The sequence below is a fragment of the Siphateles boraxobius genome, unplaced genomic scaffold, assembly GCF_051911475.1.
Source record: "Siphateles boraxobius isolate OS27281-9 unplaced genomic scaffold, OSU_SipBor_1 130, whole genome shotgun sequence".
Lineage (NCBI taxonomy): Eukaryota > Metazoa > Chordata > Actinopteri > Cypriniformes > Leuciscidae > Siphateles > Siphateles boraxobius.
In genome coordinates, this window is record NW_027508734.1 from 142939 (window position 1) to 287117 (window position 144179).

Below are 144179 nucleotides of genomic sequence, written 5' to 3' on the forward strand. Positions count from 1 at the left end.
GTTGTTCATGAAGAGAGAATTTGCAGAACTCTTACTGAACAAAACTCCAGCGTTGCAGATGTCTTCTTCAGCGGTGACTGGCTGCGGATTAATGCCTAATTTAAACTCCTCTATTTTTTCGTGGATTTAATGTGGAAATGTGATTGGTTATAATGCTCAACACTGTATAAAATGCTTAAAAAACTTTGATGTAAGCAGGTATGAATGTACTTCCGCAATTGACACTTTTTATTCATGTTCACATTTCACTTTAATCACAACGGTCAGTCGTTTTAGTTTTTGCACCTGTATCTTAAAATTAAGGCATTTATGTGAACATTGGTGGCACTTTTACCCCAAGCCCAAATGTGAATCCACTGCAATGAGAAACACAAAACAGCTTGGTTTAAAAGTGACTTCTGTGTGAGCTGTACTATATACATTGTTACATTATTTATAATAGACAATTTTTGCATGCACATTTTTGCTGAAATATTGCTAATGCTATGAGTCACTGTAACTAGTAAAATATAATGAATACAGTATATACATACATTAAAGACTAACGCATAGTAATTTATTTTGGGGGTGTGTCTCTCTGTGTCTCTCAGAGTCGTTCACTGTTGTGGTTCCTCGTGATCAGATAGTGGCTCATGTCGGGTCCACAGTCACTCTGCCCTGCTGGATCTCTCCTCCTGAGAACGCTGAAGTTCTGGAGATCCGCTGGTACCGTCATGAGTTCAGCAACCCTGTTCTCCTCTATCAGTATGGGAAGATCCAGGACATCCAGGAGGAATCGTTCAGGAACAGAAGCTCACTGACTCTGTGGTCGGATCTGTCTGGTGGACTGAAGGATGGAGACGTCTCTCTACAGCTGGAGAAAACCAGGATTCAGGATGAAGGTCGATTTCACTGTTATGTCAGTGGAGAAAGTGCATATGACAGTGGAGAGGTGGTTCTCAAAGTCACTGGTGAGTCAAAAACTACAATTCATGTTTTCATGGATCATTAAAGCCTGTAAAGGGGACATTTTTATTGCAAGTGGAAAACATCATTACATGAACTTGTAAAGGGATTAAAGAATCTGTGGTTGACTATAATTAATCCTTAACACTATTTTCCCAATACTATCTCAATGGAGGTGCCGAAGAGTCCCTATTCAATTATTTCCCTTCAATTAGGATGCCTCACTCTGCGAGAGATAGTCTTTTTTGCAGGGGACATCTTCACATTTTCCTGTTCACACAATTCCTCCATCGTAGTTGTTGAAAGAGAAATATGGCTTTTTCCAGGACTTCAATATCCAGAAGAATAGGAAGGCTCACAGAGAAGGAACGATCACAACCCGCCTGAAATTGCACAAATCAATGGGAAGATAGGGCTCAACACACTCACTCTCTTTCCCCCCTCCTACCCCGTCAAGCTCCTCAGAGCCGGACACCAGCAACATGCTCTGCTGGATTAAGATGTCGCCGAGCAGGCTTCCGGGTCCATCAGATTGCTAGGGCTGACAAGAGAGGGTTGAGAAAGCGAAACTCCTTTCTCAAAATCCTCTGCCAGCTCAACCTGCGAGCCCCACAGTCAGAGCCAATGCGCTGCCTTGGCAGACAGAAGGGTGCAGATACTTGCCTCTCATCCCTCGGGAAGAGAGCTAAGCATGAGTGGAGCGTCCTCACTGTAAACTTGTCACAGTGATCCATCCCCCTCGAGGGGGATGAATCCTAAGCAGACACTGCAGAGCTCATGAGTGTCATCAGGTGTCAAATAACGAGGACACAGAAGCAAGACAAAATAGCTCAGGCACCCCTTTACACACACGCACTCCCTGTATGATGTCAGGACTGCTGTCTGCCAATAAAATTGCCATGTGTATAATAAATGCACAGACACCGTTCATGCTAAGGGCGTTCCAAGTCACTCCTCCGGACATGCCGGTATGCAAGCTTGTCTGCAACTCACTCATTCGGGTTTTTGCTAAGGAGCCGCGACAGGGTCCCAGCCATTCAGCAGTGATACACGGTTATGGCAGGCGGGACGTATCATCTCAGTTACCTCTTTCAGGGAACGAGGGTTACAGCAGTAACCAAGACATTCCCGTTCAATCGGTCACGTTCAACGTTACATGGGCGTGAACGGGGCACAGCGATGAAAGGGAGTAGTGGGAACTTTGGGCGCATATCCGGGCTGGGGTTTCAGGATTACGTGAGAGTCAGCCGACCCAAATCCCGGACAAGTTTCACTGACCGAAAATGCCTGCAGGTCCCCTACCCTCTTTATAGAAGTGAGCTGTCAGTCTTGTCTTTAGAGACCGGATCTTAAGCTTGACTGACTGTAGGGGCAAAAAAGGTGCTCTCTGCAGGGCTGCAAGTACAGCGGAGAGGTCCCAAGAGGGGATAAGGCATATACGAGGAAGATTTAGGCTCCAGGCGCCTCTTAGGAACATGATGATCAGGTCGTGTTTTCCCGTAGGCCTATTGTCTACTGCTCTGTGATTTGCTGCAATTGCAGCAACATGCACTTTCAAGGTAGAGGGAGACAGCCTTCTCTTAACGCTCTCCTGCAAGTAAGAAAGCACATAGCTGATCGGGCATTTACAAGGGTCTTCCTGGTGGGGAGGGACACCAATCAACGAACAGACTCCACTTAAAGTTATAAGCTCACCTAAAAGAGGGGGATCTCACTAGATTTATAGGGATTAAGACATTAATTAGGAATTTATTTAGCAGATCTGGGGGCACGTCCGGAATATTTCAAAGAAACACAGGGCAAAAAATTATCCGGTGGTAGGCCTCTTAAGTCTGGCACGTCCTGTCCAGAAGCCACACATGGAGGTTCAAGAGATCTGGAGTGCCATACGAGTGCCATTTTGTGCCCTGTCCATGAGAAAACAGGTCCTTCCTCAGAGAAATTCCTCAGCTGTCATGAGGAGCATCATGTCCAAAAAACAGGTCCTTGTGGGCCAGTAAGGCGAAACCATCAAGATCTGCTCCCTTTCCTCCTGACCTTGGACATTGTCTGTGTGAGAAGGATCCAGGGCCATCTGTGTGTCAGTGCATCCATGCCAGCTCGCAATTGGAGGACTCCAGAGTGGCAAACAAGTCTACCTGTGCATCTCCAAATTGACTCCAGATCAGCTGGACCACCTGGAGGTGGAGACTCCATTCTCCCCGGAAGGTGAGCTGTTGTGAGGAGCACAACAGGTGCCAGATTGAGCCCAATCAGAATGTAAATGGCACAGAGTGACCTAAGCTGCTGCTGACTCCAGAGGAGGAGATGTTGTGCGAGTTGCGGCATGCGATGTGAACGTAGACCATCCTGATGGCTGATGTACGCCACTCTTGCAGTGTTGTCCATCTGGACCAGTACGCGCTAGCCCTATCAGCAATCTCCATCGAGTTGCTAGATGGAGAAGTTGCCACTGTTTCCCGGAGGCCAGGTCTGCTGCCGTCCGCCATGATGGGGAGAAGCAGGCACACTGAGGGAACGGGAAGCTTGCTGCCTTCGTGAAGGAGCCATCACCGTCCACCAGAAGGCAGAGGAGGATCGAGCCGTCCACCCAGGAGCGTCTCTCACCTCATTTGTCCTTACCCCCAGGTGCTGCGGAAGCTGTGACTGGCCCCTGCAGAGGGGAGGGAGTAGAGCGCAGTCACGTGGGTACCCCCGGCCTGCGAGGAAGCATAAAAGGAGGAACGATGACCAGGCCTGGAACATTTATGTTATGTTTTGTTTATGTGTGTGCGGAAGTCGTCTGTGAGAGGCTGCCGTATTGCTTTCGGTATTGTTGTTTGTTTATTTTGGAATTAAAGTGTTTGTATGCTTGCCGGTTCCCGCTTCCTTCTTCCCTGATTCTTTAACATGGTTCTTCAACATCACCCTACGCAGTCCCTGCATCAACCCCGTGCTCAGAACTACCCTCGTGCAGCTCTTTTAGTGCTTTGATCTGATGTAATTGCAGGAGGCATGCAAGGCAGAGGCAGCCTGTCCAGAGGCACTATAAGCCTTGACCGACAAAATCCGCCAAGAGCTTGAATGGGAGGCGGTGCGATTCCACCAGGTGGCAGCACTTTAAAGGCTTAAATGAAGAGGAAGTGCATTTTTTTAAATAATTTTATTTGTAGAATTTGTATTACTATGTTTCTTGTTGTCTCTGTATTTGTATATGTGCATTGGAAGCTTCAGTACCAAGGAAAATTCCTTGTGTGCACAAGCACACTTGGCAATAAAGCTCATTCTGATTCTGATTCTGATTTTAAATGCACCGCAATTGCACGCTCCACCTGAGGAATCCCATGAGAAGGACCCGCAGTCTCACCAGCAAACACCACAGCCTACGATGTGTGCGCGTAGTGGGCCCGTGGGGAGTGGCCCGACAGGAGAGCTCCCACTATAATCCTCAGATCATCCTATGTATTAACTGAAGTGGTTTTCTGTGGTGCAGAGAGACCAAAACCGGGAGTAGCGGAGGGGAGGGGTATTGGAGTCTCGATCTTAACATGGCGATGGTAATATTACTGCAGAGAGAATGAATGCTGCCTCAGCGTGCTGACGGCCCAAACATGTGAGGCAGTGATCGTGTCTGTCAATTACCGCATCCAGAAACAAATGGGTGGAATGCCAACTTTTAAAAGACGCAATTTCAACCATGCTTGCTCTTTTAGGGAAACTGCTCTTTTAAACGTTGAACTGCCTAGGGTGTGATCACTGCACTTAACTGTGCACGTTTGCTCTTTCTAGCGAAACACACCGCTAAATGCGCCGTCCCTCCAACACAGAGCATATCCTCTCGTGAATGAAGGCAGAAAATAAGCGCTCGGCTTCGAAGCAAATAGCTGAATTAGTGAGTTGCCGGGGAGCTTATATACTCGTATGTCTGAGGGAGTGGCTTGCCATGCAAATCTCACTCGCCAATGTCCATTGGCTTGTTTTGTTACCACTTGAAGGTGATTGGGCTCGCAAGTTTGATTCCATAACGTCAGTCTTTTCTATGTAATGTTGAATGTGACTGACTGATTGGGAGCTTTGTCCAACGTCAAGCCTGGTGTGAACACACATGAATTGAACATGAGCAAAAAATGTAAATGGCATTTTATGTTAACTTTCATTGGTTTTTTTTAGCATGATTGATTTATATATTTTGCTTCAGAGTTGAGTTTAAATTTATATGGACTTTCTTTCTCAGATCCACCAGATTCAATAGATCCATCAGATCTATGGAAGGCACTTTTCTTCACCATTCTCATTTGTGCTCTTCTGGGTTTGGTTGGGCTGATCCTGTACAAATACAGAAAGAAACTAAAAGGTACAATCTGGACGAAAGATTTCAAAAGAGTTGGTCTTCAGGAGGTTTTCATGTTTTATGCATCTCATATGTTGATTTTTTTAAATCTGTTTTGCAGGGAAGAAACCAGAAGATCAAAGTAAGTTACATGAACTTTTACATCATTTACATCTAAACTCAGTCATGGATCAGACGAACGCTTTTAGGCACAGGGTTACTGGAAGAAAATGCTTGTTCTTTTCTGAAAAGACTTTCTGATACAGTTAAAATAGTCTATCTTTTTATGCCAGTCAATGACGGAGATGGTTAAATATGTAATTTAATGTGGTGTGAAAAATCTGGAGAAATGATAATTTATAAACAGATAAAGGTACTTTAATAAATATTCTTTGGTATATTTATTTAAAGACCGTAACTGCTGAATTGACACTCCAATCATTACATAAACATCTACATGTATGTTGTAGCAGAAGAAAATATGAACATGGTTTGGTGGAGAATAGAATGAACTGAATAATGAAACAGTCAGTTCAGGATCAGGTCTGTCCACATATGTGTTAATAAGAATGAGCTCGATTTACAAATCATAGTCATTTGGTTGCTTTTACAGTCTAACAGTAACATTATAATTTACTCACTTTCCATATTTGTTAATTAGACTTTTCTCTGTTACACATTGACATGTCCTCAAACACAAACTGTATTTTTTTTAAAACATGAAATTGCTTGTTTTTTTCATTTTAGCTGGGGGAGAGATAAATATAGAAGAACTGAGGAAACATGCAGGTATGACAATCTCATTTACATACATTTTATATATATGCAAATATGATCTCACACACACAAGTTTGAGAATTAATAATTGTTGCTTTTGTTTTTTCTTCACAGTTAAGATCACTATTGACCAACATTATGTATCTCCGGATTTGAACATTTCTAAGGACCGTAGAAAAGTGAGGCTCAGTAAAAAATATAAACACACTGGAGAGGGATTTCCCTACAAATTATATGCATTTGGAGCTCAAACATTTACATCTGGACGTCACTATTGGGAGGTAGAGTTGGCACAAGAAAATACACCTCCTAAAAACTACTGGTTAATTGGTGTGGCGAAAGATGGAAATTTTCGTTTAAAAGACAAATCTTTTACTCCATCAAACGGTTACTGGTTCTTGTGTTCAGACGGTCCTAATGGCTTTTACATCAGCTCTGATCCACCAGTTTCTCTCTCACTGACGCCGAGACCTGAACAACTGGGAGTTCTGTTAGATTATGATCGCGGTCAGCTGTCATTTTACAGTGTCAAAGAGAGGAAACATGTGCTGACCATGAGCACCAGATTCACTGGATCAGTCGCTCCGCTGTTTAATCCAGGAGTAGGAGATCTGAGTGTACTTGCAATTCTGGACTGTCCAGAACCTGTAGAAACACCTGTAGAGTCCAGTGAACCTTTACTGAGTAACACAGAGTCTACACCGGACGCAAGCGGTGCAATGCAATACATCAAAAGCAAATAGAAACCATTATAATCAGTGATGCTGTTATAACCGTGCTCTTCTATTAAAAAGGCACAGCTAATGTTAATTTTTTTTAATGGGTACCAGCCACCAGCTCGGCACCAGCCACCAGCCACTCTAAATATATGCACTAAATCATATTCAACCAGGATAGAAATATCAGAGGTGTCAATTCCAGGGGTCAGAAAGTAAAAGTCCTGCCATATGTTTATTCCACCCATTAACTCAGTCAGCTGATTTCACTAATTAGTTCTCCTGGCTGAAAAACTGTGCTAATTAGCAAATCCAGGGGATTGGAACAAAATACTGAGGAGGAATTTTACCTTCTGAACCTGGACTTGACACCTCTGAGAAATATGGGCCTCTAGTCAGTTAATGTAGTGTGATAGCTGTCACGGGGTGTGTGGGCTGAAGGAGAAGAGTCAAAACAAGGCTAAAATTCCAATCTTTTACTAATATATATATATATATATATATATATATATATATATATATATATATATATATATATATATCCAAAAACAACAAACAGGTACAGGCAGTTTGACGGGAAAATGTAAACTCACACATAACACTCCAAAACATTAACAAGAACCGACAAGGACAGACTGAACACAAGCAAACTAAATATAGGCACTGATGAACAAAAACCAGGTGACACAGATGAAGGTGATTAACAATACACAGGTGAGGACAGAGGTGTCAAAAGTATTCACATTCGTTACTCAAGTAGAAGTATAGATACTAGGGTTTAAAAAGACTTCTGTAGAAGTTAAAGTATCAACTCAACCTTTTTACTCAAGTAAAAGTGTAAAAGTAACTGGTTTCAAAACTACTTAAAGTATAAAAGTAAAAGTAATGCAAAGAAAAAAATGTCATTAAGGACAAAAGCTTAGGCCGCTCCACAGGGGCACTACCACCTCCTCAAAACAACATGTTTCTAAAGGCCATGACTATAACGTTATATTAAAATGTTAATGTTGAAAAATTTGGGATGCACTACCTGTTTCAGCCGCATATATGCCCATAGAAAATGAATCTCAGTCCAATTTCCATTTTAGTAAAATGCAAATACATTAAAGAATCATATGTGTGTACTACTGAGCATTAACATGTGTTTCATGGAGAGGAAGATATGATGACTAGTTGCCTATAAGTATTGTAATGGTGCAAAAAGTCAAACTTCAGAGGCATGTTATCTCAGAATGGTATATGTTTATACTTCTCTTTAAGGGCGTAGGTTTGATTTTGAGATTGGTGGGGACTGGGGACATCCACAGAAGTGGAGGAATCAGGAAATTAATAGGATAATGTATTAAGGTTTTTAGTCTATATTGACCTTAACAATACGTTAATTCATTAATTCTGTAATGTTACAGGTAACTAATAAACACAAGGAGGTAGTTTAACAGAGACTTAACTCCGTTTATAGTGCAATGCAATAGTGCAATACTGTCTTGTTCCTTGCTTTTTGAAGAAGCCAAACACATGTCTGCATCTTTCATTAAAAGGATATAGTTCACCCAAAAACGAAAATCATTTAGGCTACTCACTCTCAAGTTCTTTCAAACCAGTTTCTTTCTTCTGCTGAACACAAAAGAATATATTTTGAAGTCGATAAACAAACAGTTGATTGTAGCCATTGACTTCCATTGTAGGAAAAAAATTATAATATGGAAGTCAATGGCTACAATCAACTGTTTGGTTATCGACATTCTTCTAAATATCTTCTTTTGTCTTCAGCAGAAGAAAGAATCTGGTTTGAAACAACTTGAGAGTGAGTAAATGATGACAGCATTTTCATTTTTAAATAAGTGAACTTATCCCTTTAACAGAAATTAACTGTTGGCATATATGTTTTGCATCTATACTGTCAAGTTTGTCCTGTTGGACACGACACACACAGCAATACTGTCAAGTATCACTTGTGACCATTGCTCTGAGACATGTTTTCAGCGTCCTAAGTGCACTGAAACTTCTTTCAGTCCAGCTGATAAGACTGGGATCAAACAGGCCTCTCATTTCAACAAGACCAGGCCTTCAACAGACCAAGCAATGCTATTTTTTCATCTTTTATGGGGACTTTCCGTAGACATAATGATTTTTATACTGTACAAACTGTGTATTCTACACCCTACACTAACCCTGTCACAGATAACTTTCTGCATTTTCAAAAAACATCACTTAGTCTGATTTATAAGCCGTTTTCAAATACAATTTAAAAAAAATCCCGACAAGGATTTCGGATATTGCCATCTTTATGGGGATATTTTGATCCTATAATGTAGGGTTACACACAAACACACTCTCTCTCTCTCTCTCTCTCTCACACACACACACACACACACACACTCTCTCTCTCTCTTTCTCACACACACACACACACACACACACACACTCTCTCTCTCTCTTTCTCACACACACACACACACACACACACACACACACACACACACACACACACACACACACACAGACTCTCTCTCTCTCTCTCTCTTTCTCTCTCACACACACACACACACACACACACACACACACACACACACACACACACACACAGACTCTCTCTCTCTCTCTTTCTCTCTCACACACACACTCTCGATTATGTTTGCCACTTATCCCGCGATTGTCTTACAGTACTGTATTGTAAAAACGGCTGTCCCCAAATCAATATTTGACGCGATTTGCCCCGTATTCTTGAGCAGAGAACTGGTGATTTCTCCCTCACTTACCGCATCTAGGTTTCTTAATTCCTCCGGATGAGTTTTGCCGCTTCACACAACCAAATGTAACAGCCTCTCACAAGTTAGAAAGAAAACACAAAGCCAATCAGTTTAGCGATGTTCAGGAGGCGGGACTCAGATCTATTAAACGTTTGTGTAATTGGCCATTTTTTGAACGATGACAAGCCAGAATGAAAACAAGCCGAAATGAAATGGGAGTAACGAGGCTATTTATAAAATGTAAGGAGTAGAAAGTACAGATAATTGCGTGAAAATGTAAGGAGTAGAAGTAAAAAGTCGGCTGAAAAATAATTACTCAAGTAAAGTATAGATACCCAAAACTTCTACTTAAGTAATGTAACAAAGTATTTGTACTTCGTTACTTGACACCTCTGGGTGAGGATGATGGACTAATGACGGTTGGCATGGAGATAGATGAGTGGCGGGAAAAAAAAGGACATGTGACTAATACTGAAGACAAAAGGCTTGTTCGACTTGAACCGGCGCTGCACAGACCGATCGGTTGATGACATCAAAGTACTGCGAGAGCGATTAGAGAGCAGACGGCTCCTTATGCTTTTGAATCGCTCTCGCGGTACTTTGATGTCATCAACCGATCGGTCTGCGCAGCGCCGGTTCAAGTCGAACAAGCCTAAACAGACACAAACGTGACAATAGCGTAGTGCTATGTCACACGTAGGCTCACTATTGGCCGACGCTGGTCATGTGTGTGATGCGTGTGACGTACAACACAGAAGCGCTGCGCTGTTACACTAGTGAACTCACTCGACGCCCACAGAGAAGGACATCAATAGTTGAAATAAAGTCGTTATTTTGGGGGGTTTTCGCACAAAAAGTATTCTCGTCGCTTGATAAACTTACGATTGAGCCACTGTAGTCACTTGGACTATTTTAACGATGTCTTTAATAACTTTTCGGGGAACAAGTTTCAATCCCTTAGAAGCCTATGGAGGAGTGATTCAGCTCTCAGATTTAATCACAAATATCTTAATTTGTGTTCTGAAGATGAACGAAGGTCTTACGGGGTTGAACAACATGAGGGTGAGTAATCACTGACAGAATTTTCATTTTTGGGTGAACTATCCCTTTAAATGTGAAAATAATTTAGAAGTTCTCTTTCCTTCTCCGTTAATCACAGTAGTGGTTCCTCACGGTCGGACTACAGTCACTGTTCCTCTGTAAGACTTTCTTTCTTCGGTCAAACACAGGAGGAGATGCTCAGAACTGAAACGGTTCAGCTTTACAATTATATTTTTAAAAAGCACCGTGAACTTATGTACTTGATTTTTGTGCTTTATTCGAAGTCTTCTGAAGTTATATGATAAATCTTTTATTTTTTCCTTCAGTCTCTTTATTAAATGTTTGAACATGAAATAAGAACAAACAAAATTCCCTTTCACATACAAAAATACAAAAAAACATAAATTTGTTTTTTAAAAATCAGCAAAAAAGCAAACAAACTGTTACGTTCTATGCGGTTTTGCTAGGTTTTGTGCTTGTTTTTCCCTCCCTCTCCTGTGCTCTTTCTATTTTGCTCCCAGGTTTAGGTGATAGGCCGTGTCAGCTGTCCATCATCATCAGGGCGGTTCTTCAGTGTCCAATCCGCTGTCGCCCCGCTGTTTAAAAGGCTTCCTGTGCGTTTCATGTTGTACAGTGTGTGAGTGCTTGTTCAGTGCCCTGCGTGGCGTACTTTTTACCAGTACTTTGTTTTCTGTTAATTACATCTGACATGTAGTGCCTTGGTGTTATTTTGGGTTTGATGCCAATGTCCTGAAGCTAATGGTTTTAAGGTGATGTATATGGGAAGAGAACAGGTCAGTAGATCGCGCGATATACACTGTGCCCGTAGTAATGTCAGATGTTAGACACACTAGGTAAGAAGTGTGCGCCACCTCTTGTATTTCTGTTTTCTTAGTGAAGGTAGCTTATGGCGTCGAACGCGCTGAAGATCTCGGATTGTTTTTCACATTTTGTTTTGTTAGGTCAGAGGTTATGGGGATTAGTTTAAGGGAATTATTTTTGTTATATTTGGTTCTTTTATTTGGCACCACTTAAGTTCCTTCTCCTTATAATTATGTATGTTCTTTTCTTTCTTTTGTGGGGTTCCATCTACATTGTGCAGCACATACATTGTAATAAAATACTCACCTTTCTAACATGTTTGCGTGTCTATTCATGGTCCTTTCTGCTATTTCCGACTTACCAGCAGTGGTGTGACATCTAAATGTTGCGTCTATCTCCTAGACCTTTAAAAGTTCGTAACACAAACATTAACTACTAGCTGTGAGTGACAGTCCAAGAACTACTGCACAGTCATTCGCAGCAAAAACATGGGACACGTTCTACTCAGGATTGTCTGGGAAAGACAGCTTCCCAACGTATTCAAAAAAGGGGTCCCACGTCTTTGAAAATTTAGCCTGGGAGCCTCTTAACAAATGCCTATTTTTCCCAGTTTGGCAAAGTAAAGGACATCCCTAATCCAGTGAATGTACGATGGAGGTGTAAGAGACTTCCATTTCAAAAGTATCAAACGCTTTGCTAACAAACTAAAAAAGGCTATGAACATCTTGAGCTCTGCAGACAACGACTTTGTGTCAGGAATTACCCCGAAAAGTGCAGTGACAGCATCAGGCACTATTCTCTTCCCTGTGACCTCACTCAAGGAATCAAAAATATTTTGCCAATAAGTTATTAGGGCAGGGCAAGACCAAAACATATGTGTATGTGTTGCTGCTGCCTGGTGACAACGGTCACAAGTCGGGTCAATGTTGTTAAACATCTTAGAGAGCCTGGTCTTAGTCAAATGAGTACGGTGTAAAATTACAATTACATTGGATCAATCCATGTTTGGCACAAATTGAAGAGTGGTGTACTTTGTCAAGAACATTCCCCCACATATCGTCAGTGAACGCAATCCCCAGATCTTCCTCCCATAGCGCTTTAATTAATGACAAAGAAACCAATCGGAGTGAGTGGAAGTTATATGATAATTCTGAACTTGATCTCGACACTAAAGACCAGCAGTGTGAATATAAACTCCAAACTCGACCGCAGGAATGACGGACACCTGATATGCAGTGATGTTGGAGATGTTTGAGAATACCTGTCCAAAGACTGCACTCCTTCTTCATGGCTCCTCGTCTGGGTTCTTGCTCTTCTTCTTTTGGGCTGGTTTGGGAGCCATCCGCTAATTTGCTGGAATGGATGCTGTCAAAATGAGAAAATGCAGAAATGTGAGAAACTCATTAAATGAAAATGAAAGTTTCTGTTGCATGTTTCCCTACCAGAACTGATGCTGATGCTTGATCGTGGCTGATAAGGACAAAAAATGAATTAACCCTTTATGGTACAGCATTGCCATATGGCAACAATTAATTTCTACTCATTTCCTTGTTATTCTGGAAAAAAACACAATATATTGCCCTTTGGGAATTAAAAGGGCAGGCCTTAAGGTAGCCAATGATGTGCCGTTTTTAAGTCACATGATATTTGAATGTCCCTCCGAAACTCTCTTTCCCACCGTACCACGGAAAACTCCTGTTGAAGTGCTCAGAAATTGCTCTATTAAACTAATCTCTAAACATCTCTTCTCAAGGGGGATTTTTTAAAGCAACTTTGATAAGTAAATTAGATATTTTTATTTACAAATCAATTTAGTTTAACATAGTTTTACTGTACATTGAGAAAATATCAATGTTTCCATATGGCAATGCTGTACCACAGTGGAATTGCAGTAATTTATTGAATTTAAAAGAAATGTGAAATCAAATAGAAAAGGATATAATAATTGTATAGACAAAATACTTTTTTGACCACCTTCCATTGTGGTACAGCTTTGTATCAACGTTTCTCTAATTATTCCCTTCCCAACTATAGGAAGTGTTCACTATAGTCCTATTCACTATAGTCCTGTTCCCTAGTCCTGTTCCCTATAGTCCTGTTCCCTAGTCCTGTTCCCTATAGTCCTGTTCCCTATAGTCCTGTTCCCTATAGTCCTGTTCCCTAGTCCTGTTCCCTAGTCCTGTTCCCTAGTCCTGTTCCCTAGTCCTGTTCCCTATAGTCCTGTTCCCTAGTCCTGTTCCCTATAGTCCTGTTCCCTATAGTCCTGTTCCCTAGTCCTGTTCCCTATAGTCCTGTTCCCTATAGTCCTGTTCCCTATAGTCCTGTTCCCTATAGTCCTGTTCCCTAGTCCTGTTCCCTATAGTCCTGTTCCCTAGTCCTGTTCCCTAGTCCTGTTCCCTATAGTCCTGTTCCCTAGTCCTGTTCCCTATAGTCCTGTTCCCTATAGTCCTGTTCCCATTGTGGTACAGCTTTGTATCAACGTTTCTCTAAGTATTCCCTTCCCAACTATAGGAAGTGTTCACTATAGTCCTATTCACTATAGTCCTGTTCCCTAGTCCTGTTCCCTATAGTCCTGTTCCCTAGTCCTGTTCCCTAGTCCTGTTCCCTATAGTCCTGTTCCCTATAGTCCTGTTCCCTATAGTCCTGTTCCCTAGTCCTGTTCCCTAGTCCTGTTCCCTAGTCCTGTTCCCTAGTCCTGTTCCCTATAGTCCTGTTCCCTAGTCCTGTTCCCTATAGTCCTGTTCCCTATAGTCCTGTTCCCTAGTCCTGTTCCCTAGTCCTGTTCCCTATAGTCCTATTCACTATAGTCCTGTTCCCTATAGTCCTGTTCCCTAGTCCTGTTCCCTAGTCCTGTTCACTAGTCCTGTTCCCTAGTCCTGTTCAATAGTCCTGTTCCCTAGTCCTGTTCCCTATAGTCCTGTTCCCTATAGTCCTATTCACTATAGTCCTGTTCCCTATAGTCCTGTTCCCTATAGTCCTATTCACTATAGTCCTGTTCCCTATAGTCCTGTTCCCTATAGTCCTGTTCCCTATAGTCCTATTCACTATAGTCCTGTTCCCTATAGTCCTGTTCCCTAGTCCTGTTCCCTAGTCCTGTTCCCTAGTCCTGTTCCCTAGTCCTGTTCACTAGTCCTGTTCCCTATAGTCCTGTTCCCTATAGTCCTGTTCCCTATAGTCCTGTTCCCTATAGTCCTGTTCCCTATTCCTGTTCCCTATAGTCCTGTTCCCTATAGTCCTGTTCCCTAGTCCTGTTCCCTATAGTCCTGTTCCCTATAGTCCTGTTCCCTATAGTCCTGTTCCCTAGTCCTGTTCCCTATAGTCCTGTTCCCTATAGTCCTGTTCCCTATAATCCTGTTCCCTAGTCCTGTTCCCTATAGTCCTGTTCCCTAGTCCTGTTCCCTATAGTCCTGTTCCCTAGTCCTGTTCCCTAGTCCTGTTCCCTATAGTCCTGTTCCCTAGTCCTGTTCCCTATAGTCCTGTTCCCTAGTCCTGTTCCCTATAGTCCTGTTCCCTAGTTCTATTCACTATAGTCCTGTTCCCTAGTCCTGTTCCCTATAGTCCTGTTCCCTAGTCCTGTTCCCTAGTCTAAGTCTGTAACTTGTGAGTTTATACAGTACCTATTGCACATGGATCCTGCTTCCTCCTATGCTTCAACCTATTGTTACAAATATAATGCATACCATAGAGGGTTAAATTACATTAAAGTGTTACAACAATCTAACATCACAGATAGTGGAGATAGAATAAGATTCTTACAATGTAACACAATCAGTGTGTGACATTTATGTTGATACTAACAACACTGATTCTCACATTGTGATTATTGTACTATAGTTCGATGAATAATACTTTTTTTCCCCAATCAAGTAGGTATTTACTTTAATAAGTAAATATTTTGAAATGTTGACAATTAAAGTGATCCATATTTTAATTTCAATCTTGGAAGATCTCCAAACACTTGTATTAATAATAAAAAAGATAGAATAAATCCATCTCAAACCCTATTAGATGATCAGATTCAACCCTCAAACAACAGTAAAGCGCAAAACAGGGTCAAACAAAATGCAAACCCGGATTTCTCTATAAAAATATTCTCAAAGCTGTTCATGCATCAGATTCATCTTCCTTGAGCAGAAGAACAGCTGATGAAGCTCCTCCTCCTCCAAACTAATGTAAATTAATACATTTATTTGCACTAACAATACATTCATAATTAAATGATGTATCATCATACTGTCCATGCTAAACACACAGCTGTGTATTAATTTATTAATAAATGCACGCTGTTGTTAAGGGAGCGTCGTCTCTGTCTTTATCATCGGTCCATATTCATCTACAATATCGCACTCTGCTGGCTTTTCCCTCTTGATAATATTTTTCTACAGACGATCCATGAGGGAAAACTTTCTTGAGATCGGTGTGGATTTTCCATAAGATGTTTAATCGCCTCGTAAAAACAGAGAACACACTCAAAAACACATTTATGAGACTTAGTTTGATATGAGGCGGTTTTAATCATATGATGATGACGTCTGTTATTATTGAGGAGTCACGTTATGTTTAGAAAGTGAAAGTTATAAGCAGGAGATACAGGGATTAAATCACGTGCACGTTTGATAGATTCTGATTTTCGTCTATTTTTTCGTTTATTTTGACTCTAATGTTGTATTGAACGCGTCTACAGCTCATCTTCAGAATACTCTGATTTAACAGACGAGTCTTTTTCTCCGGTGAGTTTCTGTTCCTCATTGAACTCGACAGTCTGATTTATTATGTCTCTCACATGATTCGTGTGTTTCTGTAAAAAATCCGGTAGTGTTTTATTTGAGTGTCTGTATTTTCACAGGAATGTTGACTATTATTGTGGCTTTACTGGTGAATCTCTTCATAGAGACTTCTGGTAAGAACTTGTTTAATAATAATAAACTGTATTTCATGTAACTCCTTTAAAGCAGCTTCTCAAGGCACTTTACACAATAAAAAATACATAATTTTGCACACATTGAATGTGGTTTTAGGAACCCCAGCAATAAGTGTGTTGTAATAGTCAATGTGTTAAAAAACTTAAGTATTGATAAGTCTTTCAGTCACAGGAGAAAAAGAGCAAAGTCTAGCATTATTTATGAAATTAAAAAAGGAATTATTAACAGCATGACAAACTCAAATCAAATATAACTTCAATATTTTTTTTTATTTAGTTTGGAACTCCAAAACAGATCCATCTACGTTTAACATTAGTGAACCGGCTTTACGAAGCTGATAAGGAGAGCCAATAAGCAAAACCACACTATTAAGACACATACAGTTTAGGGTCATCCATGTTATTATCTCAGAAATGCAATGTGAGAGAAAAGAAACATCCATATTTTGACCAGGCTTAGAGTAAATATAAATGTGAGTTTCATCTGCACAGAGATGATAATTAAGCCCAAGTGATCTTAAGAGCAATCCAAGAGGAAATATATAAATGCTAAAAATGAAGGGGCTTAAAACCGAACCCTGAGGGACGCCAGTCAATCTCAGACCTGAAACACTCATAAACACAAACTGGCAGCGGTCAGAGAGATAAGATCTAAACCAGGTTAAAACAGCCTCAGAAACACCATCGACAGTTTCAAGATGGTTGAGTTACATTAAGAATAAATACTTTTTATCAACAACTTACCATTCTAGGAATGTTGAATTGTAGCATTCCAAATAAAATCCTGCTTCCTTAATGTTAATAGAACGTCATTTAAGGTTAGTATGATTTACCTGAAACATTCTTTCAAACCGTCACGTTTTGGGTTTTGTTCCTTGTTCCTGTTTCATGTATTTCATATGATATTATTTAAAAACTGAAATAATTATGGGATTAGAAGGATTTCTTTAGCTGTTGACGTCTTTTGTGTTATAGTTGAGACACACTTAGACAAACACTCATCACACAAAACCTCAACAATGGTGACAAATAAAAAAATTGTAAAAAATAAATAGTAAAACAATGCAGCTGCATAATGCCACAATGCATGCTGGGAGTTATGAAGGATTTTTGTATGCTGGCATGAAGAATGTTCCCATTGTTGCATTTCACATGGCGATTGTTGGTGTCTGTGAGTGTTTAAATAGCACAGTAGTTAATAACCTGCAAATGTTTTCATTTTTCAGAAAATCTGATTTTCACAATAACATCACATGGTCAGTCTTGTACTCTTCTGACACAATAAATGTGTTTTCTAAACACACTAAAACGGCAGCTACACGAAACACTGATCACCATAATGGTGACTTCAGGTGTTTGTTCCTCTTTCCTTCAGTAATTTCACTCATTAACATCAGGTGGCATTACTAATTGTCACATTGAGATCATATTCAAGTGTTTCGTTGAATTCTCTGCGTTGAAAAACAGAAAGCTGCTTAATTTGAAAGTGACTTTTGTTTGAGATCTGCTTTATACATCGTGGGGGAATTTTTGCATGTGAAATTTCAGAAATTTCTTTTTTGCATGTGAAATTGCCCAGAAATATCAATTCGCTAATGTGAGTCTTATTTATTTTATTTTATTTTTTCACAAAAGACATAGGCTACAGATTTAGAATCACTGTGACTAGTATATATAGTACATAAAAGGGGCTTTCGCACCGTGTAGTTCTAGAAAGTAGACAGTAATAAAAAGTTATGAGCGTGTACATAAGCAGAAATACATAATCATGTTTCTCTTGGTCCCTTCATCCATCTCTGTTTTCCATGTTCGTAGAGTTAGTTTCTGGAGTAAATATATAGGCCTTTTTAAAAATGGCGGGTGCTGGTGTTTCGCGTATATATTATATAATGCATGTGTTTCATTGGGTGCGTCTCTCTGTGTCTCTCAGAGTCGTTCACTGTTGTGGTTCCTCGTGATCAGATAGTGGCTCATGTCGGGTCCACAGTCACTCTGCCCTGCTGGATCTCTCCTCCTGAGAACGCTGAAGTTCTGGAGATCCGCTGGTACCGCAATGACCAGTTCAGCAACCCTGTTCTCCTCTATCAGCATGGGAAGATCATCCAGGAGGAATCGTTCAGGAACAGAACCTCACTGACTCTGCGCTCAGATCTGTCTGGTGGACTGAAGGATGGAGACGTCTCTCTACGGCTGGAGAAACTCAGGATTCAGGATGAAGGTTCATTTCACTGTTATGTCAGTGGAGAAAACGAATATGACAGTGGAGAGGTGTTTCTCAAAGTCACTGGTGAGTCAAAAACTACAATATACAATACATTATATTTTACGTATCTACAGCTCATTAAAGGAATAGTATCACCTACCTTTTGTTGCATGAGTAGTCTTTTCTCTCCAGATTTCTACTACTATAACTCTGAAACCAATTGAATATTAAACCCAGTTTTTGCAGCATAATGCTGACATAATTTTCCAAAGAAATGGTCAACCCAGCAATCAGGGAATGTTCTCATAACCTTCGCTAATGTTCTGGCAATGTTCTCTCAAAGCAATGAACAAACATTCTTCTAGTAATATTAATAGAATGTTTGTTGAAAGTTATCTGTTCTAATAATGTTAATGTAAGGTTAGCACAAAACTTTATTTACACGTTGTTCGTAGAAGGTTTTATAAATGTTCTGATAATGTTGGGAGAAAACATTCTAAGAACAACATTCTTGGAACATCCATTACACATTTAGAATGACAACTAACTTCAAATGAATTAGGCTGTGATTGCTGTTTTAAAAGAACATTGTTGGAACGTGTGAAAGTTTTGTAGCCTGTCTCATAGTTATTGCTCCTAACTTTTCTCTTAAATTTATGCAAGTGTTAGAATTAAAAAATGTTCATGAAATCACCACATATTGTCATTAGTATTTGATCAATGTTTTCATAATGTTGGCAATGATTCTTCGAATGTCCTTTTAATATTAAGTGTCACTAACTTTTGGCTTAAGGTTTATGTTGCACAGCAAAATCCCCTGTATTTCATAAAACCCGCTTGGTGTGACCATTAAGTCAAGTCACCTTTATTTCTATAGCGATTTGTTTATTATGCGTGCAGGGCAACCACTCATAATAGCATTACAATTATCTAGCCTTGAGGTCATGAACTGTTCTGCATTTGAAAAGCTAGGCCAGTCATTTACTGTAAAACAGTTTCAGAGGCTGTAGGGCCTGATGGCAGCTGCGTCCAACATCATACCTTCTGGCCTGCTGTACCTGAGACCCTTGCAGTGGTGGCTCAAGACCAAGGGGTTTTCCCTGAGGGGTAACCCACTTTTGTATGATCAAGATCACACAGCGGTGTCTCCGCGCCTTGGTTATATGGAGGAAAACTTGGATCTTGTCCCAGGGTCCAGTGTTAGGAGCTCTTTGTCATCGCATCACTCTCTCGACAGATGCTTCTCTCACCGGCTGGGGAACGGTAATGGAAGGCTGCTCTGCTCAGGGTCTATGGAGGAGTCGTCATCTCTCTTGGCATATAAATTGCCTGGAGATGATGGCGGTCTTCATGGTGTTGAAGCACTTCCTCCCAGACTGAGTGCCCACTATGCTTGTCCGTACAGACAACACATAGGTGCTCACGTAAATAAATCATCAAGGGGGTCTGCGTTCACATCCACTATGCAAACTGGTTCACCATATTCTATTGTGGTCCTTAAGGAAGATGCTCTCGCTGAGAGCAGTTTATATTCTGGGACATCAGAATGTAGGAGTAGACATCCTGTCGAGACAGGGGCTGAGGCCCAGGGAATGGAGATTTCACCCCAAAGTGGTGGAGCATATATGGGAGGTTTACGACCAAGCAGAAGATACATAATATTACAAACATACTGTTAAACAATCCATACTGTTAAAAGTGCTTTATAAATGAAGGTGACTTGACTTGACTTGACAGAAGTGGATCCGTTTGCATCTCAGAACACGACGCACTGTCCACCGTGGTTCTCTCTTACACATCCAGCCCCGCTGGGACTGGACCCATTGGTGCAGACATGGCCGAGGCTGCGTCTGCACGCTTTCCCCTCTATCTGCTCCCCGGAGTTCTGGAGTAGGTCAGCCGGGGACACAATAAGTTTACCGCTAGTAGCGTCTTACTGGCCCAGCCGGGTTCTCGGACCTAGTATCCCAACTCGACAGCTCATGGAGATTCTGGTTAGGAGGGACCTTCTATCTCAGGGGGGAGGAGTGATCCTCCTCCACCGAACGGAAATATGGAACGTGTGGGTTTGGCCTTTGAAGTAGAGACCATACTTCACTCCAGAGCTCCCTCCACTAGGAACGTTTTTACTTCTTGGTGTACTAAACGACATTGGGAATCCAGTTAATTGGCCCCGGGGGTTCGCTACTACAGTCCCTTCAAGATTCTGCAGGGTTATCTCTGTCCACACTAAAGGTGTATGTAGGAACCATAACAGCTTACCAGTCCCCTTGAAATCACGTTTCCTCTGTGGCACTTTGAGGCTGAGGCCTATAGTTCGCACCAGAGTTCCAGCATGGAACTTGGCACTGGTATTAGAAGGTTTATCTACGGCTCCCTTCGAGCCTTATGACTCGGTCTCAGAGAAGTTTCTGACCCTAAAAACGGTGTTCCTTCTCACCATTTCTTCACTAAAGAGAGTAGGAGATCTTCAGGTCATTTCGTTGTCCCCCTCTTGCCTTGAATCCATAGCTGGGATGGTCAAAGCTTTCCTTTACCCTAAGCAGGGCTTTGTTACGAAAGTCCCGACCAGTGTATCATGGCCTATTGTTCTGCAGGCATTCTGTTAAAACCAGAAAAAGCTGAACCTTGTTTGTCCAGTTAGAGCATTGGATACTTATGTCCTGTGGAGGAAGTCTGATCAGCTGTTTGTCTGTTTTGGGTCACCTAAGAAAGGTTGTATCTAAAAAGCATCTAAACAGACTTTTAGCAAGTGGATAGTTGAGGCTATCTCTCATGTCTGTGAAGCTTCTAGCCAGCCATCACCGTTGGCCATTAAATCTCATTCCACTAGGAGTATGGCGGCCTCCAAGGCCTTCATTTCTGGATTCTCCTTTCAAAAAGTTTAATGCGGCGGGCTGGTCCTCACCGCTCACGTTCGTCAGGTTTTATGACTTGGACCTGGGTGCCCCTCGATCACAAGTACCTATGTCATAGCTGCTCTCATTATTCACACGAAAGGTATTTGTGTGTATGGCGTTTGGGTATTGTCGTTCCCACAGCGCCATCAATGCAGCGCGAGTTCCCTCAAAAGAGAACATCTCAGGTTACGATTGTAACCCTCTTCATCTTTTCAGTGTTAATGCACTACAGTGATATCACAATGGCTGGTTTAGTTGTTTTATTCATTAATGCTCCAACTTCATAATTGTTTAATTTAAGCCTATCATGAAACTACAGAAAAAGCAATTGTTTAAACCAGTGTTTCTCAACCCTGCTCCTGAAGGACTCCCAACACTGCAGGTTTTCTTTGTCTCCCTAATCAAACACGCCTGATTCAACTCATCAGCTCATTATCACAAATATCCCCATGTGATAATGAGCTAATGAGTTGAATCAGGTGTGTTTGATTAGGGAGACAAAGAAAACGTGCAGTATTGGGGGTCCTTCAGGAGCAGGGTTGAGAAACACTGGTTTAAACCACTTAAATGCAGTAATTTGACTACCATTAAATTAGTCATGTTGATATGCTTTTTTATCAGTCTCTTTATTTATCAATGCTGTAATGTTCTCTGAAAACAGTAATGCCATTTCTGAAAGAGAAATTAACATAAGTCAACTGTCAAGAGTTCAACTAAAGTAAACACTAATCAACATAATGGTGACTTTAAATAAAAAATCAATAAAACAGAAACATACAAATCTTATTTTCAATAAGAACTTCTGAAGATGTATGATATAAATACAGTCAAACTTGAATCCATTAGTTATGTAATTACCTGCAGTTGCTTCAGTATTACTTTACATTTTGTTGATTGGACCCATATAGACATTGAGTAGTGTTGATTTAACAATGATGATTTGGCTGTGAAGAATGTTGAGTTGTTAATAAAGATCAAGTTGAAAGAAAGTTTCAGGAACATCTTACTAACTGTAAAAAAAGTTCCACTAACATTAAGAGAACTGGACATTTTAAATTTACCATAATCAACACGGAATGTTTGGAACATTTGTTAGCTGTGAAGCAGCCTCCATTAATCCACTAGAGATGTATTTACCCAAAGATAAATGTACAATATACTTGCACAGTGATTGTAGAACATCTGTCTGTCCTCCTCCAGCTTTAGGATCCGCTCCTGTCCTGTTTCCACAGCCTCTGGATGATGGACGTGTGAACATCAGCTGTAAGTCCAGCGGATGGTATCCAGAGCCGGACGTCTCCTGGATGTCGGATGAGCGAACGGTTCTCCGTCCTGGAGGAGTGTCTCGCAGTCGTGGAGCAGATGAGATGTTCTCTGTCCACAGCTGGACGGCCGTCTCTCACTCGGACGCTCAACTGCTCTCATGCTCAATGTCTCTCAAGACTGGAGAGTCTAGAGAAGGAAGATTGAACATAAAAGCCATCATCTCTTCAGGTCAGGGAACATCTTAGAACAAACATTTGTAGCTATCCGGAAAAAGTGTGTTCACACTGTCAGTTTTCAGGATTGACAACCGCATTGACTTACAGGTGTGAGTCTTGAAATGTCCCGTTCAAACAGCGACTTACCTTAGCGTCTCGAACATTGTCTGTATAAACGTGCAAAGGGAGTCATGCCTGTATTCTCCTATCAGTAACCACAGCGACTGTGATCAAATTAATATCGAAGATAGCGATGTAGAACCTTCAGCGACGTAGAATGCGGTTCTCACTCCTATAAACTGTGTGTGAATGTAACCTCAAATACAGGACTGACATATTCTACTTAGCCTGAAAATTTGAAGAAGCACAACTTACAGGTCCAACCCCCTTGCTCTCTGCTACGCTACAGCCCTCCCTCCACAGCTCCTCCCTCCACAGCTCCTCCCTCCACAGCTCCTCCCCCACAGCTCCTCCCCCACAGCTCCTCCCCCACAGCTCCTCCCTCCACAGCTCCTCCCCCACAGCTCCTCCCCCACAGCTCCTCCCTCTACAGCTCCTCCCTCCACAGCTCCTCCCACCACAGCTCCTCCCTCCACAGCTCCTCCCCCACAGCTCCTCCCCCACAGCTCCTCCCTCCACAGCTCCTCCCTCCACAGCTCCTCCCACCACAGCTCCTCCCTCCACAGCTCCTCCCCCACAGCTCCTCCCCCACAGCTCCTCCCTCCACAGCTCCTCCCTCCACAGCTCCTCCCCCACAGCTCCTCCCCCACAGCTCCTCCCCCACAGCTCCTCCCTCCACAGCTCCTCCCCCACAGCTTCTCCCTCCACAGCTCCTCCCTCCACAGCTCCTCCCCCACAGCTCCTCCCTCCACAGCTCCTCCCCCACAGCTCCTCCCTCCACAGCTCCTCCCTCCACAGCTCCTCCCTCCACAGCTCCTCCCCCACAGCGGAGCCTGCCGTGAACGCGCAGGCTAGTAAGCAGGACCACCGATGACGGCGTATTATAAACAGTTATGGAACATTCACTAATAGGGACGAAACATCAACAATATGCTTTACATTGACTATGGCCTGCCCATACTTTGTCTACAAACTCCTCAAATCATTATGAATTTTGCAATACATGTAACTTTATAAGGTTGCACTCTTTCTATAAGTTATAAATAGCTACTAAGATAACGTTAAAGGATTAGTTCACTTTAAAAAAAAACTTTTGCTGATAATTTACTCACCCCCATGTCATCCAAGATGTCCATGTGTTTCTTTTCTTCAGTCGAAAAGAAATTAAGGTTTTTGATGAAAACATTCCAGGCCTTTTCTCCATATAATGGACTTCAATAGGACACAAACGTTTCAAGGACCAAATGACAGTTTCAGCGCAGCTTCAAATGGCTTTAAACGATACCAGACGATGAATAAGTGTCTTATCTAGCGAAACGATCGGTCATTTCGAAAAAAATAAATAAAAAGCTTTAAGTTTTATAAGCACAAATGCTCGCCTTGCTCTGTTCTGTGATGCACGTTCGTGATCCTGTTCGAACTCGTTCATCCAAATGAACGAATCTTTTTTTGAGTCATTTCGTTCGTTGAATGAACTAAATGACTCCGAAAAAGACTCGTTCAAAATGAACGAATCTTTTTTCGAGTCATTTCGTTCGTTGAATGAACGAAATGACTCGAAAAAAGATTAATTCATTTGGATGAACGAGTTCGAACAGGAGAGTCACGAACGACGGTACGCGCTCGCGCTGTGCAAGAGAGGGGTGATCAGCGCGTACACGAGCGTGATTGACACTGCTAAGACATTCCTCCTGGCTCTGATTGGTTGTTTCTGACCGGGAGCGGTGTATTTCTGCAAATGGCAATAGGACCACAGGGAGGAGCCAGAGGAGCGTGATTTTTTCCACAGATTATCTGTCTCATATTCTACTGTCAGGACATAATGACAGTTTTAACAAATATTTGTTTACAAAAGCTACCTACTGGAGCTTTAACTGAAGTTACATCTATAACTGACTTTGTCCAAATATAATTTATAATCTATGAATTTATTTACAATAAATCAGCATGCAGGGGAGAGTTGCATAGGCAATATAGGCAATTTTCAGTATTAAATTAGGCCAATCTGCATTATTATGTAACTGACTTAAAAAAGTTATGAATATTCTTAGAGAGAAAAAAACTGATGTCTAGCCTGTAACTAGACTAATCTGAGCGGTTTATGCAACTGGCCACTGCTGGTCTTTCTTTGATATCATCAGTCTTTCAAATTTTTCATCCGTCCAATTAAAAATCAAATCCATTTCAGAAGAAAAATGGATTATGAATAAAATTTTTATGTTTACAAAGTTTTAAAAAATTAAATTGATTGATTGATTGATATATTTTGAAGGTGTTTAGATTGATCTGGTTGGTCTTCCTCTGATCCATCAGGTTCATCAGTTCCATGGACTCTTTTCTTCATCGCTCTTTTCTTTGCTCTGGGTTTGGCTGGGTTGATCCTGTACAAATACAGACATAAACTAACAGGTACAATCTGGTTAAAATAATTAAATGAATTGTATTACTTTTTATGCAGGTATTTTATCCTAATGTGTTGGTATTTTAAAGTTTTTATTTCAGGGAAGAAAACCGTTAAAGAAGGTAATTAAACTACACATATTTCCTTTTTATGATCCAAAACACAAATGAATCAGCTTAACAGCTAAACTTACTTTGGTTTACAAATTCTCCAGTATTTGTGAAAATAATTAATAATTAAATCATCAAAATGAATTTTTCTCTCATTATTAGTTTGTGACGATGAAACTATGGAGAGTCTGACTAAAGAAGGTATCCGAATAAGAGTAATTATTTCAATATCCAATATCAGCAATAATATCTGAAGCTATTCTCTAAACTACAAATAAATGCTTATGTACAGTTTGTAGCAGAAATCTTGTACTAGAACACATTTCCAGCAAATACTAATACTGAAGAAATTTTCTCTCATTTTAGTTTGTGAAGATGAATCTATGGAGAGAGGGACTAAAGGTATCTGAAAAAGCATAATCATTGCAATATCAGCAATAATATCTCAAAGCTTTTATATATCTCAAAGCTCAAAGAGTTTTCTTTCTCTAAAACGTTCAATTATTTGTTTTTCAATTTAGCTGTGAAAGACAGAAACACAGAAGAACAGAAGAAATATACAGGTAGGTTATGATGACATCTCAGTTATAAATGCATTCACTGTACAGTATTTGTAAAGTTTGATGTTTGTTCCTTCCTGTCCCTTATTTTCTCCCGCTTTGCTCCACTCTCAGACTGATTAAAGACATATAACGGTAAACAGACAAACAAACAAACAAAGAAACAAAACAAACAAACAAATAAAATAACAGTGCTGCCCAATCCTGTTCTTGAAGATCTGCTTCCTGCAAAGTTAATCTCTAGCCCTGATCAAATAACCCTTCATGAACACTTGATGATCTCTGTTGGAGGAGGCTGAACTGAACTCGATCTCCAGGAACAGGAACAAGCTCTCCTGATCTAAAATATATCATTGTGCTTCAGTGTTTATAGTTGAAATGTTTCAATTTTGCAGAATGACCATCTATAAATACAATCATACCATTCTTAAACATTTTGATGCCACAGTGCATACAGAGAAACACCTAATCATCAGGTGTGATGGAAATCATTCAGTTTATGACTGTAGAATTCACAACCTCAGCAAACACTGACACAGCACTTTTCATTTCTTATTTGAAGATATAATTGATAATTAAGAACATCATCATTTTATACGAATCTGATCTGAAAGTCTTGAAAGACTGACACAAGTAAAGTAATTCCAGCATGAACGGATGAACAGTAGGAGCAGTGTGATGTTTTTACGAGGCTAGAATGAGCCGTAGTATTGTGGAAACACTGTAGACTTAACAAGTAATACGAACATGCATGACGTCATCGTTTTTAGGGATCGTTTTGTTGTTTACACGCAGATCGCTTTCCAAACTTTGCATTTTCGGGCACCCAAAACGCCGTTGTCATGTAAACAAATGGCCAAAACATATAAAAAGTTTGTCAGGACGAAAGCCCACGGTGGAGTTGGTGGAGGGAGGAGCCATGGCGGAATCCCGGCTGACGACACTAGGGGGAAGACCGACAGCGATGGAGCCAAAGGTAGTGGAGCCCAGAGCGCAAACAGAAGGCAGAGGAAGCAATGTGACGCCGATGAGCTGTGCTGCCGCAATGTTCCCATAGATGGAACCGCAGATGGAACCACCCACCAGGATGGAAGTGGGGAACCAGAGGCTGAGCTGTAGCGACAGATGGCAGAGGTGGGGCCTGAGGGAGGGTGGAGCTGGCGAAGTTGACTTAAGTGAGTGACAGGAGGCGTGGCTATGCAGGACTGATGAGTGAGTGACAGGAGGCGTGGCTATGCAGGACTGCTGAGTGACATGAGGCGTGGCTATGCAGGACTGCTGAGTGAGTGACAGGAGGCGTGGCTATGCAGGACTGCTGAGTGAGTGGCAGAAGGCATGGCAATGCAGGAGTGAGTGACAGGAGGTGTGGCTATGTAGGACTGCTGAGTGAGTGGTAGAAGGCATGGCTATGCAGGAGTGAGTGACAGGAGGTGTGGCTATGCAGGACTGCTGAGTGAGTGGCAGGAGGCGTGGCTATGCAGGACTGCTGAGTGAGTGACAGGAGGCGTGGCTATGCAGGAGTGAGTGACAGGAGGTGTGGCTATGCAGGACTGCTGAGTGAGTGGCAGAAGGCATGGCTATGTAGGACTGCTGAGTGAGTGGCAGAAGGCATGGCTATGCAGGAGTGAGTGACAGGAGGTGTGGCTATGTAGGACTGCTGAGTGAGTGGTAGAAGGCATGGCTATGCAGGAGTGAGTGACAGGAGGTGTGGCTATGCAGGATTGCTGAGTGAGTGGCAGAAAGCATGGCTATGCAGGACTGCTGAGTGAGTGGCAGAAGGCATGGCTATGCAGGAGTGAGTGACAGGAGGTGTGGCTATGTAGGACTGCTGAGTGAGTGGCAGAAGGCATGGCTATGCAGGAGTGAGTGACAGTAGGTGTGGCTATGCAGGACTGCTGAGTGAGTGGCAGAAGGCATGGCTATGCAGGAGTGAGTGACAGGAGGTGTGGCTATGCAGGACTGCTGAGTGAGTGACAGGAGGCATGGCTATGCAGGAGTGAGTGACAGGAGTTATGGCTATGCAGGACTGCTGAGTGAGTGGCAGAAGGCATGGCTATGCAGGACTGCTGAGTGAGTGGCAGAAGGCATGGCTATGCAGGAGTGAGTGACAGGAGGTGTGGCTATGTAGGACTGCTGAGTGCGTGGCAGAAGGCATGGCTATGCAGGAGTGAGTGACAGGAGGTGTGGCTATGCAGGACTGCTGAGTGAGTAGCAGAAGGCATGGCTATGTAGGACTGCTGAGTGAGTGGCAGAAGGCATGGCTATGCAGGAGTGAGTGACAGGAGGTGTGGCTATGTAGGACTGCTGAGTGAGTGGCAGAAGGCATGGCTATGCAGGAGTGAGTGACAGGAGGCATGGCTATGCAGGAGTGAGTGACAGGAGGTGTGGCTATGCAGGACTGCTGAGTGAGTAGCAGAAGGCATGGCTATGTAGGACTGCTGAGTGAGTGGCAGAAGGCATGGCTATGCAGGAGTGAGTGACAGGAGGTGTGGCTATGTAGGACTGCTGAGTGAGTGGCAGAAGGCATGGCTATGCAGGAGTGAGTGACAGGAGGTGTGGCTATGCAGGATTGCTGAGTGAGTGGCAGAAAGCATGGCTATGCAGGAGTGAGTGACAGGAGGCGTGGCTATGCAGGACTACTGAGTGAGTGACAGGAGGTGTGGCTATGCAGGACTGCTGAGTGAGTGACAGGAGGTGTGGCTATGCAGGACTGCTGAGTGAGTGGCAGGAGGCATGGCTATGCAGGAGTGAGTGACAGGAGTTGTGGCTATGTAGGACTGCTGAGTGAGTGACAGGATGTGTGGCAATGCAGGACTGCTGAGTGAGTGGCAGGAGGCGTGGCTATGCAGGACTGCTGAGTGAGTGACAGGATGTGTGGCAATGCAGGACTGCTGAGTGAGTGGCAGGAGGCGTGGCTATGCAGGACTGCTGAGTGAGTGACAGGAGGCGTGGCTATGCAGGACTACTGAGTGAGTGAGAGGAGGCATGGCTATGCAGGACTGCTGAGTGAGTGACAGGAGGCGTGGCTATGCAGGACTGCTGAGTGAGTGGCAGGAGGCGTGGCTATGCAGGACTGCTGAGTGACTGGCAGGAGGCGTGGCTATGCAGGACTTCTGAGTGAGTGAGAGGAGGCATGGCTATGCAGGACTGCTGAGTGAGTGACAGGAGGCGTGGCTATGCAGGACTGCTGAGTGAGTGACAGGAGGCGTGGCTATGTAGGACTGCTGAGTGAGTGGCAGGAGGCGTGGCTATGCAGGACTGTTGAGTGAGTGAGAGGAGGCATGGCTATGCAGGACTGCTGAGTGAGTGACAGAAGGCGGGGCTATGCAGGACTGCTGAGTGAGTGACAGGAGGCGTGGCTATGCAGGACTGCTGAGTGAGTGACAGGAGGCGTGGCTATGCAGGACTGCTGAGTGAGTGACAGGAGGCGTGGCTATGCAGGACTACTGAGTGAGTGAGAGGAGGCATGGCTATGCAGGACTGCTGAGTGAGTGACAGGAGGCGTGGCTATGCAGGACTGCTGAGTGAGTGGCAGGAGGCGTGGCTATGCAGGACTGCTGAGTGAGTGGCAGGAGGCGTGGCTATGCAGGACTGCTGAGTGAGTGAGAGGAGGCATGGCTATGCAGGACTGCTGAGTGAGTGACAGGAGGCGTGGCTATGCAGGACTGCTGAGTGAGTGACAGGAGGCGTGGCTATGTAGGACTGCTGAGTGAGTGGCAGGAGGCGTGGCTATGCAGGACTGTTGAGTGAGTGAGAGGAGGCATGGCTATGCAGGACTGCTGAGTGAGTGGCAGGAGGCGTGGCTATGCAGGACTGCTGAGTGAGTGGCAGGAGGCGTGGCTATGCAGGACTGCTGAGTGAGTGGCAGGAGGCGTGGCTATGCAGGACTGCTGAGTGAGTGGCAGGAGGCGTGGCTATGCAGGACTGCTGAGTGAGTGAGAGGAGGCATGGCTATGCAGGACTGCTGAGTGAGTGACAGGAGGCGTGGCTATGCAGGACTGCTGAGTGAGTGACAGGAGGCGTGGCTATGTAGGACTGCTGAGTGAGTGGCAGGAGGCGTGGCTATGCAGGACTGCTGAGTGAGTGACAGGAGGCGTGGCTATGCAGGACTGCTGAGTGAGTGACAGGAGGCGTGGCTATGCAGGACTACTGAGTGAGTGAGAGGAGGCATGGCTATGCAGGACTGCTGAGTGAGTGACAGGAGGCGTGGCTATGCAGGACTGCTGAGTGAGTGGCAGGAGGCGTGGCTATGCAGGACTGCTGAGTGAGTGGCAGGAGGCGTGGCTATGCAGGACTGCTGAGTGAGTGAGAGGAGGCATGGCTATGCAGGACTGCTGAGTGAGTGACAGGAGGCGTGGCTATGCAGGACTGCTGAGTGAGTGACAGAAGGCGGGGCTATGCAGGACTGCTGAGTGAGTGGCAGGAGGCGTGGCTATAAAGGAGTGAATGGCAGGAGGCGTGGCTATGCAGGAGTGAGTGACAGGAGGCGTGGCTATGCAGGAGTGAGTGACAGGAGGCGCGGCTATGCAGGACTGCTGAGTGAGTGACAGGTGGCGTGGCTATGCAGGAGTGAGTGACAGGAGGCGTGGCTATGCAGGAGTGAGTGACAGGAGGCGTGGCTATGCAGGACTGCTGAGTGAGTGACAGGAGGCGTGGCTATGCAGGAGTGAGGGACAGGAGGCGTGGCTATGCAGGAGTGAGTGACAGGAGGCGTGGCTATGCAGGAGTGAGTGACAGGAGGCGTGGCTATGCAGGAGTGAGTGACAGGAGGCGTGGCTATGCAAGAGTGAGTGACAGGAGGTGTAGCTATGCAGGAGTGAGTGAGAGGAGGTGTGGCTATGCAGGAGTGAGTGACAGGAGGCGTGGCTATGCAGGAGTGAGTGACAGGAGGCGTGGCTATGCAGGAGTGAGTGACAGGAGGTGTGGCTATGCAGGAGTGAGTGACAGGAGGTGTGGCTATGCAGGAGTGAGTGACAGGAGGCGTGGCTATGCAAGAGTGAGTGACAGGAGGTGTAGCTATGCAGGAGTGAGTGACAGGAGGTGTGGCTATGCAGGAGTGAGTGACAGGAGGCGTGGCTATGCAGGAGTGAGTGACAGGAGGCGTGGCTATGCAGGAGTGAGTGACAGGAGGTGTGGCTATGCAGGAGTGAGTGACAGGAGGTGTGGCTATGCAGGAGTGAGTGACAGGAGGCGTGGCTATGCAGGAGTGAGTGACAGGAGGTGTGGCTATGCAGGAGTGAGTGACAGGAGGCGTGGCTATGCAGGAGTGAGTGACAGGAGGCGTGGCTATGCAGGAGTGAGTGACAGGAGGTGTGGCTATGCAGGAGTGAGTGACAGGAGGTGTGGCTATGCAGGAGTGAGTGACAGGAGGCGTGGCTATGTAGGAGTGAGTGACAGGAGGTGTGGCTTTGAAGGAGTGAGTGAAAGGAGGCGTGGCTATGCAGGAGTGAGTGACAGGAGGTGTGGCTATGCAGGAGTGAGTGACAGGAGGTGTGGCTATGCAGGAGTGACTGACAGGAGGTGTGGCTATGCAGGAGTGAGTGACAAGAGGTGTGGCTATGCAGGAGTGAGTGAATTCGCTGTCGGAGAGAAGAGAGATAAAGCTCAGCTGGTATCGTGTATTGATACTGCAGATAAGTGGTATTGAACCTTCTCAAATATTTCTGTATGTATTAACACGGGATGGACTCACCACGTCATACTCATTTCAGCAGCAGAATATTATAGCATAGTAAAGTTGAATAAAAAAACATGATCAGAGATGGCTGTTTAGTGCAAATTGACCAAGTGATACTGTCATAACTAAGATAAGTTTTACAACCAGCGTGGACCTGCCAAACAAACATAGTTTCAACAGAAAGTTGTTGTTTTTTTACATGAATTCAGTGCATATCAAGAAATAACTTAAAGGGGGAGTTTACCCAAAAATGACATGTCTGTAATCATTTACTCACCCTCATGTCATTCCAAACCTGTATGAGTTTCTATCTTTGGCTGAACACAAAATAAGATATTTTGAAGAACATCAGTAACCAAACAGTTGATGGACCCCATTGACTTACATATAATTATTTTTTTTCATACTATAGAAGCAATTGGTGACCAGAAACATTTTGGTTAGCCATATACTTCAAAATATATTTTGTGTTCAGCAGAAGAAAGAAACAACTTGAGGGTGAGTTAATGATCACAGAAATGTAAATTATGGGTGAACTGTCCCTTTAAAAACATATCAAATCAAATCGTTCCTTTATGCTGTAATAGTGTAATTGAAGTTACAGACAGAAATGCATTGTGATTTGTGTGTGTGGATTATGAGAATCTGTTTGTTTATGCTGGAGAGTTTCATATTAACGGGACACTTATGACAGGTGCACTGAACTCTTTAGAGAAACTCAAGGCCGATGCTTCTGTGGGAGAAACTTCAGGTGCAAGCCCCAGTCCTAACTGTAGGTGTTTACTTGTCTTCTTGTTTACAGCTTTGGCTATATAGAATAGTTATGTATACAGAATTCTGGATAGGGTACAAAAATGATAGAACACAAATGGGTGGTATTTCTATTTAACACTTTTTTTTAACCTTGGAGAAAAAACACTCTTAAAAATATTTTATTTCTGTACATTAACACTAATATATCATCTTCATTAGATTGCATTTAGAGTAAAACTAATAACAGTTTCTTCTAGATTATTTTGTATCCCACAACTATCATTTATTTATACATTTTAACTAGAATATTAAGAGTTTCATTTTGCTCTAAAATATATGATTAATCTTCGGTTTTTTTCATGCATGAGTTCTTATATCATAATTATTTTGTAAACATAAGACACTGAGACCTAGTAGAATTCACTCACAAAAACGTATGACTGGTGTTGTTTACAGATGAGGGAAGTTCTTCATCGTGTGGTGAGGCTGCTACACTTCTGCAGGCTGTCGTCCATTCACAACCATCAGAGAGTGAGTACACTGAGCAGCCACTTAATTAATTTTATCGCACGTTAATTCTGACCAATCGAAGTGCAATTACCTCTGGCCAACGAGTGATGTGTATGTTGTCACGTGACTGCATTTTGGTTCGTTTCATCAACTCATCAACTAATTCAGACCAGAGCAATCAGTGTGTGTGAAAAGGAACCAAAACGCCTGAAAATGATACAAAGTAAAACATATTGCCCTTAGTCCGGACCAAATGAACCGAACTAAAGATGTGAAAGCACCCTTAGAACAGAACTAGTGCACAGATCACCATGTCAGCTGACACCAGACTTCATGGGCCCTATCATACACCCGGCACAATGGGGCACAGTGTTTTTTGCCAGTTTCAGCCCGACGCGGTTATCATTTTCACGTCGTTTAAATAGCAAATGCGTTTGTGCACCCATTGGCTGCTGGTCTGAAAACGAGGTGTGTGTGTTCAGGTGTATTGGTGGAGCATTGCTATTTTGAGGCAACTTAAATAGACTGCGGCACTGACCAACTGAAACCTGATCAAAGTCAATGGCACAGTATTTTTTTTGTTATTTAAAGAGTGCGTTAGAAATATGCACCTATAGGCGGGTCCACAACGCTCGTGCACTTTCTCCCGTAGATGGTCTACTTGTGCGTTTTAACCTCGTGCATGACCAGATCCGTTTCCTCGCTAGAGAAGCGGTCAGTTTTTCCGCTTGCAAATTCCGCCATGTAAATAGCGAATCTACCATGGCACGAGCACAACTGGCTTTTAAAGGGAATGGGAGATGAGACTGATTGATTTAGTCAAAAACCACTGGAAATAACAGGACCAAAGTGCAGAGATGAGCGATGGATGGTGATTTATTAACATTGGAGTGTGTAATGGCGCTTTTCCAATGCATGGTACGGCTCGGTACGGCTCAGTACAGTTCGGCGCGGCGCGGCACGGTTCGGCTCGCTTCGCTTTTCCACTGCGTGGTATGACTCGGCTCGGCGCGGCACGGCTCGGTTCGCTTTAGCTCTGTTGCTTTTCCACTGCAGTTAGTACCGCTTCAAAGTGGGTGGGATTATGACTGATCGTTATAGTTTATCCGCTCCTCGGCAACTATCAAGAGGAACGTCTGCACTTCTCGTCCACTGACCACGATTCAGCCATTTATTTTTTGGAAGTTTTTTTTCTTCAAGCAAGTCAAGCAAGTAGTTTTAAAACATTGGAGGCTGTTACTGGCTATTTAAATCTAGCGGGTTTGATGTCTCACAAATAAAATGACGCTGGTAGTGACGATTCTGTCTGTCCGACCAATCAGTGATCTACAGTGCTTCCACGTCACATTTTAGTATCGGTACGGTACGCTTGGAACCTCAACAGAGGTGGTACCATTTAAAGCGAGCCGAAGCGAGCCGTACCGTACCATGCAGTGGAAAAGCGCCACAAGTAAGCCGTGCCGAGCCAAGCCGTACCGTACCATGCAGTGGAAAAGCGCCAAAGCGTGCTGTACCGAACTGAACCGTACCGTACCATGCAGTGGAAAAGCGCCATAACAGTTGCACAGTTCAGAGACAATCCAACAACAGAGGCCTAGATAGGAGACTCGGCACAGTCTCAGACAGGACAGGACTCCAACACACCGACGCACAACACAGGAGAAACAAGACAAGAACAAAACCACTGAAACATTAAATAAGTACAAGGCAGGGCAAACACTGTAGTTAAGTGACTGAAAACCTATACATATAAGGGAAGAAAACTAACAAAAGACTTAAGTAAATAACTAAAGTAAAACAAGTCCACAACAGGAGAGAGCTAGGTATTAGGTGAATGTAAACCCAGGCTAAATAATAAATAAAAGAGAAAAATAAACAGTGACAGAAACTAAATCTATAAATCTGAGAGACAGAACCAAACAAAAACTAGATTAGCTCAAGTAAAACAAGAAAACTGAAGAAGGCTAAAGTGAAGTTAGACTAAGATAACCCCAAGCAAAAACTGCAAGGATACAAGAAGCTACAGAGAGAACTGTGGACAATCACACCTGGATATGACAATACCAGAGAAAGGTCTAAGACATGAACACACAATCCAGCGAAGACAAGCAGCAAGGAAGCACAATATAAAGGGAGAGGAGCAAAAGAGGACCAGGTTTAACACAATTAGTAAAACGAGGACTAGAAAAGAGGTGTGTTGGACATCGGCTGCGGCTGGATGTAACCGATCGGCGAGAGTTGCCGCATGCAGGCGGGAGGAGCTGCAAACAGAGACGTGAAGTCGGACACTTTCTGGTTCCCGTAGTGACCGCTCACGTGGTGTTTGCATACTTTACCACAGCTGAAGTGGAATAAATGCAATATTTGCAAAATACACAGATGTTTCAGAGACATTTCCATTCAATACTTTATGTACTGCTTAAGGCTGCGCTCACATATAGCGCCTAAAAACGAGTAGAAAATGCTAGGCGCGCTGTGTTCTCCTTTTTCCAAAGCGCTATAGGGCCGTTGCGCCCCAGAGGCGTCTGTCGTTGCTTAGCAACCATCAGCTGTGCTTTCCGTTACAGCAAGGAAAACGCTTGTGGCATTCTGGAAAGTTGAGATGTTTTTATCTGGATGCGTAGCGGACGCGCTTGGAAAAAACGAGCGCGTCGCACCGCGACCGCATCGCTTCCATTATTAGCACGCATACCTACGTGAAAATAGTTATAAAAAATGATTTGTGAGTTTTAGTGGAACTAAAGGTGTGAGAATAAACACGAAACACACGTGATCGTTGTCATGCGGGGAATCCGGCCAATTGTGGAACAGTTGTGTCGTCATCAGAGCTTGTGCAGCTGCTCTTGAGAATCTGCGCTGGCTGCGTCCTGCGGCTGCTCTTGAATCGCTCTCGCGCTACTTTAATGGCATACTTCAGTCATGTGGCGTCAGCGCTGCATCAAGTCGGACAAAATTTCTAACCGGCATGCACTGCTTCAAGTCAGCCACCGATCGGTCTGCGCAGAACTGCAGAATTCTACGAATTCTGTGGAAATGGATAAAAGTGGCATGGGAAAAGCAGGTTTTACCTATAGCATGGCGCCGAGCAGGTGGAGTCTTTATACCTAAAGAAAAAGTTGCTACAAGCATCAGTCAGTTTCGTCCTATTTCACTATTAAACGTCTACGGTAAGATTTTCTTCAGTATTATTGCTCAGAGATTGTCAACCTACCTATTAAAGAATGGCTTCATTGACACTTCAGTTCAAAAAGCGGGCATTCCAGGGTTCTCAGGATGCTTAGAACACATCAGTGTTATCTGGCAACGAATTCAATCAGCTAAAAAGGAGAGGAAGGAGCTCCATGTGACATTCCTGGATTTGGCTAATGCATATGGTTCAGTGCCACATGAGCTTCTTTGGGCATCATTTGATTTTTTCAGGGTACCGATGTCGATAACAAATTTAGGGAAAGCCTATTTTGGAGATTTGCAATTTAGTTTCTCAACTCCAGAATTCAGCACTACATGGCAATGCTTAGAGGTTGGAATAATGGCAGGATGCATAATTTCTCCACTGGCTTTTACCATGGCAATGGAAGTAATCATTAGGGCATCAAAATGGGTAGTAGGAGGAGAGTGCTTGGCTTCTGGGATGCGACTACCACCAATCAGAGCATACATGGATGACATGACAACCATGACTACAACGGTAGCCTGCACTAATCGGTTATTGGGTAAGTTAACAGATAATATTGAATGGGCACGAATGCAATTTAAGCCCTCTAAATCAAGGAGCATCTCGATAATTAAAGGCAAGGTAGTAGATAAAACATTCTTCATTAATGGTGAGGCAATACCAACAGTTTCTCAGAAGCCAGTGAAGAGTCTTGGGAGATGGTACGATGGGGATCTAAAGGACACAGTTCAAGTGGGAGAAGCTAGACGACAAGCAGTGGAAGGGTTGAAGAGCATAAACAGCTGTGCTGTACCAGTGCTTTCACTCTGAAACTCTGGTGCTTTCAGTTTGGTCTACTGCCAAGGTTGCTGTGGCCACTGACTGTGTACGAGGTTTCTTTGACAACAGTGGATAAGCTGGAAGCGTTAATAAGTTCATATATCAGGAAATGGTTGGGAGTTCCACGCTGCCTCAGCAGAGTGGGACTTTATAGTGAAGGAATATTGCAGCTGCCAGTCTCTGCTTTAACCGATGAGTTTAAGTGTGCCAAGGTCAGACTGGAAATGACTTTAGCAGAGTCACGCGACAAATGTGTAAGGGAGGCAGCCCCTGTGTTAAAAACTGGTAGAAAGTGGTCAGCCAAGAAATCTGTAGTAGAGACAAAGGCGGCCCTTCAAATTGGTGTTATCGTGGGGCAGGTACATCATGGAAGAGGGGTTTTGGGCTCAGTTTAGCTCCTCCTAAATGGCACAAGGCAGGCCCAGCCCAAAGGAGGAAGCTGGTAGTCAACGAGGTGCGAAAGCAGGAGGAGAGGATGAGGTGAATAAAGGCCATTTCCCAGACCAAGCAGGGAGAGTGGATGAGATGGGAGAGTGTGGAACAACGCAAGAGGGGCTGGCAAGACCTTTGGTCAATGGAAGAGAGTAGGATCAGTTTCCAGTTTTCCACCTGAGATTGCCACCAGTAACCTCCGACCAGGTATTGTTTTGTGGTCTGGATCAGCACGCATTGTTCAACTGATAGAGTTAACAGTGCCATGGGAGGATGCGGTAGATGAGGCACATGAGAGGAAGAAACTGCAGTATGCTCAGCTGACCACTGAAGCAGAACAGCGAGGATGGAGAGTACGGGTTTATCCAGTGGAAGTGGGTTGTCGAGGATTTGTGGCAGACTCTACAACCCGGTTCCTCAGAGACGTCGGATTCAGTGGCCAAGAGTTGCGTCGCACAGTAAAGAACTTATCTGAAGCAGCAGAGAGGAGCAGCAACTATCTGTGGTTGAGACGGAAAGAGTCTGGCTGGCTGTGTACAAGCCGCCATGCTACGGTTTCGTAGAATTCTTGAAAACTCGAAGAGTCTGTTGGTTTAATTGTATAGGTTGCATAGTAATATTATGTTCCTGTGTATCTTGCGTGAATGAGGTTTGGTGTTTGGACAGATATTGTGTTTTGCGGTAGTATGCCATACGGAACCGTTGCCACTGAACCTGCTTTAATGACGGCAGTGGGGCTCGACAGCCTTAGTCAAACGGGTTGGCGCGTTTGGTTGGGTTGCGGAGAGATTGTGAGATTGTGGTTAGGTCTCAGCAGCAGGAGGGATGTAAAGGTCAGTAAGCTGGGCTGAGTTGAGTGGGGGACGGAGGGGGGTGACTCTGGGACGCCAGAGTCACTGTCGAGCCCTCTTGAGGTGTCGTGGGCTAGTCGACGAAACACTGAGGACGGAAGGTGCCCACTTGAAGACCCTAGAGATGTTCCCTACTCAGCTCAATCCAGACGGTTGTCATGAGGGGTCCGCACTGTGGTTGCAGCCGTTTGTGTGTGCGCAAATACACTGCAGCTGTTAACACCAGACAGAAGGAGATTCACATCACCATATGGAAAGAAGCGTAAATGGATGGAGAAGCATAGGTTACTGTAAAGCTACGTCTTAGTTGGTGCTTATCTTGGCGAAAGCCGAGTACAAATCAGCATGAAGTTTTAACATCTACTCTCGTGTAATGGAAATCATGAAGTCGAACACACCTAAGGACTAAACGAGGGGGCGTAATAAGGGGAAACTAGGAGGCAAGACAAGGGGAGCACACGACCAACATAAACAAAGACAAAGCCATGTGCTCAAGCACAGACAAACATGGAAAAATTAAACAAAGATAGAAGAGACAAAGCTGCCAGGGCAGAACCCTGAGAGGTTTATTTCACGTTACGCCCAAAACACACCCATTACTCATCAAGAGAATAGGGACAACCCTTTTAGACCATTCTCTTGTCGCGCTGAACACTTTTCCCGCCGTTAAACTAGCTAAGTGCACTTGTGCCGTGTGCTTTAGACCATGCACTTAGATCGTTAAAATAGGGCCCAATATTTCCGAAAAGAGAAGATTTGAGAGGGTGCCATTACCATTACTTTTTAGAAAATTACAGAATGGTGAAAAAATGAAAAGAAGCTGGCTGTAAGATCTTCTTAAATAGAGATAATAATCTAATTACCAAAGGATTGAATGATTCAAAAAATCATGAGAGTACTCCGGAACATAATAGGCACAAGACATCATGGAAGAACTTAAAGATTTGTTTGGAAAAAAGGTAAACAATAGATCAGGTGGAATGATGCGCTTAGAGGATGAGAGAAATAGGTGGTGTGACGTTCTCAAAAGGTTGGTAACCATCAATCAGTCTTTGGCAGGGAGAAATATGGGTCTAAGAGGAACATCGGATGACCTGCATGACCCAAATAATCAGAATAAGAAGTTGATCTCATGGCAAAATTTGACCCTATGCTAATGCATAATATAGGTCTTATTCAAAGTGGAGCCAGCCACACCACATACCTGGGCAATATCATTCAAAACTAGTTGATTGAGTGCATAAGTAAGAGAATTATGGGGACAATGGCTAATGAGATCAAAGAGGAAAAATATCTTCCACTATTTGTTGACAGCACCGCTGATGTCTCACTTACCATTCGAACTGTTTAAAATGTGGAAGTTAAAGAGTATTTTATGGCGTTCCTTGACTCTGAAGAATGCACTGGAGAAATCCTATCATCCCTCATCCAAAAAAATACTGTACAAACTGTACATTATATCCCCTTACACTGCCCCTATCCCTAAACCTACCCATCACAGGAGACATTCTGCATTTTTACATTTTTAATAAAACATTGTTTTTTATGTTTTTTAAGCTATTTGAATTATGAGGACTTTTGAAATGTCCTCATAAACCACCCATAAGTTGTAATACCAGTGTAATACACATGTCATTATACAAATTTGTGTCCTCATAAATCACATAAACCAACCCACACGCACACAAACACACACACACACACACACACACACACACACACACACACACACACACACACACACACACACACACACACACACACACACACACACACACACACACACACACACACACACACACACACACACACACACACTCACACACACACACACACTCACACACACACACACACATTTACACACACTCAGATACACTCAGATACACTAAAAGTAAGCTAGAATTTTTGTTTTGTAGATTTCTTTCTGTAACGTCTGAAATAATTTTTCATTTTAGGTGTGGGAGACACAAATATAGAAGAACTGAGGAAACATGCAGGTATGACATCATCTCAGTTATAGATATGCATTTCATCATCTTTAGTCATATATACACATATTTGTATATATGATCTCACACACATTGAAGTGTATTAATAATTGTTGTATTATATTCTTCACAGTTCAGATCACTATTGATCCTGAGCATTTACATCCAGGTTTGATGGTCACTAAGAACCATAAAATAGTGAGAGAAGCTGCAGAATATAAACACACTCGAGAGGGATTTCCATATGAATTATGTGCATTTGGAGCTCAAACATTTACATCTGGACGTCACTATTGGGAGGTAGATTTGGCACGAGAAGATACACCTCCTAAAAACTACTGGTTAATTGGTGTGGCGGAACATGGAAATTTTCGTGTAAAAGACAGATCTGCTTTAACTCCATCAAACGGTTACTGGTTCTTGTGTTCAGACGGTCCTAATGGCTTTTACACCAACTCTGATCCACCAGTTTCTCTCCCACTGACGCCGAGACCTGAACAACTGGGAGTTCTGTTAGATTATGATCGCGGTCAGCTGTCATTTTACAGTGTCAAGGAGAGGAAACATGTGCTGACCATGAGCACCAGATTCATTGGATCAGTCACTCCGCTGTTTAATCCAGGAGTAGAAGATAAGACTCCACTTACAATTCTGGATTGTCCAGAACCTGTAGAACCACCTGTAGAGTCCAGTGAATAACAATTACTAATTAATTAACAATTACTGAGTAACATCTCAGACGCCTGACTGACCAATCCTGTGTGTTCAGACAGAATGAAGCTTGTGCAGATTCTGACACAGATGCTTTTCCCTCTTTCCCATCATACTATACTTCTTACTTTCCTGCATTTATTTTTTTCCCTAACTTGTGTACTAATCTGTGGTCCAACTCTAAACTTGTATATTATGAATATTGGCTCTTACGACAAACTGCTTGTTCTTCATTTGTAAGTCACTGATAAAAGCCTCTGATAATGAATAAATGTTAATCTTCAGACTTACAGGAGGAACTAAAGACTTAAAGGGTGCCAAAATACAGTATGTTTCACTTTTTACTGTATATTGATGGAGAAACATGATGTCTAAAATGTTTGATAAAAAAAATTCTAAAGGGGCCTTATGATAATTAACAGATGATCGTTGTACTTTGGGCTCTTACTTTTCTTTTATAAAACACTGTAATATTGAAATGCACATTGATTGATGTTTTTGTTCATTTAATAAAAAACAATGATCTGTAATGGGAAGTCTGGTACAGAGGGCTGAGGGTGATTTCACAGAACAAGATATTCATTATGAGTTCTGTGTTTGATTATCATCTCGTTTGTGTTTGCTTTATAAGTTGTACCTCACAGTCACTCTTTGTCTGGTCACGTCTGTGTTAGAGGTTGTTTTGTTTGGATTGCCGAAGTGGCTTAATAAAGACTCTTGAAACATCATCAATAATCATTCATCATCAACCTTGTGTAACAGATGACCCGGGCCAAATAAAGAAATGGGCATTGCGTATATTAACGTTGCCCCAAGGAGGGGCAATAGAGATTTGGATGGAGGGACAGTTTTTATGTTCAGGAGTTCCTCGACTATATTCTTCCATTTTGTAACGACGTCTGTTTACTGGAGGGATTTCAGTGTGGTCTGGATGAAGATCTCCGCTCCGTCACGCCCCGCGGCGATCCATGCTGGACGCTAGAAGCCACGTTCACAGTGGGCGAAGCGTTGGATAACAGGAGTCTCTTCAGATGTTGAGCAGCCAGACCCAGAGCCCAGCAACACCCTCGACCGGGGAGATTTCGCTTGAGCCCCGCAGATGGCGAGCTTCAGCCTGCTGCGATGTGTGAGCCACAGTCTGTTAAAGAGAGGACGGCACCGACCATCGACCCGGAGCCGGAGCTCCAGACTGAGTCTGACCCATCGGTGTCACTCAGCCCATCAGCTCTCTTTCTGCGCCCTGGGCTCCACCATCGCCATCGCCCACTTCTCCGTCAGTCGTCCCCTGGATGTCGTCAGCCAGAACTCCATCATGGCTCTCCCTCCATCGCCACTTCTCCGTCGGTTGTCCCCTGGATGTCGTCAGCCAGAACTCCATCATGGCTCTCCCTCCATCACCCACTTCTCCGTCAGTCGTCCCCTGGATGTCGTCAGCCAGAACTCCATCATGGCTCTCCCTCCATCGCCCACTTCTCCGTCGGTCGTCCCCTGGATGTCGTCAGCCAGAACTCCATCATGGCTCTCCCTCCATCGCCTCCACCGTGGGCTGTCGTCCTAACTGTGCTCTGGTTCTGTAGCATCTGGCCACTCCTCCCTCACTGCCCCGCGAATGCTCCCACCATCAGTTCCTCCATGGGTTCTCCACCTGTTAGTGCCAGCCCTTCGCCTGCTCCTCTTTACCAGTCCTTGGCCTACTCCAAACCCCCCCCCCCCCCCCCCCTCCATCTCCTGTTCGTTTGTGTTATGGCGCGAGGTCTTCTGGTGAGGGGGCTGATGTCACAGACACTCATTCTCAGATTCATTATCATAGACTTTGAGGGGCTGTTTTCACGACATAGTTTTCAACTAAGAACGTAAAACTTTTTATGCATTTTGGCCTTTCGTTTACACGAAAACTGTGTTTTGGGTGCCTGAAAATGCTAAATTTTGAAAACGGGTTTCAAAGTGGAAGTTTGAAAATGCTCTCCGTGTAAACAGCAAAATCACGAATCTCTGAAGATGATGACGTCATGCACATGTGTTTTACGTGTTCAGTCTACAGTGTTTCACTGCCATCTAATGGCCTGGCAGCAGAATACAGCGTTTTTAGTCGTTTTTACGGATCCGTGTGAATGGGGATCATTTTGACAATGATGACGCCTGCACGCAGAAAACTCAAAGGAAAAACGTATTTTTCAGCATATCGTTGTTGTGTAAATGTACCATAAGTTTGTCTTTTTCAGGTTTTCTGTTGTCCTTTGTTCTATTTTCCCGCCACTTGTGTGTCTCCTTGGTTTCCGTCATTATGAGTTCTGTGTTTCATAATCATCTCGTTTGTGTTTGCTTTGATAAGTTGTACCTCACAGTCACTCTTTGTCTGGTCACGTCTATGTTAGAGGTAGTTTTATTGGCCTTGCCTGTTTAGATTGCCTTCGAAGTGGATTATTAACTTTAAAACTCTATCATCTTGTTCTTCCTTCAACCTTGTGTGACAACAGAGCTGTGATTTCTTGTTTATGAGTTCAAGTTTAACTTTATTGTCCATTATGTTTGTCAGAGAGCATAAATTGCCTTGCCTTTTTATGGATGTACTCTACGTTACTTTCAAAATCAAGTTTCTCATCAATAATTGTAGGTTATTAAAAATCCGAAACCTGCTCTACAGTTTTTCCTTTTATGACAACCGGTGTGTATACGGCCGATACCGACTATTCTTGCTTGATTCCTCAGGCATAGCTCTTTTATCTTTTCAATATTAAGATATGAGTAACTACTATCAAAACAACAAATAAGACTGTCAATATACACAAAGTATGAGGAGCAATTGATTTCTTTCTGACAGGAGACCAATGTCATTTCATCATCATACTTCATCACTGGACCGGATGTTCCCGTACCTGCCAGTAGACGGCGCTCTCTCTGCTTTCTGTGCCATTCTGTCGCTGTCAATAAGAAACACAATCAGATTAATGTTAATATGTTATAGATTACGTACTATGACACCTATAACAACATAAAATCAATTGTGGTTTACTCAAGTATTTTTCTTCATATACAGTCCCACCAGGATTTCACGATTGTTTGTTATTTTTTGGCAATCAAAACGACCGATATTGTAGCAATTTCCAGAAATTTGTTATGAATTATTTTTAATTAGGACAATTGACCAGATTATGTATTAAGTTAGATGCACAATAGTCATAAAGGACAAACAAACTAAATCTTGCTTATTTTGATGTCTTACCAAACTCTAACTCTACATTTTAACTTTAAAAACAAACTAAGGGCATTTTCTATGTTCTTATTGGTTTCTTGTCTTATGTGTCGTGTTTTCATTGGTTCATTGTATTCAGGTGTCTCTTGTTTGGTCATCACTCTTGTGTGTGTGTGTGTGTGTGTGTGTGTGTGTGTGTGTGTGTGTGTGTGTGTGTGTGTGTGTGTGTGTGTGTGTGTGTGTGTGTGTGTGTGTGTGTGTGTGTGTGTGTGTGTGTGTGTGTATATAGCCCTCATGTTTCATTGGTCTTTTGTCTAGTATTGTTCCCTGTTACTTATTAACCGGCGTTATATGAATGCAACACGGTGAATGACAACCGTCTGTGGTCTTCCAGAGCATTACATTATTGGCAGTTTAGTGTCTAATAAGTGATTAATTAACAGCAAAACGTCTTGGTGACTGTTTTACCCTCCGTTAACTGACGGAGGGACCGAGTGTTGTGTCGAACGAGTCTCCCCTGTAACGACGAGACTAATCAGACACAAGTACTTGTTATATTTAATGAATAATTTTCAAATCCTCATCAACATCCAAACAAGGTGCCACGGTGTATGCAACAACCCCTGAACTAACAGATCCAGGACTCGGGTTGCATGGTTTTATGAGCTGAAAGAATGCAGAGTCTTGCTCTAACAGGAAAGGAAAGACACATAAAGTACATTAATTTATAGACAAACTTCTATAAATTAACGTGCATCCCAGGACATTGTGCGTATGATTATTATTATTGTGTCTTATATGGTGACTCTTGCATTTGTATTAATTTCATGCATGCTTTATGAGAGAACCACTAGTTAATGTAACCCCACCTGTGTCTCCTATTGAATTAATGCTCGTTTAACGACTCACACTTTAGTGTACATCACCTCCTCATAGAATGAAGTGTGTTTTGTTATATTAATCTGAGTATAAATGGACACAAACGGCAAGGTCTAACAACACTTGAGACAAAGAGCCATAAAACCTCCAACAGAGGGATTTTCCCGCTTGGAGATTCCTCCTTCCTGATTGGTCAAGCCAATCCTGTGACTCTCCCAGGCTTCATAAAGCATCCACACAAGTTTCTCCCTCTCTTCCTCTCAGACAGCAACATAGTGTCGGCCCAGATCCGGCCCACATCCGGTACCCATGAGCCGCGTTTCCCCTGTCGGGCCAGTGTGAGCAGGGCTGTAAACGGGCCGGCCCGGGCCAATAGTAATAATAGCTAATATCTTCTTAGAATAAATTATCATTACTGAGTGTTCGCTGGACCAACTGATTAATTAATGAATTTGAATATTCATATAGCTACATCAAGTTAATCTGAGTAATTGATCCAAATATTCATAATTAATCATAACAAGTTATAAGCTCTTTGAGCTAATTTGTTAATTCTGAATAACATATTATGACACACACAGTTTTTTTCTATCAAGTATTTACCATAATGACACTATTTTGGTCTTTGCCAATTTAAAACGAACCATATTTTAATTTCAAACTCTGAAGAGCTCCAAACTATTTTATTAATAATAAAAATATAGAATAAATACATATGTAACCCTATTAGAGGGTCAGATTCAACCCTTAAACAACATGAAAGTTCAGCTTGTTCATTTAAACAGAGTCAAACTAAATGCAAACTCTGATTTCGCTATGAAAAATATTCCCAAAGCTGTTCATGCATCAGATTCATCTTCCCTGAGCAGAAGAACCGCTGATGAAGCTCCTCCTCCTCCGAACTAATGACGTCACCAGAAGGAGTTTTCTACTGCAACTGCATCTAAATTAATACATTTATTTTTACTTACAAAATATTCATGATTATAAGTTTCATCATCCTATACAAGCTAAACACAGACGTGTGTTCATTTATTAATAAATGCTCGCTGTTGTTAAGGGGGTCCTCTCTGTCTGTATTATCATCGATCCATATTCATCTACAATATCGCACTCTGCTGGCTTTTCCCTCTCGATAATATTTTTCTACAGTCGATCCATGAGGGTTAAATCCCTCTACACGTCACTGTCGAAGCGAGATCTGTGTGGGTTTTCCATTGCTTCATATTAAATCGCCTCGTAAAAACAGGAAACACACACATGCATGTTCACACATGTTCGATTATTACACAAAAACACATCTAACAGAATTAAACTGAATATGACGCGTTGTTCGTCATATAATGACGTCTGTTTTATTGGGATCGCGCTATTTATAGAAAGTGAAAGTAAGTGAGGAAGATCAGGAGCACGCTTCACAGATTCTGAATTTCGTCTATTCTATCGCTTATTTTGCCTCTATTATTGTGTTGAACGCGTCAAACAGCTCATAATCATCTAAACCAAACAGATTACTGCAGACGAGCCTTTGTCTCCGGTGAGTTTCCTCATTGAACACGACAGTCTGATCATATTTCTCACACATTATTCGCGTGTTGCAGGAAAAATCCCTCAGAGTTTGTTTTATTTGAGTCTGTCTGTATTTTCACAGGAATGTTGTCGATTATTATCATCGCTTTACTGGTGAATCTCCTCACAGAGACTTCTGGTAAGAACCCGACGAACAGGTTTTGATTTCACTCCTGGTTAAAATATTACACACAGGTCTGCTATTGTAACGTGAATATTCTGTTCTAGTTTCGTTTTCTCTCGGTTTGCTCTTTTCCTAAAACATATTGAGTCTTCCAGTGGCTGGAGAATAATTTTCTATTTGGGGCTGTGTTATATAAAACAATTTCAGCAAGTGTTGCACCTTGACCTTGACACCTGGTTATTCATAAAATCAGCTATGATGAGTTAATTTACCAGTTTCTATTACATTTTGGATACATGACCGATTTAAACAAATGAAACAAATCCAACTTCAAGGTATTGGCCACAGGCCTAGGTGGGTGTGGTGCAACAATTAACCAATCCTACACAAGCACTCAAGCCTAAAAAATAAAATAAAAATAAAATTAATAATATTAATAATAATAAAGAAAAAAAATAAGAAAAATAATTAATAATAATAATAATAATAATAAAAATAAAAATAAAAAAAACATGCCTATAACCCATATAGACATAAACATATATACATATATATATATATATATATATATATATATACATACATATATATAAACATATATATATATATATATATATATATATACAAATATACATATACACACATACACATATAAAAACATACATACATACATAAAAACACATACATCTACACAGACATACATAAAAAACAAAAAAATAAGAAAAAGCACAAAGGTACATGCAGACACGCTAGCAACATGCCTATAATTAACTAAGAAAGTGAATTATGAATTATAGAAAGCATGAAAGGCCCAGTTCCTCATTAAGGCCATTTGGTTCTCCTGTGTTAAGAGTGGAAATCCAGAAAGCGTCCCGTTGCAGTAGGGACTTCACTATGTCGTGTAAAATAATATCGTGACATCCCTATTTTGTACCGGGCCATTTATGGTTTTTCACATTGCTCAATAAAGTTCATGGTAAAAAAGAAAAGAATAGAAGCTACTGTGCCTAATATTATTGTATACAGCTTGTATTTATAATAAGTCTTCTTCTCTGTTTAACAAACGGCTCTTAGCCACCAATTACATTAAACTCATAGTTTAGCTAAGGACTTATAGTTTAAAAGTGTATATAACATGGATTTAAAAATAATATGAAACACACAACCATGAATGTTGAAAATATTTTTGTGCATTTATTTAAATGATTAAAATGTATTTAAAACTGATTACAATATTTATATGCATAAAAAAAAATTCATACAACGTAACTTTTTTTATTAATAAGCTAGTCGATGAAAATGCTTGCATAGCGACAAAACCTACTCTTACTCTTTTAAAAAACATTTACAAAAACTTGGTCCCAACAGGGCCTTTAACGTCAACATGTTGAACAAGTCTGCTGGCTCCAGCATTAAACAGACAGACGTTAACGTGGTTCCTCACTGCACTTCCTGTGTGAATGATACTGTGTGTGTGTGTGTGTGTGTGTGTGTGTGTGTGTGTGTGTGTGTGTGTGTGTGTGTGTGTGTGTGTGTGTGTGTGTGTGTGTGTGTGTGTGTGTGCATGTGTGGGAGAGAGAACAGGGGGCAGCTGACAGCACTGCGAGGGTAACAAGCTTACTAACACCCCTCACAGTGTTGTCAGCTGCACCCCGTTCCTCGCTGCACTTCCTGTGTGAATGATAAATAACCTGTAGGAGCCATACACTGGGTTTGTTTGGGCTTTTATTATGTTTTCTCTTTTCTTTGCACTACTTGTGTACATGCACGCGCTTCATGACGTCATCGGTTACTGTGGGCGTGACCGGGGGTGTGGTGTCTGTATTAATGTGCGTGTGTGCTCACCTGTGGGCAAGCTTGGGTTTGGATTATGGCTGCAGGGTGAGCATGGGGAGAAACTTTCTGTTGACCGTTACCACTGTTGTTCCCATCGATACTAACATCTATCACTGATGTCTCTGAGGTACCGTTGCACTGCTTACAACATGCATCACTCAAAGTAAGTGATTGGTTTTCTATGTATGTGAAATCGCGTAATAAAGAGACTTAATACGTACAATGGTTCAGCGTGACGCGTCTTCAGTGTAAATCCTCATGTTTCAGCCTGCTGCGGCGTTCGAGTTGTTTTGGTTGGTTTTGTTTTTGTTTTAGTAATATACGCCGCAATATTTGTCAACAGAAAGTTTGTTTGTTGCGCGGTTTTAAACGTATTGTCGGGACAACACTGGATGTTTGCGATCGTTTCCAATGTTGAATGCGATCGACTAGCCAGCGCATTAGGACTCGCGTAAGCCCATTCATTCACAAATTGGCTGTTACTATGCTTATTTTATCATCACAGTTGTCTTTTATTACAAGGTCTAAACATTGAACATTGTGGATTGTCTTTTAGGAATCAATTACATTCCCTGTTAGGCTCAGCGGTACTTTCGCATAAGGTGATTGGACTGTTTGTTTTGTTTTGGGACTTTTTTGCAGTGTTTTTGTTCGTGTGTCAAGCGGGTGAAGCATTGCGCTTGGGAGTGCCGCCGTAGTTCTGGTTCTAAGACGATCAGTCTGGTTCAAGACTATCGGTATTTAGGTACATAAATACCCACCGCTAGTATGCACAGAAGACTAGGGTTGAGTTAGTTTAGCTTCAGTGAATAAGTTAGAGGGAATCAATGACAACGCATTGTACCTTGTTCATATGGAAACGTAAGTTATAAAAAGGGTGCTGTTTTTAGCAGTTTATTAGCAGATATTTTTGGTGATTATTTTGTAAACGAAAATGGAGTCGACTGGTACCAGGTCAACTGAGAAAAGACAAGTAAAACTTACACCCAAGGCTTTTGAATATAAATTGGAACGGCTCCAAGAAGAACGCCAAGCAAAGGTAAGAAAAATTAAAGATGCAATAAGAGAAATTAAAGACCTAATGCAAAGTGTTGGAAATGCTGAAAAAATACGGTCTTGTATTGAAAGTTTGTCGAGTTTGTTCACAGAAGCAAGTCATATTCATGGTGTTGTGGTTCCTATGCTCCCACCTGAGGAACAAGAAAAACAAAATGCTTGGTTTTACAGTGTTGAAGACCATAAAACTGCTTTTGTGGAGGAGACAAATAAATGGCTGCTGGAGGCGCCAGAGGCACCAGCAGAGGGCGTTGTTGCACCATGTTTAGGATCTGCTGTTTTCGACGATGAGGCATGTATAGGTAAACCCGTGGAAAATGTAGATGACGACGTTAGGCCAAGTGATAGTGTGTCTAATGTGTCATTGAGGTCAAAGAGATTCAGTACAGTAGTGAGTAAACCCATGTCTACTACATCATCAGCCAGAATAAGAGCTGAGGCTGAGACGGCTGCTCTTATGGCTCGTCAAAAGCTGCTGAGCAAAAAGCATGCCCTGGAGGAACAGCAGGAAGTGTTGAGGAGAAAGAAGGAGGTGCTGGAGATGGATATGGAGCTGGCAGCGTCTATGGCTAAAATGAGTGTGTTCAAGGTTTTAGAAGGATCTTGTGCGTCTCATGTTTCTGTGGATTTAGATGGGATGAACTCTTATGTGGAAAGAGGGAAAAGCACACAGTTGAGCCATGAAGCTGCAATCTTTGTGCCTGAGTTTAATACTCAACCATTGGTGTCAGAGTTGGTAGATGAAGTTTCGCGTCCAAGTTATGCTTCTGTGAGGTCCAAAACATATAACACAAGCCAGTTGCCTACTGCTGCGACCTCGGCCGGTCGGTTAACTTTGCCTACTCTGCCTGCTGCTGTGACTAGAGTTGATCAGCACACTTTGCCAGAAGGTGTTTCTAATCCACCCATTACTCACCTTCAGTATGGAGCTGCACCTGTAACCGTGAGTGATTCCGATCAGCGTTTTCTCACAGTTTTAGAAAGGCAAAATCAAATCACGTCTTTATTGGTTGGACAACAGTCACTTTTTCTCTTGCCTAAGCGAGATCTACAAGTTTTTGATGGAGATCCACTGCAGTATCAAACTTTCATAAGAGGATTTGAACATAACATTGAAGCGAGAACACAAAGTCAGACGGATTGTTTGTATTACCTCGAACAGTATACGAGAGGTCAGCCCAGGGATTTGATCCGGAGTTGTCAACATCTGCCTCCGTCCCATGGTTATAGTAAGGCAAAATCACTACTTCAGGAGCATTTTGGTGATCCATTTAAGGTAGCTTCTGCCTATATGGACAAGGTGCTTTCCTGGCCGATGCTTAAGGCCGAAGATGTCAAGGCTTTACGGGCCTACAGTTTATTGTTGCGGGAATGCTGCAACTCTATGGGAGTTTCTGCAAGTGACCTGAACGTACCTACGAATATGCAAATCATTGTGAAAAAACTGCCTTATAAGCTGAGGGATTATTGGAGAAGTGTGGCCTGCGATATTTATGAGAAGTTTCATCGTAGAGCTACGTTCTCAGATATTGTAGAGTTTGTTGAGAGGCAAGTCAAGATGGCGAGTGACCCTCTTTTTGGAAATATACAAGAGACATTTGCGAGTGGAAGAAATGAAGTAAAAATGGTTCGGTCTCAACCTAGTTCAAAGGTTAGAGGCAGTAGTTTTGCTACTACTGTAGCACCTGCTGTGAATAATATGGAGCCTGGGTTTAAAAGGGAGAAGAACTCGCTAGCGAAGGTTTGTTTGTTTTGTGGGGCTGGGCATTCGTTAGATGCTTGTTTCAGTTTGGATAAAAGAACACAAGATGAGAAAATGTCCTTTCTGAAGGAGAACCGTATGTGTTTTGGATGTCTGTGCGTTGGACACATGAGTAAAGACTGCAGAAAACGTATGACATGTAAAGTATGCAATAATAGGCATCCCACGTTGTTGCATATCCACCCCACAGCAAAACCAACGAGTCCGACTCAGGCCAATGGTGGCTTGAATATGGCCAGAGACGGTGCTGTGGTGTCTGTTCAGTCTAGTGGCTTGACTGGGGCCGGTAAGCAGGATTGTACGCTCTCTATCTTACCTGTTCAAGTGAAATCTAAGAGGGGGCAAGAGACCGTGGTCACGTATGCGTTTTTGGACCCAGGGAGTACCGCCTTGTTTTGTACAGAGCGACTCATGACTCGACTCAATCTTACAGGGAAGAAGTTGGGAATTCTCCTTAGGACTATGGGACAAGAGAAAGTGGTTGACAGTTACAAGTTGTCAGACTTGGAGGTCGCCGGGCTGGACTCGAACAACTTCTGTGGCCTGTCTGAGATTTTTACTCAACAGAACATGCCGGTTCATCGAGGTAACATTCCAAGCTCAAAGGACCTTCAAAGATGGCCGCACCTAAGACACATAAAGATACCAGAGATCAATTCTGATGTGGATCTTCTGATTGGCACTAACGTTCCTCAAGCTCTGGAACCGTGGGAGGTGGTTCGTGCAGAGAATGGGGGCCCTTATGCGATTAAAACCATCCTGGGTTGGACGGTGAATGGCCCGCTTCATGGAGATTGTCATATCAATGAACAATGTTTGCAGCCTGACATTACAGTTAATCGGATCGCAGTGGCGAGGCTTGATGAGCTTTGGGAGAAGCAGCTGAAGGTGGATTTCCCTGAAACTCTGCAGGATGAACAACCTGGTCTGTCAGTGGAGGATAAGCGCTTCAATGAGTTGGTCTCAGAGTCTACTAAGCTCATTGATGGTCATTATAGTATTGGTTTGCCAGTGAAGCAAAGACACTTAAAAATGCCAAACAATAAGACAGTGGCAGAACAGCGTGCATTGAGTCTTAAAAGACGTTTGAATAAGGATCCATCTTTTAGCAACGATTACATCGCATTCATGTCCAAGATGTTGGTTAACGGCTATGCAGAGAGAGTTCCAACCGAGCAGTCGACCCGTTGTGATGGAAGGGTATGGTATATACCTCATCATGGGGTGTATCATCCTAAGAAAAAAAACTGCGGGTAGTCTTTGATTGTGGAGTGACGTTTCAGGGGACATCGTTGAACTCACAGCTTCTTCAGGGACCTGATCTCACAAACTTGTTAGTGGGAGTGCTTACACGATTCCGTAAAGAACCTGTAGTGCTCATAGGAGATATTGAGGCCATGTATCATCAGGTCCGAGTGCCGGCTGAAGACTCTGATCTGTTAAGGTTCTTGTGGTGGCCTGATGGAGATTGCAGTCGGGAGCTGGTGGAGTATAGAATGACGGTACACCTGTTTGGTGCTACTTCCTCTCCTAGTTGTGCATGTTTCGCCCTGAGGAAGTGTGCTGAAGACAATCAAAGGTTCTTTAGTTCTAATGCAGTTAACACGGTCCTGCATCATTTCTACGTTGATGATTGTTTGGTGTCCATTGGCTCTGAAGAGGAAGCAGTCTTTCTACGTCGAGAGCTTAGTGCCTTGTGTGCGGAAGGTGGGTTTAAGCTCACAAAATGGGTTAGCAACCAATGCACTGTTCTCGCTACTATTCCTCAGGATGAGCGCGCTATGGAGGTGAAAGATTTGAATTTGAATAGTGATGCTCTGCCCATAGAGTATGTCTTGGGTGTACAGTGGTGTGTTCAATCTGACTCATTCAAGTTTAAAATCACACTCAAAACTCATCCACTCACAAGAAGAGGAATCTTGTCTGTGACGAGTTCGATCTATGACCCTCTTGGTTTCTTGGCACCTGTTGTTTTGTCCGCCAAGAAAATCCTCCAAGACCTCTGTAGGAGAAGTTTGGGATGGGACGAACCTTTGCCCTCTTCAGTGACTAAAGAATGGACAGCTTGGCTGGAAGAGCTTCACGAGCTTGAAAGTTGGGAAGTTAGTAGATGTTTAAAACCTTTGGACTTTGGTTTTCTTGTCTCTGCTCAACTTCATCACTTCGCAGACGCAAGTGAGGAAGGGTTTGGGACTGTGACTTACCTGTTGCTCCATGATGATAGAGGTCGAACCCACAGTGTATTTATAATGGGAAAGGCACGAGTAGCTCCTCTAAAACTTGTCACCATTCCCCGGATGGAGCTGACTGCCGCGGTGATGGCTAGCAGAATGGACAAGTTGTGGAGGAAGGAGCTGCAAATGGACCTTCAAGAGTCGGTTTTTTGGACGGACAGCACTTCTGTTCTGAAATATATAAACAACGTGACGTCCAGATTTAAAATCTTCATATCAAACAGAGTGTCTGAAATATTGAAAATATCCAATGCATCCCAATGGAGGTATGTGAATACGTTAACCAACCCTGCAGATCTAGCCTCCAGAGGTGTTAAAGTTCAGTCATTGCTAAAGACTGGTGCATGGCTCTTTGGTCCTGATTTCCTTCATGAGCCTGAGAGTAGTTGGCCCCAAAATCCTGAGACCTTGGAAAACACTCTGATTGGAGACCCGGAGGTCAAGGCTGTGATGGTGAATGCGGCTCAGGTTGAGCAGGTCAGTCCAGTGGAGAAGCTCATTGATTACTTTTCCTCCTGGCTCCGTCTTAAAAGGGCTGTTGGTTGGCTTCTCAAGGTTAAGACCTTACTTTTGTCTCTGGTACGACATCGAAAGCTGCTGAGAGGAAACCTTTCTGAATTGGACCAAAGTTCTGAGCAGTTGGAAAAAGAACTACAGGTCCAGATGGAAGGATTTAAGGCTCAAGTGCCAAAGGGTGTTCTGTCTATGGAGGATATGGTTGTAGCGGAGTCAAGTATTATCTGTTTTTGTCAAAAAACAATGTTTCCGGAGGAACTGGCCAATTTGAAGAAAGGAGAGTGCGTAAGGAGGACGAGCCACCTCTACAAGCTTAACCCGATCCTGGATGGTGATCTCATTAGGGTTGGAGGACGGCTTAGTAGAGCAGCTATGCCAGCTGAAGCAAAACATCCAGTTATACTGGCTAAAGATAAACACCTCTCCAATCTTATTCTCCGTCATGTACACCAAGTAACAGGCCATGGTGGACGAAACCACATGCTTTCTCATCTGCGTCAGAAATATTGGATTCCTGGTGCTTGTGCCGCCATCAGAAAGGTTTTGGCTAAGTGTGTCATCTGTCGTAGATTGTCTGCTTCACCTGGACATCAGAAAATGGCTGACCTTCCTTACAACAGAATAACTCCTGATGAGCCTCCCTTCAGTAGAGTTGGTTTGGACTGTTTTGGACCATTTGAAGTTAAACGTGGAAGAGCTGTGGTCAAGAGGTATGGACTCATTTTCACGTGCTTAGCGGTGCGAGCCATACATCTTGAAGTTCTGTCTTCTTTGGACACAGACTCCTTCATTAATGGTTTCAGAAGGTTTTTGGCGAGACGTGGTCAAGTCTTGGAAATCCATTCGGATAATGGCACTAACTTTGTGGGCGCTGAGCGTGAATTGAGGAATGCCATTGAGAATCTGAATCATAACCTCATCAATGACGAGCTGTTACAAAAGAATGTGAAATGGGTTTTTAATCCCCCAACAGCATCCCACCATGGAGGTGCTTGGGAAAGGCTAATTCGGTCAGTCCGTAAGGTGCTAAACTCTATTTTGAAGACTCAGACACTGGATGAAGAAGGCTTGGTGACAGTGTTCTGTGAGGCTGAAGCTATTGTTAATAGCCGCCCTTTAACCAAGGCATCAACAGATCCTCAAGACTTGGAGGCCTTGACTCCTAACCATCTACTTCTGCTTAAGTCGCAATCGCTGTTGCCACCAGGATTGTTCGAGAAGGAGGATGTTTATGTTCGCCGTCGCTGGAAGCAAGTACAGTATATGTCGGATTTGTTCTGGAAGCGCTGGGTGAAGGAATACCTTCCTGGACTTCAGGAGCGCCAAAAGTGGAATACTGCCAAAAGAAACTTTGCCCCAGGGGATCTCGTGGTGCTGGTGGACGATATGGCACCTCGCAATGCTTGGATTACAGGAAGAATTGTGGATACTGTTCCGGACAAAAATGGACTGGTGCGAAGTGTACGGATTAAAACTAAGACAACGTATCTGACAAGGCCAATAACCAAAGTCTGCCTTCTGCAGGAAGCAGAGGAGCAGTGAAGATCTTTGGATATAGCGGACATGAACTTTGACATTAACAGGACCTTTAAAGGACTAACACTTCACTTTGCATTTCTAACTGGTGTTTGTCTCCCACAAGAGGGTTGTAGTGGTGGTCAATTATTACTATAAAATAATTGGGGGCCGGAATGTAGGAGCCATACACTGGGTTTGTTTGGGCTTTTATTATGTTTTCTCTTTTCTTTGCACTACTTGTGTACATGCACGCGCTTCATGACGTCATCGGTTACTGTGGGCGTGACCGGGGGTGTGGTGTCTGTATTAATGTGCGTGTGTGCTCACCTGTGGGCAAGCTTGGGTTTGGATTATGGCTGCAGGGTGAGCATGGGGAGAAACTTTCTGTTGATCGTTACCACTGTTGTTCCCATCGATACTAACATCTATCACTGATGTCTCTGAGGTACCGTTGCACTGCTTACAACATGCATCACTCAAAGTAAGTGATTGGTTTTCTATGTATGTGAAATCGCGTAATAAAGAGACTTAATACGTACAATGGTTCAGCGTGACGCGTCTTCAGTGTAAATCCTCATGTTTCAGCCTGCTGCGGCGTTCGAGTTGTTTTGGTTGGTTTTGTTTTTGTTTTAGTAATATACGCCGCAGTATAACCTGTTCCGCTCAGTGCTAGCTGTTAGCCAGTCATAGCGGTCATAGTTACCCTCAGTGAAGTGCCGCACAAAACCTTGAGCGCGGGTCAGTAGAGATGACCGAGCGCTTCATTAACAGGGGCTATGCTATAAGTGACATCTCTGCAGGCTATGAACGAGCCAGACTGACGCAACGAGCACATCTCCTAGTTAAAACCAAACGCGCCTCAGACCAAAGACTCTGCTTCTCCACAGATTTCTCCCATATTGGTGGAGAAATAAAACACGCCATTAAGAATCATTGGCACATTTTGCAGAGTGACCCAGCTCTTAAAGTTATATGCGCAGAATCGCCACGTATTACGTTTAAGCGCCCTCGCTCACTGAGAGACAGGCTGGTTCACACGACCATGAGCCCGCCAACAAAACCTTACCGGCTCCTCCCTTGGGTTTTTACAGATGTGGCCACTGCACACATTGCTCTAACTCAAATGATACAAAGCACTTTTTCCATCCCCAGTCAGGTAAAAAATACATGATCAATTCTTTCATTAATTGTAACACCACCCACGTGATTTACATGTTGAAATGTCCATGTGGGTTGGTGTACGTAGGTCAGACTAAACGCCCACTCAAACTACGAATTGCAGAACACAAAGCAGCAATTCGTGACAGAAATATGGACTATGCAATTGCGAGATGTAGAAGCTAATCATGGTTCCAACGCTTCCTTAAAATAGAAAAAATTCGACCCTCCCAGCGAGGAGGTGACATAGTGAAGTCCCTACTGCAACGGGACGCTTTCTGGATTTTCACTCTTAACACAGGAGAACCAAATGGCCTTAATGAGGAACTGGGCCTTTCATGCTTTCTATAATTCATAATTCACTTTCTTAGTTAATTATAGGCATGTTGCTAGCGTGTCTGCATGTACCTTTGTGTTTTTTCTTATTTTTTTGTTTTTTAATGTATGTCTGTGTAGATGTATGTGTTTTTATGTATGTATATATGTTTATATATATGTATGTGTATATATATACATACAGGTCCTTCTCAAAAAATTAGCATATTGTGATAAAGTTCATTATTTTCCATAATGTAATGATAAAAATTAAACTTTCATATATTTAAGATTCATGGCACACCAACTGAAATATTTCAGGTCTTTTATTGTTTTAATACTGATGATTTTGGCATACAGCTCATGAAAACCCAAAATTCCGGTCTCAAAAAATTAGCATATCATGAAAAGGGTCTCTAAACGAGCTATTAACCTAATCATCTGAATCAACTAATTAATTATAAACACCTGCAAAAGATTCCTGAGGCTTTTAAAAACTCCCAGCCTGTTTCATTACTCAAAACCGCAATCATGGGTAAGACTGCCGACCTGACTGCTGTCCAGAAGGCCATCATTTACACCCTCAAGCAAGAGGGTAAGACACAGGAAGAAATTTCTGAACAAATAGGCTGTTCCCAGAGTGCTGTATCAAGGCACCTCAGTGGGAAGTCTGTGGGAAGGAAAAAGTGTGGCAAAAAACGCTGCACAACGAGAAGAGGTGACCGGACCCTGAGGAAGATTGTGGAGAAGTACCGATTCCAGACCTTGGGGAACCTGCGGAAGCAGTGGACTGAGTCTGGAGTAGAAACATCCAGAGCCACCGTGCACAGGCGTGTGCAGGAAATGGGCTACAGGTGCCGCATTCCCCAGGTCAAGCCACTTTTGAACCAGAAACAGCGGCAGAAGCGCCTGACCTGGGCTACAGAGAAGCAGCACTGGACTGTTGCTCAGTTTTGCATGTCATTCGGAAATCAAGGTGCCAGAGTCTGGAGGAAGACTGGGGAGAAGGAAATGCCAAAATGCCTGAAGTCCAGTGTCAAGTACCCACAGTCAGTGATGGTCTGGGGTGCCATGTCAGCTGCTGGTGTTGGTCCACTGTGTTTTATCAAGGGCAGGGTCAATGCAGCTAGCTATCAGGAGATTTTGGAGCACTTCATGCTTCCATCTGCTGGAAAGCTTTATGGAGATGAAGATTTTATTTTTCAGCACGACCTGGCACCTGCTCACAGTGCCAAAACCACTGGTAAATGGTTTACTGACCATGGTATTGCTGTGCTCAATTGGCCTGCCAACTCTCCTGACCTGAACCCCATAGAGAATCTGTGGGATATTGTGAAGAGAAAGTTGAGAGACGCAAGACCCAACACTCTGGATGAGCTTAAGGCCGCTATCGAAGCATCCTGGGCCTCCATAACACCTCAGCAGTGCCACAGGCTGATTGCCTCCATGCCACGCCACATTGAAGCAGTCATTTCTGCAAAAGGATTCCCGACCAAGTATTGACTATTGAGTGCATAACTGAACATAATTATTTGAAGGTTGACTTTTTTTTTTGTATTAAAAACACTTCTTTTATTGGTCGGATGAAATATGCTAATTTTTTGAGACAGGAATTTTGGGTTTTCATGAGCTGTATGCCAAAATCATCAGTATTAAAACAATAAAAGACCTGAAATATTTCAGTTGGTGTGCAATGAATCTAAAATATATGAAAGTTTAATTTTTATCATTACATTATGGAAAATAATGAACTTTATCACAATATGCTAATTTTTTGAGAAGGACCTGTATATATATGTATATATGTTTATGTCTATATGGGTTATAGGCATGTTTTTTTAATTATTTTTTTATTATTTTTTTTTTTTTTTTTTCTTTATTTTTTTTTCTTTATTATTATTATTATTATTATTATTATTATTATTATTTTTTTAGGCTTGAGTGCTTGTGTAGGATTGGTTAATTGTTGCAGTGGCCAATACCTTGAAGTTGGATTCTTTTAAATTCTGTATATTGTTGCCATTGACTGTTTGACTCAGAAGAAGACGCATGGCGTCGAAACGTTAGTCATTCTGTACTAATAAATATATATAAAACTTTCTGTGCTCCGGTCCTGCTCCTTGGTCCTAGCTAGACCTTGGGTCCTTTCCCTCCATTATTAAATGTTAACAAATGAAAGCTTATTCTGCAGTGACGGCTTTTTTTGGTCTTCACTGTAATCACTAATCCGGGTCTAGCTGAAGATTGTCTGGTCAGAATAATGATTATTAAATGTGCATGTGTGCTTCTGAGAATACAACATACAAATATAAATATGGATATAAACATTTAAAAACACAACACAATATGTATTATTACAGCTTATTTGGTAAAACACTGATCAATAAAGGTAATACACAACACAATATTACAATCTCTATGATGAAATAGTCCTATATGAATAAATGTGCACATGAGCACGGCTGCTTCGGTCAAACTAAGATGTAAAGAACTTTAAACGCACACATGATACCTGATATACAACTCTGCATCGGTGCTTACGAGGATTAAATTAGTGCTGTCAATCGATTACATTTTTTAATCGGATTAATCACACTTTTGTTGTTGATTAATCGCACGCTTATCGTGAAACTAAGCATACGCCATTTATCTTGTTTAACATTCATTTTGTCATCATTTACTATATCCAGCAAAGTAAACAATCAGATTGAAGCGCGATTCCCACAAAACTGCTTCAAGGACCCTTGCAGACTCCAAAAGGACACCAAATAACCAAAGGATATAAGGACTCCATATAATTATTTTATATAATACATTTATGCACATCAAAGAACCCATGAACAAAACATTACAGAAAAAAACTTGACAGAATTCACTGTTTAGTATGTGTACAGAGCAACAACAAAGAGCCTAATTAGAAATAGTGGAAATTGCATTTATTGGGATTAATGGGATATTATAAAAAATAATCCAAACTATAATAGCCTAGCCTGCATATTTTAAAATGTTATCATATATTGCTGCCACAACGGCACATTACAACTGTCTATGTGCTTTCTCCTTTCTCCTTTTTGTTCTCTGAGGTGGAGCTGTGATGAAATATTGTTCTTGTAAATACTTTCCAGCATTTCAATAATAATAGTGTAGCCTACATCGTACGTACGGTGCTCGGTAGTGATTAAAAAGGATTTAAACAGTGAAGTTTGAAGTGATTTCTTCCTGTAATCTTAGAGATTTGGATTCGGACGGCAATTAAATTAGGCTACCACACACACACGACCTTGGTGTTTGTTAAAAAACAGTAGGAAATTTGGCCAGCGATTTTTATGCGGGAAAAACAATGACATTCTAGATTCGGACGGCAATAAAATCACAGACTAACCTAAATGTTGAAACTGCCGTCTGAATAGGGCTAAACTGACAGTATGCTTTCACTGGCCTTTGAAAGCACTCCGCCGGCGCCATATTTTATTTAGCACAACTATTCGCTGTATCGCTGCTATAGTTTGAGCAAACTCCCCACCACAATCATTCCTTTTAAATACACTCGTAAGCCTTTACTGCCTAATGGTTTGGCAGCTGATGATCCCTTGGATAATATAATTAAAGCTAACAACAATCAGTGTAAACTAGTGAAAACACTTGAATTAGCCTAATTGAACACTGGGTGTATTACAACATCAGAATTAGATTCGTATAGACGGTCAACAGTGATAAGGTAAAGCTAAGAGTGGTCCAGGTACACTTAACTAAGAACCTTTTTGGGAAACACGTATTAACGATAAGGTACAACTTAAGGTATTACTTGAGAACGACAGCGTTAAGAAGGTTTCGGGAAACGCAGACCTGATCACAAACCGAGAAATGTTGTGGTTTCAATATGTTTGGGAAATCACTTCTCAGAGATCTTTGATGCCAGAAATATTAAACTTTATTTTACAACAAAGCCGAGCATCTCCTGGAGGAGATCACTGTCGATCGTTGCTCAGCTCCACACATATATACTTTACATTCTTTTCCAAAAGACGGTAACACACCCAATAGATTATTTTTGGGGAAGGGTCTTGTACCATGTGACTTCTTAGAATAGAATTTTCTGGTGCAAGCAACATTCCAGGCCTTTTTTCAGGCTTCCAAAAGTCACACCAAAAGTCAAACCAATGTCACACAGAGAGGATATAATAGTGTACAAATGTATAGCTAAATTTTCTTAAATTCATTCTCAGTTCATTGTCTTGATCAATGGTCATTAACGTTGGCGTCTCTGATCCATGGTCAGTTGTTATTCCATCATTTTTTCTGTCCTGTTAAAGAGCAATTTTCCCTTTGTGATGGCATCTGTGGGGTTCTCCTTTGATGGCACTTATATCCAGTCATCAGACTCTGTGAGTTCCTGGATTTCTGCCACTCTGGTGCCTACGAACACTTTAAAATGACAGGAGTGTGATAGCAGCTGTGTAAGTACAGTTGGGGAGTTAGACCACAGAGTAACACAGTGTATGGTCAAAGTTAGCTCTATCTTCAGAACTTCAGAACTCTACCTTCACAGTTCATAAGCAGGCCACAGAACTGTAGGCTCGCTCTGAAGCATCACAGAAAATGTGGATCTTTCTCATGCTGGTTGGGTGATCCAGTTCTTTACTGCAGTAACACCTCAACAAAACAAAATGCTGTAAACCATGCAGCTCACTCTCCCAAGCTTTCCGAAAGTTCAACAGGTCCTCCAGCCAGAGATCCTCCCGTTCTCTTTTCTTGTCGCATAATCTCTGTACAATCACCTTGGCCCATGTTGTGAATGGCACAATATAACCAATGGGGTCATACATATTTAATAATTGATGATCTTTACAACAGAACTGAATCAACACTGACTTTAGCTGAACAACAGCCGAAATGCACCATTTTCCTGTTATCACTGTAAAGCTGCTTTGAAACAATCTGTATTGTATGAAGCGCTAAATAAATAAAGGTGACTTGACTTGACTTAATCATACATGTCTGGTGCCTTGTCTCTCTGATGTTTCTCCAAATGAATCTCAGTAGCGGTTTGTCCTAAGTCAAAAGGCGTACCTGGTGGAGCATCCCACGAACGTCACTAATAATGGCTATAGAATGTTCTCGAAATCACAGAAGAACTGAAAGAAGAGAAGGACTGGGTGGTGGAGCGGGCAGCAAGTACTCGTTCAGTTTGAGGCCTTGTTAAGCGAACGAACAGTTGAAGACAACCCTTTGTGATGTAGCCAGCTTGCTGTAACCTGACTATCTCCTCTTGGTAGGCTGCGCTTGATCAGTATTCTTGTTCATCCGATTCTCTATTGCCCTCAATTGTGGTAGGACAGCTTCTTTGTGTGCATGTAGACATGGCATACCTTTGGTACTTACAAGAGGGGTAGCATAGTGCTGGATTCTGTTAACATCCACTCTCACAGATTTGTCCTAGAGAAGTTTGACTCTTGGGTTAGGCTACACTTTATTTTAAGGTGTCATTGTTACAGTGTAATTATATATTTTAAGTACTGAGTAATATTAAGCAACTACATGTACTTACTATATGGTTTGGGTAGGATTAGCATTTGAGGGTTAGTTGCATGTAATTATGTATAATATACTGTTATTATTATGGTAAGTACATGTAACATATGTAACAAGGACACTGTAAAATAAAGTGTTCCTGACTCTTGTACTTGTTTTTACTTTGTCAGTACCTTCCCGTTCCATTATGCAAACGTGTCTATTTTCCACAGTTTCTCCACATTTGCATAAAGGTCATTACGGGGCCATAAGCTGGTGAAGAGACATTGCTTTGGGGAGAGTGCTGGTTAGTTCATGTGCTGGGCCCTGTAGTGTCGATCCAAGGCATGTTCTTACAGCACCAGGGCCACCAGATGGACCCCGTCTGACTGGTTCTATGGGTGTGAAATGGTGAGGGCAGAACTATGTGAAGATGCTGTAGTGGTAGGCCTGTAAGGTACTTGTAGTTCTTCTGGAGTACCTTGACAAGATGTGTGTGCTCTGCTAAACCCAGGCTGTCGGCTGTGAAAGCACTCTGTATCCTGAAAGCCTTATGAGGGTTAGCCACTGAAGACAGCAGAATTTTGTCACAAGTTGGACGATCCACATACAAGACTGCACTGGCTGTAACTGATTCTTCTGTGGCTCTACATTGGTCATCTACATCATGTGCTTGATGATGCTTCCAGTTACAAGATAGATAGAGGGTTTTCAGTGTGCAATTGGCAGCATGAAGACCATGCCCACAGTGCCAGCATCTATTTTGGCCTTTAACCCAAGTCACCTTCTGCTCCTTGTTGAGTAACTTGAAGTTCTCACAGCCGTTCAGGAAATGTCTGTTGTTGTCGCAGTATGGACAATAAGTATTCACCCTTTCTCTTTTAACAGCAGCTGATTTGGTTGGATGAACTGGTGATGCTGGGCTGGCCTTCAGTTTCTATGTACCAAGGAGAATGGTAGTGGGTTTGCGGGGTTGCTAGAGTCTTTCATCATTTCCCTTTTCTGCACTGTCGAAACTTAAAGGACAAGTTTGGTATTTTACACTTAAAGCCCTGTTTTAAGATTGTTTCTGATGAAATAGAACGGTTAAGATTGAAATTTGGACAAATGCTGCTGTCCCGAGATGCTGTCCCGAGATTGAAACTCACCGAGTGGTCTGGGGTGTTCACGCAAAAATCGCTGCAAAAGATGCTTTCCGACGGGTGTTATTGTAGTTTTTGTCCAACTCCATTGACTTGTATTGGATGATCTGTGCGGTACGGTATTACTCCGCCGCCGGAAACGGAAATGGGGTTGTTTGTATTCTTTCTGTAGTCTTCCAGTCGCGGTATCGTTGTCTACGCTATCGTCTGTTTACGTGGTTGTGTTTGTATTATTATTGTTGTTGTTATCTCCTGCGATCCCCTGACTATTTCTGTTGTGGATTGAGTAAAGACTGTTTTGTTTCCACTCCTGTGTCGAGCGCTTCAATTCGGCCACCAGCCGTAACAGCTATAGATCAACAAATATTTATATTTATATCAACACTTTCCATTGGGTATTATGGTACTGGGTTACAATTACACATTGTAGGTTATTTAGGGTAATGTGACACTAAACCCGAATGCTATAACTCTTGACAACAAGGTCATAACAAAAAGATTGCTTCCTTTCGTGATAAAAAAAATACCTAAAAACTATCTGTTAACCAAATAACAATTATATGTGCAAAGAATAAGCAAATATGGTCGGCACACAATATACTAATATAAGACATTTAAAATCATTGGAAGATCAAATAAAGAATTACAAATGCTCATTATGCAAAATATTCAAACAAATACAGTTTATACATAAACACTTATGCATAGTATATTTGCACTAATGCGTAATATATGTATTATTGACTAAGGCTTAGTATATTTCATTGGGTGTGTCTCTCTGTGTCTCTCAGAGTCGTTCACTGTTGTGGTTACTCGTGATCAGATAGTGGCTCATGTCGGGTCCACAGTCACTCTGCCCTGCTGGATCTCTCCTCCTGAGAACGCTGAAGTTCTGGAGATCCGCTGGTACCGCAATGACCAGTTCAGCAACCCTGTTCTCCTCTATCAGCATGGGAAGATCATTCAGGAGGAATCGTTCAGGAACAGAAGCTCACTGACTCTGCGCTCAGATCTGTCTGGTGGACTGAAGGATGGAGACGTCTCTCTACAGCTGGAGAAACTCAGGATTCAGGATGAAGATTCATTTCGTTGTTATGTCAGTGGAGAAAGTGCATATGACAGTGGAGAGGTAGTTCTCAAAGTCACTGGTGAGTCAAAAACTACAATTCAATGTTTTCAAGGTTCTACAGCTTATTAAAGATATAGTTCACATATTTTGTTGCATGAGTAGGCTTTTCTACAGATTTCTATTAATTTATCTCTGAATAGAATATCAAACCCTTTGTTTAAAGATTGCTGCCATAATTTTCCAAAGAAATGGTCAACCAGCCTCGATTGAACCACTAGAGATGCATTTACCCAAATATACATGTCTGAGCGTCTGTCTGTCCTCCTCCAGCTTTAGGATCCGCTCCTGTCCTGTTTCCACAGCCTCTGGATGATGGACGTCTGAACATCAGCTGTAAGTCCAGCGGATGGTATCCAGAGCCGGACGTCTCCTGGATGTCGGATGAGCGAACGGTTCTCCGTCCTGGAGGAGTGTCTCGCAGTCGTGGAGCAGATGAGATGTTCTCTGTCCACAGCTGGACGGCCGTCTCTAACTCGGACGCTCAACTGCTCTCATGCTCAATGTCTCTCAAGACTGGAGAGTCTAGAGAAGGAAGATTGAACATACAAGCCATTATCTGTTCAGGTCAGGGAACATGTTCACTCATACTTGATGTCTAAGTTGCAGGATATTTTTACTTATCATACAAAGTGATCAAGTTAGCTTGAACTTCACATAATTTCCATGTGATCATTTCCAACACCTTAAATGTTTTCCCTGGCTTCCTTGTGATTTTGTGAAGACTGATGATAACTTTTTAAAAAGGCAGTAACATAAAAACGTAGATTGGCCTAATTTGATACCGGAGAGTAAGACTGATTACGCCTGACTAACTGCTAGTTGCTCATACTAGTTCTTAAAACACATTCTTAATAATAATCTCTATATAATCTCTAATAATCTCTGTTTATGCAACCGGCCTCTGGTTTCTGTTTCTCAGATCCATCAGATCCATCAGATTCATCAGATCCATGGAAGGCTCCTTTCATCATCCTTCTCATTTGTGCTGTTCTGGGTTTGGTTGGGTTGATCCTGTACAAATACAGACATAAACTACCAGGTAAATAACAGAATTCTTCTACAGGCGGATTTAATGTATTCAATTTCTCATGTGTTTATATTTCTATTTTGCAGGAAAGAAACAAACAGATCAAAGTAAGTAACATGAACTACATTAACATCTACATACAGTCATGAAGTGAATTCCCCCTTTCTAATGCCACTTTACCAGTTTCAAGCAAAACATTTTTCAATTTTATGAATATCTGTTGCTGAAGGTGCTTCAGAATTTATAACCAGTTAAACTTAGTTGACTTTTAAACTTGTTTCTCTATGTTTTATTGATGGGGGCATACAGAATGTGAAGATACAAAGACAATAATACCATTATAAAATTAATCTTATAAGGGAAATATTGTTTTATTAGGGAAACATTAAACATGAATTGTAGGAGCTAAATCTAATGCTTTAAGCTACTGAGTTGTTTGGTCCCCGGAGAAATTAGGTTGACTCACTTTCTTGCTTTGGTGTTACGTTGTTTACTTCATCCATAAGAAACGAGTAGACCATTCTTCGGTTGCATCACCATACACAGTCTATTGGCTCCACAACACGACCGTGCATCATTTTCCATTCACATGTTAATGTTTACATACGTTCACCGCTCTGCTGTTGCGGTCGAAACCTTTTTGCCCTTCCGGGTCAAAACACTTCCCTCCAGCATAAGGAAGGCCACCTTTATACACTGATATCTCTATAATGTTCACAGCGCCTCTCGATGGTCAAAATGAGAACAACACATCACCTTTACAAACACATTTTGGCTCCTACAAAACATGATGCAGATGTATGAACTGTGCTGGTTACACACAGAGAAACACCAAATCACATCATTATGAGATTTTTAAATAAATTTAAGAATCATGAGATCAAATGATTTGTTATGGTTTGTTGCCCATACACGGCAATATAAATGCGTTTTTGAAAGAAATTCGTGTTCTCTGCCTGAAAGGGTTAAAAGTATAATTAATTATTGTTTTCAAAGTCTGGAGTATTTCTGAACGCAGATTGATAATTAAACCGTCCAATTAAATTCTCTCATTCTAGTTTGCGAGGATGGATTGACGGAGAAACTGATAAAAGAAGGAATTTGAAGAAGTTTTTTGTTCTTTGATATATTTTTAAGAACCGTAACTGCTGAAGTGACGACACATCGTGATATACTACATGCCTGAAAACATTAATATAACAGTTTGAGAGACTCGGAGGAGAATATTGTGTGCGCGCGTGTGTGTGTGTGTGTGTGTGTGTGTGTGTGTGTGTGTGTGTGTGTGTGTGTGTGTGTGTGTGTGTGTGAAAATAGAAAGAACAGAATAACAAAATAATCACACATTAAAAATAAACTCGCATTTTCATTTGTTCACTTCAATAACATGTAACAGTGCGGTCCAAACATCTGGGAACACCAGTGAAAACGCTTATTTCGTATTTGTCTTAATGTCATGTTTCTTAATATTATAAAGAGCAATTTAGTGTAATTCATTTTTTTAGTGTAAAGAGCATTTTGTGTTGGAAGGAAGAAAAGCCGTTCATCTTCACAAAGGAGATCATCATAGTATTACTTTTTATCAAAGATTTAAACATTCTGAAACTTTATTTCCAAGTGTAGATTAAATGTAGATTTTCTATTTACCAGATTTTCAAAGTCTCAGATTTTTGGACTGTATATTTTACAAACTATTGCAGACATTATATATGCAATTTCTTATAAATGTCTATGACTAAAAGATAATGTGAACAATCAAATATACTTCAATATGCAAAATGAACCCAGCACAGAAAAGTTAATTAAATGATTAATAACTGTAGATGTTGATACAGTGATCACTGCTGAAGGTTTCTGTAAAACCTCAAATTATTTGTTTTGTCATTGTAGGAGATGTAAATATAGAAGAACTGAGGAAACATGCAGGTATGACATCATCTCAGTTATATATGCATGTGTGTAAATATTTCACACACATGAGGATTAATAATTGTTGTTTTATCCCTTCCTCAGTTCAGATCACTATTGACCGTGAGCGTTTACATCCAGATCTGAGGGTTTCTACAGACTGTAAAACAGTGAGAGACGCTCCAGAATATAAACCCACTGGAGAGGGATTTCCATATGAATTATGTGCGTTTGGAGCTCAAAGATTTTCTTCTGGACGTCACTATTGGGAGGTAGATTTGGCACGAAAAGATACACCTCCTAAAAACTACTGGTTAATTGGTGTGGCGAAAGATGGAAATGTTTGTTTAAAAGACAGATCTGCTTTAACTCCATCAAACGGTTACTGGTTCTTGTGTTCAGACGGTCCTAAAGGCTTTTACATCAGCTCTGATCCACCAGTTACTCTCTCACTGACGCCGAGACCTGAACAACTGGGAGTTCTGTTAGATTATAATCTCGGTCAGCTGTCATTTTACAATGTCAAAGAGAGGAAACATGTGGTGACCATGAGCACCAGATTCACTGGATCAGTCGCTCCGATGTTTAATCCAGGAGTAGGAGATCTGAGTCCACTTACAATTCTGGACTGTCCAAAACCTGTAGAATCACCTGTAGAGTCCAGTGAACCTTTACTGAGTAACATCTCAGACGCCTGACTGACCAATCCTGTGTGTTCAGACAGAACAGCAAATTTGAAAAAAGTAAATATCTCTTCTTAGATATACAAACTACAGAAACGTATAAAATGCACAAGTAGAGCGTGACGCTAGCAACATCAAGCTCATGGGTTTGGGTTTCCAGATATCACGAACACTGATAACATGTACAGCTTGAATATATCAGCTTCAGTTCAACCAAACGTTAAGGTACGACAACTTTAGATAAAGCATCCAATCCTCCAATAATCGCATAACATCATCAGATCAAATGCTGCACATCAACACTCTTACAGCTCGAGACACACTTGATTTGACTGATTCTGGCATCGTGACTGAATGGCAGAACAGAAAACTGAACATGAACATCAGTATCAGCCATAGAAAACAACAGAACATAAACCGTTTTAGTCATAACCTGACAGATTAAGGCAGATGCTCTTGATGGAATGTAAAAAAAAAATGAAATAAAATAAAAATATTTCTCTTTTATGGTGCAACAGTAACATCTTAAATTGGATTAATCTGTGTTAAACAGAATTTTGTGTAAAACTCTGACATGCTTTATGATGATTAACAAACCTCAATACAATCAGTGAATCAGTTCCTCATCCGCTCTCAAATCTCTAATTAACATCTAAATAAACACTTACAAAGACAGAGGTTAACACATACAAACCTTTAACGATCATATATTCACAACAGCTGTAATCTTAATCTTGAATATTTGATTATGTAGAGCTTCAAACAGAACTAATATTTGCGTTCCACTGCGCTGCTTTTTAACTGTTTTCTCTGTAAAGACCTGCTCACACCATAAATGATAACCATCAACGATTTTACAATTCGTTCTATATATAAACCAATAGCAGAGTCCACAGCACAACTATAACGATAACGGCACTGAGAACTGATATCATTGGAATCACTTTCAGAACTGTTTTGTGCTCGAGCATTTAAAGCGGCAAACGACAAAACTGAGAATAAATGTGCAGCATTCCTGCACACGGCTCTTTCAGACAAGAAGAAGATGAAGTATTTGCACAGGTGCCTTTTATACTCTCGGCCTCACCTGTAGTGACGTCATCGGCTGCCGCCTGCCAATGTCAATGCCAATGTTTAGATGTCCACTTCAGACACTCGTCACGCCCAAGGCATTCCCCATAGTGACCCCTAGGGGACGCAGCCGAGGTCCCTACTCTCAGGGAACCATCATACATGCGTAACCTGAGACGTTAGTTGTCATTCTTGGTGTGAGCTGGTCTTAAACATGCGCTAGACTAGATGGACGTCTTTGACATTTGCATTTTCAAGACACCATGTCTTGGTTTAAATTGTTTAACCTAAAAAAACAAAAAGATAAGCATTGTTATTTTTATTTTATTTGCTATTATTGTTTCTTTTACATGTTTGAAATAAATAAAAAATAAATAATAATGTTTAAAATGTGTAAATATAACACAACATATTAGGGCTAGGTATTGACAAATGTCGATTCACAAACTTGCGGTTTGATTCAGTTTTGATCTCAATTCGATAAAGATCCATTTGGATTTTTTTCAGGTACAGTAAATATAAAATTCTCAAAGTAAAAAAAAAAACTCAACTAAAGCTGAAAATAAAGGGAACCCTGTCAATTGATGCATTACTATAATATTAAAAGTAACTGTTTTTTCTACAAACTTTTAAACTGTACAAGCATTTCTACCACAATTCTTTTTTTACATATAAACTGTGGCTGTAATAACTTGTTTTCATGACTAAATTATTCAAACATACATTAAATATTAAAATACAGGTTAAGTAAAAAATTTAGATATAGTGTACATAAATGTATCTGAACGCTCCTCTCTAGAGTTGTTTTCGTGCTGACGATTGAGTTTGTAGTCATTGAGAGGCATTTCTGAGGTAAACGTTACGTGACGTGACGTTGTTTATAATCTGTTTTATTGACGTCTTCTGGCGGTTGAAACGTCTCAGTTACGTATGTAACCCTCGTTCCCTGAGTACAGGGAACGGAGACGTGTCGTCGGGGGAGTTCCCTGACGAATTGGGATCACGCTAGGGAGACCAATTGCCTTCGAGTGAATTAAAACGAGCCAATGAAAATTGGCATGCAAGATTTGCATTCCGCGACCCGCCTACCAGCGCGGGTATAAAAGGCGAAAGTAAACATTGCGCAATGCTTTTCGCTGAGGAGCCGAACGGTCTCCAGTCCTCCGCGAAGGTACAGCAACATGGCGAAGGGACGACACGTCTCCGTTCCCTGTACTCAGGGAACGAGGGTTACATACGTAACCGAGACGTTCCCTTTCGTCCTGGGAACTCCGACGTGTCGTCGGGGGAGTTCCCTGACAAATTGGGATCCCTAATAAAACGCCATGGTGCTGGCCCCTTCCAGCGCCCGGCTAAGCTACCCTGCAGCAGTTTCTTGAAATAAGTTGCGGGAGCTAGCACGGGAACCACACTGCTGTTCCGCAAGACCCGCACAGTGGAAATTGGATAACACTGGGAAAGCGTTCTCTCAAGAGAGGGAACGCTGCGGAAACTCCAGCCTGACTGAGGAAGGCCAGGAATACACATATGTACTAGCCCGAAGGAATAGTGAAACATATGCCAGTCCCTGAGGTAGTCCCAATCCAAGGGAAGTGGGAGCGTACTAAGCAGGGACGACGAACGAGTCCGTCAAGGGGAAGACACGGCTAAACTGCACGTGGCATGATGGGTCACAGTAGAGACCACTGGAGCACCCAGTCTACTAACAACTCCTACTAGAGCTAGCAGACCTGGCGCCGGGCAGACCGCCACGCCCAGCACCGGAGGGGTGAAGGAGGAACTCACGAGGCTCACCAACGTAGGGCGCCATACGGAGCAAAGAACGCACGTATCCGCTGTTTGAGGCGGAGTGGGGCAGCAAGCCGACACAACCTATTCCCTCGACCCACTGGCCGTAGCCAGAACTCGGGAGGAAACAGGTTCCACACGAAGGCTATAGAACGTAGCGCAACGTGTTAGGTGTCGCCCAGCCCGCAGCTCTAAAGATGTCTGTCAGCGAGGCGCCTTGAGCCAAAGCCCAGGAAGCGGCAACACCTCTAGTGGAGTGTGCGCGCAACCTGGGGGGACAAGGCTCACCCAGAGACTCATATGCTCGGGTGATAGCATCCACTAACCAGTGGGCTAACCTCTGCTTGGAGACGGCCTTCCCCTTCTGCTGGCCTTCGTAACAGACAAAGAGCTGATCTGAGGTTCTGAAGCTTTGCGTTCTGTCAATATAAACCGGCAGGGCACGGACGGGACAGAGAAAAGCCAGGGCTGGGTCTGCCTCCTCCTGGGGCAGCGCTTGCAGGTTCACTACCTGGTCCACGAAGGGAGGGGTAGGAACCTTCGGCACATATCCGAGCCGGGGTCTCAACACAACGTGAGAAAGGCCCGGCCCAAACTCTAGGCACGATTCGTCGACTGAAAAAGCCTGCAGATCCCCGACCCTCTTGAAAGAGGCCAATGCCAACAGGAGCGCTGTCTTAATGAACAGGATATTAAGCTCTACCGTCAGCAAAGGCTCAAAAGGAGGACTTTGAAGAGCTCTACGTACCAGAGCAAGGTCCCAAGAGGGTACAGAGTGCGAAACACGAGGTGGATTTAACCTCCTGGCACCCTTAAGGAATCTGATGACCAGGTTGTGCTTCCCTAGGGACTTACCTTCCACTCCATTGTGATGCGCGGCTATTGCTGCGACATACACTTTGAGGGTGGAGGGGGACAGCCTCCGCTCCAACCCATCCTGCAGGAAGGAAAGCACGACACCGATCGGGCAAGTCCGGGGGTCCTCCTGACGGGAGGACACCAATCGACGAACAGGTTCCACTTCAACGCATAGAGGCGCCTCGTAGAGGGGGCTCTAGCAGAAGTAATGGTGTCTACCACTGCCTGTGGAAGAGCACCTAGAACCTCCGCGTCCCGTACAGGGACCAGACATGGAGTTTCCAGAGGTCTGGACGCGGGTGCCATAGAGTGGCCCGTCTCTGAGAAAGAAGGTCCTTCCTCAAAGGAATCGGCCAATGAGGGGCTGTCGCGAGGAGCATGAGTTCGGTGGGCCAAGTCCTGGTGGGCCAATACGGCGCCACAAGAAGGACCTGCACTCTCCTTCCCAAACCTTGGACAGAGTCTGTGCAAGAAGGCTCACTGGGGGAAACGCATACTTGCGCAGGTCCCGGGGCCAGCTTTGAGCCAGGGCGTCCGTGCCGAGGGTCCCCTCGGACAGGGAGTAAAACCACTGGCAATGGGTCGTGTCCGGAGAGGCAAACAGGTCTACCTGTGCGACTCCGAAGACACTCCAAATCAGCTGGACCGACTGGGGATGGAGTCGCCACTCTCCTGGCAGGGGAGGCAGCCGTGAGAGCTCGTCTGCCACACGGTTGAGCTCCCCTGGAAAGTGAATGGCACGAAGAGACCTCAGATGCTTCTGACTCCATAGGAGGAGGTGGGAGGCGAGTCGCGACATACGACGGGAGCGTAGACCACCTTGATGGTTGATGTACGCAACGGTCGCAATGCTGTCCATACGGACCAGTATGTGCTTGTGTCTGAGAACCCCTTTGAGGCGACGCAAGGCTAAGCGTACTGCTTGCAACTCTAGGCAGTTGATATGCCAATGCAGTTGAGGCCCCGTCCACAGACCTGAAACTGCATGCCCGTTGTACGTGGCCCCCCACCCGGTGGCAGAGGCATCTGTGAAAACCACAGCATGCCTGGAAACCTTGACTAAGGGCACTCCGGCCCGTAGAAACGCAGGATCCGACCACGGGGAGAAGGTTTGACGGCAGTGCGGGGTCACTTTGACCCGGAACGTGCCGCTGTGCCACGCCCACCTCGGGACTCGATCGTGAAGCCAGCGCTGAAGCGGTCTCATATGTAACAGGCCGAGTGGCGTTACTGCGGCTGCGGCTGCCATATGCCCCAGGAGCCTCTGAAATTGTTTCAGTGGAACCGCTGTTCTGCCTCGAAAAGACCTGAGGCAGGTAAGCACTGACTGGACGTGTTCCTCTGTGAGGCGCGCAGTCCGGGCGACCGAGTCCAGCTCCATACCGAGATAAGAGATCCTCTGCATGGGGCAAAGTTTGCTCTTGTCCCAGTTGACCTGAAGCCCCAACCGGCTGAGGTGCCGAAGCACCATGTCCCTGTGATCGCACAATACATCTCGCGAGTGAGCTAAAATGAGCCAGTCGTCGAGGTAGTTGAGGATGCGAACGCCTTGTTCTCTCATGGGAACAATGGCCGCCTCCGCGACTTTCGTGGCGACGCGGGGTGACAAGGCCAGCCCGAAGGGTAGGACTTTGTACTGATACGCCCGACCCTCGAAAGCAAACCGAAGAAACGGTCTGTGTCGAGGAAGAATCGAGACGTGAAAGTACGCGTCCTTCAGGTCGATCGCTGCAAACCAACCCTGGGACGGATGCATTCGAAAATGCGTTTCTGCGTGAGCATCTTGAACGGGAGTTTGTGCAGGGCCCGATTCAAAACTCGCAGGTCCAGGATTGGTCGTAACCCACCGCCTTTCCTGGGTACAATGAAGTAGGGGCTGTAAAACCCGGACCTCATCTCGGCAGGAGAGACCGGCTCGATCGCGTCCTTCGCCAGCAGGACATCGATCTCTTTCCGCAAGACAGGGCAGTCCACCGACCACACACGGGTAAAGTGGATGCCCCTGAACTTAGGGGGCCGGCGTGCAAACTGAATTGCATAGCCGAACCGAATGGTGCGGATGAGCCACCGGGACGGACTCGGAAGCGCTAGCCAGGCTTCCAGGTACCGCCCCAACGAACCCACCCGGACCACCGGCGTACCCACGGAGGGGCAGCGATGTGGAAGATAGGGACCCGGGTCTGGTGGCGTTGTAGCGACCAAGAGCGGGGTCTGGGTGTGCTTGACACCAACCTGCTTCCACCGAGGAGCAGACGGCAGCGAAGGCTCGTTGGCCTTCTGCTTCGGACTGCCCGGTGGCGAGGGGAGGGGGAGAGAGACGAGGAACGAGGCCCTGCCTCCCCGTGTGCTGGTCTCTGCGCCTCCTGGCCCAGCTGCAGATCGGAGCGACGTAGCCAAGGCTGCGTCACTGCTATCTGCAAGCTGGGGAGAGGGGAACGGGAGTGGTGCAGTTCGGTGGCGGCACGCACTGCCATTCTGACCCTCTCGGACGGAGGAAACTGGTCTTATTATACTGCCAGTCTCGACCGTGAAGGGAAACGAGGGACGAGGCCCGGGGGCATCGAGTCCTGGTTTCCCCTCACCCAGCGAGAGACGAGAGCGACAAGGCCGTAGCCCTCACTGCCATCTGAGCGCTGGGGCCCGTGAACGACTCAGAGGAAGTGGACTGCTCAAACTTTGGGTACCACTGATTACTGGATAACCAGCGGCGGAACAGAAAAAAAAAAATTCTCCACCCGGCCCTCCCCCGGGGGAAGGAGTGGAGATGACACGCACTCCCAGAGAGCATATCGTACACACTCTGGGTCGCTCCTCTCAGGGTTGCTTCCCTTCGCTGGGGGAAAACAAACTCCGAGCGGGCTGGTTTTGAGGTACTCCTGGACCACCAGTGTGGACATCGTCTAACCGAGGGCCAGCGCTGTGACTAATCACAGTCAGTCACTAAGCACAGCTCAACCCCGAGTTAGAACTACGCACGTGCAGTGGTAGTGAGAGAGGAAAAACTTCTGCAGATTTAGGCATGTTTGGCTTGCCATATTGGCACCAAAATGCTTGCATACTGCCAAAATTCTTCACACACATCCAGGCACTTTAGAACAGCACAGGAAAGTGTGGCTGTTAAGTCTGAATCTTCAGCATGAGAACACACCATTATAGTAGGAACTCAGGATAATTTCAGAGAATAACAGCCCTCTCTCCGATGTAGCGATCGACATCTGTCCTCCCTGGGGCCCCGAATGAAATGCTTGGTCCCTCATGAGAAGGACCAGAATCCCATCCGAAAGCCTTGACGGCACACGGCACGCTGAGCGGCTCAAGCCTTTACAAGAAAGGGGAGACGAGCAACGTGCCGACGTGGTCATGCACTCCTGAGAGTACATGAACCACCCACGAACGCAGTCTCAACACACTGATTATTAGGCATGTGTAACAGTGATCGTGGCCGTCAACCAGGCATGCAAGATAGTGAACGTGGCCATCGCTTCGATGACACACGGCACGCTGGGCGCTCAAGCCTTCAGGCAGGGCGAACAACGTGCCGACGTGGTCATGCTCTCATAAGAAAGCATAAACCACCCACGAACACAGTCTCAGCATGTTTGCGATGCGCTAGAGGAGTGAGTGGTTCGTGCTCACTGAAACCCTCAGATCACCAATGTTATTCGCCAAAGTAGCCATCCTCTGGTGCACCAGAAGAGAAACTAGATCGGGAAATAAGCAAAGGGACTCACCTCATAGAGGCATGCAAGTCTTGATCTTGACCGCGCATCTTGAGCGCCGAATGACGCGCGCTGGGTTGTCGTGACAAACGCCATCTCACCAACACAGAGAGATCCCCTCCCGAAACAGCAGACTCGTAGCCGTAAGAAAAGGACCAGGATCTTAAAGCTCAGTCACTCAGAGAGGACACAATCGGTCGCCTCGAAGCTAGAAGCATTGCGCAATGTTTACTTCCGCCTTTTATACCTGCGCTGGTAGGCGGGTCGCGGAATGCAAATCTTGCATGCCAATTTTCATTGGCTCGTTTTAATTCACTCGAAGGCAATTGGTCTCCCTAGCGTGATCCCAATTCGTCAGGGAACTCCCCCGACGACACGTCAGAGTTCCCAGGACGAAAGGGACCACTGATTACATGAGACATTGATTTCATAAGATCTTCTGTATCTTTCAACATCAAGTGAAAAAGTTCCACAGATTCCACAGATTTTGCTCCTATTCGCTGACAAACATAAATCTGCTTGTTCGACTTCAGTGTGAGCAAATACACAGACAATGGACAGTTTCTGATGTGAAATATCACTTTTATAACCGTAACTAAGAATCGGTTCATCAAAATTAGAATCAATTAAAATCAAGGAATTGATATTCCCAACCCAGCCCTTCTAAATGTTTTTATTCTCTCTTCCCGCCTTATTCTCAGTAAATAATTTATAAGATAGGCTTAAATATTTCAAAAGCTTGCGAGCATATAATCATCACAATATACTACAATATAATCATACAATATACTACAATATAATCATCACAATATACTACAATATAATCATACAATATACTACAATATAATCATCACAATAACATGTGAAAGCGTCTACAGGACAAACGGGCTAAAACACCCCTAAAGGAAAATCATCCCTAAGGATGATATTAATGATAATATGAAAAACATGATAATGATAAAATATATGGCATTACATTTTTCTTTTCATTGAATATTGACGGAGAAATGTGTAGACAGAAAAGGAATAAAAAAGATGGTAAAATAAGCTGAGTATTAATTATGTAAATATAAAGGCAGCTACTGAGGCAGAACTGATCTACATAAATGTGTAATGATTAAAGCTGCATATAATATTTCAAATCATGCATCAGATTGTATATTGTTGTACCGCATGTGTTAAACTGCTCTATAAAGTGTGTGTGTGTGTGTGTGTTGCTCTTAAACTAGACTATTTTTTATGATTGCAAATCTAAAGAATATTGTACTTGTATCTTTGTAATACGTGTCTGTTATGAAACTTTTTTGTTGTTATTTTAATAAAAGACAATTGTCTGAAATGCAAAGTCTGATTCTATGATTCCACAAATCAAGATAAATTGCAAAAATAAAACTGACATGGTCAGTTACACAACATGATGCCACTCATTCATTTTACTGAGCATTAATAAGAGCTTAATAAATGCCTGAAATAATAACAGAGGTGCTCGATTATTAACAGTCTCATACTTACAGAAGATGTGTGTGTGTTTGAGATCTGCTGAACATCTGGGGCCGTTCTTCGTACGTCGCTAACTCACTCAGCTGGATTTGATTGTTGGTGATTTGGCATGATCTTGGATTGTTTGGTTCTTCGACGCTCATCCTGGACTTGCTGTCATAGCAACAGGTGCCATTTTGCAAGCCACTTAACCCAAGATTGTAGCCTAAAGCAGGTGTTTTTATGTTGTTGTTGTTGTTCTTTTTGCCAACGTTATAATTTTTAATGAAGATCATGCAATCATGACCATGCCGATGAAGGGGATAAGGAGGATCACAATGTAAATGTGTAGCCAATTATGATTTTTAATATTCCAGATAAGTAATATTATATCAAATTTAAAAAAAGGCTATTGACAGACTAAAATCTCTTAGATGGTGTGTGACTATGTTCCATATCACAAATATGGAAGCAAAAAGGCAGGATCTGTGCATGACTCAAGAATTTTCAGAGATTCACATTTATGCACATTATTTGAACGTGGTAAGGAAAATTATAAATATCAAGCTCACTGTATTACATACACTTATGCTGATCCTAACAGAACTGCATTTCTCCATTATACAGGTGATTACAGGATCCTGCTTTGAGACAGGTGATTTATGACCCATTCCCTGACCCAAACCCCAGACCAGTTACAATGCAGCTCTAGCCAGGACAAGAGCACACTATGAAGTGAACTTTAGCCAACTAAAGGGAAGATTTCAGTGTGTGAAAAGCCTGAGGGATACACCTGACAAGGCCTGTGACATTGCATGTGCCATATTACACAACATTGCCAACATCAGGGAAAAATATAAAACATGTCATTAAATGGTTAATAAAAGACAAGACAAATATGCTTAGTTCTTTGAGTTTTATTTTAATTGTTCTTTGTAAAGAAAAGCCAGTGATCAAGTCATCTTTTGCCTGCAATAAGAGGTATAAGGTCAGCAATAGTATCTGTGTGAAATAATATTAGCACTTACTCTGAAGATCATCTGAAGCAACTCTATCTCTAGTGCCAGTTTTTTTTCTTTAAGTTGTCAATTTTTTTCTTCAAAATACTCTATTTTCTACGGGTAGAGGAGGAGGGTTGGGATAAACCTGTCAACACAAGCCTTATACAACACAAATTTAAAGGATAATTACAACATGTCCACCTCGGTATCACTGCTTTGTGCAGACTCTTCTGAAGGCCTTTCTGTAGATGTGGACTCCTGCAACTCATATTGCTTTCAGAAATAATAAACACTCAAGTGTAAATTAAGTAAAGTTATTTATGCACTTACCGATATTTTCTCCAAAGGACCGGCACCTGAGAGGGTTTCTTCACTGTCCTGTGCATCGGGGGGGAAATGGGCATTACAAAGTGTACATGCTTCAGCCAACACTTGCTTGGGAACAGATTAAACTGTTAGTGGGAAACAAATTTCATTACAATGAAGTACACTGGGGGGAAATGTGATCAATGACTCATGGCAACATAGTTTTTTACAATAACTACATGTAGTCAAAGCAAAGCAAAGTCAAAGCAATTCATTGCTACTCAAGGTTTAACAGTTGATATGACTGGATTATAGGCCTACTTCATTTAATGCAGCAACAAATTATTTTACAGTGTACTAAGATTATTTAAAGTTCATTTACCAGTAATGAAGGTGTTGCTGCTACTGGTCCTGCTGTGTGTCTGAGGAAGAGCTGAACACAGGGATGCCCTTCACAATGGGTCGTTCACATTTAACCCAAGCGCCAGCTCTTCTGCCTGGGTATAACGTGGGGGTGCAGGGGGTTTTCTTTTCTATTTTTCTCAGCCTTTTTCTTGGTTGCTTTTATAAACAGGCAATCATTTATTTTTAAATGTGCCTTTTTATAAGAGACTAGTATAAGTAGTACAAATTACCATTATGTAGAATATTCTAGTACTTCACTTTTACTTGTTCTAGTGGGGGTAGTGACTCTGACATTACAATGAACAAAGTTATTAATTATTTAGAAATTATTCAAATACAAAAATATATATATAAATTCTGAAAAAACAGAGATTCTAATTATTGGACAAAAAACTTCCACACGTAATAACCTAGAATACCGTCTAACACTTGATGGCTGCTCTGTTAAGTCTTCGCCGTCAGTTAGGAACCTGGGTGTGCTCTTTGATACCAATCTTTCATTTGAAAGTCACGTGTCTAGTGTCTGTAAAACCGCATTTTTCCATCTTAAAAATATATCTAAATTACGTCATATGCTCTCATTGACAAATGCGGAACAACTAGTTCATGCGTTCATGACATCAAGGCTAGATTATTGTAATGCTCTACTGGGTGGTTGCCCTGCACGCTTAATAAACAAACTACAGCTAGTTCAAAACGCAGCCGCTAGAGTTCTTACCAGAACCAGGAAGTATGACCATATTAGCCCGGTTCTGTCAACACTGCATTGGCTCCCTATTAAACATCGTATACATTTTAAAATATTGCTGATTACTTACAAAGCACTAAATGGTTTAGCTCCCCAGTACTTGAGCAAGCTCTTAACGCATTATAGTCCTTCACGTCTATTGCGATCTCAAAATTCTGGCCAGTTGATAATACCTAGAATATATAAATCGGCTGCTTGCGGTAGATCCTTTTCCTATTTAGCACCAAAACTTTGGAACAATCTTCCTAACATTGTCCGGGAAGCAGACACAGTCTGTCAGTTCAAAGCTAGACTAAAAACACATCTCTTTGACCTAGCATTCACATAACACTCAATAGACTTCTATAATTCAATATTAGTTGTCTTAGATTAGATCAGCCGGAACTGGGAAAACTTCCCTTAAATCCTGATGTACTCGTTACATCATAAGAAGAATGGCATCTACGCTAATTTTAGTGTCTTTGTTTATCCCGAGGTTTTCCCGCAGCCTGCCGGATCCAGGCCGTTTCCAGATCTGACGAAGGACTTTCGCCTGGACCCGATGACAATGCAGTGCTGAAGTGCCAACTAGCCTCTCCCTATGGAGGATCCCTATACCACTCTACAGATAAAGCGTTGTGGAATTAAATCTTAATGCGCATGTGAACGCCATCAGTGTCTATCACAGGTTCACGTTTAAAGTCTGTTTAGAGAGAACGGTGTCGTCTTAGCGGCCCCTAATTTAATAACAAATGATCATTTAGACGGAAGTGAATCAATCAAAACTAACTTTAGCTGGAAAAAACATTTTTCAAGAACCACTATAAAACCAAACCAATCTCTGTTACCTTAAATTATATGTTTATCTCTGTAAAGCTGCTTTGAAACAATCTACATTGTTAAAAGCGCTATATAAATGAGGATGACTTGACTTGACTTGACTTTAAACCAGTGCATGAACACACAATTATCTCAGATAACTCAATCCAGCTATACTAATCATAACCGGCAGGAGGGTTCGAAGAACCTAATCAGCCGGATCATGATGAGCACGATGATATCATCTTGGATGTCTCGTTTGATCTCGGATGTTTTAAGCATTGTACGAAGAACAGGCCCCTGAACTACAGTCACATCTTCTGCTGTGTGAATGATAGAGAGAATTCAACAGGTCTAAACTGAGAAACAGTCAATACGTTCTTACATGAAGAGTCCGTCTGTTACGTGCTTTGAATGAAAGATGTCAGAAAAGTGTTATAAACATGAATCAGTGTGTGAAAATATGCAGTAAACAATGACACACACACACACACACACACACACATGTCTGCCTCGCGTTTAATTCAACTAGTGGAGCATCTTGGAAATAAATAGTTATTTTGCCATTTTAATCCAATTTTGGTTCTGACTCCACAGTCGACAGCATTGCTGAGTATTTTCTGCTTAAAACTGCAGTGAACCAAAGACAGTCTCAAAAACACGCTTTGAAATCGCTGGTGTTTCTGACGTCACAAACTACCTTGTAACCAATCAGATCAACGTGTGATCGAGAACTGTGAGTGTTTTGTGGCTTGATTCTCTGGGTGTTATGTCTTGATGTAATTTTATGTTTCTGTGTATTTTATAGATATTTATTACTTGTGGACAGCACTTTGGCCCATTTTAATGTTTTTTTGTTTTTTTTTAATGGTTTATAAATAAAAGTTGAGTTGAGTTGATCGTCAACGAGTGGATCTCTGAGCTGAGTGAGTGAGTGGAGGCGGGGCTCATTTGCATATTCATATAACTAAATGAGGCAAGGGTGTAAAGTTACATTCAAGATATTTTAAGGCATGAAGACATTTTTATCAAGGAAAAAACATTAAAATATGTCATTTTGGTGATCAGAGATGAGTTTTAAGGGATACAATTATTGACTACTGGGGGACTTTAACTGATGTTAAAAAAAATCGCAGCTGATATCATATCCTGTTCAGTGTGGGAAATACATCTTTGCTCTGGTGTAAACAGCATGTTAAAATCTCTGTGATCCACAAATCGAGAAATGGATCAAGGTTGTACAATTCATTGTGAGATGACAATTGGATACCTTTACTTAATGCCTTCTATTCTATTTCAAACACATGTCTTTGCAGAAGTTTGATTATGAGGCACTCACCCTTTTCTCTTTCCTCGACTGTAGAAAGTCTGTTTGACTTATCCTTGCGAATCCGTCATTGAATGCGTGCGATTGCTCCTATTACCTGAGACCAAGACGAGAACTTTGACAGTCGATTTACAATAATTTCCTGTTCCACTGCCTTTGTGTTAAGCGTTTGAGAACATCTGACTTCTGAGTCACTTGGTTGTAATTCTGGAATCTCGTTGTTAGGAATAACCATCTCCTTATTGCATAGGAACCTTGGCCCTGTGAACCAGTCAGATGAAATCATTTCATCATCAGTGGGACCTCTTGAGACATGATCTGCAGGATGGTTCTTTGTTGGAACATACCGCCATTGCTGCGGAACTGTACTCAAATGAATCCTTTGTACTCTGTTAGCAACAAACGTATGAAATCGTCTGGCCTCATCATTGATATATCCCAGAACAACCTTGAAGTCAGTCCAGAAAAACTCGAGACTTCCCCATGGCAAGAGCAACATGGACATCTTTCCTTTCATTTTTCAGTCTCAGATATGAGCACTGTCCATAGCCTAGTGCTAGCATCTGAAAAATAATGCAGCTCTACTTCCTTTACCTTTCCTAATCCAGGAGGAGCATATGTGCGGGAATATTCACTTTCTTCAAGTTGCACAAATCTCTTCTCCAGCACTCTTAACTTGGCTACAACTAATTACTCAGTGTGTCGCCCAAACCTGCTCCATGTCTGCATACTTCCTGAAGTATTTTCTTTCCATGAAGAATAAATGTAGCTAAGAACCCTAATGGGTCATACAATGATGCAATCGTTGATAAGATTCCATGTCGAATTGCTGGCTGTTCTTTGAGAGAAATATCAAACTTATCAGAATCAGAATCAGAAAGAGCTTTATTGCCAAGTGTGCTTGCACACACAAGGAATTTGTTTTGGTACTGAGGCTTCCAGTGGACATATACAAATACAACATGAAACATAATACTACAAATTATAAGAATAAAAAATAAAAATATAAATATATGAGAATAAAACTATCACAGTTGGGTTTAGTCAGAATAGACATTTTCAGATTTACAGATTATGAACCTATTTACAGTGTTTTGAATATTATAAATAAATAAATCTACATATAAGTATCACCTGAGTTGTGGGATATTGCACTAAACAGTGGGAGTATTGCACTTACAGGCATATGCCTTGGGAGGAGTGTTATATATAGCAATCAAGTTCCATGTTCCACTGAATCCTAGGGCTTTGGGTAGGCAGAGAATCGATTCGATTCACGATTCATAGGTTTTCGATTCAATTCAAGAACGATATTTGCAAATTCAGAAAGATTCAATTCAATGCGATTCACATTAAAATTCGATGCGATTCGATTAATTCGATTTGATACTTCTTTTTTTATATGCATTCATAGGATTATTTAAATGCCTCCCCCAATGGATCTTAGTCAGGGTGTGAATTACACAGCGGCCTTCGGGGGGGTCATGAACTTTCCCAACTAAACCTTAACTAACTTTTCCTCATGGAATAGTAAGTATTATACTCTTTATAATACTCTTTGTTCTCATTATACTGAACATTTTCCTTATGATTCTGAAAGAAAACGCGCCGGGTGTCTAATTGTGCTATAGTAACGATTACGAATGCAATTTTAATGCGCATCTGATTGATGGATTAAACCACGTGCTCTTATTTCAGTGTAATTAATATTGTAGTTCAGCAGTTTCCTTCGTACGTTCAGTTTAACGACATTAAGTTAAATTTCATTCATCATTCATGATTCATAGGAAGCGTGTGCATTTTAGACACATATTATGCGTTTGCTCTTTCCATGTAATATGCGCACCCTTGATAAAGTGGGGTTTTACTTCAACTGCTCAGGACGGGTATGACCCATTTCCTTAAAACTTCAGTATCTTATCTTAAAGAAAATAACGACAACATTTCCACGCAACGAACGCGTTGTTTCATTGCAGTGCCTGGCAATGACATGGCAGCTTTATCAATGGCTTGAGCGGTTTGACTCAAGACTTGCTTTCTCGATAGAGAGCTGTCATCTGCTCATGTGAACATCAGTGGCTGTCCTGAGGAGAGCTCACACATGGACTGCACAAAAATCTGTAGATGAGAGCGATATGGGACCGAGCGCGAGCGAAATCCAGTGAAAGATGGTAAAGAGTGCAGCGAGTATCTGTGAAGGAGAGCTGTGAGGACGCCAAATGACGCCGCACAACGACTCCATTAATTCGGGCATGTAGTCATTTAATGTTTATATATTTTAAAGCACTGAATCGCTATAGAATCACAAATTATTTGATTCTTATCATTTTAAATCGAATATTGGCCGAAATAAACGATTCACGATTCAAAATACTTGTTTCAAGATCAAAGCATATGCAACGCCAGGATTTGTAATCGATGCATCGAGAAAACGAATGAATCGTTACACCCCTACTGAATCCCCTATGTTCGCTCTGTCAAGGAATCAAATGAGAGATCAGGTTCTTTTACATTGATTGCTCGTTCTGAGGGAGGAATACTTTCCAGCACAGCATTATAATTGGACCCAAATTTGTGAAGTCTAAGGCCACCAATGGCACAAAGGTCTCGGGCTTCTTGAGCAAGTTGAATTGCATCCTCTGTTGTCCGTACACTTGTAACACCATCATCTACATAGAAATCATTCATTACAAACTGAAATCCCAAAGGGTACTGACACTTGTTACCTTCAGCCAAATGCTTCAATCCGTAGTTCACACATCCTGGAGATGAAGACGCTCCAAAGAGATGAACTGTCATTCTGTACTCTCGAGGTTGTTCTTTCACGTCTCCATTTCTCCACCACAAGAAACGCAGAAAGTCTCTGTCTGCTTCTGGCACATGAAACTGATGAAACATTTTCTCAATATTACATATTAAAGCAACAGGGTGCTGGCGAAATCTGAGAAGGACACCGGTCAAATTGCTCATCAAGTCAGGTCCTTGAAGGAGATGATCATTTGAACTTATTCCATCATACCTCGCCGAACAATCAAAAACAACTCTCAGCTTGTCTGGTTTCTTCTGGTGATAAACACTGTGATGAGGAACATACCATTTTCCACCTTCACTCCCTCCATCTTTAACTTCCTCTGCCAATGACCTCCTCCATACATTTCACGTAATGCTCTTTGTAGCTTTGGTCCTTTAACAATTTTCTCTTTAGATGGTTAAGTCTCACAAGAGCAAGTTGACTGTTGTCTGGCAAATTAAGTCTCTCTTTAAAGGTTAGAGGCATTTCATAATGTCCAGAGCAATTTCTCTTTATACCATCACTTAATTTGTTCAAAAAGGTGATGTCATCTTGAGAAAGAGTTTCATCATCATTAGCATCCTTAAAATCAGATTCTAAAATGCGTATAGCATCTGCTGGAGTCAATGAAGGAATTTATTTTAGCAGAAAGTCTATGACAGAGACTAGTGATACATGAAGAGTCAAGCCTGGGTAATGAAGGTCCAATAATGCTCCAACCCACATCAGTTTTGACAGCATAAGGTTCATCATCCCCTCCTAAAATCACTTGTGTTGGTGCCAGTGCTCTAGCACAATTATAGCCAATCAAAAGACCAGCTTCACAGTCCTTCAAAGAGGGTATCTCCTCAGCAATTGCAGAAAGATGAGTCCAAAGTTTAGCTGTTTCACACGTAGGTATATGTGCATGATTGGCTGGAATACAATCTAGCATAGACAGGGGGAGTTGAAATAAGTGGCAGAAATATAAATCCTTTCACTCTTCACTATGGTTTCCAGTCATGGTGGTCAGTTTTAACTTGACAGGAATTGTATCTGCCTGCAAGATATTGATTGCTCACTTCTTGGTCGATATCACTCTGTGAATCGAGCAACGATATCTGTGTTCCATTGTTTCTTATTAATCGCCTCGTAAAAACAGAAAACACATATTCATGTTCACACCGCAACGATTATTACACAAAAACACATCTAACAGAATTAAACTGACAAAAAAAAGCGTTTTCTTGAAATCTTCGCTTGTCTGGTTTATGCTACTCTGAGCAATGTTTGAACTTTGTATTCTGAGCACTTTTTGCGTTGTTGCCTCTCAACGATGACTCGCTTGGTTTAATCCTACAACCGATAAAGGCGTCTGCTAAATAACTAAATGCAAATGTAAACTGAATATGAAGCGTTATTCGTCATCTGATGACGTCTGTTTGATTTATTGGGATCGCGCTATTTATAGAAAGTGAAAGTAAAGGAGGAAGATGACGAGCACGCTTCACAGATTCTGAATGTCGTCTATTCTATCGTTTATTTTGCCTCTATTATTCTGTTGAACACGGCAAACATAATCATCTAAACCAACCAGATTACTGTGATTTAACAGACGAGTGTTTGTCTCCGGTGAGTTTCCTCATTGAACACGACAGTCTGATCATATTTCTCACACATTATTCGCGTGTTGCAGGAAAAATCCCTCAGAGTTTGTTTTATTTGAGTCTGTCTGTATTTTCACAGGAATGTTGTCGATTATTATCATCGCTTTACTGGTGAATCTCCTCACAGAGACTTCTGGTAAGAACCCGACGAACATGTTTGGGTTTCATTCATGGTTAAAATATTACACACAGGTCTGCTATTGTAACGTGAATATTCTGTTCTAGTTTCGTTTTCTCTCGATTTGCTCTTCCAGTGGCTGGAGAATAATTTTCTATTTGGGGCTGTGTTATATCAAACAATTTCAGCAAGTGTTGCACCTTGACCTTGACACCTGGTTATTCATAAAATCAGCTATGATGAGTTAATTTACTAGTTTCTATTACATTTTCGATACCTCCATGACCGATGAGACGGGCAACAACTAGTACAATAACAATCAGTAACATTAAGGTAAACTACTTTAGTTAACATGAACTAAGAATGAACAATACTTATAAAGCATTTAGTTAGTTAGTTATTGCTCATTGTTAGTTCATGTTAGTCCATTATTAAATGTTAACAAATGAAAGCTTATAATTATTAATATAAATATGGATATAAACATTTAAAAACACAACACAATTTTAAAGCTTATTTGGTAAAACACTGATCAATAAAGGTAATACACAACACAATATTACAATCTCTATGATGAAATAGTCCTATGTGAATAAATGTGCACATGAGCACGGCTGCTTCGGTCAAACTAAGATGTAAAGAACTTTAAACGCACACATGATACCTGATATACAACTCTGCATCGGTGCTTACGAGGATTAAATTAGTGCTGTCAATCGATTACATTTTTTAATCGGATTAATCACACACTTATCGTGAAACTAAGCATACGCCATTTATCTTGTTTAACATTAATTTTGTCATCATTTACTATATCCAGCAAAGTAAACAATCAGATTGAAGGGCGATTCCAACAAAACTGCTTCAAGGACCCTTGCAGACTCCAGAAGGACACCAAATAACCAAAGGATATAAGGACTCCATATAATTATTTTATATAATAAATTTATGCACATCAAAGAACCCATGAAAAAAACATTACAGAAAAAAAACTTGACAGCTTCAAAACTTGAAGCTTGTTTTCATTTTTGAAGAATCAAGCTGTGATACCGAACAGAACCACATGGAAACGCCAAAAAAAACTCCTAAATCAACCGCCTTGACTGCAGAAACCTACGTTTACTAAACACAGCAACGTACACATGACAAATGAAACATTATCCTGAGTGTGTGCGGAAACAACTGTGTCTGTGCAGAAATGCAGCGTGCGATCAGTGATGGAGAGTGCACATACACATACGACTCCTTTATGTCGCTCTTCAGGAAAAAATCACAGAGCTTGTGTTTTAAAGCATTTTCATGGCTTATCACTTTGTGCCAAATATCATGAGAGAATTCTCAAACAATTAAAAAAATCACATTTCTCAATGCAAGATTGCAAAGAATCTATGTCTTTTATCATCTTCCATACATAGTATTGTCACAAGATTCAGGGAATCCAGAGAAATCTCAGTCTGTGTAGGGCAAGGCAGTAGACCTCTGTTGAATGTGCGTGACCTTTGAGCTCTCAGATGGCATTGCACAAGATACCATTGTAGGAATTGAGGGTGAACCAAACATATGAAACTTCCAGGTGATTCGTTCCATAATTCCACACAAAACTCTACATTCCAGAACCGTAAAGACCCCGGCTCCAGCTAGTCTACAAAACGACTTTATGGCCCTGCAAGCTTCTTAGAGACGAGCCTAAATAGAGGAAGAACTGGTCGAAGTTAGATAGTTTGGAAAAGGCTAATTGGTTCAGTGATGGCACAGCTCGGGACCCACCAAGATAATGCCAGAGGTTGTTTGAACCCATGACAAATGATTTAAAACAGACCTCCTCCTTTTTAAGGACCTTTTGACGACCCCAGGGTGGAAATCTCTTAAAACCACAGAGACTGAGATTTTACATATAAAAATACATAAAATCCTCCCAAAACAATTATTGACGGACTTCTAATCAAACGTTGTTCAACTACATAATCTTATATTGTATCTACAACCTTCGTATGTGTCTATTATGCTTAGATCACATACAAGTCATGTAATTGTTATAACTATTAGATGTTTGAATGAATGTTTGTCTTGTTTCCTATCAGTAGGATCATATGTTCTTAATTCATAAGAAGGCTTGATTGAAATCTGTGTAAAATGTTTTGTGTTCTTATAATAGCAAACATGTCTAAAATGTTCCCTCCGAACTCTCTGCTAGAGCTGAAGAGTAAGGAGACCACAGATAACGCATGATTTACGATGCGAGGTGAAGAGAATGCCACCTCCCAAATAAAGACAGTGCCTAATTGGTCAGAACTCATCTAAGAGGCTGGACAAACAGCTGAGTTTAAAATCTTAGGACCCAAAAAGCCAGTAGAAAGTTTTGTTAGTAGAAGATTTTGGTTGAGGTTTAGTTCGTGAATTTGTTCGCTAGAGCAAATTTACAGAAGTCATGGAGAAGCCATGACAAACCGGACAGACGAGTAAACATGTAGACCAGCAGACAAAAGAACCCAAAACAAGATCAGAAGAACATCCATGGGTTAAACAGCTTCATGCAAGCCATCTACTCTCGTCTCACTTTTCTTTCACTTTCTTAGTTTTCTTTTCTTTTCCGTTGAGAGTCTCAGTTCTAAGTTAAGTTTTGCTGCAAAGCGATTCGACTGCAAAGCCCGCTTTCAACTTCAAAGACTTTTCATCCATCGCCAACACACCACGTGATTGGCTGCCCAGAGACATCTATTCAGGCAAGAGGACCCGCCAGTCAACGAACCCGGGAAACACCCTTTTACGCCGACAAAAGGAATTCCCAAATAAACGCACAGACAAACGCAACTATACCTCCAGACTCTTAGCTGAACTGGTGCATTGAGATAAAATTGAATAACCCGCCTAAGAAACGATAGAAGGATTAAATTAATGATCGATGGTTCGTTCAGGTCATGTCTTATTTTTTTTATTTTTTTTATTATTGAAAGGAGTAAAGCAATATACAGTGAAACCATGAAGGTTACATTTTTCCTCCTTCTAATTTTAACTATAATAACCCCCCTCACCCCCAAAACATCCCTGGGCAGCTTAAATACAACATAATAACATAGCGTCTGGTTACAAAGTCAAATATAACCATTTTGCCACTACACGTTTTCAAGGCATGTACCCATGCATACCAACCAAAACAAAAGTAATGATGATGAAAGTATCACTATTACAGTATAAATGCATACACAAAAGAGAGAGAAGAAAAAATTATAATAATAATTTTGCCATTCTGTGAGACAAACTACACTGAAGTCAAAGCAGCAAATACAATGACACAACAAGAAGTAAAGAGAGAGATACATGGAAAATAGGTTAACTGGGTAATTCTTCCAGATTTTTTAAATATGACAAAATAGGTTCCCATTTCAAATAAAATCTGTCCACAGATCCCTTTAATGTAAATTGTATCTTTTCTAATTTTAAAAAGAACATCACATCTTCTAGCCAAACTGTTGCAGATGGAGGGGTAGGGGATTTCCAACTTAACAAGATTCTTCTGCGGGCCAATAAAGAAGTATATGCAATGATGTCCCTCTGGGTTGCAGTTAAGGTAATTGTTATAGTGTCACCGGGAGATCCAAAAATAGCTATTGAGGAACAAGGCCGCAATGTCACCCCAAGAGCCTCACTGATAGTTTTAAAAAACAATTCCCAGTAACGATTTAGAGAGGAGCAAGACCAGAATGTATGTGTCAGACTGGCTGGAGAGAAAGAGCATCTATCACATTCCTTGCTCAAGTGAACCCTGTGAAGCACTTTAAATTGTATGAGCCCTAACCTAAGACAGGATGATGATGAGTGGACCCTTTTACATGCCTCCCTCCAAAAAGCCTCAGACAACATTATGCCCAGTTCACCTTCCCATTTGGATTTAATTTTATCCAGATTGCACCATTTCAAAGCCATGAGCTAGGAATATAATATGGAAATCAATCCTTTATTATTAAAATTGAGAGTAAGACTATCTAAGGGCGAGGTAGGAGGAAAATCAGGGAAAGGTGGACATTTGTTCTTAACAAAATTACGAAGGTATCTAAAAAAAATGGCTTTGTGGGAGGTCAAACAGTCTGCAGAGGTTCTCGAAACTGTTAAATAAACCCTCAGGATATATATCTCTTTGATGCATATTAGACCGGAAGTTACCCACTGTCTAAATGATGAGTCTGTTGTAGAGGGAGGGAATAAATGATTTCTGTAAATAGGACCCAAAACTGATGCTGATGTAAATTTGTAGTGACAGCAAAACTGATTAAAGATCCTAAGTGTAGAAAGTACCACAGGGTTGGATGTGAATCGAGAAGCTTTCAAAGGTAGGGAAGAATACACTAAAGCAGGCAGAGAGGAAGCGTGACATGTTTGTGCTTCAATTAAACACCAATTTGTTTCTGGGCAATGAAGCCAAAATAATATTTTCTGAATATTTGATGCCCAGTAATAATGAGTGAAACTTGGGAGTCCTAAACCACCTGCATCACGGGTCCCCTGAAGAATATATTTGTTAACTCTGGGGATCTTATTTTCCCAAATGAAAGAGGATATAGTTTGATTAGTTGAATGGAAAAAGGATTTGGGAAAAAAAAACGGTAGGGGCTGAAACAAATAAAGGAACTTGGGAAGAATTGTCATTTTCACTGAATTCATTCTTCCAACTAAAGTAAGGGGAAGACTACGCCACCCTTCTAACTCAGCCTTTACTTCTTTGAACAGAGCTTTATAATTGGCTTCAAACAAGAAGAAAAGGAGCGCGTCATGTGAATTCCAAGATATTTAAAGCCATTTGGAGAAAAACGAAAGGGTAATGATTCTTGTGGAATTTGTAATGCCAAATCATTATTGGGGAAACATTCACCTTTTTGGAAATTTAATTTGTATCCCGAAAAGGTACCAAACCGACCTAGTGATGATAGAATTAAAGGACAATTAGATATGGGGTCACTAATGTAAAGCAAAAGGTCATCGGCGTATAAAGACACACGATGTTCAATACCCCCCCCTCCTAACCCCCTGGAACGCTGTGGCTGTTTTCAAAGCTATTGAAAGAGATTCAATCACAATGTCAAAAAGAAGTGGGGACAGTGGGCATCCCTGACGAGTCCCTCGTGTTAATGGGAAAAAGTCTGATCGAGAATATTTAGTCCGAATTGATGCCGAAGGGGAATGATATATTAATTGGATCCAAGACATGAAAATTTTACCTAAACCAAACTTTTTTAAGACTGCAAACAAATATGGCCATTCAATTCAAACGCCTTCTCCGCATCCAAGGAGATAACTACCTCCGGGTGCGGAGAAGTATCAGAAAGATACATTATGTTAGCGAGTCTACGAATATTAGAGAAAGATTGGCGACCTTTAATAAATCCTGTTTGATCGTCTCAGATTATCGAAGGAAGGACATGTTCTAAACAAAATGCCAATACTTGATAAAATTAAATTAAATTTTTTTTAAATGAATAAAATGTTAATGTCGGTGTTTAAAAGAGATATAGGACGATACGATTCACACTGGGTAGGGTCTTTATCTTTTTTAAGAAGGAGTGTAATAGATGCTTGAGAAAAGGTTGGAGGTAGGGAACCTGCCTCCAAAGATTCTTTAAAAACTTCAAAAAGAATTGGTGCAAGTTTCTCCTTAAATTTTTTTATAAAAATCAATAGGATACCCATCAAGGCTTGGGGACTTACCACTCTTCATTGCCATAATGGCCTTACTAATTTCTTCAATCTCGAGGTCACGTTCTAAATCCACTGCCGTATCTGATTGCAAAGTAGGAATATCCAGATTGTTTAAGACATTTTCCATATCAGTTGGATCTGAAGGGAATTCAGAAGTATATAATGAGGAGTAAAATTTTTTGAAAATTGTATTAATTTCTTTTGGGTTGCTAACTAAAGTTTGATTTGAGTCTTTTATCCGAGAAATAAGTCGAGAGGCAGTTTGACGTTTCAGCTGATGAGCCAAGAGCCGACTTGATTTGTCTCCATATTCATAGTAAAGACCACGCGTCCTCATTATTAATTGTTCTGCATGAGAAGTGGATAAAAAATTTAACTTTGTCTGCAAGTCAACTCTTTTTTTATGTAATTTAGCTGTGGGAGATTCAGAATACTGTCCGTCTAAATCTAATATGGATTGTGAAAGTGTTTGCAGTTCTTAGTTAGCATACGATGTATAAGAAATTATTTGACCCATCAAGTAAGCCTTTTGAAGTCTCCCAAAGTAATGAGTAAGACACTGTACCTATTCTATTGTATTCCAGAAAAAAATCTATACTAGATGAGACAAAGTTACAGAACTTATCATTGGATAGCAATAATGGATTAAATGCCCAGATTGGTCGTTCTCTGATGTTCAAAGGGAAGTGCAGGTCCAGCACAACAGGCGCACGATCGGATACAACTATAGCTGAGTAGTCAACTTTCTTGACCATTGATATAAACACGTTGTCTACAAAAAAGTAATCTAGTCTAGAAAAGGAATGATGGACATGGGAATAAAAGGAGAATTGTTTAGTCAAAGCGTTTAAGAATCTCAAAGGATCTACACGGCCATTCTGTTGCATAAATAAAGAAAAGGCCATTGCCATATCCGAAACATTACTACAAGTGCTGGATCTATCCAGCTGAGGATCGAAAACACAATTTAAATCCCCAGCAAAAAACAAATGATGTGTATCAAGCTTGGGAATTATCGATGGGAGACTATTTGCAAACTGAACATCGTCCCAATTGGGAGCGTAAACATTAACGAAAAACACTGGCACTTGAAAAAGAGACCCAGACACAATAATGTAACGACCATTAGGGTCACAGATTGTGTCAGAAGGTATAAACTGTACTCTCTTATTAATTAAAATTGCCACACCTCTTGATCTGCTATTAAATTTTGAATGAAAAATTTGACTAACCCATATCTTACGAATTCTATTGTGGTCACTGAGTCTCAAATGTGTTTCTTGTAAAAACAATATATCTGGTTTGAAAGATTTAAGATGGGAGAAAACCTTAGCTCTTTTAACAGGACCATTTAAACCCCTGACATTCCATGTCATAAGTCTCACAGGGTGACCTCTATCATCATCACCTATATTAACTGTAGGATACATAAATTAAAAGCATGCATGGGTTTTAATCTAAAGCAAATTTTAGCCATGAATTGTAAATGACAAAAATAAGATACAAGAAACCAGAAGTAAACAAACCTGCCAACCGCCCCTCCCTCCCAACCCCCAACCAAAAACATACTATTCCTAAATCTAATTCCCCAACTGAGGATGATCGCAGATAAAACATAACGAAGAACTTCCAAAGAATGCGAACCAGCAAGTTAAGCCATGTACAATGTAAGTGCAGCCGCCTTATAAAACTAGGGTCAAAACGGTGTAAAATTATATGCGATCCTGCCGAAAAAAAATGATAATAATGATAATAATAAAAATAAATAATTAAATAAAATAATAATAAAAAAATAAAAATATATAAAAAAAAGAAAGAGAAAGAAAAAGAAAGGGTGAGAAAAGGAATGTACGATTTTATAGCCATAAGTCCAGCACAACTTCGTGTTGGAAAATAGTTACAGTATGAGTCTTTTTAATTAAAGTCTATGGAACCGTATGAAAAAAAAACAAAAAACAAAACAAAACAACTCTTCCTAACTCTTCCTCACCCCTTACCTGAGGCAAAAGCAATGTCCTGGCACATTATTCTTCACCCCAATTTGAACGGTAGAACTCGTTGGCTTCTTCTGGCGTGCTGAACAAGTGTGTTTTCCCTTCGTGAGTAACCCGGAGCCTTGCAGGGTACAAGAGACCAAATCTGACTCCCTTTTCGTAGAGCCGAGACTTCACGACTTTGAACGCCGCTCGCTTCTTCCCCAGCTCAGCGCTGAAATCCTCGTGGAAAAACACCCGGCGTCCGCGAAAGAGCAACTCTCGCTGTTGCTTACTGAATTTGAGGATGCGATGCTTGTCCCGGAAGTAGTGAAAAAGAACCAGAAACACTCTGGGTTTGGTCTGATTGGCCCTTGCATCGTTGGTTGGGTTGGGTCCGACTCGATGGGCACGAGAAAGAACAAGAGGACTTGTGAAGAATTCTTTCCCCAGTACTTCCTCAAAAAAATCAGTCATAAATTTAATCGGGTCTTGTCCTTCCAACTTTTCTGGGATGCCCACAACTCTCATATTAGATCTCCGTGAGCGATTTTCGAGGTCGTCCAGCTTTTCCTTCAGTGATACGTTCTCCTTCAGGAACGCATCCATTGAAGCCTCGACATTTACCAGCCTATCACTGTAGTCATTTAGGCCATCTTCAACCTCGTGAAGTCGTTCGTAATGAGCTTCGTAATATGACTTAACTTGTTCCAATGTCGCGTTCACAGGTGACAGTGCACCAGCCAGTTCTGTTTTTAAAAGAGAGTGAACTACTTGCGTCATATCAGAAAGCAGCACTGATCGAAGCCTTTCGAGATCTTCGGGTAAAGCCGTTAAGCCCTCAGGGGATGGCGCCATATCGTCGGTCTTGCTCGAAGCTTCACCGTCTTTGTCGCCAGTTTTATTCCGAAGTGGGTTTGTGTTAGATATTAGTTTTATGTTTTAGAATAATCAATGAAGTCCTGTTTATATTTTAAAGATAATTGTCTTGTGTTATGTGCTTACAGATTTAATGTCTTAAACTGCTGATCTAAGTTACCTTACTAATAAATAGTGTTTCACTATAGTTTTGATATTTATATCCGTTTTAGAGCTGATAGTTACGGCCCGAGTCATTTGCGAGCCGTTTATCCCTATAAATTAATTAATAATTCCTTTTGAGCTAAATTGACCTGTCTAACCCAGACACATTATTTAATTACTTAGTTCCTTACACCATCATGCTAATCTGTTAAATAGAGCCACGTGTGCTCAGGAGTCATTTGGAAAACCGTTTTCACTGAACACAGTCTGACGCTGTATCAAGAAATGCCACTTGAATCTCTGTTACGCAAGGAGAAAGCTTTACAGCAGTTCTATGTGGAGATGCCGGCGAGTTCTCTGGGCCTGAGCTCATCTCAGATGGTCTAGAAGACAGTGGGAATGTGTGCGGTGGTCAGATGAGTCCATGTTTCAGCTTGTTTTTGGAGAAAATGGTCTCAGTCCCAAAGACGAAAGGGACCAACCAGACTTTCACCAGCGACAGGTGCAAAAGCAAACATCTGTGCTGGTATTGAGGTGCACCATTGCAAACGGTATGGGTCACTTGCATTATTGTGAAGGTACCATTGACATGGAGGCATGTATTTGGATTGTTCAGAGATCAAGATGACATCTTTCCTGGGTAGCAAGAAATTGCCAGGCCTGATTCTGCACATGCTAAAACTGAGTGGTTTCTAGACACTCTGCACCAGAGAAGGGATGTTCCTCCTGTTTACTGCAGTCCAGATCGGTCTCTTATGGAACATGTATGACCCATCATGAAAAGGAGAATCAGGCAATGATTACCACAGACTGTTGAGCGGCTGTCTCGTATCAGACAAGATTGGGCAAATATTCCACTAAGCAAAACTCCAACAATTAGTATCCTCAACTCCCAAATGATTAAAAAGTGTAATTAAAAGGAAAGGTGATGTGACACAGTGGTAAACATGTCTCTGACCCAACTTTTTTGGGGTGTGTTGCAGCCATCAAAATCTAAATTTGTTCATATTTACAAAATACAATTATGTTGGTCAGTGAAAACATTGGAAAACTTTTCTTTGTACTTTTGTCAGTTAAAAAAAGTTTAAATAGAATTAACAAATCACAGATTCTTGATTTTAATGCATTTTACAAAATGTCCCAACTTTTTCTGATTTGGGGTTGTACATTAAGTATTACAATTAGGAGAAGACAACGTGTCATGAATTGACACCTGTGTATTAATTTGCAAGCAACATGCCCAGCATATTAACTGAGCAGCTTGTGCTTGGTTATTGGGAACAGCTGTGGGCTTGACAAATACAACTTTCCTGTAGAATATAAAATAAAAAAAAGATAAAAGACAGAACATCTGAGTCTTTAAATTTAGCTAGACTACTTTAAACTAAAAACTGCAACAAAAAAGGCTATAGCCAAATATATTGTTTTGAGTCAGTCAGCCATCAGTTTTTCTAATACACTAGACTACATGTAGTAAAGTGCACAGCAACAAAAAATACAAATAACTAACAACTTCCATATCTGTATATATCTATAACTTTGCTTTTTTCTGGGATGCTCAGTCAGATTTTGTGGGCATTTAGAGAGGAAGAGAGAGGGAAAGTGAGGTAGAGAAAGATAGAGGGGGATAGAGATTATTAGATTCATTTCTCTCCCAAAGCTTACTTCTCAAGCATCAATATTTTGGTAATTTTTTTTTTTTTGCGCAAGAACCTTTGCAAAATTATTTTAAACAGATTCAGAAAGCCACCACTACTGGTCACATAATGGTTAGATTGATTTGTTTAGATCCAGTGAAGTTGTGTCCCTCAGGATCGATATTGTCCCCCACCACTTTTTGTAACATTGAGGCACGGATGGTCCTAATACAAATAAATAAAACATCTCCAGTTTGTCAGGACCAATCAGACTCAACATCCCTCACCACACAAGGATCACTCTCCCCAGAATACTAATCACCTGCACCTGTTCACAATCAACAGCCTCATCAGCAAGCTCTATAAAAACACTCACTGTCAGATCAGTCTTTGTCGAGCCTGCAACAGGAACAGACCATTACCCATTGTCTTCCGAAGTCTCTGATACATCTAGTGCCAGCCAAGTAACGTATACTCACCTGTGAAATGCTAACCTCTGTATCCTTGTTCCGCTGTCTCCAGAAGTCCTGTCTGGATCCTTGTTCCCCGAGATCCTGTATTCTCCTGAGCTTCCTGTGTTCACGCTCAGTTGACTTGCTCGTGGTTGCGTCTGAAAGAGAAGAGACATGTATTAGAGAACTGTGACTGCTTGACGTCAGATAATCTGAAGAGGACCTGCTCACCTGTAATCTGCCCCGCACGTAGTGATCTTCACCGAATCTGCACCTGAACTTTGAATACTCACCTTTGCACTTGTCACTTTAAATAAAGCTGTGTTTGGATTCACTTACCTCTGTCTCCGTGCCTGTATCCTATCACAGTTAACTAGCAGAGCATTCATTTAGTTCCTATTAAATAAGAAATCTAGCGCTAAAATGTGTTGTTTTTTTTAACTCAAGCTGAGCGCTCGTTGCCGCGGCGATCAGTGTCATGAATACAGTGTTCTCTGTGGCTCGCGCAGTCTTCATTCGAACACGCACTTCAATCTATCACCGTTGCGGACTCTATTGATTCCGGTGAAATCACAAAATAAAATGCACACAAACGTGTCCCTGCTTGATATAGACTGTAACCACTGATAAACATATTCAGTTTTGATGAGAGAAAAAAACTACACGAGTGCGGATTAGACCCTGTAAGCTCTGACACGCTTGGCAAAAGAACTACCGCTAGACCATTTAAGAACTCAAACGTAGTTTGTGGATCGATGGATTTATTTACGGGTTGAGCAGAGAGTCTGCGCAGTTTGATAAGCAGGCAGCGGCATGGTACACACATTGCAGATTGATTGCTAATGAATTGTCTTTTACACACACCTTGTAGGAATGCCAGACCGGTGAAGCCATTTTTACCAGGGCATAAAAAACTGTCTCGCGAGTTTTGCGTCATCTGGTTGCCTTTTCTGGATCGGCCTTAATAGAGACCGCCAATCACACATCCCAAAGCAATTATCGGCCGATTATGATCGGCGACCGATCAATCGGAGCACCCTTCCTTTAAAATGGCAGGAGTGTGATAGCAGATGTGTAAGAACAGTTGGTGAGTCAGACCACAGAGTAACACAGTGTATGGACAAAGTTAGCTCTAACTTCAGAACTCTACCTTCACAGTTCATAAGCAGGCCACAGAACTGTAGGCTCACTCTGAAGCATCACAGAAAATGTGGATCTTTCTCATGCTGGTTGGGTGATCCAGTTCTTTACTGCAGTAACACCTCGACAAAACAAAATGCTGTAAACCATGCAGCTCACTCTTCCAAGATTTCCGAAAGTCCAACAGGTCCTCCAGCCAGAGATCATCCCGTTCTCTTTTCTTGTTGCATAATCTCTGTACATTTACCTTGGCCCATGTTCTGAATGACACAGTATAGCCAATGGGGTCATAGATACTTAATAATTGATGATCTTTACAACAGAACTGAATCAACGCTGGACTGACTTGAGCTGAACAACAGCCGAAATGCACCATTTTCCTGTTATCACTGTAAAGCTGCTTTGAAACAATCTGTATTGTATGAAGCGCTAAATAAATAAAGGTGACTTGACTTGACTTAATCATACACGTCTGGTGCCTTGTCTCTCTGAAGTTTCTCCAAATGAATCTCAGTAGCGGTTTGTCCTCAGGCAAATAGCATACCTGGTGGAGCATCCCACGAACGTCACTAATAATGGCTTTAGAATGTTCACGAAATCACAGAAGAACTGAAAGAAGAGAACTTGTTCAGTTTGAGGCCTTGTTAAGCCAACGAAGTTGAAGACAGCCCTTTGTGATCTAGCCAGCTTGCTGTAACCTGACTATCTCCTCTTGGTAGGCTGCGCTTGAGCAGGATTCTAGTTCATCCGATTCTCTATTGCCCTCAATTGTGGTAGGACAGCTTCTTTGTGTGCATGTAGACATGACATACCTTTGGCACTTACAAGAGGGGTAGCATAGTGCTGGATTCTGTTAACATCCACTCTCACAGATTTGTCCTAGAGAAGTTTGATAGACTCTTGTACTTGTTTTTACTTTGTCAGTACCTTCTCGTTCAGTTTCTCCACATTTGCATAAAGGTCATTACGGGGCCATATGCTGGTGAAGAGACATTGCTTTGGGGAGAGTGCTGGTTAGTTCATGTGCTGGGCCCTGTAGTGTCGATCCTAGGCGTGTTCTTACAGCACCAGGGCCACCAGATGGACCCCGTCTGACTGGTTTTATGGGTGTGATGAAGTGAGGGCAGAACTACTGGTTTCACTTTGTGAAGATGCTGTAGTGGTAGGCCTGTAAGGTACTTGTACTTCTTCTGGAGTACCTTGACAAGATGTGTGTGCTCTGCTAAACCCAGGCTGTTGGCTGTGAAAGCACTCTGTATCCTGAAAGCCTTATGAGGGTTAGCCACTGAAGACAGCAGAATTTTGCAACAAGTTAAACGATCCACATAAAAGATTGCACTGGCTTGAACTCATTCTTCAGTGGCTCTACATTGGTCATGTATGTCATGTAGTGCTTGCAGATGCTTCCAGTTACAAGATGGATAGAGGGCTTTCAGTGTGCAATTGGCAGCATGATGACCACTCCCACAGTGCCAGCATCTATTTTGGCCTTTAATCCAAATCACCTTCTGCTCCTTGTTGAGTAACTTGAAGTTATCACAGCCGTTCAGGAAATGGCTGTTGTTGTTGAAGTATGGACAATAAGCATTCGCCCTTTCTCTTTTAAAGGGGTCATATAATGGTACATGCACTTTTACAAGTTGATTGTACTGAAATGTGTGTTGGCAGTGCCTGTACACAACCATCATATAATGATAAAAATCCATCCAGTGTTTTTGTTTTAATCTCCTTATATGTTTTCCCCTGCCTCAAATTGAGGCGTTCAATCTTGTGACGTCACTAGATCGGACACGGCACCCTGAGCGAGCTGTCATCGTAGTCTGCCATTGTTGATACACGGGAGAAGGATGGCGTCTAAGCGATTGTGGTGTTCTGTTCTTGGCTGTAATAACGAACACAGCAGTGATTTTGGTGTTCCTAAACTCAAACCGCTGAAAACGCAGTGGCTGAGTTTGGTTTTCGAAGGGAATATTCCCCACGATCAACGTCAATGCTTTCATGTTTGCGCGAATCATTTCTGACAGTTGTACCTAACACTGCATAGATAGCGTTACACATCACTGACAAGCCTACATTTACCGAAAAAAAGTTTTTCATGACCATTAGCTGCAACATCAGTCTGTCAATGAACTAACGTATACATCAGTAAACACATAGCGTTCGTATCTCACTACTCTACCCTGCCAGTACATACAAAGATAGATCAAAGTGACATTACGTTAATCAACCATTCAGAAACGTCCTGTTCGAGCCTTACTTGTTGAACGTCATCTTGTTCCTGGTCCGACTCCGGTTCAAATTGATACGGTTGCACAGATGTGTCCTCTGAGACTCCCGCTCCCATTCTTTCTCCAAAATGTACCCTCAACCGTTGTCAAGGCAACACTCCACGTGTGTTGTCAAAACGCCCCACAGAACAGAGGGGCGGAGTCAGCAAAGCTCATTATCATTTAATGGCATATGCACTGAAACGGCGTGCTGAAAACAGAGCTGTTTTTGACCAGGTAAAATTAGTGTTTTCTTACAATACTAATGAGAATTTTTAATTAAAGTATATTGCAAACTTTTCATTTAGACCCTAAAGAATCATATTAACTTGTATAAAAATGCATTATATGACCCCTTTAACAGCAGCTGATTTGGGTGGATGAACTGGTGATGCTAGGCTGGCCTTCGGTTTCTATGTACCAAAGAGAATGGTAGTGGGTTTGCGGGGTTGCCTAGAGTCTTTCCTCATCTCCTTTTTCTGCTGTGTCGAAACTTCAGACTGACTGGTATAGTCCCAGCCCGCCACGGAGCAAGCGCCAGAGCTACGCATGAGCCACACTTCGCCCCAGAGCCCGAGCCCAACACAGTCTGACCAGGTGCGTGAGTCGGCTACATTGTCCATCCCTGTGGGATTGCTTGTGGAGTTTGAAGGCATGGAGGGAAACCCTGCCCACACCCCCACAGCTGTGGATGAATTGTGCCTGGCCTCTGGAAATTATTTATAGGAATTGGAAGAAGGTCATTTTCACTGATCCTCCCGTCCCCTCTGATCCTGCCCAGCTCGAAGTCTCCTGTGTCTCCAGAGTTTTCGCCTAGCCTCTCTCTCCCGCCTCCTCTTCCTATAACCAGTTCCACAGCCCCACCACCGCTGGTTCACTTTAGTCCCCTGGATCCTTCTCCAGCCACTGATCCTGTCACTTCACCTCGGCCTGTCGACCTATCAGCTCTTCCTTGGCTCCTCCCTCTCTAGACTTCACCAGAGACTATGGTCCTTGAAGCTCCACCGGGCTCCCTCTTCCTTCCGGCTGCGCCTTGGTCAGACGTTACCCTGCCTGCGCCACAGACTTCCAAGCCATCTGCGGCCCTCAGTCCACCGGCTACACCTCAGTCTTCTGGCTCCACCTTGGACACTCGTCACTGCGGCTTTACCTCAGACTCCAGGAACATTGGTGTCGATTGCTTCCTTTCGTGATAAAAAATACCTAAGAACTATCTGTTAACCAAATAACAATTATATGAGCAAAGAATAAGCAAATTCGGTCGGCACACAATATACTAATCAATGACATTTAAAATCATTGGAAGATCAAATGAAGAATTACAGATGCTCATTATGCAAGATATTCAAACAAATACAGTTTATACATAAACACTAATGCATAGTATATCTGCACTAATGCGTAATATATGTATTATTGACTAAGGCTTAGTATATTTCATTGGGTGTGTCTCTCTGTGTCTCTCAGAGTCGTTCACTGTTGTGGTTCCTCGTGATCAGATAGTGGCTCATGTCGGGTCCACAGTCACTCTGCCCTGCTGGATCTCTCCTCCTGAGAATGCTGAAGTTCTGGAGCTCCGCTGGTACCGTCCAGACCAGTTCAGGAAACCTGTTCTCCTCTATCAGCATGGGAAGATCATCCAGGAGGAATCGTTCAGGAACAGAAGCTCACTGACTCTGCACTCAGATCTGTCTGGTGGACTGAAGGATGGAGACGTCTCTCTACAGCTGGAGAAACTCAGGATTCAGGATGAAGATTCATTTCGTTGTTATGTCAGTGGAGAAAGTGCATTTGACAGCAGAGAGGTGGTTCTCAAAGTCATTGGTGAGTCAAACACTACAATTCAATGTTTTCAAGGTTCTACAGCTTATTAAAGATATAATTCACATGTTTTGTTGCATGAGTAGGCTTTTCTCCAGATTTCTATTAATCTATCTCTGTAACCAATAGAATATCAAACCCATTTTTTAAGGAATGCTGCCATAATTTTCCAAAGAAATGGTCAAGTAGCCTCGATTGAACCACTAGAGATGCATTTACCCAAATATACATGTCTGAGCGTATGTCTGTCCTCCTCCAGCTTTAGGATCCGCTCCTGTCCTGTTTCCACAGCCTCTGGATGATGGACGTGTGAACATCAGCTGTAAGTCCAGCGGATGGTATCCAGAGCCGGACGTCTCCTGGATGTCGGATGAGCGAACGGTTCTCCGTCCTGGAGGAGTGTCTCGCAGTCGTGGAGCAGATGAGATGTTCTCTGTCCACAGCTGGACGGCCGTCTCTCACTCGGACGCTCAACTGCTCTCATGCTCAATGTCTCTCAAGACTGGAGAGTCTAGAGAAGGAAGATTGAACATACAAGCCATCATCTTTTTAGGTCAGAGAACATGTTCACTCATACTTGATGTCTAAATTGCAGGACATTGCAGGATTTTTCTAGTTATCTCATAGAAAGTGATCAAGTTAGCTTGAACTTTACATAATTTCCATGTGATAATTTCTAACACCTTAAATATTTCCCCCTGCTGCCTTGAGATTTTTAATGTACAAATAGTTTATGCAAATGTAATTCATAAACTATGAATTTATTTATATATGAATTTAAACATTTTTACATTTTTAAATACATGTTCAGGGTCTTATTGTGCTTTGATGTCATCAATTCTTATAATTTTTAAACCATCCAATAAAAAAATAAAATAAATAAATGCTAATTTAATTTTACCTTTTGCTCCCCATTCAGTTTCAAAAAAAAAAAAAAGTTGTGAACCGCATTCTTATGTTTACAAAGTTTAAAAAAATACTTTCTACTTAATCATTGAAATTGATTAACATATTTTGCACCAGACTTAAAGGTGATTAGATTGATTTGCCCCCGGTTGCATAAACCGCTAAAACTAGACTAACAAGTTAGTCCTCAAATCTTTTCTTTAAGATCATAACTTTTTAAAAAGGCAGTAACATAAAAACGTAGATTGGCCTAATTTGATACCGGAAAGTAAGACTGTTTACCCCTTACTGCTAGTTGGTCATACTAGTTCTTAAATCACATTCTTAATAATAATCTCTATATAATCTCTAATAATCTCTGTTTATGCAACCGGCCTCTGGTTTCTCTTTCTCAGATCCATCAGATTCATCAGATCCATGGAAGGCTCCTTTCATCATCCTTCTCATCTGTGCTGTTCTGGGTTTGGTTGGGTTGATCCTGTACAAATACAGACATAAACTACCAGGTAAATAACAGAATTCATTAGGGCTGGGTATTGTTAGGAATTTCACAATTCGATTTGATTTCGATTCTTGAGGCTTCGATTCGATTTCGATTCAATTCAATATTGATTTATTAGCTTCGATATCGATTCAATAATAAGTAAATACACAAGTAATTAAGTACCTGAATATATTTTTAAATAATGTGTGCAGTATTACCAATGTTTAAGAACAAATTGACCCCAGCATGTTTCCTTTCATGGTTTATTTAGCAGAACAAACTGTACAATATTGTACATGTGTTGAATACAAACCACAACTGTAACAAACAGGTGCTTTATTAACACCTCTTAAGTGCATGTAACTGTAAGTAGTAGAAAGTATATTTCTTTCTTCCTATACATTCAAGTTATAAAAGAAATGTAAACAGAAGCACAAAATGTGCATACTCATTAAAAAAAAAGAGCTTCGTGAGGCACACGCGCGCACATTCGCACACACGCGCAAGGACTCTCGCTCTCTTCCTCTGTTTTGCGCGCGCTACGTACGCGGTTTGGAGCTTGCGAGCTCTAGATTCCGGGAGATTTGAACTAATCTGCGGACATCAGGGAGCCGCTATCAATATGGGGGAGACTCCCGGAGCCTTGTTGTTATTCTTATTATTATTTAGGGGGGCTTAGGAACTTTTTGAGGTAGCTTCAGCCCCCCTAAAATAGGCCTAACGACGTCCCTGGTTGGTGATGCAGGCTTGAACGGAGTGCAGCTGCTGTCCGTCATCTTGCTGTTTTGGTAAAGCGCATCTTGTACACATAATTTCCATTACACGAGTGTAGATGTTAAAACTTCATGCTGATTTGTACTCAGCTTTCATCAAGATAAGCACCAACTAAGACATAGCTTTACAGTAACCTATGCATCTCCATCCATTTACGCTTCTTTTCATATGGTGATGTGAATCTTCTTCTGTCTGGTGTCAATAGCTGCAGTGTATTTTACGCGTCAGCACACACAACGGCTGCAACCACAGTGCGGTCCCCCCATAACAACCGTCTGGATTCAGCTGAGTAGGGAACATCTCTAGGATCTTCAAGTGGGCACCTTCCGTCCTCAGTGTTTCGTCGACTAGCCCACGACACCTCAAGAGGGCTCGACAGTGACTCTGGCGTCCCAGAGTCACCCCCCTCCGTCCCCCACTCAACTCAGCCCAGCTTACTGACCTCTACATCCCTCTTGCTGCTGAGACCTAACCACAATCTCACAATCTCTCCGCAACCCAACCATACACGCCAACCCGTTTGACTAAGGCTGTCGAGCCCCACTGCCGTCATTAAAGCAGGTCAGTGGCAACGGTTCCGTATGGCATACTACCTGTCCAGACAACAATCCTCATTCACGCAAAATACACAGGAACATAATATTACAATGCAAACTATACAAATAAACCAACAGACTCTTCAAGTTTTCAAGAATTTTTCGAAACCGTAGCGTGGCGTCCTGTACACAGCCTTTCCGTCTCAACCACAGCCGGTTGCTGCTCCTTTCTGCTGCTTCAGATAAGTTCTTTACTGTGCGACGCAACTCTTGACCACTGAATCCGACGTCTCTGAGGAACCAGGTTGTAGAGTGTGCCACAAATCCTCGACAACCCACTTCCACTGGATAAACCTGGACTCTCCATCCTCGCTGTTCTGCTTCAGTGGCCAGATGAGCATACCGCAGTTTCTTCCTCTCATATGCCTCAACTACCGCATCCTCCCATGGCACTGTTAACTCTATCAGTTGAACAATGCGTGCTGATCCAGACCACAAAACAATATCTGGTCGTAGGTTAGTGGTGGCAATCTCACGTGGAAAAATAAGCCGTTGATCAAGATCAGCCAGCATCTTCCAGTCCCTAGCAGCTTCCAAGTTGTCTTGGGCGAGAATTGGTTTTAACACCTTTTCTTGGTGGTTGCTCGCCTGGGCGGAGGAATATTGTCTTCTGCGTGTAATGTTTTGCTAGGACAGGCGGCAACTTATTGGTCATGTTACGATTGTCTTCCAATGCTAAAGCCAAACTTCGGAGTACTTGGTCATGGCACCAAGTAAACCGACCTTGGCTAAGAGCCACCTTACATCCTGTCAAAATGTGCCTTAATGTGGCAGGTGATGAACACAAAGGACAAGAGGGATCCTCTCCTACCCAGAGGTTTAGGTTCTAAGGTGATGGGAGAACATCATATGTTGACCTAATAAGGAAACTGATCCTACTCTCTTCCATTGACCAAAGGTCTTGCCAGCCCATCTTGCGTTGTTCCACACTCTCCCATCTCATCCACTCTCCCTGCTTGGTCTGGGAAATGGCCTTTATACATCTCATCCTCTCCTCCTGCTTTCACACCTCGTTGACTACCAGCTTCCTCCTTTGAGCTGGGCCTGCCTTGTGCCATTTAGGAGGAGCTAAACTGAGCCCAAAACCCCCTCTTCCATGCTGTACCTGTCCCACGATATCCCCAATTTGAAGGTCAGCCTTTGCCTCTACTACATATTTCTTTGCCGACCACTTTCTACCAGTTTTTACCACAGGTTCTGCCTCCCTTACACATTTGTCGCGTGACTCTGCTAAAGTCATTTCCAGTCTGACCTTGGCACACTTCAGAGACTGGCAGCTGCAATATTCCTTTACTATAAAGTCCCACTCTGCTGAGGCAGCGTGGAACTCCCAACCATTTCCTGATGTATGAACTTATTAACGCTTCCAGCTTATCCACTGTTGTCAAAGAAACCTCGTACACAGTCAGTGGCCACAGCAACCTTGGCAGTAGACCAAACTGAAAGCACCAGAGTTTCAGTTTGCCTGGTAGAGCACAGCTGTTTATGCTCTTCAACCCTTCCACTGCTTGTCGTCTAACTTCTCCCACTCGAACTGTGTCCTTTAGATCCCCATCGTACCATCTCCCAAGACTCTTAACTGGCTTCTCAGAAACTGTTGGTATTGCCTCACCATTAATGAAGAATGTTTTATCTACTGCCTTTCCTTTAACTATCGAGATGCTCCTTGATTTAGAGGGCTTAAATTGCATCCGTGCCCATTCAATGTTAAGACAGTATGTTACAGACAATGTTTACATAGACAGTAAAAGCTTGTACAACGCTGAACCAGAGCCATATAGAGATATGGCTCTGTGCTGAACGCTCTCACTAGAGTGTTGCCCACAGCGCCGCCACTGGCCGGTGGGCTGAATCAATTCATAGGATTTGATGAATCGATATTGAATTGAGAAACAAATAATTGCAATGCATTGATGAATCGATATTTTTACCCAACCCTAGAATTCATTTGCAGGCAGATTTAACCCTCTGGGGTCCTTCATTTAACAGTCACAGTCAGGACCTTCGGGTCCAAATGGATACGGAGGGCGGGATTAATATATATATATATATATATATATATATATATATATATATATATATATATATATATATATATATATAAAAACATAATTGTTTTTTTTTTAACTTGTTTTTTATAATATTTTTTCTTTTCTTTTTGGGTGTTTTGAGATAATTTTATGATTTATAATTAATATTTATGCAATGATTATGACCCATTTTTTTCCTATTGAATATAATATAATTTTGTAATTTTTTTTATTAAAGCTGTATTTCATTTTAGAGTCAAGCCTGGGCCCCATGAAAGCAATTTTTGAAATGAGATGGATGCCATCTGGTGGACACACTGAGCATTTTTAAATTTCAAAACAGATATATGTTATCTGAATTTATTAATGTGTATGTGTATAAAAGTGTGTGTGTGTGTGTGTGTCTGTTTTGCACTCTTGATGTTTTATAGATTCACCCCTTCACTGTTGTGTGCTTTTTTTCTGGATCGTGGCTGATTTGTAGATTGTACGCACAAAAAAACTCTGTATTGTCACATTTTTGCCAATTTCCCATTCATTTCCTATGCGGGTCCATTTGGATCCGAAGGTCCTGAGTGGGACTGTTTTTTTTATAACCACTTAGACTATTCAAATCCTGTCCCCAATTTTTTTTTGGGTGTTCATATACCAAGTACCAACAAAGTCAACAAATTTCGGATTTGACACATTTTTTTATAAATGCTTCGGGTCCATCTGGGCCGAAGAACCCCAGAGGGTGTATTCAATTTCTCATGTGTTTATATTTCTATCGGTTTTGCAGGGAAGAAACAAACAGATCAAAGTAAGTCACATGAACTCACTTCGTTAACATCAATTAATCTTATAAGGGAAATATTGTTTTATAAGGGAAACATTAAACATGATGCAGATGTATGAACTGTGCTGGTTACACACAGAGAAACACAAAATCACATCATTATGAGATTTTTAAATAAATTTAAGAATCATGAGATAAAATGATTTTTTATGGTTTGTTGCTTTTTTCCTGAAAGGGTTAAAAGCATAATTAATTATTGTTTTCAAAGTCTGTTGTATTTGTGAACGCAGATTAATAATTAAACCGTCCAATTAAATTCTCTCATTCTAGTTTGCGAGGATGGATTGACGGAGAAACTGATAAAAGAAGGTATTTGAAGAAGTTTATTGTTCTTTGATATATTTTTAAGAACCGTAACTGCTGAAGTGACGACACATCGTTATATAATACATGCCTGAAAACATTAATATAACAGTTTGAGAGACTCGGAGGAGAATATTGTGTGTGTGTGTGTGTGTGTGTGTGTGTGTGTGTGTGTGTGTGTGTGTGTGTGTGTGTGTGTGTGTGTGTGTGTGTGTGTGTGTGTGTGTGTGTGTGTGTGAAAATAGAAAGAACAGAATAACAAAATAATCACACATTAAAAATAAACTCGCATTTTCATTTGTTCACTTCAATAACATGTAACAGTGCGGTCCAAACATCTGGGAACTCCAGTGAAAACGCTTATTTCGTATTTGTCTTAATGTCATGTTTCTTAATATTATAAAGAGCAATTTAGTGTAATTCATTTTTTAGTGTAAAGAGCATTTTGTGTTGGAAGGAAGAAAAGCCGTTCATCTTTACAAAGGAGATCATCATAGTATTACTTTTTATCAAAGATTTAAACATTCTGAAACTTTATTTCCAAGTGTAGATTAAATTTAGATTTTCTATTTACCAGATTTTCAAACTCTCAGATTTTTGGACTGTATATTTTACAAACTATTGCAGATATTATATATGCAATTTCTTGTAAATGTCTATGACTAGAAGATTATGTGAACAATCAAATATACTTCAATATGCAAAATTAACCCAGCACAGAAGAGTTAATTAAATGATTAATAACTGTAGATGTTGATACAGGGATCACTGCTGAAGGTTTCTGTAAAACCTCAAATTATTTGTTTTGTCATTGTAGGAGATGTAAATATAGAAGAACTGAGGAAACATGCAGGTATGACATCATCTCAGTTATATATGCATGTGTGTAAATATTTCACACACGAGGATTAATAATTGTTGTTTTTTCACTTCCTCAGTTCAGATCACTATTGACCGTGAGCGTTTACATCCAGGTCCGAGTGTTTCTAAGGACTGTAAAATAGTGAGAGAAGCTCTAGAATATAAACCCAGTGGAGAGGGATTTCCATATGAATTATGTGCATTTGGAGCTCAAAGATTTTCTTCTGGACGTCACTATTGGGAGGTAGATTTGGTACGTCCACCTAACCCTTCGAAAGAGTACTGGTTAATTGGTGTGGCGAAACATGGACGTTTTCATTCAAAAGACAGATCTGCTTTAACTCCATCAAGCGGTTACTGGTTCTTGTGTTCAGACGGTCCTAATGGCTTTTACACCAACTCTGATCCACCAGTTTCTCTCTCACTGACACCGAGACCTGAACAACTGGGAGTTCTGTTAGATTATGATCTCGGTCAGCTGTCATTTTACAGTGTCAAAGAGAGGAAACATGTGCTGACCATGAGCACCAGATTCACTGGATCAGTCGCTCCGATGTTTAATCCAGGAGTAGGAGATCTGAGTCCACTTATAATTCTGGACTGTCCAGAACCTGTAGAATCACCTGTAGAAACACCTGTAGAGTCCAGTCAACCTTTACTGAGTAACAGCTCGGCTCTTGACTGACCAATCCTGTGTGTTCAGACAGAACAGCACATTTGAAAAAAGTAAATATCTCTTCTTAGATATACAAACTACAGAAACATATAAAATGCACAAGTAGAGCGTGACGCTAGCAACATCAAGCTCATGGGTTTGGGTTTCCAGATATCACGAACACTGATAACATGTACAGCTTGAATATATCAGCTTCAGTTCAACCAAACGTTAAGGTACGACAACTTTAGATAAAGCATCCAATCCTCCAATAATCGCATAACATCATCAGATCAAGTGCTGCACATCAACACTCTTACAGCTCGAGACACACTTGCTTTGACTGATTCTGGCATCGTGACTGAATGGTAGAACAGAAAACTGAACATGAACATCAGTATCAGCCATAGAAAACAACAGAAAATAAACCGTTTTAGTCATAACCTGACAGATTAAGGCAGATGCTCTTGATGGAATGTAAAAAAAAATGAAATAAAATAAAAATATTTCTCTTTTATGGTGCAACAGTAACATCTTAAATTGGATTAATCTGTGTTAAACAGAATTTTGTGTAAAACTCTGACATGCTTTATGATGATTAACAAACCTCAATACAATCAGTGAATCAGTTCCTCATCCGCTCTCAAATCTCTAATTAACATCTGAATAAACACTTACAAAGACAGAAGTTAACACAGATACAAACCTTTAACGATCATATATTCACAACAGCTGTAATCTTAATCTTGAATATTTGATTATGTAGAGCTTCAAACAGAACTAATATTTGCGTTCCACTGCGCTGCTTTTTAACTGTTTTCTCTGTAAAGACCTGTTCACACCATAAATGATAACGATCAACGATTTTACAATTCGTTCTATATATAAACCAATAGCAGAGTCCACAGCACAACTATAACGATAACGGCACTGAGAACTGATATCATTGGAATCACTTTCAGAACTGTTTTGTGCTCGAGCATTTAAAGCGGCAAACGACAAAACTGAGAATAAATGTGCAGCATTCCTGCACACGGCTCTTTCAGACAAGAAGAGGATGACGTATTTGCACAGGTGCCTTTTATACTCTCGGCCTCACCTGTAGTGACGTCATCGGCTGCCGCCTGCCAATGTCAATGCCAATGTTTAGATGTCCACTTCAGACACTCGTCACGCCCAAGGCATTCCCCATAGTGACCCCTAGGGGACGCAGCCGAGGTCCCTACTCTCAGGGAACCATCATACATGCGTAACCTGAGACGTTAGTTGTCATTCTTGGTGTGAGCTGGTCTTAAACATGCGCTAGACTAGATGGACGTCTTTGACATTTGCATTTTCAAGACACCATGTCTTGGTTTAAATTGTTTAACCTAAAAAAACAAAAAGATAAGCATTGTTATTTTTATTTTATTTGTTATTATTGTTTCTTTTACATGTTTGAAATAAATAAAAAACAAATAAAAATGTTTAAAATGTGTAAATATAACAACATATTAGGGCTAGGTATTGACAAATGTCGATTCACAAACTTGCGGTTTGATTCAGTTTTGATCTCAATTCGATAAAGATTCATTTGGATTTTTTTCAGGTACAGTAAATATAAAATTCTCAAAGTAAAAAAAAAAAATCAACTAAAGCTGAAAATAAAGGGAACCCTGTCAATTGATATAATATTAAAAGTAACTGTTTTTTCTACAAACTTTTAAACTGTACAAGCATTTCTACCACAATTCTTTTTTTACATATAAACTGCGGCTGTAATAACTTGTTTTCATGACTAAATTATTCAAACATACATTAAATATTAAAGTGCAGGTTAAGTAAAAAATTTAGATATAGTGTATATAAATGTATCTGAACGCTCCTCTCTAGAGTTGTTTTCGTGCTGACGATTGAGTTTGTAGTCATTGAGAGGCATTTCTGAGGTAAACGTTACGTGACGTGACGTTGTTTATAAGCTGTTTTATTGACGTCTTCTGGCGGTTGAAACACTGATTACATGAGACATTGATTTCATAAGATCTTCTGTATCTTTCAACATCAAGTGAAAAAGTTCCACAGATTCCACAGATTTTGCTCCTATTCGCTGACAAACATAAATCTGCTTGTTCGACTTCAGTGTGAGCTAAAACACAGACAATGGACAGTTTCTGATGTGAAATATCACTTTTATAACCGTAACTAAGAATCGGTTCATCAAAATTAGAATCAATTAAAATCAAGAAATTGATATTCCCAACCCAGCCCTACTATATGTTTTTATTCTCTCTTCCTGCCTTATTCTCAGTAAATAATTTATAAGATAGGCTTAAATATTTCAAAAGCTTGCGAGCATATAATCATCACAATATACTACAATATAATCATACAATATACTACAATATAATCATACAATATACTACAATATAATCATCACAATAACATGTGAAAGCGTCTACAGGACAAACGGGCTAAAACACCCCTAAAGGAAAATCATACTTAAGGATGATATTAATGATAATATGAAAAAGATGAAAATGATAAAATATATGGCATTACATTTTTCATTTTTTAAACTTTTCATTGAATATTGATGGAAAATAATGTTTAGACAGAAAAGAAAGAAAAAAGATGGTAAAATAAGCTGAGTATTAATTATGTAAATATAAAGGCAGCTACTGAGGCAGAACTGATCTACATAAATGTGTAATGATTAAAGCTGGATATAATATTTCAAATCATGCATCAGATTGTATATTGTTGTACCGCATGTGTTAAACTGCTCTGTAAAGTGTGTGTGTGTGTGTGTGTGTTGCTCTTAAAGACTCTTTTTTTATGATTGCAAATCTAAAGAATATTGTACTTGTATCTTTGTAATACGTGTCTGTTATGAAACTTTTTTGTTGTTATTTTAATAAAAGACAATTGTCTGAAATGCAAAGTCTGATTCTATGATTCCACAAATCAAGATAAATGGCACAAATAAAAATAAACTACAGCTGTATCAGTTACACAACATGATGCCACTCATTCATTTTACTGAGCATTAATAAGATTAAAAGAGCTTAATGCCTGAAATAATAACAGAAGTGCTCGATTATTAACAGTCTCATACTTACAGAATATGTGTGTGTGTTTGAGATCTGCTGAACATCTGGGGCCTGTTCTTCGTACGTCGCTAACTCACTCAGCTGGATTTGATTGTTGGTGATTCGGCATGATCTTGGATTGTTTGGTTCTTCGACGCTCATCCTGGACTTGCTGACATAGTAACAGGTGCGCCAGCTTGAACCTGCTCGCGAGCGGCTTATTTCATGCTAACAGAGGGGGTACAATGCTACAATGTAAATGTGTAGCCAAGTTACTATTATGATTCTTAATATTCCAGATTAGTAGGCTAATATTATATCAAATTTTAAAAAAGGCAGTTAACTGACTAAAATCTCTTAGGGGCCGTTCGGTATTTATGGAATGGACCACCGGAGGAAAATAGGGGAGGGTCATGTCTTTTTATTCTTTGTTGAGGGGAGGGTCATCCAACTGTTTTTAGTCAAGGGGGAGGGTCACCCAACTTTTGTATTCATGAAAACAGCAACATTTCAAAGTGGCTTGTTTTTTTGCATATTTTTCCATGTAGCTCTCTCAGTTCCCACTGTTTGACAGTTTAACTTTCTAATTTCTATACAACAAAAATTTGGTGAGTTTCACTCAATTCAAAGAACCGTTGAAAAACCAGTAAAAAAAAATCTGTTATTCCTCTGCGCCATCAGAGAAGAAGATAACAAACAGCTGTAGGGTTTGTTAACTAAAGTTATCCTCTAAAGTTGCTTTTAGAGATGAAATGTATCCTCTGTTTTTCAGGCAGGGAAGATTAACGTACATGTTAATACTGTTTACCCTCTGCTTTGCCAGGGAAGTGTTTTATCCTCTATAAAGTTAGGGAAGATTAGCATCAAGTGCTAATATATTGTACTCCTGTTTTTCAGGCAAGGAAGATTAACGTACATGTTAATATTGTTTTATCCTCTGCTTTGCCAGGGAAGTGGCAAAAGTTTTTTTCAGGCAGGGAAGATTTTAGCATAAATTGCTAGTAATTTGTGTATCCTTTGCTTTAGGCAGAGAAGGTTAGCTTTAAACAGTAATCTGTGTTAACGAGTGTACCCTCTGTGGATTAGAGGAGTTTTAGTGTTTGTTTGTGTTGGCAACAAAGAAAACTCACAACAATGTTTAGAAGGAATGCTAGACTCCCCACAACAGAAAAAGGTGGTCTCGCTACTCCTTTATGGACAGACAGTGAGTTCAGGTAATTGCTAGGGGAGCAGATGGACTCCATAGTGACTGAGTCAGTCAGATTGGATTTGAGAAAGAAATTTGGTATTCACCCAGAAAAAGTATGGTCTATTGAAGAATGCAAGAAGGTGTTGGGTGCATGTATCAGGAAGAGAAACATAAAAGGCGTTATTTTCTGTCACATGGAATTTAGCATATCCATTGCACAAGAACAATCTAGGTGTATAGCTAAATTAAAAGAACAGAACAAACAATTGCACACTAAGGTGGGCCATAACAAGGCCTCAACCAAATGTGACTCAGAAGACCAACAGTCAGATGAAACTTATCCTGACTTACAAGCATTCTTTGAAACAGATGTAGACATCCCATCAGAAACTGATAAGCCTGTAGATTCAGTAAAGGTATGTGTCGCAAGAAGATCTCAGGGAATTGAGGGAACTGAAAGTGTTCCTCCCAACTCTTCTGTTGTCCAAAACCAAACTGTTGCCAAAGCACTCGGACCTAGAGACATAGAAAGACTATCCCAAAGCTTACCTTCAGTACGCACAGATTTTTCTGAATTTAGAAGGGCATTGATCAGTAAAATGCGTCTTCCAGGAAATCTCTGAAAACGGTAGGGGTTCCCAGCGGGATATTCCTGACTGTCCCATCTCAGTACGAGAAGGCTAGGCTTTTCCTGTTCTCATTGTTTTACCGGGTGAAGAGTCATGCTGAGCAAGTTTGAACACCTGCTACTTTATTACTGAGACCGTTTGTCTTGGAGTTCTTGTCTCAGTGCGAGAAGTCCTCCACCGTTCTGTTCTCATGTCTCAGCTCATTTACATGCTTTGTTCATCACAATGTAATCCCTCCCCCTTGAAATGTATATAAACTACAATGTAAAGTTCCCTTAGTTACACTTCAGACTACAGCAAATAAAGAATCCGGCTTAAATAAGTCTCCTGGTTTTCGCTTCTGAGTTTTTCTACACTGAAGAAGGAAGAAGTTTACAACAGGTCAGAAGTCAGATTGGATCAGAACTTTCACAATATTTATCCAGTTCATCTGGTTAGGGGTCAGAGTCATCACGCCGGTATGGAGATGAGTTTGTTGACGTGTCCATGAGGCCTTCACAGTGTTGATGAGGCTGGCACTTCAGGGATGCGTTGTCGTTGTGTCCATGCGATGGTCCTTCATCAGATCTGGATATGGCCTGGATCCGGCAGTTTGCGGTAAACCTCGGGATAAACAGAGAGACTAATATTAGCGTAGACGCCATCCTTCTGTCAGGATACCTCCTGACAGTGACAGTACCTCCCCCCTCCCCGAAGGCGCGTCCTCGCGCCGTATAACATCCAAGGGGGGGAGGGTGGACGCCCTGGATGTTGACGAGGGTGCGGTTGCACAGGAGCGGGAACCCTCCAGGGCAGAGCTGGTAGCTCGGGGAACCGGGGTGGAACAGGCTGTGGACGTAGCCATGGCGGAGCAGGCTGTGGGCGTGGCCAGGGCGGAGCAGGCTGTGGGCGTGGCCAGTGCGGAGCAGGCTGTGGGCGTGGCCAGGGCGGAGCTGTGGGACCCTCGGGCGTCCAGGGCGGAGCTGTGGGACCCTCGGGCATCCAGGGCAGAGCTGTGGGACCCTCAGGCGGCCATGGTGGTGAGGACCCTTGGGCGGCCATGGTGGTGAGGACCCTTCGGGTGGCCATGGTGGTGAGGACCCTTGGGCGGCCATGGTGGTGAGGACCCTTGGGCGGGCATGGTGGTGAGGACCCTTCGGGTGGCCATGGTGGTGAGGACCCTTCGGGTGGCCATGGCGGTGAGGACCCTTGGGCGGGCATGGTGGTGAGGACCCTTCGGGTGGCCATGGTGGTGAGGACCCTTCGGGTGGCCATGGCGGTGAGGACCCTTCGGGTGGCCATGGCGGTGAGGACCCTTGGGCGGGCATGGTGGTGAGGACCCTTCGGGTGGCCATGGTGGTGAGGACCCTTCGGGTGGCCATGGTGGTGAGGACCCTTGGGCGGCCATGGTGGTGAGGACCCTTGGGCGGGCATGGTGGTGAGGACCCTTCGGGTGGCCATGGTGGTGAGGACCCTTCGGGTGGCCATGGCGGTGAGGACCCTTCGGGTGGCCATGGCGGTGAGGACCCTTCAGGTGGGCGCCCCCCCAAAATTTTAATGGGGAAATTGACAGGAGAGGGGGGATCCGGCAGCAAAGAGGGTCTTGGGCTGTGCAGGACCCGCGGTAAAGGAAACTCTGGGCTGGACAGGACTGGCGCAGTATCAGTGGGCTCGGGTGCAGGATCAGTGGGTTCTGGTACATCTGGTGCAGGATCAGTGGGCTCTGGCGCAGGATCAACAGGCTCTGGCGCAGGATCAACGGGCTCTGGCGCAGGACCAACGGGCTCTGGCGCAGGACTGGACGGGACCAGCACATCATGGGACTCGGAACTGGACGGGACCAGCACATCATGGGACTCGGAACTGGACGGGGCCAGCACATCATGGGACTTGGAACTGGACGGGGCCAGCACATCATGGGACTTGGAACAGGGGTTTCAAAGGGGCTCACCTCCTTGTTTTTCCTCCTTCGGCCCATTTTCAGTTTTTAAAGGTTTTTTTTTTGTGGTTGGTCGTTCTGTCAGGTTGAGTGCAGGTAGCTGAAGACGAGGATGCAGGAACTTCAAAGTAATTGATTTATTTACAAAATAAACTTCAGGAACATACATGAACAAAATAACAAACTCCAGGAATTCAGAGACACAACCATACAAGGACGACGACCAACAAACACTGAGGGAAAACACAGGGCTTAAAAGAACTGGGACTAATGGGATAATTAACTGAACACAGGTGAAGAAACTGAACACAAACGAGGCGCGGAAAACTAACAGGACTGAACCAAAATCCCAAAGACGGGGGAAAACAAGATCTCAAAACTGAACTAATAACAGGACTAAACCAAAATCACAAAGACAGGGGAAACCAAGATCACAAAACAGAACTCAAACACATAGAAACATGACACCTTCTTATGATGTACAAAGTACATCAGGATTTATGGGAAGTGTTCCCGGTTCTGGCTGATCTAAACTATGCAGCCTAACATTGAATTATAGCAATCTATAATGTGTTATGTGTATGCTAAGCCAACGAGATGTGTTTTTAGTCTAGATATGAACTGATGGACTGTGTCTGCTTCCCGGACCATGTTAGGAAGATTGTTCCAAAGTTTTGGTGCCAAGTAGGAAAAGGAGCTACCACCAGCAGTCGATTTAGATATTCTAGGTATTATCAACTGGCCAGAATTTTGAGATCGCAATAGACATGAAGGACTATAATGGGTTAAGAGCTTGCTCAAGTACTGCGGAGATAAACCATTTAGTGCTTTGTAAGTAATCAGCAATATTTTAAAATGTATACGATGTTTAATAGGGAGCCAATGCAGTGTTGACAGAACCAGGCTAATATGGTCATACTTCCTGGTTCTGGTAAGAACTCTAGCGGCTGCGTTTTTAACTAGCTGTAGTTTGTTTATTAAGCGTGCAGGGCAACCACCCAGTAGAACATTACAATAATCTAGCCTTGAGGTCATGAACGAATGAACTAAATGTTCCGCATTTGTCAATTAGAGCATAAGACGTAATTTAGACATTTTTTAGATGGAAAATTGCGGTTTTACAGATACTACACGTGACTTTCAAATGAAAGATTAGTATCAAAGAGCACACACACACACACACACACACACACACACACACACACACACACACACACACACACACACACACACACACACACACACACACACACACACACACACACACACACACACACCCAGGTTCCTAACTGATGACGAAGACTTAACAGTGCAGCCATCAACTGTTAAACAGTATTCTAGGTTATTGCGTGTGGAAGTTTTTTGTCCAATAATTAGAAACTCTGTTTTTTCAGAATTTAATAGTAGGAAATTACTAGTCATCCAATTTTTTATATCAGCTATGCATTCCGTTAATTTTGTGAATTGGTAAGTTTCGTTAGGTTTTGAAGAAATATACAGCTGAGTATCATCAGCATAACAGTGAAAGCTAATTCCATGTTTCCTAATGATATCTCCTAAGAGTAGCATGTACAGAGTGAACATTAACGGTCCTAGTACTGAGCCTTTTGGTACGCCATACTGAACTTTTGACCGATAAGACATCTCTTCATTTACTGCTACAAACTGATAATGATCAGATAAGTGTGATTTAAAGCATGCTAATGCAATTCCACTAATGCCAACATAGTTTTCTAGTCTATTTAATAGAATGTTGTGGTCAATGGTGTCAAATGCAGCACTAAGATCAAGTAACACTAATAGAGAAATACAACCACGATCGGATGATAAGAGCAAATCATTTGTGACTCTAATGAGTGCTGCCTCAGTACTATGTGCGGTCTAAATCCTCACTGGAAATCCTCACAGATACCATTTCCTTCAAGAAAGGAACATAGTTGTGAAGATACTGCCTTTTCTAGTATCTTTGACAGAAAAGGCAGATTCGAGATCGGCCTGTAATTGACTAATTCTGTAGGATCAAGTTGCGTGGTTTTAACAAGCGGTTTAATCATAGCCAGCTTAAAGGGTTTTGGTATGTATCCTAGAGACAAAGACGAATTAATGATATTGAGAAGAGGATCTATGACCTCTGGAAGCATCTCTTTCAATAGTTTAGTCGGTATAGGGTCTAACATACAAGTTGTCGATTTAGATGAGTTAACGATTTTGCAAAATTCTTCCTTCTCCCATAGCAACAAATGAATAAAATTTTTCCTCAGGGAGACTACAATGCACTCCCTGATGCGATACTGTAGTATACGGTTGCATAGTTATAATTTGTCCCTAATATTATCAATCTTATAAGTGAAGAAGTTCATTAAGTCATTACTGCTGTGTTTCTTGGAAACTTCTGGGCTTGAAGCTTTCTTTTTCGTTAGTTTAGCCACTTTTTCAAATAAATACCTAGGATTATGTTTATTTTCTTCTAATAGTGTTGAAAAATAAGCAGATCTAGCAGCTTTTAAAGCCTCTCTGTAAGCAATCGAGCTCTCCTTCCATGCAATCCGAAATACCTCGTTTTGTTTTCTTCCAGTTGCGCTCCATTTTTCTGGCTGCTCTCTTAAGGGCCTGAGTGTGTGTGTGTGTGTGTGTGTGCTCGTTGTACCACGGCGTTGGACTATTTTCTTTAATCTTCTTTAAGCGCAGCGGAGCAACTGTGTCTAAAGTCCTGGAAAAGAGAGAGTTAAAAGTTTCTGTTGCAATATCAAGTTCTTCTAAGCTATCCGGGATGCTGAGATGATGAAACTGATTAGGAAGATTATTGATAAAGCAATCTTCAGTTGCAGAAGTGATAGGTCTAACATATTTATAACACGGAGTCGGCTTTGCAGCCTTGGCTAAATGTAATTTACATGAGACTAGATAATGATCTGAGATGTCGTCGCTCTGCTGCAGAATTTCAACAGCATCAACATTGATTCCATGTGATAATATTAGATCTAGAGTATGATTACGACAATGAGTAGGTCCTGACACATATTGTCTAACTCCAATTGAGTTTACAATGTCTTTAAATGCCAATCCCAATGCATCTTTTTCATTATCTACATGTATATTAAAATCACCAACAATTAGTACTTTATCTGCAGTCAATACTAATTCTGATAGAAAGTCAGCAAATTCTTTGATAAAGTCTTTATGGTGCCCTGGTGGCCTGTATACAGTAGCCAGCAGAATTCTCAAACGTGATTTATTGTTTACACTATATATTTTTACATTAAGCACCAACACTTCAAAAGAAGTATATTTAAAACTAGATTTCTTAGTGGTTTTGAAAATATGACTATAAATTACAGCAACACCTCCCCCTTTGCCTTTCAGGCGAGGTTCATGTTTATAGCAGTAATCTTGCGGGGTGGACTCATTTAAAGTAATGTAATCGTCTGGTTTTAGCCAGGTTTCTGTCAAACACAGCACATCTGGGTTATAATCTGAAATCTGAAATCATATCATTAACTATGAGCGCTTTTGAAGTAAGGGTTTGAATATTCAGCAACCCAAGCTTTATCATTTGCTCATCTGTATTATATCTGTTTTTTATTTGTTGACCATCAATTACATTTTTAACCTTAGATAGGTTTGGAAGTTTTTTGTATTTCCAAATTAGGGGAACAGACACAGTCTCTATATGATGATATCTAGGTGAAAGAGCCTCTATGTGATGGGATTTATCTGACCTTGGTGACGCGATTCCGCTAGCAGACGGTCGGTTTAGCCAGTTTGTCTGCTTCCTGACCTGATCCCCAGATTGTCATGTTTTATCTCTAAGACTATGAGCCAAATTACTAGAGAAAAGAGCAGCACCATCCCAGGAGGGATGAATACCATCTCTTTTCAACAGGCCAAGTTTGCCCCAAAAACTTTTCCAATTGTCTACGAATTCTATAATATTTTCCGAACACCACTTAGACAGCCAGCCATTGAGTGAACACAATCTACTAACTATCTCATCACTCCTTCAAACGGGAAGGGGGCCAGAGCAAATTACAGTGCCTGACATCGTACCTGCGAGTTCAAACACCTCTTTAATGTTAATTTTGGTGATCTCCGACTGGCGGAGTCGAACATCATTAGTGCCGACGTGAATAATAATCTTAGAGAATTTACGATCAGCATTAGCCAGCACTTTTAAATTTGCTTTGAGGTCAGGCGCTCTGGCTCCCGGCAAACATGTTACTATGCTGGCTGGTGTCTCTATTTTCATGTTCCGTGTGATCGAATCACCAATTACCAGGGCACAATCAACAGAATTCTCATTTGGTGTTTCACTGAGCGGGGCAAATCGATTTCTTATGGTAATTGGAACGGAAGAGTGGTTTTTTGATCCGCGACTAGAGCGATCCCTCACTGTCACCCATTTGCCTTGCTGCACAGGCAATAATTCAGCCGGAACCGAATCATGTAAAGGGTTCACTATGCTAGGCGCATCCAAAATAGTATCTAAAGCTCTAGCACACTTACTATCCTCAATTAAAGTTTGGATGCGTGTCTCTAGTTCTGAAATCTTCTCCGTCAGCCTGACTGTTTCCTTGCATTTATCACATATATATCCTATATTGCCGACGGGGATAGCTATACTGAACATGTGCCATGAAGTGCAGGTGACAATAACAGGACAAGACATTAATCACCGTGTTTGTTGACTGATTCTTACTCACCCGCTTCCCAGTATTCTGCTAGCAAACGTTCAGTCTCTAGACAACAAGCTTTGTGAGCTGAGAGCGCGGATCTCTTTCCAACGGAAGACGAGGGACTGCTGCATTATCTGCCTTACAGAAACTTGGATGTCTGCTGAGATTCCAGATTCGGCCATCGAAACACCTAAAGACCTAGCTAAAGACCTCTCATGTAAAAGCAGATGTATGTTTTATGATCAACAAATCCTGGTGTGATCAGAGGAACGTCCATTCATTCAAGTCTTTCTGCTCTCCTGATCTGGAATTTCTCATGCTTCTGTGTCGACCATTCTGGCTACCGAGGAAATTCACAGCGGTCATTATGGCAGCTGTGTACATCCCCCCACAAGCCGACACAGACTGGGCACTAAAGGAACTGTATGGGGAAATAAGTGAGCAGGAAACCGCGCACCCTGAGGCCGCGTTCATTGTGTCCGGGGACTTTAACAAAGCCAACTTCAAGAAAATAGAACCAAAATACCACCAACACATAAACTTTAACACACGTGGGGACCGGGATTTGGATCATTGCTATTCCCCTTTCCGGGATGGCTACAAATCCCTCCCCCGCCCACCTTTTGGCAAATCGGATCACTCTTCCGTTCTCCTTCTGCCCGCTTACAGACAGAAACTGAAACAGGAAACACCCACCCTCAGAATGATCCAGTGCTGGTCGGACCAATCAGACTCTATGCTTCAGGACTGTTTTGATCACGCGGACTGGGAGATGTTCCGGCCGGCCTCTGATGACGACATCGAGGCTTACGCTGATAGCGTAACGTGTTTCATCAGGAAGTGCGTAGAAGACGTTGTTCCGACCAAAACAATACGGATTTACCCGAACCAGAAACCATGGATTAATAGCGATGTTCGTGCAGCACTCAATGCGCGGACCTCCGCTTTTAATTCCGGGAGTGCGGAGGAGCAAAAACAAGCAAGTTATGCCCTTTGAAAAACTATCAGAGCAGCAAAACGCCAATTCAGGGACAAGATTGAAGGTCAGTTCAACACCACCGACACTAGAAGCATGTGGAAGGGAATTAATATCATTACGGACTGCAAACGAAACACAAACTCCACAGTGAACAATGCTGCCTCTCTCCCAGATGAGCTTAATACTTTTTATGCTCGTTTTGAGGGAAATAACACACCCCTCGCGGAGAGAGTTCTCGCGGCTGAAGCTACAGAGGTTAATACACTCTCCGTCTCTGTAACGGATGTAACCTGATCTTTCCATCGGGTGAACATCCGTAAAGCCGCGGGTCCAGACGGCATTCCAGGCTGCGTCATCAGAGAGTGCGCGAACCAACTGGCTGGTGTTTTTACGGACATTTTCAATCGGTCCCTCTTCTTGTCTGTAGTCCCCACATGCTTCAAAACGTCCAACATTGTACCTATACCGAAGCATACCAATATCACCTGCTTAAATGACTGGCGCCCTGTTGCTCTGACCCCCATCATCAGTAAATGCTTTGAGAGACTAGTCAGAGATTACATCTGCTCTGTTCTACCTCCCTCACTGGACCCACTGCAGTTTGCATTACGTAATAACCGCTTCACTGATGATGCTATTGCATCTAAAATACACACTGCTCTCTCCTACCTGGAAAAGAGGAACACATATGTAAGAATGCTGTTTGTAGACTACAGCTCAGCATTCAACACCATAATGCCCTCCGTGCTTGATGTGAAACTCCGGGCTCTGGGCTTAAACAGCTTGCTGTGCAGCTGGATCCTGGACTTCCTGTCAAACAGACGCCAGGTGGTTAGAATAGGCAGCAACATATCCTCATCACTGAACCTCAACACTGGAGCCCCACAGGGCTGTGTTCTTAGCCCACTCTTGTACTCCTTGTACACAAATGACTGCGTGGCAACTCACAGCTCCAATACCATCATCAAGTTTGCTGATGATACGACGGAGGTAGGTCTGATCACCGACAATGATGAAATGGCCTACAGAGAGCAGGTGCTCACTCTGACGCACTGGTGTCAGAAGAACAACCTCTCCCTCAACATCAGCAAAACCAAGGAGCTAGTGGTCGACTTCAGGAGGAACGACAGAGAACACAGCCCCATCACCATCAATGGAGCACCGGTGGAGAGAGTCAGCAGCTTCAAGTTCCTCGGTGTCCACATCACAGACGAACTCACATGGTTCGTCCACACTGAGGCCGTCGTGAAGAAGGCTCATCAGCGCCTCTTCTTCCTGAGACGGCTGAGGAAGTTTGGAATGAACCATCACATCCTCACACAGTTCTACACCAGCACCGTCGAGAGCATCCTGACTGGCTGCATCACTGCCTGGTATGGCAACACTACCAGTCGTAACCGTAAAGCCCTGCGAAGGGTGGCGCGCACTGCCAGGCGTATCATCGGAGGTGAGCTTCCCTCCCTCCAGGATATTTATGCCAGGCGGTGTGTGAAGAAAGCTCGGAGGATCATCAGAGACTCTAGCCACCCGAGCCATGGGCTGCTCTCACTGCCACCCTCAGGCCGGCGGTACCGCAGCATCAGGACACACACCAGCCGACTCCATTACAGCTTCTTCCCACATGCAATTAGATTTCTAAACTCTTGATCCCTCATGATCAATAAACAGTCTAACTGTCAACATAGCACAACATAACCTACTGCATATTACATATATATATTTCCACCTTATGTGTATCTATTGTATGTATAAATACCTCTTTTTGTATATTGTTGTATATTGTACATTGTATATTATTTATTGTTTTGTTAGTGTATATGGTACTGTGAGTAATTGTGCGCACATTAGATGTGTAAATCTATGTAAATCTGATGTCTGCTCTCTGCTGTAATTGTTATACGTCACATCGTGTTATGACTGCTATGTTGCTCGGAACTGCAACAAAGAATTTCACCCACTGTTGCACTTGTGTATATGGTTGTGTGACAATAAAGGGATTTGATTTGATTTTGATTTGACTGGAGGGAAATAATACAGTGGCTCCATCTAGTGTTCACCAGAGGAACTGGAGGGAAATAATGCAGTGTCTCCATCTAGTGTTCACCAGAGGGACTGGAGGGAAATAATGCAGCGTCTCCACTAGTGTTCATCAGAGGGACTGGAGGAGAATAATGCAGTGTCTCCATCTAGTGTTCATCAGTGGGACTGGAGGAGAATAATGCAGTGTCTCCATCTAGTGTTCATCAGAGGGACTGGAGGAGAATAATGCAGTGTCTCCATCTAGTGTTCATCAGAGGGACTGGAGGAGAATAATGCAGTGTCTCCATCTAGTGTTCATCAGTGGGACTGGAGGAGAATAATGCAGTGGCTCCATCTAGTGTTCAACAGAGGGACTGAAGGAAATAATGCAGTGTCTCCATCTAGTGTTCAACAGAGGGACTGGAGGAGAATAATGCAGTGTCTCCATCTAGTGTTCATCAGAGGGACTGGAGGAGAATAATGCAGTGTCTCCATCTAGTGTTCAACAGAGGGACTGGAGGAGAATAATGCAGTGGCTCCATCTAGTGTTCAACAGAGGGACTGAAGGAAATAATGCAGTGTCTCCATCTAGTGTTCATCAGTGGGACTGGAGGAGAATAATGCAGTGTCTCCATCTAGTGTTCATCAGAGGGACTGGAGGAGAATAATGCAGTGTCTCCATCTAGTGTTCATCAGTGGGACTGGAGGAGAATAATGCAGTGGCTCCATCTAGTGTTCAACAGAGGGACTGAAGGAAATAATGCAGTGTCTCCATCTAGTGTTCAACAGAGGGACTGGAGGAGAATAATGCAGTGTCTCCATCTAGTGTTCATCAGAGGGACTGGAGGAGAATAATGCAGTGTCTCCATCTAGTGTTCAACAGAGGGACTGGAGGAGAATAATGCAGTGGCTCCATCTAGTGTTCAACAGAGGGACTGAAGGAAATAATGCAGTGTCTCCATCTAGTGTTCAACAGAGGGACTGGAGGAGAATAATGCAGTGGCTCCATCTAGTGTTCAACAGAGGGACTGGAGGAGAATAATGCAGTGTCTCCATCTAGTGTTCATCAGAGGGACTGGAGGAGAATAATGCAGTGTCTCCATCTAGTGTTCAACAGAGGGACTGGAGGAGAATAATGCAGTGTCTCCATCTAGTGTTCATCAGTGGGACTGGAGGAGAATAATGCAGTGTCTCCATCTAGTGTTCATCAGTGGGACTGGAGGAGAATAATGCAGCGTCTCCATCTAGTTTTCATCAGAGGGACTGGAGGAAATAATGCAGTGTCTCCATCTAGTGTTCATCAGTGGGACTGGAGGAAAATAATGCAGTGGCTCCATCTAGTGTTCATCAGAGGGACTGGAGGGAAATAATGCAGTGGCTCCATCTAGTGTTCATCAGAGTGACTGGAGGAAAATAATGCAGTGGCTCCATCTAGTGTTCAACAGAGGGACTGGAGGAAATAATGCAGTGGCTCCATCTAGTGTTCAACAGAGGGACTGGAGGAAATAATGCAGTGGCTCCATCTAGTGTTCATCAGAGGGACTGGAGTAGAATAATGCAGTGTCTCCATCTAGTTTTCATCAGAGGGACTGGAGGAAATAATGCAGTGTCTCCATCTAGTGTTCATCAGAGGGACTGGAGGAGAATAATGCAGTGTCTCCATCTAGTGTTCACCAGAGGGACTGGAGGAAAATAATGCAGTGGCTCCATCTAGTGTTCATCAGAGGGACTGGAGGGAAATAATGCAGTGGCTCCATCTAGTGTTCATCAGAGTGACTGGAGGAAAATAATGCAGTGGCTCCATCTAGTGTTCAACAGAGGGACTGGAGGAAATAATGCAGTGGCTCCATCTAGTGTTCAACAGAGGGACTGGAGGAAATAATGCAGTGGCTCCATCTAGTGTTCAACAGAGGGACTGGAGGAAATAATGCAGTGTCTCCATCTAGTGTTCATCAGAGGGACTGGAGGAAATAATGCAGTGTCTCCATCTAGTGTTCAACAGAGGGACTGGAGGAGAATAATGCAGTGGCTCCATCTAGTGTTCAACAGAGGGACTGGAGGAGAATAATGCAGTGTCTCCATCTAGTGTTCATCAGAGGGACTGGAGGAGAATAATGCAGTGGCTCCATCTAGTGTTCAACAGAGGGACTGAAGGAAATAATGCAGTGTCTCCATCTAGTGTTCAACAGAGGGACTGGAGGAAATAATGCAGTGTCTCCATCTAGTGTTCAACAGAGGGACTGGAGGAGAATAATGCAGTGGCTCCATCTAGTGTTCATCAGAGGGACTGGAGGAGAATAATGCAGTGTCTCCATCTAGTGTTCATCAGAGGGACTGGAGGAGAATAATGCAGTGGCTCCATCTAGTGTTCAACAGAGGGACTGAAGGAAATAATGCAGTGTCTCCATCTAGTGTTCAACAGAGGGACTGGAGGAAAATAATGCAGTGTCTCCATCTAGTGTTCAACAGAGGGACTGGAGGAAATAATGCAGTGTCTCCATCTAGTGTTCAACAGAGGGACTGGAGGAAATAATGCAGTGTCTCCATCTAGTGTTCAACAGAGGGACTGGAGGAGAATAATGCAGTGGCTCCATCTAGTGTTCATCAGAGGGACTGGAGGAGAATAATGCAGTGTCTCCATCTAGTGTTCATCAGAGGGACTGGAGGAGAATAATGCAGTGTCTCCATCTAGTGTTCATCAGTGGGACTGGAGGAAAATAATGCAGTGTCTCCATCTAGTGTTCAACAGAGGGACTGGAGGGAAATAATGCAGTGTCTCCATCTAGTGTTCAACAGAGGGACTGGAGGAAATAATGCAGTGTCTCCATCTAGTGTTCAACAGAGGGACTGAAGGAAATAATGCAGTGTCTCCATCTAGTGTTCATCAGTGGGACTGGAGGAAAATAATGCAGTGTCTCCATCTAGTGTTCATCAGTGGGACTGAAGGAAATAATGCAGTGTCTCCATCTAGTGTTCATCAGAGGGACTGGAGGAAATAATGCAGTGTCTCCATCTAGTGTTCAACAGAGGGACTGGAGGAGAATAATGCAGTGGCTCCATCTAGTGTTCAACAGAGGGACTGGAGGAGAATAATGCAGTGGCTCCATCTAGTGTTCAACAGAGGGACTGGAGGAAATAATGCAGTGTCTCCATCTAGTGTTCAACAGAGGGACTGGAGGAGAATAATGCAGTGGCTCCATCTAGTGTTCAACAGAGGGACTGGAGGAGAATAATGCAGTGTCTCCATCTAGTGTTCAACAGAGGGACTGGAGGAGAATAATGCAGTGGCTCCATCTAGTGTTCAACAGAGGGACTGGAGGAAATAATGCAGTGTCTCCATCTAGTGTTCATCAGAGGGACTGGAGGAAATAATGCAGTGTCTCCATCTAGTGTTCAACAGAGGGACTGGAGGAGAATAATGCAGTGGCTCCATCTAGTGTTCAACAGAGGGACTGGAGGAAATAATGCAGTGTCTCCATCTAGGGTTCAACAGAGGGACTGGAGGAAATAATGCAGTGTCTCCATCTAGTGTTCAACAGAGGGACTGGAGGAAATAATGCAGTGTCTCCATCTAGTGTTCAACAGAGGGACTGGAGGAGAATAATGCAGTGGCTCCATCTAGTGTTCAACAGAGGGACTGGAGGAAATAATGCAGTGTCTCCATCTAGTGTTCAACAGAGGGACTGGAGGAGAATAATGCAGTGGCTCCATCTAGTGTTCAACAGAGGGACTGGAGGAAATAATGCAGTGTCTCCATCTAGTGTTCATCAGAGGGACTGGAGGAAATAATGCAGTGTCTCCATCTAGTGTTCATCAGTGGGACTGGAGGAAAATAATGCAGTGTCTCCATCTAGTGTTCATCAGAGGGACTGAAGGAAATAATTCAGTGTCTCCATCTAGTGTTCATCAGAGGGACTGGAGGAAAATAATGCAGTGTCTCCATCTAGTGTTCAACAGAGGGACTGGAGGAAATAATGCAGTGTCTCCATCTAGTGTTCAACAGAGGGACTGAAGGAAATAATGCAGTGTCTCCATCTAGTGTTCATCAGTGGGACTGGAGGAAAATAATGCAGTGTCTCCATCTAGTGTTCATCAGAGGGACTGGAGGAGAATAATGCAGTGTCTCCATCTAGTGTTCATCAGAGGGACTGGAGGAAATAATGCAGTGGCTCCATCTAGTGTTCAACAGAGGGACTGGAGGAGAATAATGCAGTGGCTCCATCTAGTGTTCATCAGAGGGACTGGAGGAAATAATGCAGTGTCTCCATCTAGTGTTCAACAGAGGGACTGGAGGAAATAATGCAGTGTCTCCATCTAGTGTTCATCAGAGGGACTGGAGGAAATAATGCAGTGGCTCCATCTAGTGTTCAACAGAGGGACTGAAGGAAATAATGCAGTGTCTCCATCTAGTGTTCAACAGAGGGACTGAAGGAAATAATGCAGTGTCTCCATCTAGTGTTCATCAGAGGGACTGGAGGGAAATAATGCAGTGTCTCCATCTAGTGTTCAACAGAGGGACTGAAGGAAATAATGCAGTGGCTCCATCTAGTGTTCAACAGAGGGACTGAAGGAAATAATGCAGTGTCTCCATCTAGTGTTCATCAGAGGGACTGGAGGGAAATAATGCAGTGTCTCCATCTAGTGTTCATCAGAGGGACTGGAGGGAAATAATGCAGTGTCTCCATCTAGTGTTCATCAGAGGGACTGGAGGGAAATGATGCAGTGTCTCCATCTAGTGTTCAACAGAGGGACTGAAGGAAATAATGCAGTGGCTCCATCTAGTGTTCAACAGAGGGACTGGAGGAGAATAATGCAGTGGCTCCATCTAGTGTTCATCAGAGGGACTGGAGGGAAATAATGCAGTGTCTCCATCTAGTGTTCAACAGAGGGACTGAAGGAAATAATGCAGTGTCTCCATCTAGTGTTCAACAGAGGGACTGAAGGAAATAATGCAGTGGCTCCATCTAGTGTTCAACAGAGGGACTGAAGGAAATAATGCAGTGTCTCCATCTAGTGTTCATCAGAGGGACTGGAGGGAAATAATGCAGTGTCTCCATCTAGTGTTCATCAGAGGGACTGGAGGAAATAATGCAGTGTCTCCATCTAGTGTTCAACAGAGGGACTGGAGGAGAATAATGCAGTGGCTCCATCTAGTGTTCAACAGAGGGACTGGAGGAGAATAATGCAGTGTCTCCATCTAGTGTTCAACAGAGGGACTGGAGGAGAATAATGCAGTGTCTCCATCTAGTGTTCAACAGAGGGACTGGAGGAGAATAATGCAGTGTCTCCATCTAGTGTTCATCAGAGGGACTGGAGGGAAATAATGCAGTGTCTCCATCTAGTGTTCAACAGAGGGACTGGAGGAAATAATGCAGTGTCTCCATCTAGTGTTCATCAGAGGGACTGGAGGGAAATAATGCAGTGTCTCCATCTAGTGTTCATCAGAGGGACTGGAGGAAATAATGCAGTGTCTCCATCTAGTGTTCAACAGAGGGACTGGAGGAAATAATGCAGTGTCTCCATCTAGTGTTCATCAGAGGGACTGGAGGGAAATAATGCAGTGTCTCCATCTAGTGTTCAACAGAGGGACTGGAGGAAATAATGCAGTGGCTCCATCTAGTGTTCATCAGAGGGACTGAAGGAAATAATGCAGTGTCTCCATCTAGTGTTCAACAGAGGGACTGGAGGAAATAATGCAGTGTCTCCATCTAGTGTTCAACAGAGGGACTGGAGGAGAATAATGCAGTGTCTCCATCTAGTGTTCATCAGAGGGACTGGAGGAAATAATGCAGTGTCTCCATCTAGTGTTCATCAGAGGGACTGGAGGGAAATAATGCAGTGTCTCCATCTAGTGTTCATCAGAGGGACTGGAGGAAATAATGCAGTGTCTCCATCTAGTGTTCAACAGAGGGACTGGAGGAAATAATGCAGTGTCTCCATCTAGTGTTCAACAGAGGGACTGGAGGAGAATAATGCAGTGTCTCCATCTAGTGTTCATCAGAGGGACTGGAGGAGAATAATGCAGTGTCTCCATCTAGTGTTCATCAGAGGGACTGGAGGAGAATAATGCAGTGTCTCCATCTAGTGTTCATCAGAGGGACTGGAGGGAAATAATGCAGTGTCTCCATCTAGTGTTCATCAGAGTGACTGGAGGAAATAATGCAGTGTCTCCATCTAGTGTTCAACAGAGGGACTGAAGGAAATAATGCAGTGTCTCCATCTAGTGTTCATCAGAGGGACTGGAGGGAAATAATGCAGTGTCTCCATCTAGTGTTCATCAGAGGGACTGGAGGAGAATAATGCAGCGTCTCCATCTAGTTTTCATCAGAGGGACTGGAGGAACATCACATCTCATGAGTTCAGGAGTATGCTATAATAATCAACATTTATCTGTGTTTCTTTAAGAAGATCTTTGCACATGACCTGGGAAGAGCTGAAACATTGAGTGGTTCAATCTATAAAAAATTACATGATTAATTAACAACAAAAAATAAAAAAAATATTTTTAAAACATTAATGGAGATGCATTTCATTTCTTTTAAGATTAGGCAATGGATTTTTATTTTATTTTATGTAATATCGCAACATTTCACAGAGTCAGAAACAAGTTTGACCAGCTCGTGTTTTAATGGAAGGGACGAGTAAAGAAAGAGTTAAACAGGTTCACAGCTGGGTTGTAACACTTATAATATATAAAGTGAAAACACTCATAAAAATCATAAATGATATCAAGACACACACGACTGTTTTTTTCATGTGTTTGTAATTTAATAAAACCACATGACAATCTGAAATTCGAGTAATGTGACATTGACCTCTGTATTTGTCAAGACATCATCATCTGGCTAAAATCTGATAGACTTTTACAACAGCGTTAAGAAAACAAGTTTAAAATGCAGTCAGTATTTACAGAATGTACATGAGCACTTCTAACATCAGGGTTACGATACGCCACTGTACACAGACGTGAAGTTCACTAAACATCTTCTGTTTGGCACCGAGTGAACGAGACCGATCTCAAACTCCACGAAGAGTTTCAGCCCTAAACACGTCCGGGTCAGAGTTCACACACACACGACTCAGACATGCATGGGGAAATGCATGCACAGTATTACATGAATAATGAAGCCCATTTCTCAGATCAGAGATTTTCCACAGAAACTGGAGTCTGTCATGGAATTAAAGAAGGAAAGAGGTCACTGTGACTTTATATCTGGCAACTGAGGGGAAAAAGGTCGCAATTACCTTTTCATTTTTTTTATTCCATGCCGGAAACAAGTTTCCACAATTTTCAGACATATAAGAACATAAATAATATTTAAAAATCATTAATGTAATGCAAAAATCTTATTCTGAAAAAAATGAATATTTGAATGTTAAATACTGTATTTCCTCTGCTCATGTAATAAAACGAGCGTTTAACAGAAATGAGAATCACTATTGATAATGAAAATAAAGTAAACCGTAACACTTTACAAAAAGCTTTCATTTGTGGACAGCATTAACCATAAACAATACTTACACAGCATTTATTAATATCAGTTAATGCAACGTTCTACACTAGAAAACGGCACGTTAACATTAGATAAAACATGTTTATTAACTAACATTAACACAAGTTCATACATGCTGTGAAAATATATTGCTCATAGTTCATGTTAACTAATGCATTAGCTAATGCTAAATCAGCTAATGCTAAAGCTACATCAGCTAATGCTACATCAGCTAATGCTAAAGCTACATCAGCTAAAGTGTTACCGTTTATTTTATTTCATTATCAATAGTGATTCTCTTTAGATTCTGTAAAAAACAAAGGGAAAGTAAAACATTGTTTTCGAAGTCATTCTTCGACACAGTTTGAGGTGAACGAATGTTTCCGTGACGATGTGATCAGTTCTCTGAACTCTGGAAAACACGCCGATATCAACTGGAGAAAACAGCAATCACAACAACATCACAGAAACAGGCTCCATTATCTTCATGCACAATATCACGTCCTGGTTTCCCTGTCGGCTTTGAAATACGAGCTGGACGTTTTCTGACATCAGCAGCGCTGAACTCTGACCTCTGACAGTGACATCAGCAGCGCTGACCTCTGACCTCTTACAGTGACATCAGCAGGTCTGACCTCTGACCTCTGATAGTGACATCAGCAGCGCTGAACTCTGATAGTGACATCAGCAGGTCTGACCTCTGATAGTGACATCAGCAGCGCTGAACTCTGACCTCTGATAGTGACATCAGCAGCGCTGACCTCTGACCTCTGATAGTGACATCAGCAGCGCTGACCTCTGACCTCTGACATCAGCTGGTCCCAAATCATCGAACACTGTTTCATAACCAGTCGGTGGAGAGAAACGACGCATCAGTCCATCACAGCAAACTCTGGGACGAGTGATGTCATCGCGTGAAAACAGTCCGTACAGAAACCGAGAAATAAAGTCAGGATGCGGTTTCTGAGCCGGAGCTCGAGTCTGAATACTGGAGTGTGTGTGTGGAGCGGAGGAGTGGTCCGAGAAACACACACACGGGAATGTGGGAGGTGTGGGTGCGATACACACATCATCATTGCACTGTGTGATAGCTTAACTTAACATACAAACCTGTCATTGTTTACTCGCATCACGGAGTGAATGTAAACAATGACAGTGTGTGTGTGTGTGTGTGTGACTGAGTGTGTGTGTTACTGTGGTGTTCCCTTCCCTGCGTCCCTGTTTCCTCAGTAACTGTATATGGTGTGTGTGTGTGTGTGTGTGTGTGTTACTGTGGTGTTCCCTTCCCGGCGTCCCTGTTTCCTCAGTAACTGTATATGGTGTGTGTGTGTGTGTGTGTGTGTGTTACTGTGGTGTTCCCTTCCCGGCGCCCCTGTTTCCTCAGTAACTGTATATGGTGTGTGTGTGTGTGTGTGTGTGTGTTACTGTGGTGTTCCCGTCCCGGCGCCCCTGTTTCCTCTGTAACCGTATGCGGTGTGTGTGTGTGTGTGTGTGTTACTGTGTGTTCCCTTCCCGGCGTCCCTGTTTCCTCAGTAACTGTATATGGTGTGTGTGTGTGTGTGTGTGTGTGTTACTGTGGTGTTCCCTTCCCGGCGCCCCTGTTTCCTCAGTAACTGTATATGGTGTGTGTGTGTGTGTGACTGAGTGTGTGTGTTACTGTGGTGTTCCCTTCCCTGCGTCCCTGTTTCCTCAGTAACTGTATATGGTGTGTGTGTGTGTGTGTGTGTGTGTTACTGTGGTGTTCCCTTCCCGGCGCCCCTGTTTCCTCAGTAACTGTATATGGTGTGTGTGTGTGTGTGTGTGTGTGTTACTGTGGTGTTCCCGTCCCGGCGCCCCTGTTTCCTCTGTAACCGTATGCGGTGTGTGTGTGTGTGTGTGTGTTACTGTGTGTTCCCTTCCCGGCGTCCCTGTTTCCTCAGTAACTGTATATGGTGTGTGTGTGTGTGTGTGTGTTACTGTGGTGTTCCCGTCCCGGCGCCCCTGTTTCCTCAGTAACTGTATGCGGTGTGTGTGTGTGTGTGTGTTACTGTGGTGTTCCCGCCCGGCGCCCCTGTTTCCTCAGTAACTGTATGCGGTGTGTGTGTGTGTGTTACTGTGTGTTCCCTTCCCGGCGTCCCTGTTTCCTCAGTAACTGTATGCGGTGTGTGTGTGTGTGTGTGTTACTGTGGTGTTCCCGTCCCGGCGCCCCTGTTTCCTCAGTAACTGTATATGGTGTGTGTGTGTGTGTGTGTGTGTGTGTGTGTTACTGTGGTGTTCCCTTCCCGGCGTCCCTGTTTCCTCAGTAACTGTATATGGTGTGTGTGTGTGTGTGTGTGTGTGTTACTGTGGTGTTCCCGTCCCGGCGCCCCTGTTTCCTCAGTAACTGTATGCGGTGTGTGTGTGTGTGTTACTGTGTGTTCCCGTCCCGGCGCCCCTGTTTCCTCAGTAACTGTATGCGGTGTGTGTGTGTGTGTGTGTTACTGTGTGTTCCCGTCCCGGCGCCCCTGTTTCCTCAGTAACTGTATGCGGTGTGTGTGTGTGTGTTACTGTGTGTTCCCGTCCCGGCGCCCCTGTTTCCTCAGTAACTGTATGCGGTGTGTGTGTGTGTGTGTGTGTGTGTGTGTGTGTGTGTGTGTGTTACTGTGTGTTCCCGTCCCGGCGCCCCTGTTTCCTCAGTAACTGTATGCGGTGTGTGTGTGTGTGTGTGTTACTGTGTGTTCCCGTCCCGGCGCCCCTGTTTCCTCAGTAACTGTATGCGGTGTGTGTGTGTGTGTGTGTTACTGTGGTGTTCCCGTCCCGGCGCCCCTGTTTCCTCTGTAACCGTATGCGGTGTGTGTGTGTGTGTGTGTGTTACTGTGTGTTCCCTTCCCGGCGTCCCTGTTTCCTCAGTAACTGTATATGGTGTGTGTGTGTGTGTGTGTGTTACTGTGGTGTTCCCGTCCCGGCGCCCCTGTTTCCTCAGTAACTGTATGCGGTGTGTGTGTGTGTGTGTGTTACTGTGGTGTTCCCGCCCGGCGCCCCTGTTTCCTCAGTAACTGTATGCGGTGTGTGTGTGTGTGTTACTGTGTGTTCCCTTCCCGGCGTCCCTGTTTCCTCAGTAACTGTATGCGGTGTGTGTGTGTGTGTGTGTTACTGTGGTGTTCCCGTCCCGGCGCCCCTGTTTCCTCAGTAACTGTATATGGTGTGTGTGTGTGTGTGTGTGTGTGTGTGTGTTACTGTGGTGTTCCCTTCCCGGCGTCCCTGTTTCCTCAGTAACTGTATATGGTGTGTGTGTGTGTGTGTGTGTGTGTTACTGTGGTGTTCCCGTCCCGGCGCCCCTGTTTCCTCAGTAACTGTATGCGGTGTGTGTGTGTGTGTTACTGTGTGTTCCCGTCCCGGCGCCCCTGTTTCCTCAGTAACTGTATGCGGTGTGTGTGTGTGTGTGTGTTACTGTGTGTTCCCGTCCCGGCGCCCCTGTTTCCTCAGTAACTGTATGCGGTGTGTGTGTGTGTGTTACTGTGTGTTCCCGTCCCGGCGCCCCTGTTTCCTCAGTAACTGTATGCGGTGTGTGTGTGTGTGTGTGTGTGTGTGTGTGTGTGTGTGTGTGTTACTGTGTGTTCCCGTCCCGGCGCCCCTGTTTCCTCAGTAACTGTATGCGGTGTGTGTGTGTGTGTGTGTTACTGTGTGTTCCCGTCCCGGCGCCCCTGTTTCCTCAGTAACTGTATGCGGTGTGTGTGTGTGTGTGTGTTACTGTGTGTTCCCGTCCCGGCGCCCCTGTTTCCTCAGTAACTGTATGCGGTGTGTGTGTGTGTGTGTGTGTGTGTGTTACTGTGTGTTCCCGTCCCGGCGCCCCTGTTTCCTCAGTAACTGTATGCGGTGTGTGTGTGTGTGTGTGTTACTGCGTGTTCCCGTCCCGGCGCCCGTTTCCTCAGTAACTGTATGCGGTGTGTGTGTGTGTGTGTTACTGTGTGTTCCCGTCCCGGCGCCCCTGTTTCCTCAGTAACTGTATGCGGTGTGTGTGTGTGTGTGTGTTACTGTGTGTTCCCGTCCCGGCGCCCCTGTTTCCTCAGTAACTGTATGCGGTGTGTGTGTGTGTGTGTGTGTGTTACTGTGTGTTCCCGTCCCGGCGCCCCTGTTTCCTCAGTAACTGTATGCGGTGTGTGTGTGTGTGTGTGTTACTGCGTGTTCCCGTCCCGGCGCCCGTTTCCTCAGTAACTGTATGCGGTGTGTGTGTGTGTGTGTGTGTGTGTTACTGCGTGTTCCCGTCCCGGCGCCCCTGTTTCCTCAGTAACTGTATGCGGTGTGTGTGTGTGTGTGTGTGTGTGTTACTGCGTGTTCCCGTCCCGGCGCCCCTGTTTCCTCAGTAACTGTATGCGGTGTGTGTGTGTGTGTTACTGCGTGTTCCCGTCCCGGCGCCCCTGTTTCCTCAGTAACTGTATGCGGTGTGTGTGTGTGTGTGTGTTACTGTGTGTTCCCGTCCCGGCGCCCCTGTTTCCTCAGTAACTGTATGCGGTGTGTGTGTGTGTGTGTGTGTGTGTGTGTGTGTGTTACTGCGTGTTCCCGTCCCGGCGCCCCTGTTTCCTCAGTAACTGTATGCGGTGTGTGTGTGTGTGTGTGTTACTGTGTGTTCCCGTCCCGGCGCCCCTGTTTCCTCAGTAACTGTATGCGGTGTGTGTGTGTGTGTTACTGTGTGTTCCCGTCCCGGCGCCCCTGTTTCCTCAGTAACTGTATGCGGTGTGTGTGTGTGTGTGTGTTACTGTGTGTTCCCGTCCCGGCGCCCCTGTTTCCTCAGTAACTGTATGCGGTGTGTGTGTGTGTGTTACTGTGTGTTCCCGTCCCGGCGCCCCTGTTTCCTCAGTAACTGTATGCGGTGTGTGTGTGTGTGTGTGTGTGTGTGTGTGTGTGTTACTGCGTGTTCCCGTCCCGGCGCCCCTGTTTCCTCAGTAACTGTATGCGGTGTGTGTGTGTGTGTGTGTTACTGTGTGTTCCCGTCCCGGCGCCCCTGTTTCCTCAGTAACTGTATGCGGTGTGTGTGTGTGTTACTGTGTGTTCCCGTCCCGGCGCCCCTGTTTCCTCAGTAACTGTATGCGGTGTGTGTGTGTGTGTGTGTGTGTGTGTGTTACTGTGTGTTCCCGTCCCGGCGCCCCTGTTTCCTCAGTAACTGTATGCGGTGTGTGTGTGTGTGTGTGTGTGTGTGTGTGTGTGTGTGTGTTACTGCGTGTTCCCGTCCCGGCGCCCCTGTTTCCTCTGTAACCGTATGCGGTGTGTGTGTGTGTGTGTGTGTTACTGTGTGTTCCCGTCCCGGCGCCCCTGTTTCCTCAGTAACTGTATGCGGTTGTGTGTGTGTGTGTGTGTTACTGTGTGTTCCCGTCCCGGCGCCCCTGTTTCCTCAGTAACTGTATGCGGTGTGTGTGTGTGTGTTACTGTGTGTTCCCGTCCCGGCGCCCCTGTTTCCTCTGTAACCGTATGCGGTGTGTGTGTGTGTGTGTGTGTGTTACTGTGTGTTCCCGTCCCGGCGCCCCTGTTTCCTCAGTAACTGTATGCGGTGTGTGTGTGTGTGTGTGTGTGTTACTGTGTGTTCCCGTCCCGGCGCCCCTGTTTCCTCAGTAACTGTATGCGGTGTGTGTGTGTGTGTGTGTGTGTTACTGTGTGTTCCCGTCCCGGCGCCCCTGTTTCCTCTGTAACCGTATGCGGTGTGTGTGTGTGTGTGTGTGTTACTGTGTGTTCCCGTCCCGGCGCCCCTGTTTCCTCAGTAACTGTATGCGGTTGTGACAGTAGAACTTGATGGCCCTCCAGTCGCGCTGGTTGCTGGCCAGCAGAGGGCAGAGTTGCAGACACCGCTCACAGTCCGCCTTCGCAGGAACACGCAGATCCACGATGTTGCGCTTCAGGTGCGTCTCCACGGCAACACGCTCCGCCTCCGACCAGGGCCGCTTCAGGACGCCGCGCTTGCCTGGCGAACACGCAAACAACACGCGTTACACAAACCCCAGTGATCAGTCCTCACATACATTAAACTATATAGTATATAAAAATAGCAGATAGTAAATAACACATTAATAACAATAGCGCTATAAAACTTGATATTCATTTTACATATTTGCTAGATTAGTAAATAATTTACATATTTACAATTGTTTTGATGGTCATTGCTGAAGTTCGATATATTGGTCGATATATTTAATTTAAAGACAACACTTAAATATTAATTACTCAATAAAATGCCATTGGAGATATCCAAAATATTGGCCGATATATTTAATTTAAAGATAGTAAATAACATGAATAAAATTGCTAAAAATTTTACATATTTACTGAATTAGAAATACTGAATTGGAAAATACATCAATTTGCAAAAAATAATTTGAACTTGATGAAAACTAAACCTAGAATAAACAGATTCATACTTAAGATTTTATTTAGTGGTTGACGACCGGTATAGATTTTTTGATGGCCGATGCCGATAACCCATATATCGGCTGATATAAAACCGATATATTTAATTTGACCAAACTTTAAAAGAACAGAACTAAATGTCATTGCAAAACATTTAGTTTCAGAATTTTTTTAGTAAAGAAATGAAGCCAGTTGTTGAATCTCAAGCTCAGTAGTGTGTCATGTGACTCACCTGATTTGACCTGTGAGCTCCGCCTCTTGAGCCCAGCTGACGGAGAGGGCGTGGCCTGTGACACGCGCGGGCTAGTTCCCTTTTTCTGCCGCGGCGCTCGAGTACTAGCTGCTCTCTTCTTTACAACGACAGCTCTCTCCTTATTCCCATTGCCTTCCCCATCCGAATCCTCCGAGAAAGAGTCGGCAGAGTTTCCTGACATCACTGCCGGAACAGAGAGACAACTTTAACAGTCGTTCGTGTTCAGATGAGATACTTTAAAAGTGTACGTTTGGCTGTCTCTATGCCTTCGTAATCAGATCTAATGGAATTACTAGGGATGCGCTATGAAAATGTTGGCCGATACGGATATTTCTTTATATTTAAAAGCCGATAACCGATATATTGGCCGATAAATCTAATTCCTAATTTTTATATAATTTTTGAGAGCCTGATTACAAAAACAAAAGTCTCACCATTAAAAGCCACATCCCAAACACACAATTATAATGTTTAATGTAGCTTAATTTTATGTAGCTTATATGACAGTACATGTTGAACTTTACTGTAGTTTCTCTTTTTCCAATCATATTTCAAGCAATTAAAAACCATCATAGCGAAGAGTGCGAATCTAAAGTGTCTCATCTAAAGGAAATAATCCATTATTTATCGGCTTTAATATATCGGCCTTAATATATCGGCCAAATTTTCTCATCAGGCCGATAACCATAACATTAAAAAATAACATATATCGGCCGATACCGATATTCCGTGCATCCCTAGAAATTAATTTTTTTAGTAATCCTGATATTTGATATAAAATACAACAACAAATTACATTATTAATTTAATGTGCACTTTATGAGGGTGGGTATCTACAGAAGTATCAGTAATTCACAACAATGCATTTATCAGACGTGATGTCACATGCATTGCACATGATCTGCTCAACTGACTGTACACAAATCCTTTAAAATTTACATTTTAGTGTTTTATTTCCCCGGTCTTACCGTCCAGCTCGAGGCAGATGTGCTGCAGACTCATCCCTCTGAACAGAACCCCCTCACGCTCCCCGTACAACACCACTCGCCCCACGCGGTTCATCAGCGCCGGGTCCTGACCAATCCGAGCGCAGCTCTGGGTCACATGGTACTCCCTCTGCAGGAAATCCTCCAATCGCTTGGTAGCAGCCCCTGAGGCTTTTTCTCCCTCCTCGAGCAGCAGGAGTTGGGTTAGGATGGCCACCTGGCGGCGGGCGCGGGGCGCGGTTAGCGTTGTGGGGTTTTTAGCGCCGCTAGTGCGCGCTAGGCTCCGGAGAAGGTCGGTGCCGCGGAGTGGCGTAGCCGGCGAGTGATATGGCCGGGAAAACACGTACGGGCTCTCAGGATCGACTCCTACATCTCCTGACGTCTTTAAGAGAAGATCCAGACACGCTTCTGAATGCGGAGGAAGGATTAGCGGTTGAACGCGACCACGTTTGCCTAAAACACCCACGCGAGTGAGGTGGCAGAGCACGTGCCGCTCGAAAGGGGAAAGAGACTCGTCCGACGGGAGGACTGAGTTCCGGTCCCGGTAGTCCTGGATGGTGAGCTTGGCCACCTCGCACTCGCGGTGCCGGTTGTAGAGGATTAGCAGAGCTAGGCTGGAGTTGCAGAGCAGACGCCAGGCCTCCGCCGAGCCCGAGGCCCGGGACAGCGTGAGGAACGAGGAGTGCTGCTGTCGGCGCAGGAACATGACCAGCGTGGAAAGAGACGACAGCAACGGAGGCATGTGTGAGCGCTGTGAGCTGCATGGAAAACACACACCACAGTGAAAGATCAGCATTTTAAAGGGGACATATCATGAAAATCAGACTTTTTCCGTGTTTAAGTGCTATAATCGGTTTCCCAGTGCATCTACCAACCCAGAGAACGTGTAGAACTGGGAGCTGCAACAGGAAACAGTGAAATATCAGCATTTTAAAATTTCAGTACCTGGTAGGGCTGGGGCGGTATGGATTTTTTCAAACCGCGGTTGAAAAGCAAGATATTCCCGCGGTATATCGGTAAACCGCTTTAAATACAAAGAAACAAAAAATGCTTTAAATCCACCCCCCCCCCCCCTACTTTCGCGCACACACCAGAATTCTCACTTTATATCAAGCAATTCTGACTTCATTTCAGGCAATTCTGACTTTATAACACGCAATTCTGACTTTATAACACACAATTCTGACTTTATATCACGCAATTCTGACTTTATATCACGCAATTCTGACTTTATAACACGCAATTCTGACTTTATAACACGCAATTCTGACTTTATATCAGGCAATTCTGACTTAATATCAGGCAATTCTCACTTTATATCAGGCAATTCTCACTTTATATCAGGCAATTCTGACTTTATATCAGGCAATTCTGACTTTATATCAGGCAATTCTGACTTTATATCAGGCAATTCTGACTTTATATCAGGCAATTCTGACTTTATATCAGGCAATTCTGACTTTATATCAGGCAATTCTGACTTTATATCAGGCAATTCTGACTTTATATCAGGCAATTCTGACTTTATATCAGGCAATTCTGACTTTATATCAAGCAATTCTGACTTCATTTCAGGCAATTCTGACTTTATAACACGCAATTCTGACTTTATAACACACAATTCTGACTTTATATCACGCAATTCTGACTTTATAACACACAATTCTGACTTTATATCACGCAATTCTGACTTTATATCACGCAATTCTGACTTTATAACACGCAATTCTGACTTTATAACACGCAATTCTGACTTTATATCACGCAATTCTCACTTTATATCAGGCAATTCTGACTTAATATCAGGCAATTCTCACTTTATATCAGGCAATTCTCACTTTATATCAGGCAATTCTGACTTTATATCAGGCAATTCTGACTTTATATCAGGCAATTCTGACTTTATATCAGGCAATTCTGACTTTATATCAGGCAATTCTGACTTTATATCAGGCAATTCTGACTTTATATCAGGCAATTCTGACTTTATATCAGGCAATTCTGACTTTATATCAGGCAATTCTGACTTTATATCAGGCAATTCTGACTTTATATCAGGCAATTCTGACTTTATATCAGGCAATTCTGACTTTATATCAGACAATTCTGACTTTATATCAGACAATTCTGACTTTATATCAGACAATTCTGACTTTATATCAGGCAATTCTGACTTTATATCAGGCAATTCTGACTTTATAACACGCAATTGCAACTTTATGTCACGCGATTCTGACTTTATATCAGACAATTCTGACTTTCTATCAGGCAATTCTGACTTTCTATCAGGCAATTCTGACTTTCTATCAGGCAATTCTGACTTTCTATCAGGCAATTCTGACTTTCTATCAGGCAATTCTGACTTTCTATCAGGCAATTCTGACTTTCTATCAGGCAATTCTGACTTTTATATCAGGCAATTCTGACTTTATATCCGGCAATTCTAAATTTATATCAGGGAATTCTGACTTTATATCAGGCAATTCTGACTTTATATCAGGCAATTCTGACTTTATATCAGGCAATTCTGACTTTATATCAGGCAATTCTGACTTTATATCAGGCAATTCTGACTTTATAACACGCGATTCTGACTTTATATCAGGCGATTCTGACTTTATATCAGGCAATTCTGACTTTATATCAGGCAATTCTGACTTTATATCAGTCAATTCTGACTTTATATCAGTCAATTCTGACTTTATATCAGGCAATTCTGACTTTATATCAGGCAATTCTGACTTTATATCAGACAATTCTGACTTTATATCATGCAATTCTGACTTTATAACACGCAATTGCAACTTTATGTCACGCGATTCTGACTTTATATCAGACAATTCTGACTTTATATCAGGCAATTCTGACTTTATATCAGGCAATTCTGACTTTATATCAGGCAATTCTGACTTTATATCAGGCAATTCTGACTTTATATCAGGCAATTCTGACTTTATATCAAGCAATTCTGACTTTATATCATGCAATTCTGACTTTATAACACGCAATTCTGACTTTATATCATGCAATTCTGACTTTATAACAGACAATTCTGACTTTATATCAGGCAATTTGGACTTTATATGAGGCAATTCTGACTTTATATCATGCAATTCTGACTTTATAACAGACAATTCTGACTTTATAACAGACAATTTGGACTTTATATCAGGCAATTCGGACTTTATATGAGGCAATTCTGACTTTATATCAGGCAATTCTGACTTTATATCATGCAATTCTGACTTTATATCAGGCAATTCTGACTTTATATCAGGCAATTCTGACTTTATATCAAGCAATTCTGACTTTATATCAGACAATTCTGACTTTATATCAAGCAATTCTGACTTTACATCATGCAATTCTGACTTTATATCATGCAATTCTGACTTTATAACAGACAATTCTGACTTTATAACAGACAATTCGGACTTTATATGAGGCAATTCTGACTTTATATCAGACAATTCTGACTTTATATCAGACAATTCTGACTTTATATCAGACAATTCTGACTTTATATCAAGCAATTCTGACTTTATATCATGCAATTCTGACTTTATAACACGCAATTCTGACTTTATATCATGCAATTCTGACTTCATAACAGACAATTCTGACTTTATATCAGGCAATTTGGACTTTATATGAGGCAATTCTGACTTTATAACATGCAATTCTGACTTTATAACACACAACTGTAACTTTATAACACAATTCTGGCTTTATATCAGGCAATTCTGACTTTATATCAGGCAATTCTGACTTTATATCAGTCAATTCTGACTTTATATCAGTCATTTCTGACTTTATATCAGTCATTTCTGACTTTATATCAGTCATTTCTGACTTTATATCAGACAATTCTGACTTTATATCAGACCATTCTGACTTTATATCAGACCATTCTGACTTTATATCAGACAATTCTGACTTTATATCAGACAATTCTGACTTTATATCAGTCATTTCTGACTTTATATCAGAGATTTCTGACTTTATATCAGACAATTCTGACTTTATATCAGACCATTCTGACTTTATATCAGACAATTCTGACTTTATATCAGACAATTCTGACTTTATATCAGACAATTCTGACTTTATATCATGCAATTCTGACTTTATAACAGACAATTCTGACTTTATAACAGACAATTTGGACTTTATATCAGGCAATTCTGACTTTATATGAGGCAATTCTGACTTTATATCAGACAATTCTGACTTTATATCAGACAATTCTGACTTTATATCAAGCAATTCTGACTTTATATCATGCAATTCTGACTTTATAACACGCAATTCTGACTTTATATCATGCAATTCTGACTTTATAACAGACAATTCTGACTTCATATCAGGCAATTTGGACTTTATATGAGGCAATTCTGACTTTATATCAGACAATTCTGACTTTATATCAGGCAATTCTGACTTTATATCAGGCAATTCTGACTTTATATCAGGCAATTCTGACTTTATATCAGGCAATTCTGACTTTATATCAGGCAATTCTGACTTTATATCAGGCAATTCTGACTTTATATCAGGCAATTCTGACTTTATATCAGGCAATT

At 42.4% G+C, this 144179-nt stretch overlaps 5 protein-coding genes and 1 long non-coding RNA gene across 10 annotated transcripts in view; 4 read left to right on the forward strand and 2 right to left on the reverse strand.

The window, feature by feature from the left end:
* Positions 1-6839, forward strand: part of LOC143736723 (butyrophilin subfamily 1 member A1-like) — a 7880-nt gene extending 1041 nt beyond the window's left edge. The window contains exons 2-6 of the mRNA XM_077227368.1: positions 591-950; positions 5159-5278; positions 5376-5396; positions 6002-6043; positions 6146-6839. Coding sequence (XP_077083483.1) covers positions 591-950; positions 5159-5278; positions 5376-5396; positions 6002-6043; positions 6146-6774 — 1172 coding nt within the window. The 3' untranslated portion in view covers positions 6775-6839. The remainder of the gene's footprint in view (positions 1-590; positions 951-5158; positions 5279-5375; positions 5397-6001; positions 6044-6145) is intronic.
* Positions 6840-15309: 8470 nt separating this feature from the next.
* Positions 15310-41700, forward strand: LOC143736719 (butyrophilin subfamily 1 member A1-like). 3 transcript variants are annotated; one of them, XM_077227361.1, is made up of 13 exons: positions 15310-16090; positions 16207-16260; positions 18212-18568; positions 22585-22878; positions 25299-25394; positions 25476-25508; positions 25659-25697; positions 25863-25898; positions 26018-26059; positions 32428-32505; positions 32943-33017; positions 40229-40270; positions 40395-41700. In XM_077227361.1, the coding sequence occupies exons 2-13, from the start codon at positions 16209-16211 to the stop codon at positions 40958-40960; spliced, it is 1710 nt and encodes a 569-aa protein (XP_077083476.1). In that variant the 5' UTR covers positions 15310-16090; positions 16207-16208; the 3' UTR covers positions 40961-41700. The 3 variants fall into 3 exon arrangements, with proteins under 3 accessions (XP_077083476.1, XP_077083477.1, XP_077083479.1); XM_077227362.1 differs by having other exon boundaries at positions 32446-32505; XM_077227364.1 differs by lacking the exon at positions 32428-32505.
* Positions 41701-46240: 4540 nt separating this feature from the next.
* LOC143736721 (butyrophilin subfamily 1 member A1-like) lies at positions 46241-70145 on the forward strand. Its single transcript, XM_077227365.1, has 9 exons — positions 46241-46432; positions 46531-46581; positions 46696-46752; positions 64577-64933; positions 65185-65478; positions 65834-65953; positions 66028-66048; positions 67829-67864; positions 67952-70145. The coding sequence occupies exons 1-9, from the start codon at positions 46309-46311 to the stop codon at positions 68542-68544; spliced, it is 1653 nt and encodes a 550-aa protein (XP_077083480.1). The 5' UTR covers positions 46241-46308; the 3' UTR covers positions 68545-70145.
* A 16106-nt stretch (positions 70146-86251) lies between these two features.
* Positions 86252-112949, forward strand: LOC143736722 (butyrophilin subfamily 1 member A1-like). 2 transcript variants are annotated; one of them, XM_077227366.1, is made up of 9 exons: positions 86263-86431; positions 86546-86602; positions 102235-102591; positions 102848-103141; positions 103890-104000; positions 108160-108180; positions 108487-108525; positions 109337-109372; positions 109458-112949. In XM_077227366.1, exons 2-9 carry the CDS (start codon positions 86548-86550, stop codon positions 110063-110065), a joined length of 1521 nt encoding a protein of 506 aa, XP_077083481.1. In that variant the 5' UTR covers positions 86263-86431; positions 86546-86547; the 3' UTR covers positions 110066-112949. The 2 variants fall into 2 exon arrangements, with proteins under 2 accessions (XP_077083482.1, XP_077083481.1); XM_077227367.1 differs by lacking the exon at positions 108160-108180 and having other exon boundaries at positions 86252-86431.
* An 18307-nt stretch (positions 112950-131256) lies between these two features.
* On the reverse strand, positions 131257-133353 carry LOC143736724 (uncharacterized). 2 transcript variants are annotated; one of them, XR_013203567.1, is made up of 3 exons: positions 132785-133353; positions 132604-132645; positions 131257-132568 (listed from the first exon to the last, which is right to left on the reverse strand). It is a non-coding gene; the product is annotated as an uncharacterized LOC143736724 (long non-coding RNA). The 2 variants fall into 2 exon arrangements; XR_013203566.1 differs by having other exon boundaries at positions 131257-132645.
* Positions 133354-137423: 4070 nt separating this feature from the next.
* LOC143736759 (uncharacterized) overlaps positions 137424-144179 on the reverse strand; it is a 15544-nt gene continuing 8788 nt past the window's right edge. Inside the window, exons 7-9 of the mRNA XM_077227447.1 lie at positions 139579-140354; positions 138590-138793; positions 137424-137914 (exon numbers count right to left, since the gene is read on the reverse strand). Of these exons, the coding sequence (XP_077083562.1) occupies positions 137676-137914; positions 138590-138793; positions 139579-140354 (1219 nt within the window). The 3' untranslated portion in view covers positions 137424-137675. The remainder of the gene's footprint in view (positions 137915-138589; positions 138794-139578; positions 140355-144179) is intronic.

Excerpts from the sequence above, each read along its gene's own strand:
- LOC143736719 (XM_077227361.1), top strand. The coding sequence starts at position 16,209 with ATGTTGACTATTATTGTGGCTTTACTGGTGAATCTCTTCATAGAGACT. Across the intron at positions 26,060-32,427 it reads AGAACAGAAGAAATATACAG|GTGCACTGAACTCTTTAGAG; the intron begins GTAGGTTATGAT and ends CACTTATGACAG. Across the intron at positions 32,506-32,942 it reads TGCAAGCCCCAGTCCTAACT|ATGAGGGAAGTTCTTCATCG; the intron begins GTAGGTGTTTAC and ends TGTTGTTTACAG.
- LOC143736721 (XM_077227365.1), top strand. The coding sequence starts at position 46,309 with ATGTTCACACATGTTCGATTATTACACAAAAACACATCTAACAGAATT. Across the intron at positions 46,753-64,576 it reads TCTCCTCACAGAGACTTCTG|AGTCGTTCACTGTTGTGGTT; the intron begins GTAAGAACCCGA and ends TGTGTCTCTCAG. Across the intron at positions 66,049-67,828 it reads AAAGAAACAAACAGATCAAA|GAGATGTAAATATAGAAGAA; the intron begins GTAAGTAACATG and ends TTGTCATTGTAG.
- LOC143736722 (XM_077227366.1), top strand. The coding sequence starts at position 86,548 with ATGTTGTCGATTATTATCATCGCTTTACTGGTGAATCTCCTCACAGAG. Across the intron at positions 102,592-102,847 it reads GGTGGTTCTCAAAGTCATTG|CTTTAGGATCCGCTCCTGTC; the intron begins GTGAGTCAAACA and ends GTCCTCCTCCAG. Across the intron at positions 108,181-108,486 it reads GAAGAAACAAACAGATCAAA|TTTGCGAGGATGGATTGACG; the intron begins GTAAGTCACATG and ends CTCTCATTCTAG.